The 144,179-nt window shown below is 46.0% G+C and overlaps 1 protein-coding gene and 1 long non-coding RNA gene across 2 annotated transcripts; both read left to right on the plus strand.

The window, feature by feature from the left end:
• Positions 1–5,046: 5,046 nt before the first annotated feature.
• Positions 5,047–100,183, plus strand: LOC149372104 (uncharacterized). Its single transcript, XM_089581643.1, has 5 exons — positions 5,047–5,119; positions 7,042–7,314; positions 10,882–10,989; positions 96,986–97,247; positions 99,540–100,183. The coding sequence occupies exons 1-5, from the start codon at positions 5,047–5,049 to the stop codon at positions 99,859–99,861; spliced, it is 1,038 nt and encodes a 345-aa protein (XP_089437769.1). The 3' UTR covers positions 99,862–100,183.
• Positions 100,184–123,266: 23,083 nt separating this feature from the next.
• LOC149372105 (uncharacterized) lies at positions 123,267–124,681 on the plus strand. The gene is made up of 3 exons (XR_016292233.1): positions 123,267–123,337; positions 123,443–123,519; positions 124,395–124,681. It is a non-coding gene; the product is annotated as an uncharacterized LOC149372105 (long non-coding RNA).
• Positions 124,682–144,179: the final 19,498 nt, after the last annotated feature.

The raw sequence follows: 144,179 nt of genomic DNA on the forward strand, positions 1-144,179 counted from the left end.
GGATAGAAAAGTGAAAAATAAAGATAAGAGTAAACCTGCACCCAGTCAGAGGTTATGACAAGCATAAGCCAATAAAACAGATGTAATAAGGAAAAGCGCTCAAAAATAAATTATAGAAAAAGCCAATGGAAGAAAAATAAGGGAGTACAAAAAAAAATGTCCAAAGGCAGAGGCCCGCGAGGGTAGTGACGCCCGGCACGAGAGTCGATTGGCTTAAGGAAAAGGCAAGGTTAAGTCGAGCGTGTCCGAGTAGAGCAGAAGTGCTGAGTGGTGGCCGAGAGCATTGCACCACAGACAATCCGAGCACCAGGCCAAGGGAAAGCTTGTACCTGTGTGCATCACCGGTGGATAGCCGGCCGCACTGAGGTTCGCACCTCGCAGCTCCCGCATGCGATAATAGTAAAAAGAAAAAGAACGCAGCTGGTCCGCAGTAAACACTGCTTTTCTACGCGTAAGAGGAACACTGACAATGGAAACTTGAAGTACTGCGGCTTCTCAGGCAAGGAAGAAGTCTGCGCTGAGACGAATAGGGCACTTTGTGACTTCCCTGAGGTGGGCATCTTAAGCTTATCTGACATGAGCTCTGCTGTGACTCCTCACGTAAAACTCTTTGAGCCCACCGCGGTGGCTCAGTGGTTATGGCACTCGGCTGCTGACCCAAAAGATGCGGTTTCCATCCCAGCCGCGGCGGTCGAATTTCTATGAAGGCGAAATTCTAGAGGCCCCTGTACAGTGCGATGTCGGTGCAGGTTAAGGAACTCCAGGGGGTCGAAATTTCCGGAGCCCTACACTACGGCGTCCCGCATAGCCTGAGTTGCTTCGGAACGTTAAACATTCATAAAGCATAAACCATAAAACTCCTGGCAGAAGCGCCGCATCCAGCCAGACCACAGACATTAAGAGCTCGCAAGAATAAGGAAGACCGCATGTGGGAGGTGCAGGGTTCGATCCCCTGTGCGGCCGGGTACACACCGGTGGTACATTGGATACAAGCTTCCTCTTGCTGGTGCTCGGCTTATTTAGGGTGCAGTGCCTGGGAAATGGGTCTGTGACTCCACCTTTAGCAAACGAAAATACTTTGTGCTATGACACCCTTTCACTGCAGATGCCCTTGCGCCATAAAAATTCACTATCTATCATCAGAATAGGGAATGCTTCCAGATACTCGTAAGTACGCAGGATGAACTTGCGCCGCTTCGTATGTCACATTTCTCTGGCATGCGCTTCGATTGTGCGCGAAGAAAGTGAATTCTTTTGCTAAATCCTGCTGACAAGCAGTTGTAATAAACACTGGCCAGCAAAGTCAACATGGCATTACACAAAGTGTGCGATTCCCAATGCACTAAGTATTTTCGAGCATACCCCCGCTTTGTTGGCCTCTCATACACCAACGCAGCTATAGCGTTCACGCAATACAATCACGACGCCGCTAAACTGTGTGTCCAGCGCATCAAGGAGGGGACCAGCCATAAGGTCCCTTTTTTATTTACTAAAGCAGTTTTCGGCAAACACTTCCTCAAATGCTTGCCGCGGAGGGTTGACTGCAATGGCGCCTCGATGGTTGCCATCTGTTAAGAGCCCCCACTGGCAGTGCGAATAAAGCTAAACACATGCAGCCATGACAGCTGCACAATGCATGTAACCATCGCAGCTACTATTGCTCCGCCAATCTCCTTCTACTATGCTACTTATGTGTAATGGCACGTTTTTTAGGCAATAGTATCACACACCTCGCGTAATTCTAACAGTGCGCGCAATTCAGAAGAAAAAAAACATCAAATAGATTGCTGCAAGATTCTTCGAAAGAGCTTGCGAGCTGCGATACACTAGCACAGCATCACCATACAATATGACGCCCATACTGAAGACGGTGGTCAGGAAGAAGCAAACTGAATGAGCCTTCACTGTCCTGAGTGTTTCTCAGCATTTTCGTGTGTGTCTTTTATGCGCTATTATTTCTTCCAGAAGCTGCGTACTATCTCGCCCGACTAAAAGTTTTGTTAAACTTTCGTAGAATGGCGACGGAAGTGACTTTTATAACTTTTTTATAGACGACGTTTCCAGGTTAGGAGAAGGACACTCTTCTATTTACCTCCTACTTCTCTTCGCTTAGCGACATGTGATAGAGGAATATTTTTTATACATAAAAATCTTTCAAGCAACTTTTATTAGTGGCAGGCAGGAAATTCACTCAACATTCAAAAATGACACTTAAACCTCTTGAAGTTGTAACTCAATCAAAAAGAACTGATGCCCGTCGAACATCTAAGTCACCTTTACGGCCATTGTTAACACTTATGTACGTGCTTTCTATCAGATTAACTACGCAGTCCAAAGAGTTATGAGAAAAGTTACACCTGCATGGTTAAACGAGGTTGCCGAACTGTCTTCCGCTAATGATTTGAGCGTTATTTTAACTCCGGCTACAAGGCTTCAAAGATAGCACGGCGTCCACTATCATACTTAGCTTCATATTTTACGAATCCTTTGGTGTACTTAAAGCTCAATGAATGTCGCAGTAAATAAATACTAAGAATAGGCTGAACCTTCCATCCTCATTCCCAAGTTTTCAAATGTAATTCGGTCGTAAACTGGGGTTTTATAATTTCACTTTTTTGCTTGACCCTATTCACCAAACTTCATTTCGAGCTAGAGTAAATATTTGTTAGCACACAGCTCGTTAGTTTAAGAATATGTTGAAACCGACGAACAAGTTTAATCTCATCACTGCTGCCCGTAGACATTTTTTTTTTCTGACATGACACTATGCAAACATGCCTTCGTAACAGCGTTTCTCATTACTGGTACCTGCCTCGTTCCCCCAATTTTATCCCGCTCCAGTTTTGCAAAGCCGGAAATTGCTGACTGTGCCTGGTCTGGTATTAACCTACAACCTGCCAGCGTCTTCATTTTCTCCCGACGCGTTTGGGAAACGAAAGTGCAAAAACTGCAAAGATAAAACACTAAAAAAAAATTTTTTTTAATGTGATGAAGTCAACCTTAGTCGTGACGCTTTCTTTTTGTGCTTGCGGTTTCCCAGCCAAGGATACCCTTAGCAACAATGACACCAGGTACACTGACTTGTTTGATGAGCAGCGTCATACACTGGCGTGTAGAGGCAAGTAAAAACAAAAGAAAAGAAAAAACAAATTTAGCGGCTTGAAGCAAAAGCTCAAACATTAGCTAATACATTAACCTGTATATCGTGGCACCAAAATTTACTGAATGGACGTTTCTAGCAAACGCATTATTTGATCTCAGAACTGTGAGTACAACCTCTCTTCTAATTTTTTTCCCGCGTTCTCGACGTCTTTTTCGTTTACAGTATGGATATGGCTAGAAACATTAGGATAAGTTTCGTTTCCCGACTTTTAGTGGATATTAGGATCTAACATTTCGTTTCTATATTTTACGAGCCCAAAATCTTCACATCCTTCGAAACCACTTACACCAGGGAGCGCTATTAACAAACAAAAACTGAAAAAAAAAGAAATGTTTTTTTAATATAATGTTGCGCTGTACAGCACTGGAAGTAGAACATCTACCTAGTCACTGCTTTCATTTAGTGAGCTCGCCCTGGCTGGAACATGAGCACTGAAGCCCGCGTCAATCGCTAGAGCAACGACGGAGGCTAGCTGGTTTATATGTTTCAAAGATATCCACCATAGCGGAGGACCACCTCTTAAAGATAACGTAATAGTAGCTAAAGCCTGTATTTCTCTCCGTCGCCACTTTTTGTTGCGCTTAAGTCGTGATCCTTAAATACTGCGCGCTTGTTGGGAACAGCGTTAATCGCTGATTGCCTTCTATTTTTTACTCTTTACTTCTTCCACGAAAGCGTAGTTTAACTAAGCCGTAGACTAGTATAGCCAGTAATTTCGCATTTAATCTGCCTCTTTCGGATCATTTCATGGTATTAACGTAAACATGGCTGCCATGCAACGAAGCTACGACGCTGCCATGGTGAAGCTTACCGTAAACCTTACCGTAGTGACTAAGGTGTAGAAATCGCAGTTATCAGGAATTTTATACGTTAACCGCAACATGCACAGTGAAGAAGGGAAAGGAGAGGAACCCCTGAAGAGAAGGAAGACGCAGTAAATGTCTCCCTCTTATTAGGCACCGTAAACTATGCCCCTATTTTTGTCGCCGAATTCCTGGCCATTGAGTTGGCCTTAATAAAGATTCCCTGCAGTATCACTCAGGTTATCGCACTTTCAGAATGCCTTTCTGTCTTGACAGCGCTCGAAAAATCGAGGGATACTCCTATGAGCCGTTTCCTTCAATTTTTTATTCCACCACATATTACCGAAGTACGCTAGCTTTCACTGGGTCCCTGGGCACTGTAGCATTGTTTCTATTGAGAGGGCTAATTTTTTAGCAAAGACCGCCCTTGGTGGACATATATATATTGCCCCGTTCATCCCAAATACTGTCTACTTTACGCGCACGCGTCCAACTATTCCAGCGTCTCCACTCCTTGAGCCATGAGCCTCCTGCAGCGGATTTTCACAACCTGGCATTGCCTTGGAGTGTGCGGATGTGCAGTTCAAGGCAGTGTGAGGTGTCCATGACCCTCTTGCGCTGCAAAATACCGCGGCTAAATCTTTATTTACGTCGATCGGGGTTATCTATGACCAACCTTTGTGAATCTTGTGGAAAAATTGAATCCATCAGGTAGATTGAATCAGGTAGATTCAAATGAAGAAAATTGAATCAAGAAAACTGAATCAAGTAGATTCCTCTGCTAGAATGAGAATTCACTACTTTTTTTCGTATTTTTCGTACAACTTCTGGTCTAAGCCGCAAAGTTGTCCAAAAACTGCACTCCTTGTACATGAGTGCGTTTGTATCCGCTATGCACCCTGGCAAATCCCCCGCCGTGGGTATATGCCATTGAGCCTGAGGACATCATCATGATCATCACTGTAAACCTCATCGTTGGGAAAGGTGTAGAGGTGATGAAACTGGGACAGGAAGAGACAATATCAGAGATAGGGACCGTGCATAGCATAGAGCGTGAGTAAATCCAACGAGCATGCACCCATGTCCATGGTGCCACTGCACCCCAAATGCCCTAAGACTGCAGGCGACGCTGCAGGCATGCTCAGTGAGCGTGGTGAGCCCACGCAATTCTAAGCCTGTCAACGCGATCAGTGCAGCTCTAACTGCTGCACGTACTATCCAGATCACATTTAGCGTGAACACAGCAGCACGTGGCGTCACATACCATCAGTGCACTCTAAAGGAGCCGCAGAGAACCAGAGTACAAGCGCACTGCATGTCTAACGAACTGCGTAGGTAAACTGGTTTTTCAAACATTTTAGAATGCACTCACAGAACGCCAGGCTGAACGTTTCCACGTTTACGTTAACTACGATAACGATAGTATGTTTAGCGGTTTAAATATTAGCCGTGGTCACACTGTCGCTCTCAGGGTGCGCTAAGGAAGCTATGGACAACGGGGGTGCCTCAAGCTAGCGCGCCTTATCTGCCTCTCCAAGATCCCTACGTAGAGGGTGGAACACGGGGTGTGAAGCGTGTGACACGCTTAGGCCGGGCGCTTGTCGTGACGACAGGCAGGGCATAAAGAGAAATGCAGCCTAAGACGAATTCATAGTTCAGTACAGGCTTAACCAACTCGAACTAAACTACGCTGACACGGTTTATTTCGCAAGAAGGCTGCAAGGAGTAGATGAGGTTAGCTAACCGAAAGATTCCTCTATCCTGCACCGTCAACCTGATTGCAGACAAGTGACCGTAGCACTGGGAAAAATTTATTGCTCCGTTTGGAGGAAACGAAACGATGACCTTTGAATCGCTGTACGTTCAATTTCCCAAGCTTCCCTGTTCTTTCTGCCTGGGAGCGGAGTAATAACTTCAGCGCACCTCAGGGACTAAGGTAATAAAACAGTTGCCTGTGCTTAGGTTATGGCTACGTTCACACGTAAGAAAGGCGCAGGCGCTTGTAACTACATGTGGCGTCATGAACAGTCAGCGCTAAATGAAACGCGAGCAAGACAACGAAAATGGAAACTCCAAAACTAGAAAATTTTAGCTGAAGGATAATGAATGGTAGTACGAGAAGTTTTTCATTTGGATGGTGATGAGAGGACTGGATGAAAGTTTTAATGAACGCGGCCTGTTTTTCTTCTACACAACCTAATATTTTAGTGTTTTTGTGTGCAGATTTCAGTTATCCTGTTCGCACTTCATTCGACGTTCATAATACATTTATACAAAATTGATTCTACTTTGCTGCATCGCCGTGCAAGCCAAGCCTATATTGAGCATAGCTATCTGTTAATAGGTATTTGTTAATTCGAGAAACTTAGTTGTTTGAGTCCTGAACATAATCGACACAAGACTTAAGTAGTATAGTTCACGCATAGACTATACGCCAAAATTCGTCTTTCGCAAGTGACACCACCGACGAACCTATATCATCTTCATCGGCCTGAACCAGGAGATAAGAAATAACATATAATATCCACTTCTTTCATCAAAGACGGTGCTAAAATGGGTTTCCAACACAGTGGTATCAGATTCTCCAGAGTGAAGTCAGCACTTTGGGAAATTTATCATCACACTTGTAACTAATTTACTTTGCTTCGTAGAGTTACAGCGCAACTCAATGCCTAGCTCACAATTAATTGTTGTTGAAGAGACAAACAACCATGTGTGAACTACGTTAGAAGTAGCGCCGTAACTCACAAAGCCGAAGTAAGATAGTTTCAGACGTAGCTTAATAATACCCGCTCTACGTAATCTAGCGGAACTGCTAAGTATCAGTGTTTTTTACTGCGAAGTTCTAACGTCGACCATCCTTCCCAGAAATGTGACGTCTGTTGAAGTGAAGCCTTCAGACCAAGCGAGGAGCCTCCGCACTGCTGAAGCACACTCCCACCAGCCACCTTCCCACCGTACCTTCTTACACGGGGAGCTGCCCACCCACCAACCTCCATCCTCGATACACCACCCCACCCCACACCACCGCCGACCCTCACCCTCCTGAAGCATCATCCACCACTAATCGCACAGCTCTGCCGTCCAGAAGCGCCTCCGACAAGCAACCCGCCTACATCCACCCTTCACAAGGCTTCCATGCATTGGATGCCCAGGAGCGCAACGAAAGAAGCGACATCGACATCGAATCCAAAGACACAGTGGGAGAACCAGCTTCTCTTCAGAAGCGCCACCCTCCAGCCACCTTGCCCAGCCACCCCTTTAGCTGGGGGCTGGCCACACAGCCAACGCCACCCCTCAACCACCTCCTCCAGCAAAACTATTTCGAGTTTGTGAATCGCCCGTTTTGTATAAGAGTATACAGTAGAGTAAAAAGTATCAAAGTAATCATTGAGGGTAAGTCCAGTTGCTTTCTCTGAACTTATAGTATGCTCGAACTATTCGAAATGTTGTGTAATATATGTACTTCATCTCTTAATGCATACGTTAAGATTTCGCAGTCATGGCCATAGTCTTTCCCAAGTAAACAAAATTTCGCCGAATTTTTTTTTTTTGCGGTTCAGTCACACATCATGGTGTCCACGAAAGGCCTGAATATGTTTTCAATAAACAAAGCAGCATGAAATTGTGGTTTTTAATTGCAAAACGATAACTTGTACTCTAATTTTTCGGTAAAGCAGAAACGTGGTTTCGTAGTTTGTATACAGCGCTTCGTTGCTGCCTTAAAAAATGTGTGGCTGGCGCCTCATATGGTTTACTAGTTACAACAGCGAAGTCCCAACAAGGCTTATTCGTTACATTTCTACCAAACAAAGCTGCCCGTAAGCCTGCGCGAATATATTTAAAGAACATAAACCGGCTCCCTACCCTGCAGATTAATGACTTCTTCGAGCTCACAAAAGATTCTTTCTTTCTATAGTTTTGTCTACGAAGTAAGTATTGGCAATAAATCGCATTCTTGTACGTCTAAAATAAACATTTCGCACTCCAAACAAAGCGGAGCCTTAGACAAAATACAAAATCTTCTCTTTTTTTTTTGCAGGCATTGCATTTTCTTTTTTTTTCATTTCTGTCGGCAGCACTGAAATATCTCAGAGCCAGACGATGCGGACAACTTTGAGGAACGCCAGTGCTATACACGGAGCTTTTCAGTTACTCTCAATTTGCTCCTGTAAGGAAAAAAAGATAGAAGAGGAAAGTCATATGAATAGGAACGACTGGATAAGTAAGTGGATTTCTTCCCACCAAGTAATTACCATACCGAAATAGACGCAGTTTCAGGCGTATCTCCCTAATGACATGTACGCACATGTACGCCTTAAGCCATCGCACTCCCGTCATATTTAATTTCTTCTTTATTTATCCTTTACCCACAGCGCCAGTTTGCCATTAGAGGGGGGGGGGGGGGGGGGACATATATGGCGTAACACATAAATGCAGGTAAATGACTAAATGACAAAAAAAACAGGAAAGCAAGAAAGCGGCACAGTCACCTACAAAACAAACAACAGAGAAGAATAACAAACATCGACTCAGTACGCACGTACAGTCGAACCTCGTTATAACGAAACGGTTTATAACGAAATAACACATATAATGAAGGAATGACGATTCCCCTTGAAAGCTGGGTGAACACAGGCTACAACGAAACTAAAGCTGCCATTAGAAGTAATCGCAGGGCTCGTTCAAATTTGTTATAACGAGGCTCAACTGTATATGCCGAAGTAATGCTGAAAGAGCTTCAGATGTGCAGTTCACCTAAAAAATGTACTTTAAAGGAGAAACAAAACATCAATGTATCAAACTGGTAAATGCAGTGGTATCGCTACATAAAACTCTAAATATGCATTTCACGCAAGTATTCACACTCTCCCTATGCATCGCGGAATAGCTGTCCACAAACACTGTCAGCCGCAGCAGCGTTCCTTTCCTATTAAGCGTGTCCCTTCGAAGACTCAGCGCTTCGCGCCCGTGACACTTCCGCTTCGCGAACGGCGCGAAACAGGATTATAGTTCGGATCATTTTCTCGATAGCGCGCTTACTCGTTAGTTACCCTGTCACGAGGCCTGACGTTGCAACGATGTTGAGACGAGGTGGGAGTGGAGAGGGACACATTTCTCTCCTTGCTCTGCGCCTGCAAGTGCATCGCATGAGTGCATGGCGAAAAACGAGAGCTCGCACCCTACTAACAACACAGCTTGGGATTTTAATCAAGGGACAACGACACCTCCACAGGGACAGATATGGGAACTTGACAAACATTGCTTGCTAATGAGGTTCGCTCTTCATTTGACACGCTGCGATTCAGTAATTGCAATGTGCGAAAAATGGCAGTGTGCCTTCCGTAAGTACAAACTCTGGCTTGAGCAACGTGAATGAAATTAAACTACGTTCTCTTCTGATTTGTTTTTCTTCAGCACGTTTTTTTGTGTTCTTATTTATGTATAGAATTCACTAAATGCACTGAAATCTTTATGACTCGCCACCTCTGCCAATAACCTGAGCGAAAATGCGACAATAAAATCCTTCCCAGTTCAGGCAGTTAAATCATGTCACAAATGCGCAGCGAGCCCTGTTGGCCAACTTTTTCAAGGCCGCTGATGACATGATTCACAGGCTAGTGCACATAATCCTGTAACCGAATTAGTTTCTAGAGGAACATAATTTATCTTCAAGCATTTGTGTGGTTAATCTTCAATCTGCCACCGTTCAAACAGCCACAGTTCAATCATTGCTGTCTGTAAGCAAATCAAGCATATCTTCTTTTCATATCTTTTTCAAAGCCTTACTTCGAAGGCATCTAATGCTGAAGTGCTAGCACCGAGCTTTTATTGCACGCTGTTGTTGCTGTCTACACTGATTTAGACAAATAAAATTTCGAACTGCATGGCTCCAAACTCTCGCTCTCGAATCTTTTTGTTTTTGATACTCAGTGGCATAAACGTTCTGAGAGTCCAAACACGTGGGATCGATTTCCAGCCGCAGCGGCCGCGTATAGCCTAGATAGCAAAGAAATACAAAAAGGTGATTTTGTTGTGCAATGTCAGTTCACTTATTTGTCGCAATAAGTGAATGTAGAGAGGGGAAATTGTGTTCCTTGTTTCGTAGAGATTTTATACCGGTGCTGAAAAACACGATAATACCATTGCTTTTTGCACACCATTTGCGTCTGCAGCTATGAAGGTTTAAAATAAGAAAGTTCAGCAGCTACAGTTTTAGAAGCATTTTAACACCTCAGGAATAACGAGGATGGTTCTATATTGACACAGCCTAAAACTAAACAATAATAGAAGGCCATCGACATTTTCCTACAAGAGAAATCTCTTTTGCCATTTATTCTCTGACTTCCAATGCGACTTCAATTTACCATTTTGTGGAACGGATTCCGTCCTATTACGACGCGGTACCACAGTCGCCTTTCAATTTCGCCCTCCACACACCATCGAGGCAGCGTCTAGTGAGCGGCACAAGAACCTCCCCCGAGATTACAGCTCGGCTGCTGAGAGCACGAGTGTTTTTCTCTCGCACCACAACTCGCCTCGATGACCAAGAGCGAGGCCCCTGACAAAATTAATAAAGGCCCTGGTGCCAGAGACATAGTAATGGAACCATTTTTTTTATTTATTCGTGCGCGTTCTTCCGCTATTCAATGTCTTTTTCTTTTTGCTATTCCTACTTCTTCCAGTGCAGCAGCATTGCCGAGCAACAGTCGAGGGCATTGCACTAGACAGCAGTGATGTGTCGCGAAAGTGACAAAGCCCGTACACTGATCAGTAAAGCCTCGGCGAAATTGACGCAGAGAGGCGGCAAAGAAAAAAAGGGAACACTGCATGGAGACCGAGAACCGGTCGGCGAAAACCCAATTAACAACGAGCGAAAAGAGTTGGCCTGAAGTTCTGTGATCGCTTGCCTAGTCCGGGACAGGCACCACGGGCTAATTTCGGAGCCTCTCTCCCTTCTTCACACTCTCTCCCCTACCCCGTCTCCAGCTGCGTCTACACGCCACTGTGCTCAGGCCCGCGGTGCGTATTTGCTTTCTGCGAATTTCTTCTTTCTCCGGCGTGTATACTGTAAAGTTGCTCAGCCATCTCCCAAAACTTCTGTGATCTCTACGCTCGCATGATCATCTTCTTGTTTTCCTTATTTTTGTCCCTCGTAGTTCACTTTACGGCCCCTTTTTTTGCTTTGTTTGTTGAAATCTTTTCTTAGCTATAGTTTGCAGAAGCCTCGCCAAAAACAGCTCCGAAGATATTTGCTCAGCAGTGATGAAAGATCAAGGCGATAAGAAACTGAGGCAGATATTCTTAGCTGTGCTCTTGTTTCCGCTTTCTCCGTTGTTACTAGGAGATTGCATTAGGCTTCCGTCAGTCCCTTCATCTAATTTTGTTATTTTTTATTATGTGGAAATTTACTTCGTATGTACCAATTACAAAAGCGCCAGACTCAAATTTTTGGTGCAAACACTGTCGAAGAGTATAAGGCACGGCTCGAAAAATTGTGGTGGTTTTTACCCTTCGGCGATACATTTATTACAGCTTTGATACTCGTCACTGGCTGATCTTGAAGGCGACCATTTTATTCCCTGCCTTTTGTTTGGTCCTGCATTAGTGCGCATTATGAACGCTGTCTCTGGGCGCAGGCAGAACAGCAACGCCGTTGACACACAAGATAGGTTTGGTTTGGTTTATTGGGTTTAACGTCCCAAAGCGACTCAGGCTATGAGAGACGCCTTAGTGGAGGGCTCCGGAAATTTCGACCACCTGGGGTTCTTTAACGCGCACTGACATCGCACAGTACACGGGCCTCTAGAATTTGTCCTCCAAAGAAATTCAACCGCCGCGGCCGGGATCGAACAAGATAGGCAACGCAAATATATAGACACTATTTGGTCACTGAATGGTTAAATTGAAATAATTGTCCCTTCCTAAATTTTACAAAGTTGTCCCATGTTCCGAATTTTTACTTTCTCTCCACATTGCCTTCGTCACAAATGTTTCTTCTTGTAGCTAAAAGCCTGAAATAACATGCACCTCAGAAAGTTTTAAAAAACTCAGGGACTATCAGTGCACATCCTATACAGAAATGACAGTGTGACACGCCGTATCTGTTCTCTACTGTCCTCCTCACCCTCGGCCAACCGAGGCTTCACATGCCAACGAAAACACCAGACACTCTTCGTGATAATTGTTGCTTTAATGCTAAAGCACTCTAAAAAACACCATGTGAACCAGGTCATTCATTCATATTTTCTTATAGCCAGCAGTTAAACTTTCTTTTCGAGAGTGCCTTTAGCCGTAAAATTCTGCATCAGCAAACTGCGCTCAAGAACTGAAACTGCCAACGCCGCAGAAAGGGTGCCTCTGATTTGTTCAGTTTTCGCTATATAGTTCAAACCCACCGCCGGCCGTGTATTCTATATCCAAGTTTGCATGCCGTATTTTCTTTGTTGTATACCCCGTTAGCTTTATGAATTTAAATTTTCGTTTCTACATTTACTTAAACAGTTCTGGTTTCAGTCGACTTAATATAGCCTGAACGGCCACTTCATTGTTGTTATGTACAGTATTGAAAGCAAACAATGATCTTGAATGGCTTTCAAAGACCGAAGATTTATAATCCAAAATGAACTGTCGTACACAGAAATGGAATAAAGCAAGCCTTTAGGAGCAGTAGTCATGAGTTTCTTTCTTCGAAAAAGTGACTGTGACGATGGTTTCAATTGGAGCAAAGCTTTCAAACAGCGGCAGTTTCCTGCCGCGCGAACCATGTTTCAGCGGAAGTCTCCGTGGGCCGTTATAAACGCTCACCACAGCCCACATGTGCTTTGTCGAAAGGAAAAGAAGGAATCAAATAAAAAGCAGTTCTTTGAAAGCATTCGAAACCTGTAGAAGACATCAAGAAAGATAAGAGAAACATTGGGACGAGGGTAACAGAAAGAGGGCACCGTCTGAGTCCCCTGTCTCGACCATTTGATGGCCGAAGAGCTGCTTAGTAAAGGGAGTGATGCCAACGCTGTAAATCTAGGTGCCATCAAAAAAAAAATTCGAACTGGAGTGGGGAGCTTTTCTCTGTCGGCTGGGTTTTGGGCTTTGTTTCTTTACTTGTAAAGAAGTCATTTAGGCTTCAATATTCATGCCTGGCTAAGCGTCTGGCTCATGTAAACGAAACAAAACGGTATAGCCTGCACATTCAAATTCTGTAACGTCACCCAAGCTCAATATGCGCCTGTTTTTCTGTATTTTAGTAGTATTGTTTTTGGAGAATGTCTGGGCTCCCATCGCATCAGTCATCATTACAGCACGTTAAACGCTTTAGACAAGAAGACGGCAATAACATCTCGTGACGAACGTAACCTGAACTCCTTCCACTTCATCTTTTCTCGTGCTGGCTTGAGTCAACGTAAAACGGCAAAGACGCTAACGTAGTCATTCCACATCACATCACGCCGACCTCAACTGCCCTTCTAAGCAAACACTTTATCCACTTTCACTCTTTTACACCACAGGTTATCTTCACTGCTCGGTGCATGCTTTCAGCAATGATGTCTCATCTTAATTTCCACTGTGCCATCAACAACGCCCCTCTGTTCTTGAAGGCGCGTCCGGTTCGACCACGTTTAGCTTCCACATTTCAGAAAACGCCTGATAAAACTTCGATAAAATGAAACTTTTAAATGAGAAAAACAGTGTTCGCAACTATGTGTGGCATCTGACTTAAAGGGCAGCTGCAGCACTTTTTGAGAATTTCGCGATATTCAAGGATTCAAATCTATATAGGCTTTAGGCAAAGCATGCCAAGTGTTTTTGCACTAGCATCTAAAATAACGACGTAACCGACGATTGAATTTTGCGCTTCTCCTCAATGCACCGGAGGAGTGCAGAAAAATTCAGCGTCACGTCACGGAAGGTATGATTTCAAATTACCGTTGTCGTCAGCCACATCCTACCCCGACTCGTTAGACGCTGCCAAACAACTCTCGGCAGGGTTTGCCTTCGGTAGCGTTGCTTTTTTTCCTTAAAAGCAGGCGTTTGTGCGTTGGAAATGCACCGATACCAACGATTACGTCATCATGCGCCCCCCACTTGGCGTTGTGCGCTGCGGAGAAGCTTGAAGGACGTCCGGAATATAATCGGCGATTACTTCCCTATTTCAAGTGATAGCCCAAAAAGACTTCGCATATTTTACCTGCAAGTTTCAAACATTCCTATGCAGTTTCCCTGTAAACCACGATAACATGCCCGCGATAAGTAGTACTGGTTTTGTTCGGTTGATCAAGCCATTGAAAGCTGTGGTAAGAAAAACATTTGTAAACGTTCACCAGACTCTCAAATCGAGCGTGATATACGAAGGCCAAGTTCAGCCGAAGCACTCTCGCTACTACCCTGTATGCTACCTCAGGCGGTGAACACACATTGTTAAACGGGGCAACGTTTCAAGTTGTAATGTACTGCCAGTGACCCCGATTAAAATTGTTTGTGTCGAAACATGAACAACCATTACTAGTTTAATTGCATGTGCCTGCAGTTATAATGTCACCAGCAATGGTGTCGATTTAAGCAAACCAAGGGTACGTGAAGAGGACCCGTTTGAAATCAAAGCCAAGATATATTCCAGGTCGGAAAGAAAAAGAACAAAAGGAATATTAGCTGAAGTAATTATTCTTCATCTAATAATTACAATCGCCTTCCTTAAGCTTATGACCTGTGCCTATACATAATGTTTATATAAAACCGTGTACGCTTCTATTAATTATTTCTTGCTAAAGCGTCACCAATAGGTTGCGAAAAACAGGAGAAAACAATATAACCGACAGAAATATTTCCGCTGTTGTTTCCGAAATAAATTACGTGCTAAGAGCAACGTTATTTACCACTGTCGTCAGCACTCGGCCGGCATTCGAGAGAATAGGCTTAACAACCCTCCAAGCTGGTGCCAGCTTGGCAAAAATCAAAGACGCGCTAGTATTCTCCAACTAGAAGCAAGGGCTTGCTAATTAGCTTAACATCGACCGGGTGTCGTTCCGGCCATTACCAAGCTAAAACAAACGTTCCTGTCTCACCCAGCTTTCCTGCTCTGAGCTCCTTTGTTTCTATCTCATTCTTTTTTTTTTTCTTGCATTGCCACGTTACATCATTGGGGCTTGCCGTCATGCCACAGGTTTCCAGACGCGTTGTGTCAATTCAAAAACAATGAAACGCACAGTGCTGTTCTCGCACCACTCGTGTGGACTCGTTTGCAGCTTCGTCAATCTGTTAGCGTCTCAGCGCTGGAAAGGTGACAACGCACTTGTTTTCACGTCGGGTTTCGCTTGTGCAGAGCTCACCTCTCCCACAAGGCCGCTTGCAGCAACGGCGCCCTGCATGTGACAGGCGGTTTGGCACTGGCGGCGCTTAGGCGGCTAAAGCTTCTCTTCGAAATGGCTCCGACGGCATTATGGCACGCAGCCCTATTCTTGTCCTGGTAACAAAACCTGGCAGCCCTCGCCAACGAATGAAGTTCGTCTGCGACGAACCAGTTTCTTGATTTCCTAGGTTGGAACGAATCTGTCCTTTGAAACACTTTGATTTCAGAGTTTTTGTAACGCTTCCTGGCTGTCTGCACCATCCCAGGAGATTATTCCGGCAGTGATTATACTATCAGCGTCAATTGAAACGCGAACAAGCCAATTGAAACGCGAACAGCACAACTCGCAGATATTATACTAGGGAGGCAAAATACATGAGCAGTAGATTTTCCCATCGAAGCAGAAAAGATCGCTCTTCTGAAGTGCTAATAGCCCGCGCCTGTATTTCATCCCCAGCCTCTAATATGCATGATTTTTTGTGCTCGTGTTTCAGGCGTTTTGTTCGCATTTCATTTGACGCTGATAGTACATGACGGCGCAATGTGTCGCTTTGCAACTTCTCCTTCAAGGCTTTCAAACAAAACTGACATGTTTTTTCTCGTTCGTCGGTGTAAAAGGAGAGCCTAAATACGAAAACAGCAGGAAAAACGATTCACAATATACAGAAACTTCTTGAAAGTTTTGCACCATGCACTCCATATACTATTTTCTCTCGTTTCCGTCAGTTTTATTGTGAGATCGCGCCTCTGTTTTTAAAATAACCTTAGCGTGCGAAAAACGGAATCGCATTTGCTTTCTTAGCCTGCATCAGCTATTCTCGTCGGGCCGACGAGAAAAGCTGGTGCAGGCTAGGAAAGCAAATGCGATTCCGTTTTTCGCACGCTAAGGCCCGACGAGCCGCTCTCTTTTTTAGACTAAAAGCGTGCGTTGAGACAAACAGAAATCTGAGCTCCTGTATTTTATGTCGACCCGTGGCACAGAATTCCGCTTCGCCTCAGAAGCGAGCAGTTAAATCTGGCGCGGCTACAAACGATGAGCTAAAGGCGGGAACTTGGTTTCCGCTCGCAGTCGCACGAATTCCGAGCTCAACGATGAAAGCGAATGACGCTAGTTCTTTAAAATGTATCTGATAAAACCAAAACGCCGATGAGCTCATGACGTGCGATGAATGTTCGATACTTGAGCCTGTGTTCCGGTCAGGGTGGGCGGGGGCATTAAAGGAGTGGATACTGTTTTCTTTACAATTTACGTGCACTCGCTCAACATGCGTCAAGAAAACCCTCCGGCGACGAGGTAACTTATAATCAAACGCAACCCAATGGCAGGATGTATTCTAACATTTTTCTTTCATGAATTGAAACTTCGATTTTTTAAGAAGTTGTCAAATTTAATTTAATTTACGGTGGCATGATGACCAAATTTGTATGCAAGAAAAGTTTAAGCGTTTGTATATTTTGGTGATGAGAGAAAGGTCTGTCGCTGTTTTGTCGTAAGGCAGTCCCGTTAGCCTGTCACTAGCGTTCGCAATTTTAGCTATCTTCGAACTTTCGGACTCACCGGGGACAGACGCGGTAATTGTCGAATGAAACAATTTCGTTAAAGAAAAAAGTAAACAGAAACGGAATGAGCATGCTATGTACCACCAGAACATGTTGCAACGTAACGCGATTTTCTTCAAAATCATATCAGTGCACCAAAAAAATAGAACGTGTAGTTAATTAAGAAGACTGGTTAGTTTTTATAGAATTTAGCGTCCCAAAAGCCAGTCATGCTACGAGCTCCGGATAATTTCAACCACCTGAGGTTCTTCAACGTGCACTGGCGTTGCGCAGTACACGCACCTCTAGCATTTCGTCTCCAGCGAAATGCGACCGCCGCGGCCTGTATCAAACCCGCCTCTATTCAATAGCCGAGCACCATAACCACTGATGTGGTGGTGAAAAACTTTAATCAAAGAGAGCTTGAGGGTAAAAAAAAAAGAGAGAGAGAGAGAGAGAGAGAAAAGGCAGGGAGGTTAACCAGGCGATGCCCAGTTGGCTACCCTACACTTGGGGAGGGGAACAAAGGGGAAAAAAGGAAAAAGAGCGGCAAAGAAATGAGTCTGTCAAGTGTCCATCGACCACTATGTCACAGGGACAGAGGGCGCGCACATAAAACTTAGATTATAGGCGGGAATGCAACCCCGAGTCCCTTAGGAAATTCAGGAGCGCTTTCACCGCTTTCCGTTGTCTGGAAGGTTGCGTCCAAGGCCCCAGAACGTTAGACTCTGTTAAAGGACGCGAGTCCAAGCGGAGCAGAGAAGCAACTAGGCAACCGCGCTCTTGCTCAAAACGAGGGCAGTCGGTATCCTTAGTCCGGGACACCGCATGACGAGGCCCCGTCTCGCGCCCGCTTGACCAGAGCCCTTTGGGACTCCAGTGTGGAGCAGTTGAGGAGGGCAGTCTCCCATGCCTCTCGGGTGGGGGTGGGGGAGGGGGGAAGGTGAGGATTCTGAGTACATGCCCACACCATGTGAAAGATATCACAGGTCTCCCCACAGTGCGGGCAGCGCCCATCTGTGTTCGGGTCGAAGTGTTTTGCTATTGCAGGACAGAGAAGGGTTCCTGTCTGCAGGCGCCGCAAAGTTCGCTCCTCCGCCTTACTCAGCCCCTTGGCAGGTGCCGGGTAGAGACGGTGGCTGTCGCAATAACAAATTAGGATTTCGCGGAACCGCAGAAGCGGTTTATGAGCTTCTGAGCCATGAGAGCTAGGATGAGGAGCCCGGTGTGTGAGCGCTCGGGCGGCCGCATCAGCGGCCTCATTGCCTCGTAGACCCTGGTGGCCAGGAGCCCAGATCACTTTTGTGCGAGTTGGATCGGCGAGAGCGCGTCTTAGAATTTGCGAGGCAAGAGGTGATATTTCGCCTGCAAGATAATGTTCACAGGCCCGGCCAGAGTCTGTGATAACCGTTTTCGATTTTGGATCGGCGGCAGCGGGAGCTATTGCGACTTCCTCCGCTCGTGTTGAATTTGGGGCCCGAAAAGATAGCCCATCGACATTCATTCCCCGGTGGACTACGGCAGCCGTGAAGAATCCCGCTGGCGAGGGCCCTGTGATGTCCACGTAATAGACGCCCTCTTTATAGCCATATTGCCTCTCAAGCGTGCGAACCCGCGCTTGTCGTCTGCCTTCATGTGAAGCCATGTCCATGTTACGCGGGAGCGGAGCGACCAAGAGCATGTGGCGCCACAGCACCGGGATGTTCTCCGTCCCCTCTGGTATGCAATAACCACTGAGCTACAGTAGCGGCTCATTAAGAAGAGGTTTCTAACAATTTCTGGACTGGTATAAAGGAAAGCAGAAAAGTAGGAAGAACACACTGTAGTAGAGCGGCAAGCTGGGCTAGTTGTTGGATCTTGGGCATCGGCGCGCGTCTTGTCCACTTCTGTTTCTGCTGTTTGTGTTTTCTAGCGCAGTAACCACATTTTCCGGGAGAACACACAATCTCGCAGAAATTGGAGCTTGTGACTTTCGTAGCATCTCGGGCAAGAGCCCCGCCGCGGTGGCTCAGTGGTTACGGCGCTCGGCTGCTGGCCCGAAAGACGCCGGTTCGATCCGGGCCGCGGCGGCTGCATTTCGATGGAATAGAAATTCTAGAGGCCTATGCACTGTGCGATGTCAGTGCGCGTTAAAGAACCTCATGGGAGGTCGAAATTTCCGGAGCCCTTCATTACGGCGTCCCTCATAGCTTAAGTTGCTTTGGGACGTAAAACTTCCATAAATCAAACCAAACATTCTCGGCCAAGAGCGTCCTCTTCGGACAGCAGGGTGGTGCCAATAAAAGATTTAAGAGCTGAGCATCGCTGTGGACATCATGCAAAGATCGACACGATGCGGGCGGCAAACTTTCTTGTTAGTGCGGCTTGGCATTCTCATACGACGAATACTGTGTAAAACCACAACAAAATAGTGAGTTCTAGAGTTGGTAATTAAGAACTGGAGCATTTATTTAGGCATCCTCATCTATCATTAATATCGTTTTATGCCCTGAGGCAATCACCATCGCTTAAAAAAAACTGGAGCATTTGCAGTTTTAGCATTACGTTTTGTGCTATGCAACGAAAGCTATGCCACTGCAAAACAAAAAGAAAAGAGCAAGATTTTAAATAGAGATTTTAATACAAGATTTTAAATACTTGGGGTACAAAATTCTGCTCGACCTCGTGCAACCCCACCATGGTGCAAAAATTGGCCGATCACGGGACGTTCTCACGTCATCCTAGGTCGTGTGACCTCCACGCGTGATTGCTAGCAAATTGCCCACCAGGGCAGGTGGCAGTTAATGTAATTATTTGTTGCGAGAGGTTGCTCGGAAATAGCAATCTTCGTTCAAAAGCACCATGAATAGCAGCCCCTCCATTTACAGGGCAGTGCCGCACAGCTTAACTGCTGCACCCCTATGCCAGCAGTGCTATGAGGACTCGCAAGGATCTATGAACGTAAATTAGATGATGACCAATTAAGCACATATGGGCATTAACCCCTTAACGCTATCACGCCGTCTCTTAAGGTGGAGATTAAGTGCCGCCCCAATTTTTGTTTTCTCGTAGTAGTTACTGAATAAATGACAGATCTTTTCATGCTAGACATGCGCGAGGGTAGCGAGGTACAATAGTATCTAACTAAGTGATGTGGTGGAATGCCCGGGTAGAGCAGGATGAAAAGAGCACTGTTGTTGAGAGAACGTATCATGTACATAACTTCAGTCCCAGGGCTAGGCTTGCAGCTCAGAGAGGCTGGAAAAGAAAACATCTCTGACCATTTACGGAGGTGAACACGTACACGCGACGCATGAAAATTCCTATGGTGTCACATTACCAAATGCCACCCCCATAAAGTGGCTAAGAGCAATCACGGCAGTCAGGAACTCGTCCCGGGCTTCTTTCTTGTTCCTTTTTCTTTTTGTTTAATGCGGCGCAACAGAAAAAAATGATGCACTGATGTAAAAAAAGAGCAAAAACCTATCTTGCGAGGTTTTACGCTTTGTGTACGCTGACTACTAGCGGACAGGGAATAAGTTACCACGGAGCAGCTTCCAGTTTCTTTATTCGGTTCAGTGATTCTGAAAACTGGAGAGCGACTTGATCGTTTAAAATAGCTTTGAGTGAAATGAGACGAAAAATATTTTGGACACTAGCTCAAAGAAAGGATATTGAGGTCTCCCAATGCGACAGCCGAACATGCAAGGAACAAATAAAGAGGGAAACTACAAACAGGCCTCTCCACTTTCCCCCTATCCTTTCCTAATCGCTCTCCACTTTTCGTTATTTTTTCTGCCAGTCACAATGGCAAAGTAGCGACGTAATGATGAAGGGCGGTTGGACAATCTGCTGTCTTCATCGAAGCGATTAGACTCCTGAAAAATAAATCTCTGTTCTTCAGTCACTAACGACTGCGACAGAAAGGATGATAAAGCTGCAGAAATAAGCGGAGATGGAGCTTGAAAATTCTGTCATTAGCGAGGTAACTGCTGCGCTTTACTCCTCTGTTGCACGAAATCGTTTTGGGATCTGGTGCTTACTAATTGGAGGCCCAACTTCTAGACAGAGTTTAATGAAGCATTTCATCGATGTTCGATATTTCTACAGAACAGAAGGCTCAGCATAACTTTTAGAGCGAGAAAAATATATATATTTGTTGTTTTTTGTTGAACATGGGGGCCGTAAACAAATCGTCGCTGAGAAATTTGCCCATTTGATTGAAGAAGAAATAATGGCTTATTTGTGAATTATAGGGTCCTATTCAGTTAGCTCTCTCTAGGACTGAGGCAGCAGTCGAAATGCAGCGGATACGTGCGTGCGCACGCACGCTTCCCGTGTGCGCATGCGCGTGACCGCAATGAAAGGGAAGACCTCCGCTGTGACAGCCTAGGCAGATATGCTGAAATCTCAGCTATCAGGAGCCGAAAAACCAAGCAGCAGGCCGATGAGAATCTTATGCCCATCAGAAAACCAGCGGGTGCCCGGCGGCACTGGGGATCGCACCAAGCACCTCCCGAATACGAGGCGGGCGCTTTGATTCCTTCGACGAATCGCGTAGAAGAATATCCGCTTCGCTACTTAAAATTTTCGAATATTCGCACAGCTCTACCCATTTCAGCAAGATGAGGTGTTGGGCAAATTGGTTCATTGTAGCGTAAAGATGGGTTACGCAAAAGGTACAGTCACATGGAGGAAGACGGTACATGCGCTTGTCTCGTCTTCTTTCATGTGACTGTCCCTTTTGTGCAACCAATCTTTACGCTACCCATTTGATTTGGTTTTCCAACGGAAGCGAAATGCAAACGCGCCGTGTGATCAGATTTCGAGGCTGGTTTAAAACCTCAAAGTGGCCGAAACTGATCTGAAGCCTTCCACTACAGCACAGGAGAAATTCGAGAGATAAAAACCTTTATTTCTTTACTTTTTACGCAGGTATCAGAACAAGTTTGTAAATTAAAGACAACCCCATAACGCTGAAAAACAACGATGCGCTGGATCAATGCTGTCGAACAGGAGTACAATACGAGACGCTCCCTAGCCTCTTAGAGCTCTCTTTTCAGTTATGTTCACGTTAGTCTATTCGTTTTTCCTTCTGCACCAATAGTTCCTTCTTGAAAAACTGTCATAATTTCTCCAAAAGAAAAAATTCTAAGAATTGGGGCCACAATATTGCCTGCCAAGACCTCTGACCCTTCACCGCAAAAGAATAAATGTTTGAGCTAGTTGGCGCTTCACAGAACCTAGCAACAGTTCGGAATTTCAGACGCGTACGGAAGTCCATGCTTTCAGTTCCGTGTCTTGAGTCTTTCCGTGTCGTGTGAAGTATACTATGGTTTTCCGCCCCTTGGCTTCAATTTTGCGCAGCTTGTTAGTACCGTGTTTTCTGCACTATAGTTCACATCCAGTTTATAGTCAGCAGGCACAAATTTCTGCTGAAAAGATGTTTTTTAGATTTTCCGCAAACAGTATGCAACAGGCGGGCAAAAATGTTAATGTCAGGCAGTAAAGCCCTCAGCCTTCTATTAGACCGCATAGAAGTCCGCTCACATCCGTGTATACTTCTTTTGTCCACGTCACATTTTTCCTCGCTGCTCGGTTCCACTTTACTGCTTGAGAACGCCCGACTACACTGAGCTCAAATGCTGCCTTGAAGGCTCTTCGCCTTTTCCGAGCCCCCGCAGATATTCATCCAGGACTGAGCAGAACCTGGCGTTATTCATCGAGGTTTTCCGCATGTTGTCTCAAATCCAAACACTGAAAAGCATCCATCGCAAGCAGCATTCGCTTGCGTACTGAACCTGATTTTGCTCCGTGATTTAGAGCGGTGAAAATGTCGCATTCACACTCATGCCACTTTTTTTTTTTACTTTTACAGCCACGCTAGGCTTCTTAGGCTGTGACAAAAGGTATTAAAAAAATTAAATCATGTACAGTCCACACCCACAGATGGTCTACAACACGCGAATCTTCAGCTTTTAAACGTGTTGAGTCAGTGGAGAAAATGCCGTAATTGCTGCTGACCTCTTGCCAGTAACGGGTACAACAGATATGACCATGTTTACTTGCAAAATTAATAGTTATGATCACTTGCGTAGCATCATGATAGCTGTTATAAACAAATGTAATGAACTTATCATGGTGACTTATCGTGGCCAAGGCTGGCTGGAGCTGGTATGATTGAATTTGAAATACTCCTAGCGTGCAATACATTTACTTCCCAGAACTTATCAGGCATGTGTGGAAAAAACAGTCACAAATGTAGTTTAAGATAAATAAAAATTGCAGGCGACACTTGAGCTCTGCCTTAAGTATATGACGTTATAGCGTTAATGGATTAATGCCCATATATGCGGAATCGGTCATTCTCGAATTTACATTCATAGGTCCCTGGGAGTCCTCATACCCCTCCTGGCGCAGTCGGGTAGCGGTTAAAAGCAATACGTCCCTGCCCTGCCATGGCAGGTGCTGCCACCGCTGGGGCTTTTGAGATGCTCTCCTCATGTAACCTCTCGGGACCAATCAGTAACCTAACTGCCACCTACCATGGTGCGCAGTTTGCTCACTACCCAGTGGTGATGGCTCCACAAGGTCACGAGACTTAGGATGACGTGACAACGTCCCGTGACCGGCCCATTTTTCTGTGCATGGTGGGTTGCCTGACCGGGTGCTTATCTGGGATTTTTTAGTGGCTTTTTCGCTCAGGGTTAACGACGCCGACGACTACGATGACAGCGCCGGCCTGAGCTCCTTAACACTATAGCGTTTAAAAGGCGCCAAACAATGAAGTATTGCTCGAAAATGCTCAGCAGAGTTGTCGAAGTGCTATCTACCAGACTTTTTATGCATAGAACTGCCACTCATAGCTGCTTTAGAACACCGCTCGAACATTACATAAGAAAAGGAGAATGACAACAAAACATGTAGAAGAACAAAAGTTGTTTTGCGCCCGACCCGAGAACCCCAAAACTTCGCTGTATAGAGATGGCTGTATAGAGACAAAGACTCTTCTTGTTTTCGAGAAGAAAACAAACATCGAGAAGAAAACAAACAAAACAACCCATGAGCAGAGCCTTTAGTTGTCCGCCTTTCACAGCACAAAAGATAAGCAAAGAGGACATCACGGAGGGAGGGCGTGTGACTGAAGCACGCAAAGAAAGGGCAGCTAGACACGAGAGGAAGTCGTGAGACAAGTAAGCCACAAAGGTAAAGTGAAAACAGCCAAGGCACGCACCAAGAAACATGGTAGAAGTGACCGCAGGAAAAATACGCAAGAGCTGCGGAGGCAGCGGCGTGAGGCTTTTGGAGGCGACCGATTCGAGTTGGAAGCGTTGGTGAGAACTGTAGTTCTCGACCGCTGCTCTCGCGCGACGTCCCATAAGAAGGACGAGATGCTGTCCCTGGTGGTAAAAAGAACTGGCTATGTAAGTCGACTGAAGGGAAAACAGAAAACAAGGAACGAGAAGCGAGAAGCGAGGTGGTTAGGCTTGCTGGGTGACGATGGATTTCTTGTGGTCTGCTGTCAAGAAAATGCGCGGGAACAATGAGCCATATACGTATAGCAAACAGATTGGAAATGTACGCTCTTGCTAAGCCTATTCGCGAATAGTAATATCTTCCATCCCTTACACTCAGTCAACACGCGGCAGTAAAGACGTGCAATATACAACTTCCAGATTCAACCAAAGAGGAAATAGATATTGCCACGCGCCTAACGCACCGCGCGGCCTCCGCGCTGAGTCGAAGACGACGACGAAGCGGCGGTAGGCTCTCGTGGCGCGCTGCTCTGTTCGGTGTCGTGGAAGCTGGCTCCATAATTAAAAGAAGGCTCCCAGTCTTGGGTTCTTCCCGACGTCTGGTCGTGACACTGGTGGAGGTGCGGCCGATGCTCCCTATTCCTGAGGACGACTCGACGCGTCCGCCTCTTGTGACCACCCCTGTCCATCGTGCCAGCCGGAGGATCCGAGGCCTGTCCCCCGAGGCCCTTCCTATTGTCAGCGCGCCTTCAACTACCACTCCACTCATGGCGACGCCACTGCCCGCCCTGCCTACGACTGTCCCTGCAACCAGCCCCACCTATCTCACCCTTCAGACTCCACGCACGCCTAAGCCCTTTCACGGTGACCTGTTTGAAGATGCCGAAGACTGGTTGGCTCACTACGAACGGGTCGCGACCTTTAACTGCTGGGACGACGCTACAAAGCTGCGTAACGTTTACTTCAGCCTTGAAGACTCTGCACGAACGTGGTTCGAGAACCATGAGACCACTTTCTCTACGTGGCCGGACTTTCGACGTCAGCTCCTGAGTACGTACGCCAACAGCGACCGCCAGGAGAGCGCAGAGCGTGCACTGTCCTCTCGAATTCAGCTTCCCAATGAGGGTGTTGCCATGTACGTCGAGGATGTGAAGCATCTTTGCCATCGCGCCGATCCGGCCATGCCTGAAGAAACAAAGCTGCGGCACCTGATGCGCGGTGTAAAAGGCCAGCTCTTTTCCGGCCTCGTGCGGAACCCGCCCAACACCGTCGCGGAGTTTCTGGCCGACGCCGTGCACATGGAGAAATTGCTGCAGCAGAGATCCCATCAGTACGACCGGCAACTGCGTCAAACTTCGACTCTATCAACGTTGGACCGGTTCGACCATGATCCCAGGACGAATCCGGACTCCCTTCGCGAACTCATCCGTTCCGTGGTCCGCGAGGAGCTGCAGCACCTTCAAGCCACCTTTGCCCCTCGCGTCGATTCCGTCACCAGCGTCATCCGCGAAGAAGTCCGACAGGCACTCAGGGCACAAGACGCTGCAGCTATGCCGGCGCCGCAACCGGCCCCATACGATCCCGCGCCGTACCCGACTCCTGTCCAGCCAGTCACGTACGCGGACGTCGTGCGCCGCGCGGCCCCATCTCCTGGGCCTTCGCCTTACACCGCACCATTGGTCGCGGTGCACTCTGCCCAGCCGACTCCTTACTGGGCGGAGTGCACCGCGACCAATGGTGCGGTGTAAGGCGAAGGCCCAGGAGATGGGGCCGCGCGGTGCGTTAGGCGCGTGGCAATATAAAGCGGTGGCTCATTCTGTATTTCGGATAATGTATGCTACACTCTCTCATGTTCTTCTCTCACTTATCGCTTTACTTTTCTGCACCATACTGCCTGTACAGAAAAGGTAAAACAAACACGCACGCATGCTACCAGTGAGTGAGAAGAAACTTTCCTTTGAGATTCGTCGATCTATTTTCATAATTATCAACATTATCATCAGCATCAGCTTAACTACGCCCTCCGCAGGACAGAAGTCCCCCCATATTCCTTCAGTTAACGCTGTCTTGTGCCAGCTGCGGCCACCTCATCCCCGCAACCTTCCTAATCTCATCCGTCCACTTGACTTTCTCTCACCCCTTGCTTGCTTTCTCCTGGAATCCATTCTGTTAGCCCTAAAGACCGTCGAATATCTTGCCCTTAGTATTAAATTCAATGTTAACACCAATTTCTTCCTCTTAAGCTCGAATAGGATATCATTAACTTCAGTTTTCCCGTGAGCCACTCGGTTCTCTTAACGTTAGAGATACAATTTTCTTTTGAATACTTCGATGCGGTGTCCTGAATTTATGTTCATGCCTTTTGGTTAGCCTTCATGTATCAGCCTCAAAGGTGAGGACTGGTAAGCTACAAAGCCTCATAATGAATACTCGTAAGCTGCTGTTCATAATCTAAGACTAGCTGCCAATTGTACTCTACCCTATTCATGTTCTTCAAGTTGTTTCACTCTCACGGTCCATATTTGCGCTCACCAGCTACACGTATACATATTTTCTTACCACTTCCAATGCTCTCCTTCCAGTTTATAAATTTTTGCGCCCTTCCGAGTACTTTGAACGCTAGACTAGTTTCCTCCATATTTATTTTTATACCCATCGTTCTGCTTAGCCTTTCTAAGCCCTCAATAAAGCTCTTAAATTGGTCCCTTAAGTTACTTATCAAGACAAAACCAGCAGATCGCACATTCCTAGGGTATTCTCGATTAACTATTATCCTTAACATTTTTCAGTACGATTCTCTAAATAACTCCAGTAAACACGAACAGTACAGGAGAGATAGTGTCTCCGAGCCTGCCACTCTTCGAACTGGGACTTTATTACTTTCTCTATGGAGCACAATTGTGGCTGTTCAGTCGTTGAACGGTATTTTCCATACTTTTACATATTCCTCTTCCACTCGCTGGTCCGGCAATGCCTGCATGACTACTCAAGTTCCGACTGTAAAATATGAAGGCTATACACCGCATATTCCGGTACGAAGTCCGTGGCCTACAGTACATGTTTAAATATTCAAATTTCGAGCTTTGAGGACAGTCTATACACCATTTTACGAGGAGCGGGCAGGAGAGGGAGAAATACTCTCAAACACGTGCGCTGCGCGACACCCCACTGTTGCCTTCCTCCCCTGGGCTGATAATCGGGCGCGCGGAGCAACGTCCGCGGCTGCTTAGCTACCTGTCAAGTGCGTGTTTGCGTCTGTACAACAAAAGCAGCAATGTTGTACGGAGCACCAACGTCTTCTAGACATCATTGTTTTATTGTCGGTTGCGGAAACAGTCGACGAAAGTAGAAAAGAACAAACGCCGCCAGTATGTACGCGCACCATGTTATGTGAAGGTCTCAGCACGTCTGCGGTGCCCATTTCTTCACCGCTTTTTCGCCGGTCCCGAGTTGCATTGGCAGTGAGCGTAGTTGTGGAACAAAAAATACTTGCGCCAACAAAAAGCTTAAAAGTTAGCGCACTTTGTGAACGAAATGCAGACAGAAACAAACCCACTGCCTGTGCCTAATATCGGGCGCGGAACGAAGCGCAGCGCCTGGGTTACCAAACTATAATCTGTGCATAATTTTAAGAGATCAAGTATTTGGACGGCCTTGGCAGAGCTCTTTTAATTCAGCATGACACTATGTGAGGACTTCACAAATTTGGCCACAACTTCGTTTCGCCGCCCCACATGATCGTCAATATCGGGAGGGTGTGGGGATCGCCACCTGAAAAAAATAAACATGTCGTTAGTGCAAAAAATACTAATTTAATTTGCACAGCATGGCATGAATAGAAGCGGCGATATGAACTTTTACCCAACTGCAAAGTGAGGAAAAATGCAGTCATGGCAACGTAAGATGAAAAAATACACGGCATGCACAGGATGGTAAACTCTGCCACGCATTGTAATAAATTATTCGACTGAAATCGCATCGAATGCACTGCAAAAAAAAATCCACACTATGCATAACCGTGCCAGAGATACAACAAACGCAGCGACTTGAGCAGTGCCCCGACCCGACTGAGATTGGAATTCTCAACACAGGTGCGGCGATTCTGCCTATCAGTAAGTGGTAATAGCGTTTCATTAGCGTACCAACCTATTAGATCGTGTAATTGCACATTTTCTGGTATTTGTGCACCAGTGAGTACTGGCGGGAGCGGAGAAGGCGAGAATGCGAATAGCTTTCAGTCAACTGGCTTGTATCGCTCGTAGTACAAACAGCGCTACGCAAGCGGCAGTAGGGGCCGAATTTCAATTTCATCGCGCGTATCTCCGCAAACAAACATTCTAATCATCAGAAGCGGATTCGTTTCGGTCATGTACTCGCTGTTTCCGAAATGTTCAGTTTGTAAACGGGGTACTCTGTCGCAAGCTCAGCATCTAAACTATCACACTCGCCGTGTCCAAGCAGGCAGCGAAAGCGTTCATGAAAAACTGCACTCCACGAAAAACTAGATATTCATTGCTCTCCACGATCTTGTGTTTCAACACATTTTGCTTTCGTTTTTCTAACATGCAACACCGTGCCGCATTCGCCCTACAGGCAACCGGCGACAAAAAAGCACGCGTGAACTGCGAGCATGGCACTCACCGATGCTGATCGTTCGCTGCGTCGAGGAATGGTCGCTTGCTCCCAGTTGGTTATCGCAGGAGCTAATGGCATAGCACACACGAGGATGGACACGAGGCGAACGCGCACCTAAAATTTCTAGGCTTGACAGGAATAAAACGGGCGAATGACACTTTCAGAGATCGCACGCTGCTTCGTCTGCAGCCCACCGGCTGCAAATTATCAGCCCAAGATGGCGTCGGCGGTAGGCGGCGGTCGAGTAAAACAAACATGGCGGCGCCCAGGTATCGAAACTAAAATCATGTATAGGTGCATCTCCGCTGCTTTTTTTTTTCTTTCAGTATCACCTTATATAGCATGGAATTTCCAAAGCTCGTTCCATTAAGAGGTTTTGTGATGCTTCCCTGTGAGTGCACAAATACAAGGTCTGTTAGAAAAGTATCCGACCTTTGGTCGAAGAAAAAAAACTGGTATAACTGGAGCGTTGCAAACCTAGTCACCTTCAAAGTAGTCTACTTGGGACTCCACACACTTCTCCCAGAGGTGCTGCCATTGTTTGAAGTATTCCGAAAAGGCCCTTTACGGAACGCAGTTTAGCTCTGCTTTCGCTGCAGCCATAATGTCCTCTCTTGTCTGAAATCACGCTCCTTTCAATGACCTCTCGATTTTGGGAAACAGCCAGAAGTCGCAGGGGGCCATATAAGGGGAGTAAAAAGGCTGGTGAACTACATGAGACTGGTTTTTCGCCAAAAAAGTCTGAATCAAGTGCGAGGAATGTGCAGGAGCATTGTCGTGATGGATGCGCCACTGTGCTGTTGACCTCAACTCCGGTTTTTTGCGTCTCACAGCATCACGTAGGCGACGGAGGACATCCCTGTAGTACTCTTTGGCCGTTGTTTGACCCTGTGGGGTGCGTACTCGCGGTGTGCCACACAGAGGGAGTCAAAGAAAGCAGTCAGCATCACTTTCACATTGCTGCACACTTTGCGGGCCTTCTTTGGTCTTGGTGACGTGGAATGCTTCCACTGTGACGACTGGGATGTGGTTCTCAGGTAGTACCTGTATACCCAAGACTCGCCACCAGTGATTATGGTGTTGATGAAGTCGGGGTAACTGTTTGTGGAATCCAGCATGTCCTGTGAGACTTCAACCCGAAGCTGCTTTTGCTCCACCGTGAGCAGCTTCAGCACGAATTTCGCCGCAACTCTTTCCATAGCCAAATCTTCGGTGATAATGGAATGTGCAAAAAAATTGATCATATCCACCTCTTCCGCAATATCTCGGATAGTCACACGATGGTCCCGCATCATCACAGCGGTCATTTCGTCAATGAGCTGGTCATTTCGGCATGTTGATGGCCGATCGGAGCGTGGCTCGCTCTCCACCGATGTGCGGTCATCTTTAAACCAATTGTACCACTGCTTAATCTGTGTGCTGCTCATAGCATCGTCACCGAAAGCCGTCTGAATATTCCGAATGGTTTCCACTTGGATGTCACCCAGTTTGTGGCAAAATTTGATGCAGTAGCGCAGCTCCTGTCACTTCGCCATTTTCCTTGAAATAAAAAACCGACGAGAGCACTGCGCACTGCCTCACTCAAACGCCGCGTCCCGGCGAGTGACGCTATCGGCAGGCGGGAAAAAATTCGTGCACGCGCACGAAGATTCAAGGTAAGCTGATGCAATCGCGCTTGTTTCATATTCATCACGTGTTCAGAAAAAAAAAATAAAGTCGGGTACTTTTCTAACAGACCTCGTATATTTATGCGCTGGTTTCCTACCTGAATTCTGCAGGCTATGTACCTGGTGCGGACTGGAAACTGGAAATTACGGTATGGGGGGTGGTTACATTCTGGGCATTTTTCTGTAGCATGATCAATCATCTGAATGTTGCCTGTTGTCGAGTCCTTTGTTTACTGAAGTCTAAGGGTTGCTCAAATTATATTAGCTATTAGATTAGCAAATCTCTTGTACGCAAAGGGAAGTGAGCTGATCGGCCTGTAAGTCTTCAACTGCTCGGCATCATCCTTCTTCTTGCTGATTAAGAGAGCGTTAGCATTCTTCGAAGATTTTGCTACGCTGGAGGTTGTGAGTCATTGTTTATACAGGATGCAAAATTTTTCTAGCACAATTGTGCTTTTAAGCTTTTCATTGCTAGTAAGGCTTTCTTTACTTCCTCTCTCATTATCAGCGGGATGCACAATTCCTGCACGCCACTGACTCCATTAGCGCTATGATTATTTCAGCTGGTGTACAAATCAGTGTGGGATTCCTCGGCCACTTTAACTATCTTGTTCATGTTGATAATGATACTGCCCCCTTGCCTCTCCGTTCGTTCTAATGATTTCGACTCATGCAAATCTCGTCTTGAACGCTTTTAGGGTGCCTCCGTTCGTTAGAGCATTCTCATCCTCACTATATTTAGGCTACTTCTTTATGTCGTTTACCTAACGCATATTGATTTTCTTTGACCTTTCTACCAGTTATATTTTATATAAGGGGCTAGAGACTTTCGTGTGTTGGCGTTTCTTAATCAGATAGTTTGCCTGACGACAGTTTTTCAGTATCCTGTCCAGATACCCTATTCCCTATTTCAATTTCGCACTCCGTAACTATAATGGCAAGATTATCAGTAGGCGCTTTATTTGAACGAGAACATCATCTATGGCTGTTCGTTTAGTTACGTTTTGAAATATAAAAGTCGAGGTACCGACATCGCTTCGGCACTGAGGTCGTCGTCTTCGATTAAAGCGCGCTATGTGTTTTGTTGTAGGCTCACTGATAACTGACTTCTAAATTTATCGGTCACAGCAGAAAAAAATATGCGGGCTCCATGTACGATTTAAATAAAATCGAATGGCACGTGCAAATGTAACTCCGTTAGGCTGCACTAATATTTCAAGTGAACTCGAAGTAAAGAAAGAAATCTCAGCTGTTCTTTAGATGACGAAAAGTATATGCGAAACGCCTTTGTTCGAGGCCAGTTTTCCTTCCAAAGCACGTGTGATAAATATCTGCACTCCTTTAAAAACTAGAGCCCTATTCTCCTTGACTGGCGGGCGCTATAATATAATTCAGCAGTTATTACCGCCAGCTGCTCGGCCGGTGAATAATCATAGAAGGTGGAAAAGCGTCCAAATAGTAAAAAAACTGCTCGGCCGGTGAATAATCATAGAAGGTGGAAAGGCGTCCAGATAGTAAAAAATTAAAGCTTCTGTTTATCCTGGTTCTGGCATTGAGATCTATGCGAACACTTCATCATATTTTATACTTATATGTTGTCGATTTGCAGAGAATAAAGTATCTTTTTTTATATATAAGAAACGAGCTTCATTACGTATAGTATTCAATACAACCATCCGCAGGAGTACTTATCGCTGCTCTAGGTACAGCTTCTATTTCCCCCTTTTTTTTTTTCTAAATTCATGAACGCCTCTGTAACCACAGAATTACTCAGTTTCTAAGCCTGCAAGAAGCAGACTTCAGAACGAGAAAGGCTGAAATGTGTTCACCTTCCTTCGAAGCAATATTCCGCCCACATACTTCTTTTACTTGCAGCTTTTATCTGCCTCGCCCAACCACACAATAGCGCGTGAATAACTGCAGGCGCGTTAAGGGTCCACCAAACTTCCGCGATGAATCGAGTTAAGCCGAGTGATAGTGAGAGTCAAAGAGCGCCGAACCAGGAACAACGCTGCCTGAGACTTGCGGTTTAAGCAGATCTTACGTTCACTCTCACCTAAGGTTAATAAATGTTGCATTTGTAGAGATATTGGAAAGGCAAAGAAAATGTTGAAAAAAGTCTAGTGAGAAAGATTACTGTGATAGCGATGCACATAGCTTCGGCTTTGATAGTGGATCGTTATAATGTTTAATTTATTCCAAAGTACATGCAACTCCTGGGCCACTATTGGGGCATTATTATTCTCGCTTGTATGATTGTTTTATGGTCAGATTTACTTCCCGTCACTGAAGAGAAATTACGTTTGCTTTTGTTCGCATCCCTTTAATGCACGAGCGAAGGTTAATATTTGACGTAAGCAGATTGTACTGAGGCTCTATGAAAACATAAGCCCTTCGCAATCACTCAACATGTGCCTGGAAAGAGCCGCTTTTTACTCCATGAATAGCAGAAAAATACGCCTCTGGCTAAGAAAAATTTGTCGCATATATTTGTCTGAGTGACAGCAACGTCGGGATGTACCGTTGAATAAGAGATTAAATAAGAATAAATTCCTCTCCATTCAGACGTGCACCGAACGAAAATTTAGGTGCCCATTGCACTGGGTTTTTAATCCAGCCTAATCTTAACACTTAGCATCAAAAGAAAGAGAGAATTAACGAACATCTCGTACCTCGCCTACTTCGTAAATCGGCTTCTTGTTGTGTGGCGTGCATACGCGCCATTCCACGTTGCAAATAAGAAGCTAAATGTTACTAGTACATTCCATTCCTAGACATAGCCAAACATCTCGTTTTTTAATCACTTCTTCGTTGAAAAAAAATAATGCAGATTTGCTTTCCGAAGAATGTTCTTGCAATTATTTCTGCATCCTTAAAATTTACGAGGTTTTCACTATCAGTCTAGATGTCTGCAAGTTGAGTTGACAAAGGAATACTTCGATATTGCTTCGTGGTATTCTCTTGTTATTCATCTTTTTCTTGTTTTGCGAGGTTATGCTTCGGTTATGAACAGAGAACACCCAACGTATGTGTCAATAAAAGCATCGACAAATTTGTCGTATGCCTCCTACGCGTCGCCAGTTTTTATTTTTTTCTTTCACATCCCATTTAGCTATATCTAGGTTATTGTAAAATGCTTTTATTTTTTCTTGAAAATCTTTTCGAACCCTTATTTTATAGGATTGTTGTCATATTTCGACAGATAGGTCAATAAAGAGCAGTTAATTAACTAAATAAATAGGCAACCAATCACTGATTGCAGCCGCAGTGACGCCGGATGACAAAGGTTCATCTTATGATTCGTGATAAATGTGTCAAGCAATGACTGTGCGTTGCACCGAAAACAAGCTGGTCTACGCATAGCATTTCAAAAACCGTTCGGCTCTAATGTTTCACACACTTCAATCGATGCACGTGTGGTATCTAAAACGTTTATTTTTAAATCACCTCCAAAATTACGGCGTATCTGATTCATTAAATCAGCTCAGGCACCTGTCAAGAAACACTAGAAAGAACAAAAGAATCTTTCATAATTAAAACTGCGCGAAAAAAAACAAGGACACGAGCAGGAAAACAGACAACACACACAAGCGCAGAAACCTTTCCGTTTGGTGGTCGATACACCGCATAAAATTCTGGAAACTGGACTTCACAACACCAACTTCGCTCTCTTTTGTGACCTTGGAGAAACATTCAACGTATTCGCATCGCTAGTTGCCCTCAGCAAGCAGAAGGGCAGCCCCCCCCCCCCCCCCCTGTCCCCCCCCCCCTCTCTTCATAGACATTAAGTGTATTTATCGGCTTGAGTGCTTTTCATTCCGTATTATCACATTCTTGTAACCACCAGGTTTGATTGTTGGACTAAAATGTAGACTCCTGCACAAGTTTGATAACGCTCACAGCAAGAAAGATAAGATATCAAATAAATATAACGTATCTACGCACGAGAGGAAAGGTGGAAGCAGCAGAAGGTCGCAACGGTGCAGCACGAAAAACTAGGCAGAGGATAACCAATGTAGTCGCCACGCATCAGTTAACTCTCGACCCGATGAGAACGAAAAGTGCAAACACAACCTAAGGTTGCTGTCGCTCGTTGCCAGCCGACTGTTTCCTACGACGGGTAGTAATTACGGGCCCCAATCTCGAAAGCTGCAGTGAGCGCAGCCGCCCTGTAGCGAAAGCCACGTGACAGTTTCCATGTTTTCAGCAGCACTTACTGTATCAATTTGTCTTGATGCCTCGCGTAAAGTAAGCTCATTCGGACCTTGCAACATCGGTTCGAGTTTCACTCTGTTTTTGTACTGCGCGAAAGGCAGAGCATCATTGGTATGCGTCCAGTCAACCTTGAACGCACGCGACGAGAAACTAGGGAGGAAGCTACTCGACCCTAGTTTGGCACAGAACCAAGCGAGAGCTGTTCCTTTCACATTCGTGCACTTCATTTTCGAAAGCTGCAACATTCTCCCAGGACACGGGTGCTTTACGGTGTAAATTCAGGATACTGTATCCTAGCATAACAGACAGTTATGCTGAGAGCCACTAATTATTAAAACCTACTTCATAACAAGGAACATGATCAGATTACACTAATTACTTTATTGAACGCTTACGTACCCACATTAATGAAAGGTAATGAAGACCTTGCTCTTTTGCAGAGTCATTACGCGGAAAGGTTTTACAACATGCCTAGTTCAAAAAGGGCAATTAGTTTCGTTGCTTGTAACCTGCACTACCTTTAAAGAGCACTCATCGAAGACCATTGGATTTCATGTATCTACATAGATTTTTATAATTGGTCTGCTGCATTCGTTCTATCTCTGTCAATGTTTCATGCAAGGTATTGGTTGCGCAACCTACACCTTCACAACATCATGTACACACTAGGCCCAACCCAAGTTTTATTGAAATTGGCTGGAACGGGATCCTTTGATGGGGAAGCAGCGCTGTGTTCTTGAGTTGTATCCGACTGTACCACCGACAGATGTAGGCGCCTCGCCTAGGTTCGCTGGCGTCTCCTGCCGTGCGCATGCTCAGACCGGTTCCGTCACACGCCAAGAGCGCCGAAAGCTGAGCGCATACGCCCAGGAAGCGCCCTTGGAGTTGGCGCTTTAGTGTCCCTGAAATGTTCCTGGAATTCTGGTTGGTAGCTACATTTTTGACAACTTGTGCACTATTGTAGTTATGTATTCTTGCTCTTTTCATCCGCTAACTTGCAGGGTAAAACAGTGTCCCTAACAAGAAAACACAAGTGATCAATAAAGTCGAAAAGACATCAGCAGAAATTCCTTATAAATTGAAGCTTTCCTCGACTTTGTACGTAAGTATTCAAAACAGGAAGGCAGGGATAACTATGCTCGAGGTTTGGTTTGGTTTCATGAAGTTTAACCTCCCCAGAGCGACTCAGGCTATGAGGGACGCCGTAGTGGAGGGCTCCGGAAATTTCAACCGCCTGGGATTCTTTGGTATGCATGGGCATCGCACAGTACACGGGCCTCTAGCATTTCGCCTCCATCGAAATGCGACCGACCCCCATATACATACTGAAGCTGAAAGCAAACTATAAAACACCTTCAGCGCCCCGCATGCCACCTTGCTGTCTCAACCGCTGGCTGGCGCTGGCTGGAATATTCATGTCTGCTCTGGCAAAGAACCTTTTTTTTTTTTTTTTCATTCGAAGGTTCTGTATTCGATTCCGCGGATTCACGTGCTTTCCCTGCAAGTCGATGAACGTTGACCAACCGTATTTCGTGAGCAGTGAGCTTGGGGAGTTTAAGAACAGTCTGAAATTGAAACATCATGATTGGATCTCAATTGCTCGAAAAGACAATTATTATGCTTCTTTTTGGCGTGACTATTTCAATTCTAGGCCGACCTTGATATCCAAAAGACTCCGTACTCCTGGCCTCACCGCAAGTCAAGATTGTTGCATTAAATCAGCGCCGAATTCCCTCGATTAGCTACTGCCACACCATTCGATGCGATTGTTCTCTCAGCGAAAATCGAGCCTGAAATGCGCAACTGCAGACTACGCGCTTGCATACGCTGCATATAACGTGTACCAGTACACTGCAGTCTCCCCTGCTGCCTGCTTGGTAGTGAACGAACGGAAATGTCGAAGCGAACGCAAGAAACAACAAAAATTCCACACCGAATGGCGTGTGCCTTGGCCGTGACAACAAAATTACAGAGGAAAACTCGCTTTCTGCTCTCCTTAGCCTGAAATGTTTGTTAAGAATTTTTTGTTTGCTGCCTCTGCTTTCGCTGCCTGCGCACTTGAGAAAGTTTAAATTGTCAACCGGAATAGCACAAGGCGCAATATCTATTCCACTGCCACGCTCCATCTGCAATGCAAAATTCGCAAGCGGTTGAAGCCCGCACCAGCGAGCGCCGATCGTCTGCAGCGTCCCGCTCGCGGTCGTGAGTCTGCGCATACACTTGACGCTCGGCACTTGGCTTTTCTTAACTCCGACGGGCTTGCGACCAAACACGCGAATTGAGTTCACTACACATCCGCCTGTGTGACGCTAATTGACCGGAACACTCAGAAATTTACGCGTACTCCCCCTCCCGGCCCCCCTCCCCCCCCCCCCCCCCCCCCCCCCCCCCCCCCAAAAAAAAAAAAAAGAGGCTAAATCAGGCAGTAACGTAGAGACCTCTTCGCATTTGCCTTTTTGGACGCAGCCATATTTCCACTGGGCTGTGCCAGCAGCGTTCTGATTGGCCGATTTGATCATGAGTCTACTGTGCATGCGCAGCATAGCCCAACACGCACGCGCGCTCAATCAAGCTGTGAACAGGGAAAAGGTCTATAGGGATCCAGGATATGCAAAGAGCGCGAAACAAGGAACTTTAGCCATGAATGAGTTCAATTTCCATAGTAGCCAAATGACGGCAGCTCAGTTATCCTCGCTGCTTTGGAAATGCAGTTCCCTTGCTTCTATTGCATACTTACACGCTTACGTTTTGCATACTACTGAATTACAATTCTCCCTTTTCAACAGATCTGGAGCCCTCTGGGGAGTGCGCGAATTTTCCTCCGCTACTCAGAAAATTGGTTGAATACAAACGCAAGCGGGCGATGCAGGCGCGACCCGCTTGCAGGCACGACGGAAACTGTCATCCGTTGTTCCCAGAGCTCTACCAGGAATCCACACGCACATTTTCATTTTCGGCAGCGCTTCACGACGACCAAGCGATCATGAAGCAGTTAGCTCATGAGGTGCGCCGCATATTGTCGTGCCCATCAGCCAACGACAGAGAAGGCTAAACAGCAGAAATTAATGCATGTTTCACGTGTGTACTGTACACTCTTTGTCAAAAATATACAGTCCAAGCGGTTTGCTTCCAAGAGTCCTAAGCTTGGGAGTGTTGATGACTTAAGTTCCTCCGGCTTTATTCGGACTAGGGTCCCTGAGTATGCAAGAGGAGCCGCGCTGCATGGCTCAGAAGCAGACCCCTTGTCCTGTATAATTTTGACAAAGACTGCGCGTGTATGCATTCCTCTTGGGCTTAAAAGCTGCCCGTTGTGGCGTCGATGTAGTCGCTGATTTTCGGCCAATTGCGGGGTGATTCCGTATATATTGTTTTAAAGAAACGCCTCCTGGGGACATACGTTTCGATATCGTTGCTGATTTTGCTCTCCGAGCTCCTTCAACCACTATCGAAATTTATCAGAGCAGCGTACGATGACAACCCCAGGGGTTTGCTTCCAAGAGTCCTAAGCTTGGGAGGGTTGATGACTTAAGTTCATCCGGTTACGTCTCAGAGCACCTAAATAAAAAAAGCGCAACCCTGACATGAACATTCAGGAAGAAAAGACGCTGCACCGTCGATGCACCGGCTAAATCCGCCTCTGCTCCACAGATCAAGGGAGAGCTCCTAACCGCGGAGCGAGCTGCTCCGAAACGACGAGTGGAACTCGCAAACATGATCCACGCACACCAATAGAACGGGCATTCTCCGCTGCGGTACGCGTAAACCTGCCTCGGATCGACCGGTGAAATTCGCCGTTAGCAAACGACCACACTTCTTTTTTTCAATTTTTCATAAGTAGTTAGTGCGCCGCCAGTCATCTCGCAAAGAGAGAGCAATGAAGGATTAAAATAATAAGACTGCTCGAAAAGTTAAGACTGCCAAGCCGTTTGCTTCCGGCACCCGAACGCAGCCGATCTCTCCGATCTCAAGCGTCAAAAAAAGCAGACGAGACCTCGCATCGTTTCACGTGCAACCCGTCCTCGTCTGTCAATTTCATCCGCCATCGGACGTACGCTTCGTTTATCCCCGCTGTCTTTGTTGGGCGCTGCTATCGCATCAGGACCCGGATTCCGGGCGCCGGTCTCTCTCGGCTGGTTGATCCCTTCTGCTCCTTTTCCTTCCTGTCTCTCCAGGCTTTTCCTCTCTCAGCGCTGATTAACGCCGCATTTTCCTTCCATCACTCATTTTACCCGAAGACGTGGCCGATTCCTCTTACGTCGGTTGCGTGGCCCGTTCCTGGCTCTTCTTCCTGTCACGCATGCGCTGTAGCGTGTGGTGTCTTGTTGTCAAGAAGGATGGATAGCTGGGCGAGTTGGTAGCAGTTCATACTGGGTGGTAAGGTGCGAAGCAGACGAAAGCACAAAAGAAAGAGAAACCACAGACGAGCGCTGTCACAATGTATGTTGTTTTCCCTTTTCTTCTGCGTACCCATTTGTGCGTGCGTTTTGTCTTTTCTTTTATCTACTCTCTCTCTCTTTCTTCTTGCCACCTTTTCGTCCTTTATTCTCCTTCCCTCCTGCAGCGTAGCCAACTGGATAAATTTCTGCCTAATCTTTCTTTCATATCTCATTCCCTGTCATAAATTACGGCTACAACAATACTGCTCCAGTCATTCTTCTTCGTATACAAGGCTTTAGCATTGCTACAGTCGAGCGTACTGAAGAACCTACGGTGCGATGCAGCAGTTTCCTCTTATGTGAGCTGCAACGTTTACTTTGTGAGCTCACTTTCCTGGATATAAAAATAGAGCGTCTCATTCTTGTAAAAAGTACGGTAAGTATGATGCTGGTTCAGAGAGAATAATTTGAAGGACGATAGATGCGTAATTTTAGTTGCGTGTTTTCTTTTATTTTTTCAAATTTTGCACCATAGACATTACCGCCCTCACGACGTGGTAATCGCCTTCTACCTCGAAATAATTTATAATTGAATTTCTTCTTGAGGTTCTTTCGGTTTTATCAATCGAACTATGTCTGCGACGCTTTGGGAGTGTTTAGGTCACGTGGGCCACGAAAGACAGTGCACTATAACTCCTGATACAGCATGTGTTGTCATTCCAGCTCTTTAAGCACGCTGGCCTAATTGTTGCAGTGAACTAAAACTACACATCAATGATAATATTACTGTATCTTTCTTGCGTCACAGCCATCGTTCAATTGATGAAATCGAAAGCGAAACAGCACCAAAAAAATTCAATTATGAATTATTCAGTGGTCGTAGGCGCATACCCCGTAGTGAACCATGTATTCTAATTCTAACCATGTATTCTAACTCAATTTTTTAAAGCTGAAAACTTGCAGCTAACATTAGGGGTTCTTGGTCTTCTAACAAACTTACACACTATTGCTGTTTTCCCTTTCCTTCTTCTTTCTACTTCGACGTCTTGTAAGCGGGTCTCACCGAGCCTCCCAGTTATCTCAATTACAAAGCAAAATAGATCCCTGCTTAACAATAATCTTTTAAGCATAATTTTTCTTTGTATGCGTTCGTGAGTGTGTGTAATCTGGCTATGGAAACTCCCACTGATGAAAACAAGCTAGAACTGTGGAACGATGAAGAGCTGTTGATAAGATTTGTTGTGATAGTGGGTGGCTAAATTTTCCGGAGCCTCATAGTGGCATTATCCTGTATTAAGGAAGTACTCAGTGCACCTCTAAAATTTCACGAAGCTAACCAGTCAAATAATCAGAAAACTGCGGAAGCGTCCCTCCTCTGATGAAAAAACGGGAGGAGCACACCGTTACCCACGATCACATCATAAACTCCGATGCGCAGTCTGCACGTGGGACTCAATTTTTGCGCAGCGCTCAATTTTTCCTGAAAAACAAAAGACGTTTTTCCCTGGCTGTCCGCACCAGGTGCATAGCCCGTAGGAGCAAGGTCTGCAATCAGTGCATAAAAGAATGTATGTACGCGCACACCGAAAGTGTCACAAAACCTTGTAATAGAATAATGGTCGGAAATTCCATGCCATATTCTGCGATACTAGAAAAAAAAATGCTGTATACTCTGCGCCTATTGATAGTCCGCAAAATGCAAACCTTGAATTTTTATACATATATAGCCCGCGGGCTGTTTACTGCAAATTGAGGTAATATCGTAGTGCAGCGCTTCGTTTCCGGCAGGCATATACGACTAGCCAAACAGAAGCGATGCTGTCTATTACGATGACATACAAAAGTATCATTAGGGAGTTTCCTTGAACACTTTGAAACGATGGTAAAATAATATGGAACATGAAGTACTCAGGTGTAATAAACAGGGACACTTGTCTTAACGTGTAGAACTTTTTGCTGTCCTCCTTGTTGTGACGTTCATTTGGGAACGTGTGTGCCTGTTGACATAAAAATATAAATTTTTCTCAGTGCCAATCTGTGGGACAATTCCATCGTTCCTGCGAGTGAGGCGACACGACCAGCATGCGGGCTGACTGTGCTCGCTGAAGCAGCCGGCTGAAGAAAGCTTTATAACATTCCCTCTATAACGTTTATCATCAAATTCTGCGATTACGTACGATTCAAAGCCAGCCGTTTATCACGAGATAAACGCCCTGCGACCCTCTAATGCCCACGCATCCTGAGCACAGGCATACTGAACCCCTTCCCACTGGAAAATTGGGAGCGCGAAAGCGGGGCTGTTGTGCTTAACGCTAAACACGACCGTTAAGACCTCCGTCTTAATGGCCGTCTTCCCCGTCGCGGCTGTTTAATCTTCCGAAAAGGATCTAGCCCATGCTAGCGCGCTATGCCACACCTGCCTAATTCTGTGCAGCATGTTCGAACTAAGAGCGTGAAACAGGCGCTCGGGATTCGTGTTAAGGCAACGGTATTTGAAAAGCCCTAAACCCGCGCCCGCCTTTGCTGATTCAAGTAAGGGGTTCGCGCCTCTTTGATTCAGAGTGCCCATATAACATATAAATTTCTCATAGAGGAGCAGGAAACAATGCGGTGAGAAGCACGTGCTCAAGTCTCCTTGCTCTTCTGGCGGGTCTAAGCTGCACGAATGCTCTCAGAGAGAGTGTATGCATACTGCGAAGCATGTCACCCTCACTGCGACAACCGTACGCCACTACAGGTGATGATCAGCCATGATGATGCCACATTATGGCCTACTCGTTGCCTCTTGTCATTCGCAAGCTTGCTTGGCTTATTTCCATTATTCTTCCGAAAGCAAACTCCTTTAGACAGCATTAATATTATAAACAAGGGAGTAATTACTCACTCACATCCACCCGAGTGCAGCCATAGGGCTGGTGGAGCATTATTATTTAAAAAAAAAAAAGGAAGACAAAATGAAACCAAAAGAGAAGAAGGGTATGAAAAATATGTATGTTCTAAAGAATGATTAGCAACAGCGATGAGTTTTCTTCTTTTCATCGGCTATCATCAAAATGCCGTTTTGGCCGCGAGATGTCGCGTGCTTGTCGTCTCAGAGCGGACGCTCCTATCTTCCGTCCACCCATCCATCCATGAAAGAGTCTACAGACGCAGCCTTGTTTCTTTCGCGCCTCCTTTTCCTCTTGTGCTTCTCGTTTCGTCTGCCGAACTTGGCAATGCGACTTCTCAGAAGAGATATTTTAGTCGCACTTTTTTTTGTGTGTGACACGTACTGTTCTCTAATTTGTCAACCCATCCTCCCCCCCCCCTTTCCCCCCGCCCGGTCACCAATGTTTTTCAATGCGAAAAGGCAGATCTTTGACGAAATTTTTCGCCTGGATAGCATAGTGATGCTCGTACTAATGGGGCATGTTGCTCTAGTGTAACTCCATTTCAGGAGGCCTTTTTTCAACTGAGTCATTCATTTTATTTTTATTTTCTCAAAGTGCAGCAAAAAAGGGTCAGTAAAGAAAAAGCGACTTCATTGCAGCTTGACTAAGCTCCAGTCACCCATCAGCAGTGATGTACCATACATTGGTATGTTAATACAAACAGAAGCTTGATTCTTTGTGATAAGAAAATAAACAGGCAAAATGCAGCGGAAAAAGATACATGTCATTGAAAATGCGTAAACTGTTTAACTAAATTGAGCTAATGCACCTATACTTTGCGTAGTGGCAGAGGAAGACAATGAACGGCTCAGCAATATGTTTGGGATTGCGATACACTATCAGTTTGTTGTGCACCGCAATGATTTGGTACTATTGGCAACGTATGTGAGTCATCATTGTACAGTAATTAGTTCGTGACGATAGTGCCAAGCAAGGTGGCTGATAACGAAAGCAGCAGTTTCTCAAAGTTTCGTTTTAGTTCATCTAAATCTAAAAATATCTCAGTTACCTTGGGGAGCACTTTTTTACGTGCAAAGTAATTTAAACACATGCATATATCGCGCCTTAATAATACTGCGTTTAATAATACAATAATATTGTGCCGTTTGAAATAAATCTAATGAATCGTTTGCCGCGCTGCTGTAATTTTATGCTTGTGTTTGTATCAAATTATGCCGCAGTGTATTTTCTTTGTATTTTTTACAGCCAATATGCTGTATGATTATATTGTAACTCCCTCTCTATCCCCCCTCTCCCCCCGCACTTTAATGCCAACCAGGTGCAGTGGGTAATGTGATAAATAAATAAACAAATAAACAAAGAATAATATATTTTTGATTGCTGGGAGTGCTCGTTTTTCAAGACAGAGCTTTTCGGCATGTTCGCGTCAGTGGTACTGCCCTGGACTAAAGCACAATAAAAAGGATTGGAATTAAAAAAGTCCGTAATATAACACATCTTTTACTGCATCCGGAAGGAAATGGCTTAAAAGATTTATCGTTACTAACGCCCTGCTTAGTTTTGACGAAAGGTAGGTCACGTGATCAACCCACGACTTATGTTCTAAAAAGATCCCCCAGAGGATATGACGAATTTTTCGCGCATACTACGAACGGACCTAACACAACGTCTTTAGGGACATCAACTAACAAGCCCTCGACTAGACCGTTTTGCTCGAAAACGCAGGATGATGAAGCAGCACGCACGAAGCCATGTGTTCCCTTTCATTCTTAAGAAGCCAAAGGATATCTGCCCTCGTCTCTTTGGATAACAGCTAATGATAGTTAATATGCATTACCTATCCCGCCCTGTACAAGATGAACAACCAGTCTGTCACTGCGCATATAGGACCCATTAAGGACGATGTGAATACGATACTGCATCCACTTCGCTGGCTTGCCGGTGCATCGCGGAGCGGGTCGACGTCGTCAACTCAGAGAGTGCATTATATACTCATGAAACAACACGTTTCACATCTTATGCTGATCCTGAACGACTTCTGACATGTACCGCGAAAAAAACGAAATCTCGAACTATTACCTAGAGGTGTTCGGTTATTTTGGATGCTTCTCAAGCAACTTTCACCCCTTCGTCCACCACAAAGGCACGGCAGGCCCGATTTCCACATTCGCAGCGTTGCATTTCAGCATGACAGGCCTAAATTGATACCTGCGCTAGCGGAAGGAAATGGAAGCTCCATAAACAAGGAAAGTCCAAGAAAAGTCCTAGCCCTTAATGAGCACTCGTTTCTTTCTGCTTCATAAGATTATGTTCAAAAACACGTCCAAAATGATCTCTTCAAAACGAGAACTTCCTTAGAGCGGTGTGTCCAGATAAAAGCAGCCTCATTATCGCAAGTAGTGTCGTCCTCCAAAGCCTGTCGGGCGTTCTCGTGTGTTCCGTCCTGTGTTAAGCAGCTTGCGTCAGAGCACGCATGGAGTTCACAATGGTGCATAGCAAAGCTTCGAGCTGCAGCATCTAGCTCCCAGTCGCTCCTTGGCTTAATTGGGCTTGAGTTGTAAATGTGCGCCATAAAGCAATAAAGCTTGCTTAGTGGCTAAGCAACTGAGATGGATGAAAGCGTACCTTAAGCCACTTCATTATCCACGTACCCTGGATGCATATTCCGCTAATTACTAAAGGAACACAACTGCATACGGATCGAGCGGTGCTTCCAGGAAGATTATGATGGGATAAAAAGCTGGCGCAACAAGCTTTTCGAAGCGCAGCGAAGAGTAACGCTTCGTCGTGGGCAGCTAAAAAGATTGCGCCCTCAAGAAACAATTGCTATTTGCGAATGCTTGATGTAAACCTCTCGATGTTTCTGGCTTTTTTTCATAAAACCTTAACTTCTAACGAGCACTGCATAAAGCTACACCATGCTGACGGGAGTAGTGCAAAAGAAAGCTTCGCGTGCCCAAACAAGGAGCCAGGCACAAGCCCACACCGAGATGGCATTTTGGCGGCGGTCTAATTAGCGCATGATGTTCAGTGAAGGACAAAGCCGCAGCCCCCCCCCCCCCCCTTAAAAAAATGACAATTGACGCCTACACAAACATTCCAGGCGCTGTCAAACCAACTCCTTACTCATGCAGCCGCATCACATGCAGCAGTAAAAAGTACCCTGGAACGCGGTAAGTGCAAGCACTACATAAATTACTAAGTGGGATGAATGGGCCTTAACGTTTCGATGCTGCATGTCTGCTAGGAGGCACGCCGTAGTGGAGAGCTCCAGATTAATGTCGGCCACCCGTGGTTCCTTTGAATGGGCACGCACTTCGAAAAGCGCGCCTATGTTTTCGCATTTCGCCTCCGGCGAATTGTGGCCGCTGACCAACCAACTTTCCAGAGCTCTCAGGAGGCAGGGGTGGGGTACGCGGGATCCCGGCGAATGGTGGCTGGCATGCCCATGCAGTGTGGTAAAGGGTCGGTCTGGTCTCTTTACAGTTGGGGTATGTATCTGGGTGTAAGTCCGGTTGTGGTATGCGTTTTTTATTGAGGCCTGGGTATGTGTGCGTTCGTAGTTTTCTCGCGGCCATAGCCTCGCTTTTGTTGAGTGATGGGTGAGATGGTGGTAGTGTTCTTCTTTGTGTACAGTTGTATTCTGTAATGTGTCCAAACATGCGTAGCTTTTCGGTGTCGCCTTCCTCCTCTTAGTCTACTTCTTCCCCTTTGTATGACTCCCCTCCCTTGGCAATGCCCGGAAGGCTGAAGCTTGGGCAAGCGCATTTGTGCGCTCGTTGCACGGAAGAGAGGCATGGTCGGGGGTCCAGACAATGAAACCCCACCCCTGCCTCCTGGGTGTCTACTCTGCGTATCTATCAGCCTGAAGATTACCGGCAGCTGATTGAACGAGCTGCCCGTGTGTCTGCATACACTGAGGTCCTGGAATAAGGGTCCCACCTGGGCAGTCAGAAAACTGAACATGAAAAGGCCACTGGAGTACCTTGAATCTTTTCAGCAATAAATTTTTCGTCTTTCTCTCTCTCCAGAGCCCTCATTAGGCAACCTTCCCCCTCCATCTCCTCACTTCGCATAAAGAAAGTTCTTAATGCACACGTGTAACACGCGATGTCAGTGCATGTTAAAGAACACCAGCTGGCCGAAATTTCCGGAGCCCTTCACTACGGCACCCCTCAAAGCCTGAGTCACTTTGGGAAGTAAAACCCCCCTAAACCAAACCATGATCTCACTCTGAAGAGGCAAAATGAAAAACGCACCGGTGTACTGCACGATGTCAGTACACGTCAAAGAACACCGGGTGGGAGCAATTATTCCGGAGCCCTCCACTAGAGTGCCTCTTTCTCTCTCCCTTCTGTTCCTCCCTCTTTCAGCCTTCCCTCACGATGTGGCTCAGGTGTCCACCGAGAATTGAGACAGCTAATGCGCCTTTTCTTTCCACAAAACAGATTTTTGTTTTCATTGTTTCTTTACCCCGGGTATGTCAAAAAGGAAGCACCACACTCTCTCGGTGTCAGCCCACACTGTGATGCCACCTCAGCTTTTTCGTCAATCTCATGGCACCTCGGGCTTTCAATGAGAACTCCTGAAGCCAATGTCAGTAGGCTTGCAATGCATTCAGGGTCATGGTGAATGAGCAGCAGTGCTCAAAAACCTTTCGAGTGCTTCATGGCTCTAATAAATGCAAAAATATTGTCCTGGCCTTTAATAAAATCCCCCTCGTATTTCTCAGGACAATGTTTCTTTGCTCGGCCAAGGAGGTGTCCTGTTCTGCGAACGCTGCCACTGCTTCCCCCATATGCTAATGGTAAGAAAAACACTTTGTGGAAGGTAGCCATTTCTCACTCTATGTGGAGAGAAATTTACACTTTCCATGTCGATTTTACTTTCTCGCGGTTCCGAAGCAGTTTCAGTGTGCTGCTTACAGGTCTTTGACTGCTTAGAATGATGACTAAGAGCCACAGGACGCGCTTCGCGAAGGGAACAAAATTGCATACATGAAAAATAAAACTTGAAGAAAAAAACGCCAGCCTCATAACATATACCGCATCACTCGCATACCAGAAAAAGCGGCCAGAAAACAAGCCTGGAGGCACAATGACAAAATAATCCGAAAGCCGAAATTCCACGAAGTTCCACGAAGGAAGCCAATGCATTCTTCGCCAAAAGGAGGTTGAATGCCTTATGAAGATCAGTTCTTTTTTTGTGTGTCTTAGGTACCAACACTAGCACTTATTTGTGAACGTGCGTATCCTTTGATGCAAAATTACCACCTACTTTCTCTCTTCATGCTACTTTCCCTCTCCAGTAGGAACCTAGTTGGAGACTGCTACAGTCAACGTCAAGCGCTTGAGATTCTCTCACCGATGTGCTGCTTTCGCCATTGAGATACCGTACTTATTTGCCTTGGTCGCAAAATGCTCGGATCCCAATGCAACACACGTGTTTACGGAAGATTTGGCTCATTGCTCTTTCAATTTCTAAAACATTTAAATCGTTAGCTCATACTTACGGAATCCAGTAGGAATTCTGATCCCCCAAGAACCACGGGTGGAGCCTTCTAGGCTAAGAATTTAAAAGGACAGCAATACAGTGCAAAAATAACTAGTCGCTCCCGCCTTGCACAGCTTGCATGTTAAGGAAACAAGCACAAGCAAGGAAATAAGCACAACTGAAGTAAAAGAGCTCTAAAAAAAACAAATTCTCGCCTGATGCTCCCACTCCTATTCCTTCCTTCTCCTGACTAAGAAATAAAGAAATGACATTATGAGCAAGAGGTTAACTCTAAGGCCGATAAAAACAGTGATTTCGTTATCAGATCAAATTCGCTTACAAAATAAGAACACGGCGGCGTTCACTAACGCATCACACAGTTCTAAGGGGAGCCCCTTATTAGGGTCTCAGTGCCCGAGGACCGATAAGCGGATCGCGGACAAATAGCCACGACTTAAGGCGCATGGTCTTCTCTTTCAGACCCCTTGAAGTTCGGAATGGGGACCAACGGCCAAATTTCACCGCATAAGCCGTCACGCGCCGTTATAAGACTGGTTTGACGAATGAACGACCTAACTGTACCGCTTATTTCACCACGGGGGCGAGCCGGTAGACCTCTTTATGTTCCCCTTCAGCCTTCCGCATTTATGAGAGCGGCTTTTTGTAGAACACGGACGATTCTGGCTGTGCAAATCGTGCGTTCCCAAAGAAACCGCTTGACAGTTTAGTTTTCTTCCCCTAGTGTCATTTCGGTTAATTTACATTTTTAGAAAGTGCATTTTATGGAATTCAATATCCTAGGAGCGCTAGAAAACGTATTTCAGTGTGTACGGCGCAATTACCCAGAACTTGTAGGCTTTGCTTATAGCAAAAAAATCGTATTTCAATTTGTGTGAGGGAATAGACCAACACGTATAAGTTTACTTTCAGTACCAATAAACGTGTTTTTTTTTTTTAGAAATAAGCGAATGGCTAAAAATTTGAAAGCTTTATATGCAATTTACGCAACAGAATATTTGTTTGTTTGTTTTTTTTTTCATTTATGTGGTTTGTTGGATATTTTGTGATTTTCGAAGCACCCTCTACTGCTCATCATTTTGTGTTAATATAAACTTCAGCAAGCTCATTGTTCCAGAGAAAACCATCCGCAGCACAGCTCCAAATAAGAGCTGGAGAGTTATCTTTTCTGCGGATTTTGTTTCTGCGTATCGTCCTGGTGTGCGGATGAAGCCGCCCTGCGTACTAAGCAAAAGTGCCTCAAAGCTGTTAGAGATGGAAACCCGTCGATTAGGCCTTGCGGTACAGGTGTGCATCGAAGACGACTAGTGAAATTCTACAGCTCTCGAGTTTAACATCCGAGAATCAAAATATGCACCTTTTGGGGGAAGGCACTAAAAGATTCCGAGCGTTTTCCTGGACATCGAGCCGTTCTCTTAACCTTTGTCGATGTTCCGCAAATGCTAGGTTGATCATAAGTGTTATGAATGTGCATTTCTTCTACATTGACTCGTGAAGCGTAGCAGCTTACTTCAGAGCGGGGACAATGCGTAACGAAGTGCAAAGTTTCAAAATCTCCCGTGTGGTTGCTATAAGGGTAGACTTTAAACATAGATATTGCCCAAAAAATACACAGCCACACGGATGCCTTCGTAGGCTCTCTGTGCGACTGAGCTGCCATTTTCTAAGTCGAGATTCTGTTAATGCCGCATGTCTCACGCATTGAGGGAAATGCGACGGGCGTTCATATGTTGCCTACGTGTGTATTTCTCACGGAATGACCATATATGACGCATTTTATTTTGTAAATTTCTGAACACTGAGGACCATCGTAGCTTTGCGCACAGAAAACAAGCTCCGCCTTTGATAAGATTGGACAGAGAAGAGACTTCAGGCTGGGAGCGATATTTCAGAATTGACGTGTTCGAAGGATTAACCAAGACCAGCAGGCAGGAATCCAGATTCCAACTGTGGACATATAAGCGAATGCCACAGTTCAAAAGTAATATTAAAAAATAGTAAGCTTGCCAAATTCTATTGAGAAGCAAAACTGCTACATGACGAACCTCTTGCATTAGTTCTCGTGCGACAGTCCAGTGTGCGGGGGCTGTGGAGTTATATGATATTTACAACGTCACACCTGTAAGTAATGTTTCTAATCAAAATTACGTCTAATTCCTTACCTCTGTCATTAACATCCCATTGCTTCTTTTTTCACTGTGCCAAGAGAAAACATGTCACTGAACCATTAACATTATCCAAATAAAGAGTCTCTTTCGGTCATTATGACATCTACAGAGACCATTTTGTCATATATTGCGCGCGTGGATAATTTTGACTGCATTACGCCAGTTACCATTCTTACGATTTAATTACGTTAACATTTTTTTAGCATTTTGCATTAAAGCAAGAAAAACTGCACGATATTTATTTAAGGTATACTTTAAAAGATGTCTAAGCTATGCAGCTCCTCGTTTTCTCGATGTATGGTAAGGGAAAACAACATGGCCACGCGAACCTTTGCTTACCTTTGCGGAAAACAAAAGAAACTAAAACAATGGGATACAGAGGAGGAAAACTTCACAACAGACGCATACGTGTCCGAAAAGAGCGAAGAACACGCAAGTACAGCTATCTCACAGGGTTCGCTTCTTTATTTCTTTTTACCGATAGCCATGAATTAAGGGCGCATGTCAAGTTATGGCGCTTAATACGCTTGTGATGGCAGGAGACGCAAACTTTTACCTTTACAGATGGAGTTCAAGATGTTTCTCCTAAACCATTCGTCGAAAGATACCGACTTCAAGGCCCCTGCAAGTTCTGCAAAGTTCTTGAGCTAATGAACGTCATCATTTAGGTAGCCCCCGCAAATTGCTACGCCGAAGCGGAAATACAACTATGGCCACGAAAACCTCTTATAACTCGCTGGGAGAGCATCACGAAACGCATCAGAACATATGAACGATTCGACGCGGCTTGTAAGCTCATCAGTGAACCGCTCGAGCCTGGGAGATTTTGCGGCTATACTTAGACTATACTGATTAAAATGAGCAACAAATAGAAATAAAATATACGTTTTCAGTAAATTCTGGAGCTGTCGAAGCACGCCTGCAGGCTGTGGGAACAGAGCCCAGCTGCTTGCGCCCGCGCCTCGGATGGGCCTTCGTTATGAATAGGCATGAGCAGTTTCAGACACGGGCGATTTGTTTCAAATGCAAGAATCCCCTCTTCCTTTCCACTACTCGATATAATGATGTGTGGTCTCGTGTTGTAATCAGCGATTTCAAAAAGCGATATGAAAGGATTAAATGTTGAAAAGGCTTCCTACGCGTTTTGAATACGAAATGAAAAATAGCTAAAGGGAAACGCAAAGTTGTACCAGGGACTGTCCAACATTTTAAACATTTTTCCGAGAATTGTCAACGCTTTTGTTTTTTTTTTTGTTTTTTGTTTTTTTTTTCATTTTTAACAGCGCCAAAAGAGGCGAATTCGGCCCGTCTAATTTACAGTTAAGCTGAGAACAAATACTAAATGTACACCAGCAAGCACAATCTGCATGATATGCAGCTTGGCTCGCCATGTCCAGTAAGTATACATTTCTGCTTAAATATCAATTTTGTTCTGCCATCTGATGTTCGATGCTTGTAAAGAAAACATGGACCCCTCAGTGCTACATTAGTGTTCTCGGTCATATTGGGCCTCTGCAAAGTAGAACATAACACACGATATACACCAGCGGCGGTTTCTTCGAGCATAAAATGTGTAATACAAAGACGAGGAATGAAACGGAGAGATAAAATAACAAACCTAGCCGCGCCGTAAGCGATGGGATAACGGAGGGAATGAAAGACGAAAGGAAGAAAGAGGTGCCGTATTGGAGGTCTCCGAAATAATTTAGACCGGTAGAGGATGGACATTGGTTTTGCGGAAATGAAAGGCACAGTAACTGTCTCACTGGGCAGCTGTCCGCACTGCGCGGAGGTCTTCGGACATCTGCCACATGGTGTGGGCCTGCCCCTCCAACCCTGCTATCCCCCTCACCCCAACCCAACCCGAAAGGACTGGGAGGCGACCCTGCTCGACTGCTCTGACCAGCAGGCCCAACGGGCCTTGGTCGGGCGAGCCCGGGCGGCGGACGACGCCACTGGGGTCCCATACTAGGGACCTCCACCTAGTACTTGTAAGGGCTGGCCCCCTCTGGGCCAGCTCGTGCATAACCTCCTTAAGTGTATTCGTACATGAATGTTTTCCCCCACCACCATCGCTGGACACCTCAGCCGGGCAATGAAGGAAAGGATGAAGGAGGGAATGAAATAAGAAAGAGAGAAAGAGTAGCCGTGTGTAGTGGACGGCTCCGGAATAATTTCGACCACCTGTGGATCAATAACGTGCACTAATATCGCACAGCATAAGGGTGTGTTTGGCGTTTCGCCTCCATCGAAACGCGGCTTGATTCTTACCTGTGTACTTCGGCTTGGAGGGCCAACAGAACATGACATCCGGTTTGCTACCATTCATTGAGGGAAGGGAAGGGTAACAGGCAATACGGGAGCAGAGAGGCGTATATAAGCGCGTAAAACTGAAGAGGAAAGCACTCGCTGAGGGTCAAAGATGATCACAAAGGTTGACTTATCGAAGGAACCATTGCCTTCGTCGTGTTCAGGTGCCGCGAGAGTTGGTTCCGGAATCAGCGGTTTCGACATAGGCACAACAAAGATAGTTAGAGTCAAAAGTGCTTTCGCAGTTAAGCCTTTTTTCGAACCATTGCCGGCGTGTGAACGGTACCACAAATATATTCACTAGGACATCACGACCCCTCGCTCATGGAAAAATTAAAGTACTGCGGGGCCTACGACGTACTATGATTTAGTCTTTCCGGGACCAACAGCGCAGCGACGTCCGTTGAGACACTCAACGGTTGCTCTCCCGCCCTGTGGCGTGACTCGGCCCAATCACGGGCAGAGGGCGCCGTCGCGACTTGGGGTGCCGGGAAAGTCCACATCACCGGATGGGCGCCGTCCCTTCCAAGTGCTCCATCTCGTTGCCATCGGCACGTGCGGTGGGTCCGACCTCGCGATAATGAAGGTTCGGCGCGGGAATTTCCGAGCCACTCACCGGCCGAAATATCCGTTTCTCTCTACCCGTTTACCTAAGGAAACACCTGACAGGTATATAGCGCCACAGCAGCCACTTCTTGCCCGCCCTAACGGCATGCGTGTGGAAGTGGCGATGGCGTTTCAGGGCGAATAATATAGCTACTTCTTGCGGCCGTAACATAAAAACAGTTAGTAAATGACTTCGTAAAGAGCGAGAAGTAATATAAACTGCAGTTGCGCAGTGTGTTTTCAAGACGAATTCACAGCGGTGCATGATAGTAGTGCTTTCAAAGTCGCTAAAAGAGCTAGCAGAGGCGCAGGAGCCTGGCAACGTTTGCACAGTCAAGATACGAGGTCTGTTAGAAAAGTATCCGACTTTATTTTTTTTTTTGCGAACACCTGATGGATATGAGATAAGCGCGCTTGCATCAGGCGACCTTGAACCTTCATGCGCATGCATGAATTTTTTCCCGCCTGCCGATAGCGTCAGTCGCTGGGAAGCAGCGTTTGAGTGAGGCAGTGTGCAGTGCTCTCGTCGGTTTTTTATTGCAAGGAAAATGGCGGAGTGAAAGGAGCAGCGCTACTGCAATAAATTTTGCCATAAACTTGGCGACAGCCGAGTGGAAACCATTCGAAATATTCAGACGGCTTTCGGTGAAGATGCTATGAACAGCACATAGTTTAAGCAGTGTTACAATTGTTTTAAAGATGGCCGCACATCGGTGGAGAACGAGCCACGCTCCGATCGGCCATCAACATGCCAAAATGACCAGTTCATTGCCGAACTGAACGCTATGGTGATGCGGGACTGTCGCGTGACTATCCGAGAAATTGAGGAAGAGGTGGACATGAGCAATTTCTGCGCACATTCCATTATCACCGAAGATTTGGCCATGGAGAGAGTTGCGGCGAAATTCGTGCCGAAGCTGCTCACGGTAGAGCAAAAGCAGCTTCGTGTTGAAGTCTCACAGGACATGCTGGATTCCGCAAACAGTGACCCCGACTTCATCAACATCATAATCACTAGTGACGAGTCTTGGGTGTACAGGTACGACCCGGAAACCAGATCCCAGTCGTCAAAGTGGAAGCATTCCACGTCACCAAGACTTAAGAAGGCCCGCCAATTGCGCAGCAATGTGAAAGTGATGCTGACTGCTTTCTTTTACACCCTCTGTGTGGCAGACCACGAGTGCGCACTCCACAGGGTCAAACAATGACCAAAGAGTACTACAGGGATGTCCTCCGTTGCCTACGTGATGCTGTGCGGCGCAAGAACCCGGAGCTGAGGTCAACAGGAAATTGGCGCACCCATCGCGCCAATGCTCCTGCACATTCCTCGCACTCGAATCAGATTTTTGGTGAAAAACCAGACTCCTGTAGTTCAACAGACTCCTGACTGTCCTGATATGGCCCCTGCGATTTCTGGCTGGTTCCCAAAATCAAAAGGCCATTGAAAGGAGCGCGATTTCAGACAAGGAAGAACATTATGGCTGCAACGACAGCTGAGCTAAACTCCATTCCGAAAATGGCCTTTTCGGAATACCTCCCACAATGGCAGCACCGCTGGGAGAAGTGTGTGGAGTCCCAAGTACACTACTTTAAAGATGACTAGGTGTGCAACGCTCCAGTTATGCAAGTTTTTTTTCAACGGCCAAAGGTCGGATACTTTTCTAACAGACCTCGTATTCTACATTAAATGAAACACAGGAGTTTGGTGATGCTCGCATATAATTTGTGGCATACATGCGTTTGGACAACTATTGCTTGAATGTTAACTCACTAAATAAACAGGCACACTACGCTTCTAAGTCGCAAGCTTTTGGTTTGGTTTGGTTTGGTTTGGTTTGGTTTGGTTTGTTTTATTGGGGTTTAACGTTCTAAAGCGACTCAGGCTATGAGGGACGCCGTAGTGAAGGGCTCCGGAAATTTCGGCTACCTGGGGTTCTTTAACGTGCACTGACATTGCACAGTACACGGGCCTCTGGAATTTCGCCTCCATCGAAATTCGGCCGTCGCGGCCGGGATCAAACCCGCGACTTTCGGTTCAGCAGCCGAGCGCCGTAACCACTGAACCACCGTAGCGGGCTCAAGCTTTTCACTCTCAGCAACTCTTGACAGTACAGTCATATCAGCCTCACAAGCTGGTTTAATCTTCGCCGAGTTGGTTTAGTGGCAGCTGCGTTATGACGGTGAAATACACTTATAACGGCCTGCTTGGCCTGGAATTTTTCCAACAGACGAGTCAAGGTCTTAAACGACCAAAGCTGCGGTAGTTTGTGGGAGATGCTTTTGAAAGAAGTAATGTCAGCGAAAAACTTGCTTTTGAAATGTCCCTGACGCTAGCTTGAGTTATGTACTTTTGAATTGAGATAATATAAGCATCAAAAGTCATGTGTTGATCGGCAATCTCTGCGAGACACCCAGAATCCGACGCGGCGCCCCACCAGTTCCCATAAAGCCACCAGTATGATGGAAAAATTAATATTCGTTTTTAAAAGCGCATCTTTATGATATTCGCCGCACGCTACTGCAATGTTCTATAAGTCCAGTCTTACTGAAAGATACGGTTAGCGCTGAACCACAACCAACATACGGTGTATATATAAGCCCCCTGTTCAGACTGCAGTCGTCCACTATCATGCTGCCAAAGAGTAAGCTACGAAGACATTGTTGTGTTCTTATCAATGTATTGGCTCGGATGCCCTCCCGCCTGATACTCTTGAAAGTGTCCCATCACCTGCCAATTGTATGTGAGTCAGGCTAACATTGAAGGCACTTCGTCGCTATCCACAACCCAACACGACAGCGCTAACACAAAGCACACGCTACGACTTTCTTATTCCTGCAGTTTATTCCAGTCATAAAAACTAAACTTAAAGCAATGAAGAAAACAAACTGTAGAGTTCAGTCAGATACACTGAACGCTCTCCATTGAAGGTCAGTATCTCTGCGATAGCCACAACTGGTTCCCGTTTGCGAAAAGGACGCGGTAGAATGCGTGGCACCGCACAAGCGGCATTCATTAATTACGGTGCACGTAGAACCTAACTTTCCTGTGCTCGGACAGCCTGCGTTCTGATTAAGTCAGACTAGCTCCTAAGAGCGCCACTTGAAACGGCTCCAACGGTACCCACAGTTTACGTTAGCGAGTCCACCACGCTGCCAAGCCAGTAGGCAATGCGGAAGGATCGGCAGATGCAGGACCCCTTGACGACAACCGGAAACGGGGTTCAAAAAAAGTGCGCGAAAGGGAACAACCACTTATACTGAACGAAGAAAAATCGCGATTAGCTCGACCGGCTGCAGGCGCGGCTTGTTCTTAGCGTCACGTCGGCCATTGGTTGGAGTTGTCTGGCTCGGCAGTGCCTGCCGACGCGGGCCCAGTACACGGCGGCGTTAACGCACCAAAGCCTCCCGAGGGTGCTATGAAGCGCTAAATGAAAATGAATAGTCCCCGGAAAACTCCGCTGTGCGGCTGCGGGCTCCAGGCGGCCAGGAAAGGGCGAAATGCAAGCCGACGGGCATACATCACGCCGACGCCAGTCAAATTGAAAACCGCCCTCGCTGACTCGAGAGAAAAGTGAGCAGCGCGGAGGCTGGGCGCGCGCCGCTTATTGATGCGGCCCGAAGGCCTAAGCTTGAATGGAGGCGAAAACGGGACTCGTTCCTCTCTTAATTTTTCGGTTCTTTTCCTCTTAAAAATTTCTCTTCTTGATCCTACCATTCGAAGCAGCTCTTTAGGATGAAGTAAAAATCGGTAAAGAGCTGACCTTACACAATTTTTTAGACAGTCTACAGTCTATAGACTGTCCATAGACTTCTGTCTATAAAGTCTGTAGACTTTATAGTCTCTAGGCAGTCTCTAGGCAATGCAAATGCTATAGACAGTGTATAGACAATCTATAGATTTACGGCCATAAACATTTAGTTTACTTTTCTTTATAGAGAGTCTCTAGACTATGAATCGACAAAAAGAAATATCTATAGGAAAGCAATAGACGCTATAAGAAGTCTATAGACTGTCTATAGACCGTTTTTATAAGGGCCGGGGGGGAGCTCCACCCAGTATAGAAAATAGTCGTGAGAGTAAGCGTGGAAGATCTCAGGATAATGTTTTTTTTTTTTTTTGTCTTCATAGGGATGCAGAACGATGTACCTCAAGTAAAATACCAGCAGCTGGTAGCGCTGGAAACGAACACTGCTGGACAGCAGCGTCTCTAGAACACACTAACATTTATCGCGTACCTTTAATACACTGCTATTGCTGTCACTGAGCGTCTTCAGCTCCTGTTTCTGGATACCTTCTAATGGGGCCCCCTGTGCCACATTCGAACCACCATTCGACCAGCAGTAATACATTTTAGTGCGCGTAACTACCTCTGTGGGATGAATGACTGCCGCTTAATTGTACTACGTTACAGGTCACACTACTTTCATGATAATTGAGTACCTAGTGCGCGCTGTTGTAGGCACAGCCGTTACGGGTTCAATGTTGCTGCTCGCAAGGGCTAACTGTATATAGAAATAAATTAAATTGAAATCAGATATCACTCGGACATATACGCTGGATAGACGTCCACGAATATGCGCCGTTCCCTGATAAGTTATAAAGTATTCGGAAAAAAAAAACTAAATAATATGTGAAGGAACTCATGATGTTACAGAACGCTTTTTGTTTGTTTGTATCTTTTCGTTTTTCAATACGACAACCAACATCAAAGCTTTAATAATTTTTTTTAAGCCCGAAGTGACAAGCACGCAAGCTGCACTTGTAATCATTACTATTAGTGCTTAATATACAGGGTGTTTCCCGTAATTTCAACCAAGAATTTTAAGAAAACGGCCCACCGGAGCTGAGTGAAAGCAATGTTTCCCGTCGTGTGGTGCTCTTCAAGGTATTTTAAAATTTTCTTAAGCAATTAGCCAAGATTATTACGCAAAAACTTGAATATTCCGTCCAGTGTCACGTGCGTTTCATTAAACCGCAGAGCCTCTGCCATATCTAAGCGAAGCAAGCGGTCATGCGCATGCGCTTCGCAGATGGCGCTGAATGCGCGGAGAGAAAGCTTCGTTCCGCTCTTCATTAACGTGAGCGGCCTCCTTAGGCGAAAGCAACTGCGGGAATTCGCGTTCGGCGCCGGATTTTCATACGCATGCATTGCGGCTGCCTGCCAGAGGCAATCACCGGTTGAGCAATCGACGATGCGTCCTGCTCGGGGCGAGACCTTCCAGCCAAGTTCCACGTATCCATGCTACTGGGAAGCTATTCTCTCTAACCTCTCCGGCCAGAATTGCAGCGGCAAATCCTCTGCTCGCGTAATTATGGAAACGCTCTACTTCCCCACGTTGGGCTCGAAAGACGCTGCACCAGCGAAACTTGCGTTTAAAATAAATATATAAAACTGCTTCAAAATACCCTAATCAAGTTGATATCTATGTGTTTGACTGATAAATACAGGACCAGAGAAATATTAGATTACGCAGTGCCGACAGTCCTTTTTGAGCAATGGGACCATATTAAAATAATGTCCAGTCTTGCAAATTTTGGAGACCCTTTATAAAGGTGTGCCATATTCGAACAAACAAATATCTGCTTTATGGTTGGTTGGTTATTGGGATTTAACGCCCGAAATAGACTCACGCTGTGAGGGACGACGTAGTGAAGAGCTCCGGAAATTTCGACCACCTGGGGTTCTTTAACGTGCACTGACATCGTACAGTACACGGCCCTCTGGCACTTCGCTTCCAACGAAATGCGACCACAGCAGCCGGTATCGAACCCGCATCTTTCTGGTCAGCAGCCAAGCGCCATAACCACTGAGCCATCGCGGTGGCCTTCTCCTTTGTGTTTAGATGCGCAGTGCTAATGCAACAGCTGGACTGTGTCATTACAAAGATGGTGAACATTGTTTTCTTTTGCTAAACCGCTTCAAGCGCACATTGATTTCAAAAACTGCGATCAATTGCGCAAAAGCCCTGTGCTGGACCTTTCTGACGGATGCCTCCACTGACACTAATGCCCTTTTTCCTATGCGTCATTGTTCACAAAAAGCAGAGACGACTTTTGCCGTCAACCCGCGTATACCTTGACCCTAGCAATATCTGCGTTCTTCAGTCATACTCGAAGTGCAAATTATTGACTCCTTCGCTGTCTCCTTTTTCTTCCACGTTCAACGGATATTCTCTCGTTAATTAGAAACCTATCAGAAGGTGGCTGCGATGTACGAATCTGTTACGAAATATATTTTGACAAGTTTCCGGCGATATCTACTTCTCCGTCTTTGTTCTTCGCGATCCAGCAATGCGATAATTTTTCTTGCATCATTACTTTTATAGACGGCTTTCCATCTATTGGCGCTGCAGATCTACAAGATAGATCACACAAAAAGGTTTGTGGGTAAGACTGAGGACCTATTTCAAAGGTTTGAGAGAGTGATTTGTGGAAGAAACAGGGCTGCCCAAACGATATAACATAGGCGATAGCTCATTCATAGTCAGTTAGTGCATATCACTCCTACCTAGCCGATGATGCAGGACACTACGAGAAATAATTACACAACAATCACCTGGATAGAGTCAAAGCTTGCGTGGTGGCTGAACATGCGCGTCGCTGTGGGCAATTTTTACTGCTGGCAACCCTGTATATATGTGAGCATTTTTTAGGTATGTAAACAGGTGTACCTTTAAATGTTTGTGTCCTTAATTCGTGATCGCTACTCCTATCCAGCAGTTAATTCACAATCTGCTTATGAATATCTTGTAATCTATGTTACTTGCTAATAGAAGTTGGCAGGACACGTAATGCGCAACACATTTGAGAGGCGGTTTGTTGGAGAGCCAGAGTGAATATACCAAGGGCCGCAGAATGGAGCGTCGCATTTAAGAGCCACATGAAGGGAATAAATTGGTAAATTTTCTAGGGCAACATCGCCTCACGCCAGAAATAACAGAGGGTCAATGGAGAGGCTTTGGTCCAGAAGTGGATTCGACTCAGATGATAATTATTTTATTTCTGCACCACTTTTATGAAGCAACGTAAGGAAGCAAGTGTTTTTTTTTTTTCAAGGGTGAAAAAGGCATCGCCTCTAGCGATGATTTTCCAAATAATATCCCCCCTCTTCCCCCTGACCACTTGAGTGCCCGAAACACCACATTCTTCAATTCTTATATCCAATTTATTTTTGCCTTGTATGGCATGCTGTCTAACTTTTTGACTGCGTTCTTCCGTCAGGCGGATACACAGACTTAATCCACTCAACCTGTTCAAGTTGAATACTTCTTCTTCGCGAACTTCTCTTCGAATACTTCTTCGCAAACGAAATAGCTCCAGTAATTACGTCAACAGAAAACAGAACACTGTTTCATGTGACCTGTTTGCCCTGGCATCCGGGGTATTACGAATATGAATTCGGCGGCTCAGTGTAACCGTGCACATTTATGGAACTCACCAAATCACACACATGCTACACTATCCCCGCAAAACTCCTTAACAAAGCGAGGTTACTGTGCAAGGCATTAAATTGTTTCATCTTGCTGAAAAACCAGAAATCAAGCTATTTACTGAAGATGTATATACACGGGGGCACTGCCAAAGCAGAACATCTCGGAGCCTTCTTGTCTCGCAGTTTACCGGCACCTAACACGAATGAAAGCTTGACGACCTTGCCACGAGCCGTCTAGCCACTTGATACCGGGGCTCTTTCCATTACAAGGACGCAGCCTGGTCCATGATGGTCATTTGTCAGGAAACTCGAGTCCAAAACTATCAACAAGGCGGTATACACTCGCTATAGGAGCCGAGGCACCCACGGCGTCCCTCTTGGACCTCAGAAGACAGAAATTTCGGTCGAAGGTGTCACATTTCTATTCTATATCAGAACTGGGATAACTCGGTGCATGGGTGTCTTGGAGAAAAAAATATATATAATAAAAGAATGCATGCTTACGCAGAAACAAAGGCGCGAAGATTTTCGATACGGCTCTAGTTCTCCTCTTGAGCACCTACTTTAGCTGGGGTTTTTCACTCGCGCAAATTTCAGTCACCGCGCGCGCATTTAGCTTATCTGTGCAGAAGACTTATTTTTTTTTTTTTTGATACCTCAAAGGCCCCTGGTATGGGGCATTACATGAGGGATGGGCATGACAGTTATACAATAATGGTCTTGATGGCGTTCTTAAAATGGATGGCGTTGATGTGATGCACGGCGTCCTGTGGTAGATCATTCCAGTCCCGGGATGACGTGACGAAAAAAGATCGAGAATGAGCGGTAGTTCTTGCGGTGGGGGCGTAGACGGCATTATGGTGGTTAATACGGCTTGAGAGGCGATAAGCGGGTGATATGACTGATTCTCCTAAAGATGAATGATAAAACATATGAAAGAGGCACAATCGAGAAATTTTTCGTCGCGTTTCAAGGCTGGGTAAGTTAGCTTTAGTTTTTAAGGCAGACACACTAGTGTAGTACGAATAGTCAGAATAAATGAAACGGATAGCTCGATTTTGTATTTTTTCTAAGGTTAAAGAGAGGTTAGACTGGTGAGGATCCCATATTGCCGAAGCATATTCTAGTTTAGGACGGACAAAAGTTATGTATGCTAATGATTTTATGGATGGGGTGGCAAAACGTAGATTGCGCCGTATGAAACCAAGGGTACGATTAGCTTCGTTAGCGATGTTCGTGATATGAGATGACCATGTTAGGTTTTGCGTTACAGTAATACCCAGGTACTTACAGGAAGAGACGGACGATACTTCTGAACCGAAAAGAGTGTATTTAGAAGGAGTATGCAACTGCCGACGATGGAATGAGATTAAACATGTTTTGGAAATATTGAGAGACATTAACCAACGTTCGCACCAAGTTTGGATTCGGTTAAGATCTTGTTGAAGAATGCCAGCGTCAGTACTGTTAGTGATTGGGCGGTAAATTACACACTTATCACCGGACAACGCATTTGTTTTTGTTGTTCCCTCTCCAATACCCGAGCCGCGGTGATAGCTCAGTGGTTATGGCGCTCGGCAGCTGACCTGAAAGACGCGGGTTCGAACCCGGCCACGACGGTCGAATTTCGATGGAGGCGAAATGCTGGAGGCCCGTGTACTATGCGATGACAGTGCACACTAAAGAACCCAAGGTGTCCCTTTAATTAATAAGACTATTTCAGTACTAAAAGATGTGTAAATAGACTTCTTCAAAGACTGTAACTGATTGCATGCCTAAAAGCAAAAGTTGAATAGGCAAATCGTTGGCTACCTCAGTGAAAACAACTTTTTCGACTGAGGGCTCAGTCTTGCTACTCTCTTTCTACTTTAGCATCTATCGCTAGTTTAATTCCTTGAAGAGATAGTTTCATGGCACGCTCCTCAAATACAGAATACAAGTGCACAAGGTGTGCCAGTAAAGCGGAGAAAATTTTGAATATGAAGAGAAACAAATTCACCATTCTCAGAAATGTAAATTTGAAACATTGTTCCACATTTCTCATAAAATGTGGGAATAAATAAGCGCTGCCTTACATATTTTGTTAATATGTGATCAACATCTTCAAGAAATCTTTGCATCTGTGTATTATTTCGAATATTTGGCAAGTTTTAAGGAAGCCGAAAAATTTTTTGCCCCCTCGTAGAATGAAGAAATCGTCAGCAAAAGTTTGATTACTTATACACGTGTCTTTATAAGTTCTTACTATTAAAGGTGACCGGAAAGCGCACAAAGCAGGGGCCACACTAGCTGTGCGCATGGCAATGGTAAACTGGCACAATATCTAACTTAAACTAAACAGATGTCGAAAGACGCGTCCCACATTATCCCACCAAGAAGGGGAAGTAGTAAGAATTTTAGCTGACGTCTGCAGGTCTTCAATAGCGGACGACTGTCACCAGCACAACGGCACGAGCAGATTCGTCAATCGTTGACAGGTGAAAAAGTACGAGTAGAGAAATGGACCTTTTTCAACAGAAGGAAGGGGGGGGGGGGGGGGGGGGGAGCAGTCAGTCTACTGTCTTCGCATCACAGAACGGGGTTACTTCCCGCAAGCGCCACGTGTCACCGTCTTTCGACTTTGTGCATGCGGGTAGAGTACGGTGAACTGCGCTTGGAGAAACTGGGGCAGTACACGCTTCCGGCTGCATTACTTATGCGCGGTTATTATAGTTGTTAATATAAAAGAATATATTATAATATAATATAACAGAGTTAATATAATGTAGTTGTGAGGTTAACATAGTGCGGTTAATATAGGCCCTTTAATATATTTTTAAGCTGCATAAGGAGCCTTACGGCACCGCTGAAGGCGATTGCTGAAGGAAGGTAAAGACGATGTTTTTGTTCTTTTTCTTCACAATAGACAGATTTAGAGTCTGAAGGGTGGTGTTGCAGGCGATCCACTACACGGCTGAAAAGCATGCTATGTAGCATGAAGACGCTTGACTAAGTGCGTACTTGTAAGGTACGTATGCTGACGACACATATACAGAACGCAGAGGAAACAACAAAAAGGTTTTACTAATGGTTTAGCCAGGAACCAGTTTAGATCGAAGTGTCTGTAGGAGGTGCCCTTCCATTTAGTATTCGCTTCTTGCGCTACACATGGGATGTAGTTCAGACAGCACAATTCATTGTTTATTCAGAAACGCCAATCCCTGAACATGTGAGCCTTGATAGAACCGGTATGTAAAGAATAAAAATAAGAGGTACAGCAGAGCGTAAATCTTGCGAAAGGTCGCATATGAGGCGAACCAAAGAAGCTAGTGAGCCTAGCGGGCTTCTTTATTAAGTTTTCATTTTTTTTCCTGAACAATAGGCCTGATCAGAAGACACGAAATCCCAGAATGCCCTCGTTACAGATGCGCGACAGAAACCAGTTCGAGCCTTACCTTTGGCTGCAAACCGCAGACGAACCGATGCTGGATTAGAAGCGACACCGATGTAATCCGCTGGGAATAGTCTATCACAGCCTCACTGCAGCGCAGCGCCCTGCCAACTGATATGCTCGACAGAAAAGCCCAGTCCACGGGAAGTTATCCGGGAGCTCTGAGGAGAGAAAAGAGGGGGGGGAATTGGGATGTAACTGCGTGAAAGCGCACGTGAAAAAAGGAACAAAGACTCACACCTCTTTTACAGCGAGCAAAGCACATGTGCCACAAGGCTCTTGAGGAACACTAAGAAATCCGCTTTCATTGCAAAAGAAAACAAAAAAATGCATGTTAACTGCGATCCGCATCGCGGATTACCTGGTCGAACCGCGCACACGAAAAAGAAAAGCACTAGCACTGCTACGCTTGCTTCACACAGGATGCGACAACCAGCGCCCCGTGTGACCGCTTCCCTAGAGCACTCAGAAAATAACGCGCCGGTTTGTTCAGCATGGATTAGTTAGAGCGGAGAGCTTCGCTACTGACTTGATTAGCGAGGGGAACAGAAAAAACAGAACTGGTTTTCCTTTCCGCTCGAGGAGTCGAAGCAGCTCTTCATTCTTATGCCAGCCCAATTGGACGTGTTTCCTGAACATTGTTAGCAAGGTTGCTACATTACCTTATCAAGCACTACTAATGATGCACACAGTACTCTCTTTAAGTATAAACACTCAGTATGTCAGTCAATCAAGATTTTATTTCTATCTTGCATGTACAGTATGTGACAGACTACGCAGAAGGTGGTCCCAGAGTCATATACTGCATCGGGACTTGCTATATTTTAAATACAGATGATTTTCACAATACGCAGCCTGAAATATCAGAAATGGTTCCAAATATCACAAGAGCATGCCATTGATTGATTGATTGATTGATTGATTGATTGATTGATTGATTGATTGATTGATTGATTGATTGATTGATTGATTGATTGATTGATTGATTGATTGATTGATTGATTGATTGATTGATTGATTGATTGATTGATTGATTGATTGATTGATTGATTGATTGATTGATTGATTGATTGATTGATTGATTGATTGATTGATTGATTGATTGATTGATTGATTGATTGATTGATTGATTGATTGATTGATTGATTGATTGATATCCGGGGTTTTTTATCATGTCTTTTACTCGTTGGTTTATTTCAGCCAGGGTATGCTTCTGATCGTTTTGTAAAGGGCTTGTCTTGGTAGTTTATTTTCCTCCTGTTGCATTTCACATCGTCTTGCGCAGTTTATTTTCACTTAGCACACATTCCCTTGCACGTTGATTAGATTTCTGTTCAGTTTAGTACGGTCCTCCAGTATGGCATGTTGCCCTTTGTAAGCTCAGTGTTTTGGCAGCCTTGCAATAAAGTAGCAAGTTGGCGCTCGTGTGTGTCCGATTATTGTACGTGTCGTTCCCTGCTGCGCCGGTTTTTGCAAATAATGTATGCCCAACTTGCCCAAACATTCTGCGCTTATTACAACTCAGCCGTCGTCGGTTATTACTGTGATTTAGTTAACTAGTTTTACTGTTATTTATGCATTTATACTAAGGCAAGTGCTGAAACACCTTTCCCAGCTGGATTTTGCAGACGCCAGCGCTGTGCTTCTACGATTTACGATTTAGCATTTCGATTATTAAGTACCGCAATTGTCGTGCGGGTTTTTTACAGCTGTGCTGTAATAATGCAATATCGAGTGTCGTAACCGTGTCTCTTTCTCGCGTTCTTTAATTCCTTCCTTCACGATGCTGTCCATGTGTCCAAAAGCTATATGCCTGCTGCCGCGCTTTCCATTATAACTACTGATAACTTGCACAGACGCGCAAAGCTAGTGTGAGAGGTGTTTAGAAGCGATTGGCTGTGTCTTACGTCCGCGCATCCCAATCGATGTCATTGAAGGCCACATGATGCTCAAGGCACGGCCTGCGGGAACGGGGTCAACGCAGGTGAGCAACATGCGTCCAACACGAATACAACAAAGGTTGTGCGGGGCACTTTCGGGCAGTGGTCACGTGTTCTGCTGCCCCTCCGCTACCTATGTTCAACTGGCGTGGTTTGGTTTATGGGGGTTTAATGAGCCAAAGCGCATCACGCTATGAGGGACGCCGTAGTGAAGGGCTCCGGGAATTTCGACCACATGGGGTTCTTAAACGTGCTCTGACATCGCACAGTACACGGTCCTCTAAAATTTCGCCTCCATCGAAGTTCAGCCGCCGCGGCCGAGATCGAATACGCTTCTTCTAGGTCAGCAGCTGAGTGCCACAACCACTGAGCCACACAAGTACGCATTAACACGAATTCAATCATCGTATAAAACATTGTTGTGTCATATTACTAATTATCTAAATGATTTGTAGATTTTCTCCACTGACAGTGTAGCAGGCAGTCTGGACATGCTAATTATTCAATGTCAAGAGCGATCCTCCAAATATTCTAAGCGCTTCTTCTGAAGAACACTGATTTTGCTCTCGCTCTTCAGAGCATCACTCAACCACTGAGTATATTTCTATAGACAGCGTGGTCAAAAATGAAAAAAGAGAGCTTCACTTGGGACGTGGCCGTAGTCGCAGCAGCGCCTGTTTCTCAGTAGCGTATAAAAATCACTTCATTTATGGCTTATTGCCTATGCAAAAACGCATCAAAAGATCAACGAACTTCAGAACTGCAGCACTTTATTCGAAGCTTTCTCTTCAAACGCATGAACAACTCGGAATCAGTGCGATGACTTTTTCTAACATCATCGCTGCAAAACTCGAATTTCAGCATAAAAACGCTATCTTAATGCCTAAAATTTATCTTTATTCCATGTGGATTCGGAAACTACGCGTGTCATTATAATACCAGGGTTTAGACACACGAAATAGCCTAACGAGCAAGTCGAAATGTTGGAGACTCGTCAGGGTGTTATACTATTGAAGCATGCCGGCATCGCTGATAGTGAGTAGTCAGAATGAAACAAATTGAAGTAAGAACTTTTCGTGCAAAGTATGCATAGTCCTTGCGCTTTCTTCTCTCTCTGAATTTTCGCCCCTAATTGGATGTCGACGTTCCGTACGCTTGATTTAGGAAAATTAATGTTTGCCCTCGTGTTCCGAACGTGACAGCTCAAATACGGCAGTGGCGGGCGAGGATACTGTTGGGAACGGGGCCCACAATCCCACCGCTGCCACCAGTGTTAAGAACGGGGCCACAAGCCCACCGCTGGAACCAGTGTTAAAGATGGGGCTGCTATCCCACCGCTGGAACCAGAGTTGAAGACGGAGGGGTCCTGGAGATGACTAACTCGTTTAGCCCCGCAGGTACCGGCTCCGAATGACGATGTCGGACTGCGTTGTCGAGGAAACTGTACAGAAGGGTTTATTCTACATATTTACAGATGAGAATCGAATGCAATGCAATGCAATGCTCCGATCACACAACAACATCCCGTTAAATACGGTTCGCGTTCCCTAGATCCCTGACTGGGGAACTTGGTTCGAATAACGTTGTCCAATCGGATGGGCCATTGATGACGCTGGCGGTACCACCCACGGCACGGGGCGGTGCTGAAGCTCTCTCGCTCTCTCACAGCTCGGGGGATGAGAAGGGGAAGACAGTCATCAAACACAGATGCGTCACCTTGACCACTGCCGCAAGTGTTCTGTGCGTTGCCTCCGCGGGAAAGCAGAATCCCGCAGACTCCTCGCAGGTGGTTGAACCTTCTCGAACTCCCCCGCCGGATGGCCGAAGCACGAGACTCCTTCGACACAGCGTCTTTCAATTAGCAGCCTCGCTCAGCGTGACCTTGCGTAGCATCATCCAGTCCGGTGACCCGAAGGTCGACTCGGCCAACGTATACCGCTGCTTCCGCCGTGCTGCTGTGCATCTCTGCTTCCAGCGTTGCGGCTGCTGTCGCAAGTTCTCGCCGCATCTTTGCCTAACGACGACACTCGTTTGACAGTAATTTCTCCCAGGCCCGTGGCAGACAGCGTCCTTCGATCGGTTAGGTGATTTGGAGAGCAACAGCCCCGGCCGTCGTCGTCTATGCTTCTGCCGCCGGCGCCAGGCCTCGTCATATCCCTTGCTTTGCGATGAGACACACCCGGCTCTCAGGACCACGTTGTCCACTCTTAACAATACACAGAACAAAATAAGCAAACATGCCGCACTGGTGCGCGCGAGTGTATTCTCTCGGTTTGGATGTATTTCGGTTGCTGCGTTCAGACTGTACTCCATCTCAGTAGTTCTTTGCAGCGCTGCTAAAGTTATGAAGCATGCAGAGGAGATGTTCTTGTGCTGCGGAATAACTTGCAAGCATAAAAGTACCCTTCTTCAGTGCTCAAACAGAATATGCACAAATATACGGAGGAAGCCAGTAGCCACCGAACCCAAGGAGCAATTGGGAAGGTCTCTATTGCTTTGTTTAATGTCTGGTGTTGATCAGAGGGAGCTTTAACCCTGTAATTATTTCATTGCTTAAAGGAAATTGGTTAAAAAGCAGAAGAAAAACAACCACATGCCGCCGGTGGGATACGAACCCACGACCTCCGACTTCCGCGTCCGGTGCTCTACCAACTGAGCTTTGACGTCTTTGTCCAACTTTCAGCTCTAGGGGGTATTTATGATACGTGTAACAAATATCTTTTGAGGTATTTTAGTTTTCGTTGAAATTTAAGCGTGACCAAAGAAACGTGCTTTGCTTCGTAATGAAATACCAGTAATTATATTTCCCGATGCCTTATTATTGAAACTACTTTTTGCCGTGAGCTCTGTAACGCAAAGATATGTCCTAAATGAGTTATCTGACAATAAATAATGCATTATATTCAATTCGCCTTACAACTACCATAGTGTCCAACAAAACAAATAGAATGGATCATATGATATTTCCGCAGAAGTCTTCACAGTGTATTCTAGTGGCAACGTACGTTAAAGCATAAAATTGCTGTGTATCCAGAATACCAAAAATGTTTTCAAAAACTGTAATTACAATTCCAGCTATTTCTTTAGTAGCCATAACAGCCTTAATCAATGATTTTTTCGACGGATTACACACGCCAACTACAATGTTTTCTGTGATCGTGGTGTACATGCCAACAGTTTGGTACGTCGTACACAGGAGTATTAGAGTCCAGTGCCAATCCTATGGAATTAGTCACTTTGTTCAGCTGTTTGCGTTTTGCCTTGAAAACTTGTAGGTCAGTGCGGTGATGGAGCCTATTACTAACTGTAAAGACGGCTTCATCCTGCTAATTGGCATCGGCCTATGCTTCAGGAAGCTGCGGATGTCCCTCGCCAAGGCTTTCAAGATCATTAAAGCTTTCCCTGCTTTTTCACTCCATTTCGTTCTCATTGGATTCACGGCGCCGGGGTAAAGCGCCTTCATTATCCTCGAGCAGGCTGTTTTTCGCCACGTGAATGCTAATCCCCGGTGAATTAAGAGTTCAGAGGATTAGAGAAAGAAAGGGGTTAGTGGAGTGAAGGAAAATAATGAGCGCGACTTGATATCCTGTGCTCCTTGACTGTGCGACTGAGAGTGGTGGTATTAAAGAGATCAGGAAAACAGAGCTGACTGTTTCGGCGAGGCTTAATCTTCCCCCCTTAAGAAGTGCTTTCCTTCGCTTAGAAGTCTTAAGCAGGACTGAAGGAACATCTTAATGGGGTTCCAGACCCACTCGTTGCTAAAAAACTTCGTAAAAGCCCAGAAATGTAGCGCCATAAATGAATATGACGAACACCAAATCTGATACTTCGCTTTCGTGAGCCCATTACGCGCATTAAGTCACAGAGAAAAGATAGTATGTGACGTGTAACACTAGTAGCAGCTTCAGTGGTCGAGGCTGATTTTTTTCTCAACAATATCCAAACCAATTCTGCGGCACCCCCTAAGCTCAAAATCTGTGCACCGTGAGAAGAGATCTCACTCCCACCCGTGTAGGGCTGGTTGGTTTGGTTTGGTTTATGGGGTTTAACGTCCCAAAGCGACTAAGGCTATAAGAGACGCCGTAGTGGAGGGCTCCGGAAATTTCGACCACCTGGGGTTCTTTAACGCGCACTGACATCGCACAGTGCACGGGCCTCTAGAATTTCTCCTCCAAAGAAATTCTAGCCGCCGCGGCCGGGATCGAACCCGCGTCTTTTGAGTCAGCAGCCGAGCACCATAACCACTGAGCCACCGCGGCGGCCGTGTAGGGCTAGTTATCATAATCATATCACACATATTATCATATCATATCACATCACACTCATATCATAGTTATCATAGTTATCATATCACACTCGCGCGTTTTATTTCTCACGACTACAACCGCCATTCAAGCGTAACAAGCATCAAGTTATCTTTGTCGCTAACAAGTTTACAGACACGTAGGGATATCGCACTTCTTTGCTTACTACAGAAACTAATATACAGTCGTCACGCGTCCACACTGCCACTTACACGCCCAATGCGCACTTCACGTCGCCTACATAATAATCTTAGCTTCCAACGTCTATTCGGCCGAACACTCGCGTTTAATTCTTCTGCTTTGCCATGTGCTATCAAGTGTTGGAATGGCCTTCCGGATTGCATTGCTACCATACGTGACCCATTAATCTTCAAAAACGAATTGACCACCTTCATGCATCCATGATATTGTACATAAATTGTGTTCGTATGTGTTGTCAAATCCATGCAGTGCCGCTATTTGTTTGCTGTTTTTTTCCTCTGTGTCAATATATTACGTTCTTGTTTAAGTACGGTGTAATAATTGTTTGCAGTCCAATGTATTTAACATTGTTTACTTTTGTTCTTTCCACCTTGTACCATCTTTTGTCTGCTAAATATTGTAACCCCTCCCCTCACACAATGTTCCAAGTGTGGAACCTGTGAGGTATTTGTATAAATAAATAAATATAAATAAAAATAAACACAGTGAGTTCCCTACTGTACCACTCATAAGCACGCCCTGTGAACTGGCAACTTTTGACCAACCTTGTATATAATAAAAAAAAGCCTAGGAAGCGAAGCATACCGCCGGCGGAGGCTGCGCGTCCGCAAGCGAGCGCACGAGGTGAGCCCCAGCTTTCACAGCTGTTTTGACGTCATATCACGCGGTGCGACGATGTAGGTCAAGTGGTAGCTACGCGGCCGCACGCGGCGCAGCAAGGAAGAGCTCGGTTGTGCGGCTAGTATGCTTCGCATAAAAAAAGGATAAACTGCTTCAGCGGATTTGGCCTCACACTTCGAACTGCTTTCAGTTCGTTAATTTAAAATCAAATTGTATTGGTTGCAGAATAGACGAGATTCAAAGGATCGAATGTGTGAAACTAGCGCGCAAAAAGCGCAGCAAAGTTTTTTTCGCGCTAGCATTTGAAGTCTTGAACTAACCGCTGATTAAATCTGCGACAGCATTCAGTCTTCGCCGCCGAGCACAAAGCCGGGTTGAGGATGACGTCATCTATGCACGTGGTCCATTTGTAACGCAGAAGCACTTGGTCGAAAGAACCAAACAGGCGTCACCAAAAGTAAAACCTGCTTTGTGTTGCCTGTCGGCATTCGACAAGTATCAGGAGGACGGGGGATATTCCTGCTATGCGGAGAAGCGTGAGCTTTTTCACGGCTTTAATTTCTTTCTTCATTCGCCCAAAGGGCTCTTTCAGGCATTACATAGGGCGGAGCAGGAGGTTATATAAACTATAAAGAGCATATATGCCAATAAAATGGCGAATTATGTCGCATTATTTATTAATTGGTCCCACTACTAGCCAGTCAAATTATGGGACCAAACAAGTTATGTCAAGTTGTGTAATATGAGCACAAAAGTGTCAATAAATAAAAAAATGAAATTGCGGAATCCACACATAAAAAAAAGAACACATGACAAAATGATAGCTGTTTGCTGAGGAAAGGGTATACCGTTAGAGCTATACCGATACATTCACTTTTCATAGGAATTAATAGTATATCCGCATCTATATGCCGATAATATAAGTGTAAAGTCTACGTTCAGCGAGATCCGTGTTCAGTTTTCACGATCCGCTGCCTCGTGTCGGCATGTGCGAGCGAGTATACCTCCACAGCGCCGGCTATGTCGTACTGCCCGACCGGCCACATCTGTCAGCAATCAATGGCTCGTTCTAAGGCAAGGAGATCGAGAACTGGGAAGTCCCCCAACGCGATGTTGATGCAGAGGTCTTTCCGCGCGTGACGTGGCCAGCTTCCGACTGCGTCCGGACGAGCTCGCCCTGTCGACGGTGAGCAGAAAGGCGTGTGATCGATCTCAAGGAAACCAGGGCACAAAATAAAGGCGATCGATCACTGTTTTTTTTTTTTTTTTGCCGCTCAGGCCTAGCGTCCAGAAATAGGGAGGCCCATCCAGCTTTTCCTCTTGCAAGTTTCGTTGCCTCCTCGATTGTATGCAGGCCACAAAACACGTGACATTCACGACTTGCGTATGCAGCAGTAGAACAGCAGGGATCGAGTTTTCTTTTGTATCTTCCTCTATGGTCCGTTTCTTTTGTCCTTAGTCATTTCTTGTAAAAAGTTTGTCAAAAGTACTGCCAAGAAGAAACGAAGAGAAATGGTTGACCTTCTACTTCTCCTTCGTTTTAACGGTAAAAGGAACGGACGTGTTTTCTCAAAGTTATCAGAGCACTGGGAGGCGACCAGAACAGGCATGATATAACAACTCTTCTGCACCTGATTCTACTGCATTGTTATCACCCGGCGCGGCGACTGCCTGTTCAAGGTGATAACGAGGGCGTTGTGTGGACTCGGACAATATCGGATGGTGAAAAAGAATAAATTTCAAGTGGATTCGACATATTATCTCTACCCAGGCTTTCACAGAGATGTATAATGCTGTTGACACGTTCCAGATTGGTTCTTTACTCGGTCGCTTCTTATCTCTCTCTCCGTGGCCTATCGTCATCGGCCACCAGTAAGAACTGATTGTACGGTGACCGCCTTGGGTAAAATGTTCTTGGCTATCCTGCCTGACTGGTGCTTGAGTGAAGGCCGAATGGGAAGCGCTGTTAAGGACGAATATGTGCGAGCTTCGTGAATCTGGCCACAGAGTCGTCCACCAGCAGTGTGGAGGCACCGCTGTGGCTGTCTTGCTACCTCGGTGTTCTGCAGTGTCCACCTGTGCCATTTGCTGCCTGGTGCCTCGATTTTTCCAGGAACATTACTCTGGTAATGCGGACTGTGGTCATAGAACTTTTGATCGAAAAAAAGAGTCCTAGACATCTGGACTGTCCCTGGTGCATGACAGCTACTGCAGTACGGTCCTCGGCCCAAGTAACTCTCAGGCCCCTAGTCGAGAGATGTAGACTGCGTCACCACCGATGAAAGATTATCATTTGCCAACAAGTGAATACGAGAGAGAAATACGCTTCTTTATGCTTCGTCGGAAGGCCGTCGTGTAATAGAGAGCTAGTCGTGATTTCAGTTTTAAGTCGCACGCGACACAGATGACGTCGAACCCACACGGTGTTAACACTGGGACTAAAACCCGGAAGTTCCTTGGATCTCCACTGCGTGTTTCTCGACTTTTTTTAGCAAAAAACACCGACACCAACCAGCTTATTTAAAAAGATGGCATTTTGATAACTAGCAAGAACACATTATTCATAATATTTTTTTTTTACCATGTCTTGTTTATGAAGTTCCATTATATACGACGGTAAACCAAAAGCGAAATTTAAAAAGGTCACTTTTGCCTAAGAAAGAAACCGTAAACAGCGTATTGTTGATTTGGTGACCTTTGTGTAGCAGTATATTTCGCAAAGCGCGAAGGCAACGCACCCGAAGGAACCTTTTAATCTCGTAAATTTCTTCCAGGAAAATAATAAATGTTTTTGAGATAAATAGCAGTAAAAGAAAAGGCTTCAAGTAATGACTGCGTTTTGGACAAGGCTTCCCTCGCTATTGTGCGTATATGCCCCGGCAGCCTCCAGCACGGGTCACAATGCCTACGAGCAAAGAATAAATCTGCCCGCGCTGACACATTCACACGGCCACCCGTTTATCAAACAATATTACCGTGCCTTCGCAATTCCTTTCTTCTAGCAATAGATCACGCGCTAAAGCAATATCCCAATACTTCTTCCACTGTGATATTCCTTTCAGTGCAGAGAACACCACGCGCTTAGTTCAGCGGCAAAGTTGATACGCGCGTGCATGCTGACTCGAAATTTCTATACTCGTTGTCATTGTTCGCTCTCAGCGAGGAATGCGTCTGACCCAAGATTTAGTTTCAGAAACGAGGCACCCTTCCGGAGCGACAGTCGCGTTTCAGTCAGGAGTTGCTGAGTCGCAATGCCAATGAACGCCATTCTGAACTTCGTGGGCCTCCACAAAGAACAGGCTAACACTCGCCTCACCTCACTGATGCTTTGCGTCTTCAGATGGTGGGATACTGCTCACTCTCCCAACTGTCAGGAAGCCAAGAGAGAGACAGGACGCATTATATGCACATACAGATTGCATTCTATACATACTCTATACATAACGCTGTCATTATCTCCCATTATTTCCTGTACCCTCCCCATTCCCCCTGAGCGTCGGTGGTGGTGGTGGTGAAGCCGGTAGTGGTTGTGGTTTGGAGCTTGGCTTCATTTGCACTTGTTTGGCCCGGGCCAGGCAAGTGCTCTCTTTCACAAAACCCTAATACTGGCCTCCAATAATGTTTGCCCACTTCCCACTAGCACATAATTTAAGGCTAGCGTTTTCGCCCCTGGGCGAAAACATGTGGTGTGAAAACATGGGTGGCATATGCATGTAAAAACATGGGCTGCATATGCGCGGCGCATCTGTCTCCTTTCGGCCATCCGTTGGCCACAATTGGAGGCTAGCGGTAGCGGTATATGCTAAGGCTATGCTGAAGCTCTCGGATATCACGAAGACCTCGCCGCCCTGGTGGAGACGGAGCTAGAACTATCTACCTCTCAATTAAAAGAACGGCACGTTTGTTTGTTTGTTTGTTTGTTTGTTTGTTTGTTTGTTTGTTTGTTTGTTTGTTTGTTTGTTTGTTTGTTTGTTTACTTGTTTGTTGCAAGAGAAAAGTATACAACAGCTGTATCTGACCGATATTCATCTAAGGGGCAGAAACGTGGAAGCTGTCGAAAAGATTTCAGCTTAAGTTAAGGAGAACGCAGCTAGCTATGGAAATAAAAAATAAAGCTGTAATGTTTAGAGACAGGAAGCGGACACAGTGCTTCAGGGAACAAACGCGTGTTGGTGATATAATAGTCGAAACCAAGAAGAATAAATGGGCTTGGGCAGAGCATCTAATGCGAAAGAAGGATAACCCCTGGTCCTTAAGGGCAGCGGAGTGGATTCCAAGCGAAGGTAAGCGTAGCAGTTGGGCGGATGAGATTAAAGGACAACTGCAGCACTTCTTTGAGAATTTCGCGATATTCAGGGATTCACATCTATATAGGCTGCAGGTAAAGCATGCCAAGTGTTTTTGCACTAGCATTTAAAATAGTGACGTAATCAACGATTGAATTTTGCGCTTCTCCTCAATGCCCTGGAGGAGTGCAGGAAAACTCAGCGTTACGTCACGGAAGGTATGATTTCAAATTACCGCCGTCGTCAGCCACATCCTGCCCGCACTCGTTAGACGCTGCCAAACAACTCTCGGCAGGGTTTGCCTTCGGTGGCGTTGGTTCTTTTTTTCTTCAAAGCAGGCATTTGTGCGGTGGAATGTACAGATACCTTCGATGACATCATCATGCGCCCCCACTTGGCACTGTGTGCTGCGGAGAAGCTTGAAGGGCGTGCGGATTTTAATCGGCGATTACTTCCCTATTTCAAGTGCTGGCTCAAAAAGACTTCGCATGTTTTACCTGCATATTTCGCACATTCGACCCTCTTGAGACCGTTGATTTCTAAAACCTATGCTGTTTCCCTTTAATAAGTCTGCGGGGATACTGTGGCCGCAACTGGCAAAGGATAATTGGAGATTCATAGTTATGGTTCAACAGCGCAAACACACACAGACCAAGAAGGAGACAAGACACACACAGCGCTGAACTTACAACTGATTTTTTATTAAGAAGAAGCATGTCATAATATACACACACGAAAACAACACACATGAAAAAACAGCGCACATGAAAAAACAGCGCACATGCGCAATGTCAACAATCTCATAGTACTAAAAAAGGTAAAAACCACTTTACAAGCACGTGTGTATCCACAGATCCACTATCCACTGTGTAGCATTTTCATTTCCCTTACAGATAGTGGATCTGTGGATACACACGTGCTTGTAAAGCGGTTTTTACCTTTTTTAGTACTATGAGATTGTTGACATTGCGCATGTGCGCTGTTTTTTCATGTGTGTTGTTTTCGTGTGTGTATATTATGACATGCTTCTTCTTAATAAAAAATCAGTTGTAAGTTCAGCGCTGTGTGTGTCTTGTCTCCTTCTTGGTCTGTGTGTGTTTGCGCTGTTGAACCATCACTATGAATCTACACCAACTAGCCCAATCTGCAGTTCTTCTACAGTTAATTGGAGAGACATGGGAGAGGCCTTTGCCCTGCAGTGGACGTAGTCAGGCTGATGATGATGACAAGAAGGAAATACGCATGACTTATTTGCGAGGCCATTACTTCCTTCCACGGCGCATCACTGCAATCATCCATAAACAGCAACTGTGCTCTTCTGGAAGGGAGCCCATTCAACAAAATGAATACCGCTCAGCAGTTCCAGGTACAGCTTCACAATGGGTTGCCGCGACCTACCATGTTTCTTTCACGACTGGAATCTGCATTGTGTGTAGATAACATGAGGCGCTAAGCCATGCTGTCACCAGCACCACCATTAGCCGGTATGAGTCGCGCCGCTGCTTTAGCGCGCGATGAAGAACACATCCTCAGAGCTTTGGCCATGAGACGGGTAATAGTCATGTGAATGCAATGTGAATGTACCATGCGAATGTACCGTCGGGGAACTGTTGATTCAGTTCGGCCTCTATTCTTTAGTGTCAATTACTTATGTCTGATCCCTAGTTAGCTGCTGCTGACAAGCACTACGAAATGCACCCGGGCTTGTCTCGTTTCCTGCACGTTAGCTGCCTTGTGCTCTCTACGCCCACCCGTTACATTGTGCACTGCACGGACTCAAACAAGATTAGAGCCCGGCTCATTTCACAGCAGCAAGCGCGTTCTCATTACCCTGTCTCGTCTTGCGACATCGAATAGAAGTGGCCGGCAGCGACGCATGTGCCGCCTTTTGTAGCGGCCGCGTACTCGCCGGTTGCCTCGGTCACAATTTTGTTTATACAAGCCACGTCGGAGCGGCCTGATAGCGCCTTGTCGTTGTTCAGTGAATGAATCCCCATACAACGGTTCACTTGAAGGCCTCGGACCCATCCATATGAAGAGAAAGAAGTTGAGCCAAGAGGGAGCAGCTTAGGAAAACTCATTCATCACACTAACCGTGGCTGAGCAGCCCTGACGTCCGCTAAATGACGCGATGTGGTTTCCGAGGGTGCCAGTGTGGCGCAAGAGCTTTTGATCAAACAACATTCCTTCATTTGTTCTTTCTTCGTCGTTGTGCTATGTTCCCAGAGGTTTTTCTGCCGACTTTGTGCTCGCGGACAACTACGCGACAAACGCTCATAACAGCGCGTAGGGAGAGTTAAAGGGTCCCTTTTAATAATGTACACTAAGACCTTCAATATAAACAAACCATTTCTTGTCGATGTGCTTTCATATCCACTTGAAGCATGAAGATACATTCGGTGTTACAGAGTGAATACACTGTTTCTTGTAACTGAGGTGAGAATTTGTACAACAGCCGGCCAGTATTGTTCATACTTGTTTCGAGTGGATTATAAGCGCGGGCTAACATAGCGAGTCGGCGGTAGCCAGCGCTCGACCTTTCTCGATCTCGTACGTCGTCTTCTTCGCGCAGCTCACATCAGAATATGCTAGTACATTTAAAAAGCAGTTCATATTTTGTGCGCCGCGAATAATTGCAGCAAGCTCAAGGAAAAAAAAACGCAGCCAGAAATCACATGGAGAACGAGAGCAAATATTTGCAGGTACCAAACTGAAATCGACACCGGCCGCTCTACAAAACTTTCCTCGCTGATGCTGTCACTTGCAGATGGAGGTTGCTCTAATTACGCGACCAAACCGTCGCGTAATTAGTGCAGCCGCCGCCACCACGTCCGCACCATCCTGCGATCCCTCGTTTAATGAGCGACACACGATTCCTCGCCCGGAGATTACGCGCCGAGCGCAGGAGCGCTGATCGGGCGGCTTCGATTCCAGACGTATATACATCGGTTCTTTCTCTCACGCCCGAGTTTATCTAGCTTCTAGGGCGCCACTGTCAAGCGGCGCATGCAACAAAGACGATCAAGCGGCGCGATGTCGGCTGCCAGATGACACCGTTTCCCTGCGTTTCCACTCTTGCGTCTCGTCACGTTGACTCTTCGGTTTCCTTCCGGCCGTCGCCACCTAGCGGCGAAAACGCACTGGCCAGCAGCAGCCCAGCATAGCGGCCTGCAACGGCCAGCCACCTAGCGATGGTGTTGTGCGCAGCTAAGACTACTCCCACTGCATCGAGCAGTCCCCTCATGCGGAATCGGCGGGGGCGGAAGTGGACGAGGCAGAAGAGGTTAGCTAGCTCGCAGACGCGGTGTGGACAAGATAACTTGGCCAGGGGGAACTTCTCGCCGGGGGTCGTTTTGATAGATTCTCCTTCACGAAGGCGGTCAGAAGCGACAATTCCGCTTTTGCGCCTCGCTGCCCTCGATGTTGCCCGGTCTTGGTTTTATTTAGTGCGTATTACTCGGTGTTCATGTTTTTTTCTTGTTCTCGTACTTACTCTGTTTTTTTGTTTTTTTTTACCGTTTGATATATTAAGTGACGACTTCCTGAGTTCTATGCTGTTTCGCTTTCATTTTTTTGTTTGTTGGCCTGCTTGCTTCCTTTCTGGTTAACATGTGTCACATTTTATCTGCTTTGGGGCGTCCCTTCCACGACAGTCTTTTGGGATACTCGGGAACACTTGTCGAAGAGAATGCTGTAGTGGACAGCAAGAAATATTTTGCGCTATCTGTTCTGTTACGTGTTTTGATATTAGCGTTCGGATGGCTTTTTTTTCTCACCCATAAGTTTTGATAATAGCGCACTGATTTTACTTTACGCTGTAGAGAGCAGGTGGGTAGAAGAAATCGTAATCAGCAGACCTGGCCGAATCAGCTCCAGGTTTACAGGTTTATTCTTTTGTGGTGAGAGCTACATTACGTGCAAGTCTCGCCGTTTCGCCGTGGCCGCATCGTGACCTTGAGCCGTTGCCTAGCAACCGCCGCAGCTGGCGGCCGCCGCACCATCTGGCATGACGTCACAGGAGGAGCCGGTGCCGCGGCTTGCCGGTGAAGCCGAGATGCAACAGCTGTACGCATGCGCCGTAGGAGGAAGGGGGCTAGTCCAGCTGTATATATATAGAAGGCGGCTCGGTGGAGCCGTCGGTAATATGGATAGTGAGTCGGAGAGACTGAAAGAAGCCAGGCTTCAACTACAAGACGAAAAACCGGAAATAAAATAAATGCGCCACACTTTGCTGTGCTGCATAACAAATGTCCCGTAATTAATGTAGCCGAAATTAGACGCAACGAGAGGATAACAACGAAAGCTAAACACTGGGCGTAGCCGGAGAGAAACCAAGCTAAACGACAATGTGTAATAAAGTTTAACCGTACTCTCGTTACGTATATCCTGTCCCAGCTGAGCTAAGCCACTCCCATTTTTTTTTTTTTTTTTTTTTTGCATAGAGACAGCGAATCCTGTGAATCGTGTCCCGCAGATCGTGCGGCTTCCTCGCCTTCCACATTCATGGTCGCGCAGCTACAGCCGGCGACGGCGGAAACGCGCGGCTGCTACAACGCATTCAGGACTCTACAGTCTTCAATCTTCTCTCTGACGAATGAGGGAGCCCTTTTAATGCACACCTTTTGAATATATTATCTCCTCTAAAGACTCAGTCACTTTTTTTCTGGGAATGGTTTTGATTTCCCTCCTGTGGCATATCCAGTCAGCACTCAGACGTGTATTTTGTTTGTGAGTATGGCCTTACAGGCGTGTGCGCAGTCATATACGTCAACAGCTATGAACTGAAGCCACTTCACGTAACAACTGAATAAATTGCAGCACACATAAATATATTATTATAGATACATTCGGCCGTTTGAATATGGCGCAACGTTAACTTTGCAAGTATCACAATACTTTCGAAGCAAGTTCAGAAGCACCACAAGTTGGCAACAAGAAAAAAAATGACCCATGACGTCTAAGTTCAGGACAATGTGGAAAGGCTACAAACATTTGTTAACGACATAACAGGTTCCCAAACGGCGAAGTCACGATTCTGCACTCCAGAAAGGTGAGTGGCACCATTTGTGACAACGGTGCCCAGTGTACAGCTTATGTGTGCAGAAAGAATCCGGCCGTTAGCACAAAACTGCCAATTATGGTGAAGAATCTCTTTTCTAGTTAAAAGGGCCCAGCTGCAAGAATGAAAACGCTTCTTTGAGGAGGACCACTAATGGAGAAAAGGAAAAGTGAACAGGAGGACGCTCGCCAGCAAACTAGACAGCACTTAGGAAAGCATTCTACAGCCTCTTATGACCGCATTACCCCAACGATGACCCTATGGTGGCCTTTTTATGAGACAGGTATACCGTTTTTAGAGCCACAATTTGATGCGCTCACCTAAAACCGCCTCTTGTAGCTCTGCTTGTGTGTGTGTGTGCGTGATATTTTTTTATTCATCACGTAGTGGCCGAATACAAATATACTACTGCAGAGGCCCAGCATAGGTATTACAGGCAGAGGGTAAACTCAAATAAAGAAAAAAAGTGAAGGTTATACTCACGCACAACAAAAATTTGCCTTCAAGAACAAACAAAAAAAAGCATCCGACAAGCTTGCGAGATATGCGGGCCGTATTCACGGATGGCCTCTGGGTCCCTACACAAATCTCTGGCAATTGTGCGAGCGTTCCGTTGGGCTGTAACAAAGTTCCCGAGGTATAGCGCTCTTCGCCGTTTCGGCTCACCGTTTTTTAGTGGCGGCTTTATACTGGCACGGTTGATTCCCTCTATATGGCGAGCGCGACACTTTGCGGGATTGCAAATGGTAAGCGCTGCAAACGACAACCATTCTTTCTGCGATTCGCTTTATTCAGCGGATCTTGTGCGGCTACATTCCCGCTGACGGTGCTATACTTGCGATGGCTCAATGCTTAAGCTTTGGATACACTGTCCTTTAGTGAAAAATTCCACTGGGTGAGAAAAGAAAACAGTTACAGCCCCAACAGGCCTTTCCTAGGCGCACCAGAAAATTTAATGACGTGCATGTTTATTTCTTGTTTTCAAAATGCGATCCTTATTTTCAAGGCACGAAATGGCCCTACCATTGAGTCAATCATGGGATTTGAAATCTAGCCAGCATCATAAAAATTTTGAAAAGTCGCGTGCACAATCGTAAACGCCATGCTGCATAGGGTTTTGGCCGTAATGTCCCAATGATGATCCTTTAAACGTTAAAATAAGCCTTTTTCTCATGCACAATTTCATATGCTGACCTAGTGCCGTCTTTAGTAGCTTTTCTTCTTGGTATTTGCGTGATTTTTTTTATTCATTACACAGAGGCCGAATACAAAAACTCGACAACAGGAGCTCAACAGAGGGACAGTAAGCAGAGGGTAAATACAAATAAACAAAAAAGGGAAGGTTATGCTTTATCCAGAACAATATTTCACCTTCAAGAAAAGAACTTACTCTTATAAAAATGAGCTATAGACTTTCTATGAACTTTTTATCGACTCTATTGGCTCCCTATAGGTGTTTCCTTCATAGTCTATCTCCTTCTTTAGACAAAAGACTTCTAAAAGTGCTTGGCCATAAATCTACAGATTTTCTATAGACTGTCTATAGAATTTGTATTGCCTATAGAGTAGCCTTTAGGATTTATGTATTAAAGTCTACAGACATAATAGACAAAATGTCTCTGGGCAATCTATAGACTCTCTAAAAAATTTGTTAAGGGAAGAGAGACGTCCAACAAGCCTGGAAGATAGGCGGATCATATTCACGGATGGTCGAGGAGCCCTTCACAAATCTCCGCTAATTGTGCGAGCATTTCATGGAGCTGTAACGAAGTCCCCACGGTCGAGCGCGGGCCGCCATTTGTACTCGCCACTCTTTACTAGAAGCTTTAGCCCCGCGTGATTGATCGCCGTTACTTGGCGAGCGCGACACTTTGCTGGATTGCAAACGGTAAGCGCGGCAGACGACATCCTTTGTGTGTTTTGCTTTGTTAACGTGATCTTCTGAGCCTACATTACCGCTGACGGTGCCACACCCGCGACGGCTGAGTGGTTGGATTTTGGTTACGCGCAAAAACGCTCTACCCGAAACTCGACGGACGCCGGGATTGAGAGCTGCGGCGGCGGGTTGTGTTCTTTTTGGGTATTTTTGAAGCGCTGAAAGCGAGTGCACAACGACGTGGCAGCAGCGGCGATCAAAGAGAAAGTCTCGCGGCGGGTTTGAGAGAACCCTCTGATGCATCTGATTTTGTGCCCCCCCCCCCCCCCCCCCCCCGGCCCCCACAGCCGCTCGCTCCCGCAGCGCATCAGAGTCCGACTGGAAAGAAGACTGCACCTTTCCAACTCTCCGGTCCTGGCGCACTTTGAGAAGATCGATACATGGACGCGAACGGAAGCCACAGCGCTGATTGCAAACAGAGCGCTAAACCTGTATGGGTTCATTTTTGTTTGATTTGCAGTCTCAGCCAAAATTCCAATGACCTGAGGGAGAATTCAAGAGTACCTATGTGTTTCAGTTCTGTTTGTTATTCTCAGTGCATAATCGGTCAGTGCCCATTAAAGGTTCAAATGTTTTATACGGCCGCTGCGACGACAGGCCTCACTAGTGGAAGCGGTAATCTGTGCAGTTTTTTCTTGCTCTGGCTTACGACCGCACTGGCTGGTTTCTTTTACAATTTTTTTTAGTTTACAGAGTTCGAAACAATATAAGTGTTACAATTCCTTCTTTTTTTATGTGATCACATTTTCTTGTCTTTTATTTTCATCTTTACACAGTAGCTTCCCTCAAAGTTTTTCTTCAAACAGTGAATTTGTTAAAGAAGAGAAGTCAGCTGTGGCTGCACGTACTAAGTATTTAAGTATTTTGCATAAGCACATAGATTTAGTTTTGAATAATATTGTTTGTTTACTGGAACAATACATTCTTAGACGACAGTGACAGGTCCTCTTCACTTTTGCCATCAACATGACTGTGATTGTGAATCAGTAAACAGTGTCTTTGCCTGAATGGGAAAGAGGAATTTCTGTGGCGGCTTACCCTTAAAGGCGGAGTTTAAGTGCCCTCAACTTTTTCTACGACCAACAGGACAAGAATGCAGTTTTTTGCTGGCATTATAGCTTGTCGACTACCGGGAGTTGAAAGGTGCAGTTTTTTTCAGAAGTTCAAAGCCCAGGGGAGTTTCCTTCCGGGCTATGCCATGTGGCTCCTTAAGCATCCCCAGCGTTGCAAATCTTTTGAAGTAAGATGAACGCTGCTCCTTCCCCTTCCGAAGATTATTACTTCCACTAATATTAAAAGGGCCCCACTACAGACTAAGAAGAAAACTTATCCCCCCCCCCCCCCTTCCTCCCCGGACTCAAACCTTTCGAGAAAAGCTGCACCTCAGAAGAATAATATTTTTTAGGATGCTCCCTATCACGTTTACGACAGATTACGATTAACAATGAACAACGCTCTTGAAAATTCGCTTTCCGGTAAGTTGATATATTTATTTACTTTTTTTTGCATTTCGTGCTTTTATTGCTAAACAGATTGCAACGACTTAGCTACAGCTTCAAGATGGGCAATTCAGCGAGAAGCTATCTCCCAGGTCACGTTCCCGATGATGTTCGACTTTCCGAGCACACTGTTTATCCGTCAGCACATGTTCAGCAGGCGGCGGCTTCGTTGCCAGTCTAGGCATGATCAAAGGGCCTGATAGGTCGAATGCTTACCACTCCCGAAATATGATGCCTTCACCTGAAAATTTCGCCATTGCCAACGCTTCTTCTCAAGCTGGCGAGAACAGCGAATCTCGGCTGCTGAGGGTAGCTGATCCGATGATCTTGGGCTTATAACGACGAAGAGATCCCTCATAAAAACGCTGTATAGACTATCTATTGAATTCTTATAGACTCTATTGTTTTCCTATAGATATTTCCTGTTGTCTATTCATAGTCTATAGACTGTCTATAGAAAAAGTCTACAAAAAGTGTACGGCTATAAACCTATAATTATCTACACACTGTCTGCACGATTTGTATTGCCGATAGACTAATCTATAATATTTGTCTATATAAAGTCTGTAGACATTATAGTCAAAAGCCTATGGACAGTCTACAGACTGACTAAAGAATTTTTTGTAATAGGCGGCACACCCAGCGTCGCCTTCGCTCTGAGCCCGTAAAAAGAGGGAAGCGGCCATGCACGGCGCGTTCGTATTATGGAGCAGCCGCTTAGGGATGGATCATTGAAGGTCACTGCGGTCGGGCTCGCTATAACACTTTTCGCTGTAAAAAATTACTTCACAGCAGATGGCTGCCGTTTCTCACTGTCAAAACACACCCCCAGAGAGAAGTGCCAGCTGTCGTAACCGTAACAAGCGTCCACGGCGAGTCGTTCGTATTTCCGAGGAAGGAAGCGAAGCGGTCGCGAACGAGCTGTCTTTAGGCCTCTTTCGCAAAAACAGCCCTTGAAAAGACAAAGAAAGCGCGAAGGAAGAAGATGCTCGGCACCACGGGAGCAACCATGAATTGAGTTGTCTGTCTCGTACGCCAGTAAATCGATCTCGATCAGCGTCTCTTCCAGAATCGAACTGCTGCTCCCCCCAGGACACCCGAGGCGACACTATAAATAGCGTTTCGGAGAACGCACAACCTACGACTACCAGGCCGGTCTCCTTTGCTGTACCGATGTATTGTCGTCGTTCGTACTGGCTATTTTCGCCCCCTTGAACACTCTGCGCACGTGAGTTCCGAGAACAAAAACTAGACTTCACCACGGGCGTTAAAACCGCAGCCATTTCAACGCTGAAAATCAAAACGAAGCTCTCAGATCCAAAGAACATAAGTTTTTCTAGCACAATCACCCCACTGTCCTTCAATGGGTGTGCAGTTACCTGATTCTCACCAGCCACTTTATTAACGCTTTCTTTACTCGATCTTTTGTTGTTGGCGGGATGTTCAATGCCTCTGCATCATGTCTTCCGTCACTGCAGTCTCCAGTATTTCGGCCGCTGAACAAATCTCTGTAGAATCTCGCGGTTACTTTGACTACCTAATCACTAATGGCAATGACTTTTCCCCTTCAATTGTTTTAGTCCATGCATCTCATTTTTTCCTTTGCCTTGTAGTTTCCTCGTACCCACTCTTAAGCTGTCTCCGTTTTTCAGGGCATTCTCGATTCTCTCCAGATTATACTTCCTTATGTCGCTTGTTTCATGCTTATTTATTAGCTTTGACAGTTCTTCCAGTTATATTCTATCTACAGGATTACAGGCTTTCATGCTTTGGAATTTGTGAATCAAATATTGCTTCTTTTTGCGAGAGCTTGTAAGTATTCTGTGCAGCAACCCTACTTCATATTTCTACCTTGCACTCCGCTATAATATTTGTCAAATTGTCATAATCGCTTGAACTCTAAGGTCGTTCTTGGCTAAAGTCGAATAGCTTTTCTGCAACGAGATCTTGATTTATTCTACTTTCCTTCTTGCCGCTCGCTGATGGTCATGCTTCTTTCTTATTAGTTTCCTCTTCTGCCTATTTAAATCTAGTCTAATTCGAGACCTCGTGATCCTATGGTCACTGCATCACGCATTTGCGACCCCTTCCGCATTCTACACGATTTCAGGATGCACATACAATATCAAGTCTATGTCTAGTCTCATGATCTGGGCTATTCTAAGTGCACTTGCTGTTCTCCCTTTTGCGAAAAAGGTATTTATGTTCAGTAAAAAATTTTCCTCGGCCAATAGTTTTTGAATGTGAAGCTCAATCTTGCAACTCGAATAGCAAGCTCTACTCTGCACTCGGCAATTCTTTACTCCCTCTGTAGATAACGCATTCGTATCAGTCTAATGTTACAGACATATCGCACTTACCGGAAAAGAGTCAGAACAGACGCGTTTAACATCATCGTAACGTTTTGCAGTTCCCAGTAGAGAAAAGATGGCTCATCTCCAAGTGCTATGAACAGCCTAATGAACCAAGTAACATGAAGCGCTAACGTCAAAAACTTGATTGATAACATTTTCTTGAAGTACACAGCCTGCCAAACCATATGAAATCAAAACTCGCCCTGTGATTACTTCGTTACAATCAAATAAACAGGGACAGCGGTACTGAGCACAACCATAAGTAACCGTAAGAAACAAATGTTTCACCACCGGTGCAGAAAATACGGGGTGCTGAAGTCGCGACAGTGACTTGTACATGAATAATTAGAGGCATCAGCAAACGTTAATTATTACGTTATCTATCAGACTCTATTTATGCCTCTGCTATTTTTGCGCCGTTTAGAATTGCGTCCTGCTGGCATTTTGTTCTGTCCACATCCAAATTTGGTTTCCCATTATGCTTAGCGAGACAACATTGTGCAGACTGCTCTCTGTCCTAAACTGAAATTACCCTCTTCGCACCATACTACGTGTCAGTTGGTAAGAACCTAAGAATGCACAGTGAAAGCACTCAGAAAGACTTGGCACAGCTTGAAGCACAAACAAGCCAAAGCAATGCTTGTGAAACAACAGCGCGCGAACTGTGGGATGGAAAGCCCCTCATTGATCATAAACGCCGGCCTCACGAACAGGCCTTGGTTGCAATCCGCGAAGCCGAAGAATGAACAGTGCAAATTTTCCAAACCTCGAGGCGCCTGCGATAGACACAGCTGTTCGCAGCACAATCACGCGGTTCAGTGTACTGGCAGCTTCCATTCGTTACCGGGCGCCAGAAGCTTTTCGAGCGTTGCCTCGGTGGACTGGGTGGAAGAAGATAACACGGTTACGCCTACAGCGGTAGACAAGTCCTTCGGCATAAGAAAAGAGTCGAAAATATACAACGCAAGTGTTACGTGTTCAGAAAAACGTATAAGTAACGAAGCACGACAATGCCCAGTAATGCTCATCGAGTGTGTAATACTATATACGTTCTCATTTCTAAGGCCATTTCCATTTCCGCAACAGCTGCTATTGCTTTCTCCCCGTTGTCAGTATACTACCGCATGTTTCCTACCATTGCACGAATAGAAAATAGAGTGATGAAAAAAAAAAGAATGTAATGTACGAGCGCAGTACTTTCTTTCCTGGAATGTGACAGGGGAAGAAACAACATCCAGGCGCTAGTAAGGAATTTTGTCATCTACTTACTCGTGACCGCAAGTCGTTTCTCAACTTCGACATGGAATTTGAGAAAGCTCTTTCACTGCCGTAAATATACGGTCAGAAATGCTGTTTTCTTCTAAAACATAGCAGCGCAAAAGAAATTAGGAGGCCCAAAAAGAGACTAGCTGAATGAAAGCGTTGACTTCATAACGTATTCGTATTATCCTCTTATCCTTATTTTCTCCGTCTTTTATTTTGTTCCGGTATTTCGCTGACTGGAGTAAACCGAGACGGCGTTTATACATAAAAAGGGGAGTATGTGAAAATAAATCACTCAAAAAAAAAATCAAGATACTAAAAAGAATGGCTCTCAATGGATACTGTCAACCTCGAAGTTGCATCGCTATCAGGAACAACGATATAGCTCTGAGGAAGCGTGTCGCCGCAGGAAGCGTGTCGCCGCAGGAATGCTGGCTAGAAGTGCTTCTCCATTGTTCCCGCTTTCTGAACGTCGAGCAAGTAATGTTTACTCTCCTGTTTTCTTACCAGTGCTCTCAGCATTGCTCAGCAAGCGAAGACATCCATCTACGATGCCGCGTTTTTTCCATTCTGTACTGCTCAGCACGATGTACGAACGAAAAAGACGGCGAAGGAACAATCGAAAAAAAGTAACTTAAAAATGAACTTCCTCCATGTTGAACCAAATTGAAAGGGCTTTGTTTGCAGGGAGTGTTTGAAGAGAGAAAATACACCAGTACGTTTTGACGGATGATGAACGTGAAGTTTCTGAACACAGCTTAGAGTGTCGGAACATGAAAACTAAGTCACGGTTCGAAGAGCTGCATAAATTACAAAATAGGGCGGTGAAAAGCGTTCGATTTTTAGCGTGAAACTTGGAATGGAGATCGCGGGTGAGGCTTGCATACGTCACAGTGTTTGTCATCGCTTGCAGTCATCTCCCCTCCACAATCCCGTGAGACCAACAGCCTTGAATCAGAAATCGAATTTCGCGGTGAAGTTAGGCTAAAATCAAATTGGCGTGTCCTGCTCATGCACACGACAGTGAGACCATGAGGACACAAAGATGATGTCCGCGCCGGCTATGGACCGAAGTCTAGCCGTTACATACATGAGCGTCCAGCGCCGCAAACCGAACAGCGCACTAATGTGTCTTTTCTGCACCTTTTCTGGGTACCAGCTGTTATCTTTTTCAAACATTCCCTCGAAACTCTTTATATGTATAATCCTTGAGGATATTTCAAGGCCCCGCAAATATAAAGGAAACCTAGCAAAACAAAAACTGTCACGCAGCAAGAGATTGCATTATTTCGTGACTTGTTTCTATATTATATCGCCGGTGTGTCGTCATTGGGTTAACGAGAAAACAACGGTAAAATATATTTTGTCATGTTGAAGGGCAATGCAGTAAAATTTAGAGGCACCTAATCCCATTACGCGTTGACAACGTGATTGCATTAGCAGCTGCTGATGGCTTGGCTGAAGTGACGTCACTCGCTGTCTGTTGACGTCACTTCCCTCCAGCCAATGGGCGAATTTTACGACCGACAATGAATTTTGTCCCCCTGGTGTTTCTATTGCTATCGCATTAAAATATGCATATCAGAGCAGCGTTTAACTATGCAGGTGATTTCAGAATGCAGATACAGATAGTACAAGATATCACGCAGAAATGCTAAAGAGAGATAAAAAGTTTAAATTTTCATTTTATGTTCAGCTACAGACTGCAGTGGGCCTCAGGATAAAAAAAAAGGCGCAGCTGGACAAGCTTCTGAGGCCCACAACGTCCGGCAACACTGACACCATTGACCACTTTAAAACAAAAAAGGGGTATCTCAGCCATAACTCAAAATATTGCAACCAACAGTGTCATGTTTGCAGAAATTACCAGAAACGCAAAGTAAACAAGGAATGTAACCCAAAACACAAGTAAAATATCCCATTGAAAGCATGAACTAAAAGCAATGTTTGAGCAATCTATACCCCTGAGTACAGCGCTTTACGAATTTCAGTAAACACAAAGCTCCTAAATACAAGTGCGAGAATGCAGGAAACACACAAATAGCTCATAAAACACTGGCAACCCGCGCTACAATTTTTAGCAGTGCAAGATGCACAGCTTTAAAAAAGGGCTTAGAATGTTTCTCCCCCAAATTACACAGCTCAGATTTAAGCAATGCATGATTACCAAGGCGCAGCCATAAGGCCATAAAACAAACCGTAAACAAATTAAGGTGAGCATTTAGCGAAAGAACGTTCTGCGTCCAGCGTTTCCGCAGCTATGTCAATGCATGCATCACAGAGAGGGTTCATTAATGCTGGATGGTAATATTAGTGTCAGTAGCCCAAAGTTGGCTCGTGACGTATTAAGGTACTGCCTTAGACGGTGTAGCCCGTGTGTAGGCATTGGCAGCTCTAGGATAGCTATTTCGAATAGAGTTCAAATTTAGTACCGAAGTACCTGTTTGTAGCTCAAGGACACACGTATGTATCCGAGACTGAATATCCTCGGTGCTTTGCTGCTGTCAAAAAGGTCTGTGGAGAGGGGATCATGAAATTGGCTGAAAATAACTCTTAGAGCCTTCTTTTGAACGAGGTGAATATTTTCAAGCGTGTTTTGTGGAGCAGTTCACCATACTAGGTTATAGTAACGCACATGTGACATAAGAGAGTTTTAAATAGGAGCAGTTTAACTGAACTCGAAAAAAATGGCGAGATGGAACTAGTATCCAAACCAAACAAGTAGCCTTAAGTCATACACAATCTACATGCGCATTCTAGAGTTTTTTTTTTCATAAACCAGACTCTAAATTATTTCAAGCTATTAAGAATTTTTATATTACTCTAGACAAAGCAAACTTCTGTGGAAAAACTTATTACCTTTCCATTTGGCCGAAGGAACATTGCTTTCATTTATTCACCATTAATTTGCTACGCATCACAATTTGCGGAATGCCAGTTTTAATTTATCTACTGCGCGAGGAGCACGCATTGATGTCACCATATCAATATCTGTGTGATATACAAGACCGAATTAGCTCAAGCATATGGCAGTTGATATCACATCTGTGAATCTTTGCAGGCAGAGTGTCATGACTAGTGCTGTCAAATGCGTTTTTAGTCTATAGAAAGCCCTAGTGCAAAACACTTTTTGTTTAGATTTTTAAGATAAATACTTTTTAGGCTACTAACCCACTATCAGAGAAGAATCCTTTCTGAAAACTGTGTTGAAAACGGGTGATAATACAGGTGAAGAAAGAGAACAATATGAGTCAGTGAAGGCGAAATCACGTCTACAACATATTTAACATGATAAATCTGAAGTCCGCTCGTATCACAGGATGTTCTATTGTGCAGTTCCTAAAGATGGATTGGATTGCTTTGTTGCCAACTCGAGTGAGAAAAGCACTGTGTGAGCTATTCGTATCGAAAAGTTCCATCGTTTCCTGGTTATATTGTGAACGCGAGTTATCGAGAAAATAATCAATAAATAATTAGCTATGTCGGAGCTAGTTATCTCCATTATCAGGGGATGTCGTCATGCTTGAACGGTTAATGATATCTGAAAGCTGTATTCATACGATATCAATACGGCCATCACTACTCTCAAAGATATCTGCTTAGTAGCATTCCTAAGGGATTCTGATATCGCTGTTTAATTTGTTGCGATAAGGTTTGTGTGCTATCCAGTGCGCAGCCTGTCGCGCTTTTGATAAATGTCCAGCAAAGTTTGTTTTTATCTCAATGAAATCCGTGGTTTGCTCATTATTTTCCGTTTTGTTACATTCCTATAGGGGAAATTATTTTCGTGAAAAAAGACAGCGCCAAAACAGACAGCACACAGTAAGAAAGACGGGACAAGCTCAACTTGTAACAGTTTATTCACAGCGGACGCGAGTGAATATAATGTTGAATTTCAGAGGCAGATCGCAAGCGCTCCGCCGGATCACGAAAGGAGCGTTTAGCTCCGGCGGAGATCGCTCCCTCCCATTCTGCGAATGGAGTTCGTGTGCTCCCGCGGGGAACTTTAGTGCAAGAAAAGCTCCACGTTCGGGCAACATGGCGGCGCCCACCGAAGTGCGGCCTCTCGTCTCACCACCGATTCGTCCCTGCCTCCATTCTGTCTATCACATTCACGGCAAACTAACGGCGCACGAACTTTTCGCTTTGCCTGAAGATGCCCAAGGTGGGGTTGGCCATGGTAAAGCTGCCTAAAAATGAATCAACAAAAAGGCTTTTTGCAAAAAAGGGAGACTCAAGGAACCACTACTTCAATTCAAACCAAATCTTGGCGTCCGGAGAATCGCATCAGCTTATTCCTTCAACGGCTTTAGGTAATCTTCCAAGCAGGAAAAAAAAATTCACTGAACGAAATTATAACCGGTAAGATCTGCTCGAAGCAGTACTCACTAATTTTGAAATACTGAGCTTTGAACTCCATATGTGCCCCTTTTAGGCATGTGGGTGCTTTATTGTTACAGTAAAGGTAGCTTTATGTCCCTGCTTAGATGTGATCATTGTTAGAGGTGAGTAAAAAGATATTAGGGTTATCTTCTTGGTCCTCCACGTTTCTTTTTTAATTTATCTGGGCTCTTCTCTAGTGTGGAGTAGATTGACTATTAGGTGTATAGTATGCCTTAAATACTTACATAACCTTTTATGCCTTCCTGGGCGCGCCGACGTTTAAATGAGCGTGAAGGATCTGCCCGCCCATGAAATAACTACATAAGATGTGACGTACATTGCGCACTGCGTTCGTTGAACACTGCGTGGATGAAAGCTAATCCGAGCGCCGTAACGCAACTCCCACCGCATTAACCCGCCGTACATCCTTTCTCCCCGAGCCCAGCCTACTCAAGTTTACGGCCTTTCCTTAACACTGCTAAGCATTACCAAACCCCAGAAGGTTCACATGCAATCTTTTTTTCTTGCTTCTTTTTCGCTGAGTGTGCCTAAATCTCAACGGCTTTACACTCCTTGTCTATCTCAAGCTGCAAAGCTGTTTTACGAGAGTTTAGCAGTTTCAACTAAAATGGCCGTCCATCTTATGGCGGTATTGCGACAGTCAGTCGTCAGGCCCAAAGGGGCGGCAAACCTATGACTGAAAATCTTTTTTCTTAACTGCATTCAGGCACGATAATAAAGGCTGGCAATTCGAGCCAATTTCTTTCACCTCACGCGTAGCGCCTTCTTATTTTCGTTTGTCTACTTTTTCTGCCCCAAGAGCTGAGCCGCTGCCGCATTAGGCCGCACTGATGGCTTCGGACGTCTGGCCACCGTCTAATAGAGGCCTCAAGTGCCACGCACGGTGGAGGCATTGAGACCACTTGCGCAACAAGTCGTAACATGCAAACGGAGAAGAGTGCTCCTACGTCCGAATGCCACACACTAAATTTCGCGCAAGAAGAAATCCGAATACGCGTCCACGTTTCATGCTAAGTGTTTAGAACTCCAATTTGTAAAGAAGCCACACAAAAGGCGCCGCACAAAATCCCTGAAACGACGACAGGGCTGTAAACGCGTCACCTTTCTCCCGGACGAAATGTTCCCGCACTCGAAATCATCGCTGTTCATTTTCTAAGAAAGAACCACCGTTTTACTTCAGTCGTTACGTTAGGGTTCATTTTATACAAAGCAAACCCGTTGATAGTTCGCCCCTTTCTTGCCGTGCGCGCTTGTAAGCACGGTAGTCGCGCGAGGTCTCCGCAAAATTCTTCAATCTCTATGAAACACCCCGCGCCACCTGGAAAAGACTAAAATGCTCACGCACTGCGCTGAAGAATTCAAGTAATTGTGCACACATCCATAACTTTTTCATCTGATGTATTTATGCTGTACACTGTATTACCAGATCTTGCTTCTCGCCTAGACAGATGCACTAAAATTCTTAAGTAAGGTATGGGTTAAATAGTGTGCAAAAAAGAAATATAAAATAAGATGAATTTAGACTTATGTTCATATTTATGCCCAAAATCATTACAACAATTCGTCTTCGTTCACGTGCATTTCTCCTTAACACATAATCGCCATTTCAGTTTTTATTTTATCCTTTCACATTCCTCGTTTTTGTTATTAATTTTTTTTTCGTCCGAGTTCTCTCTCCTAAAAATCGTTCCTAGACAGTGGTCGCGATATATCGATAAAGCGTCGATAACAGCACATCGCATCGTACAACGCTTTTTGTAATTCCAACACTTCGGCAAAGCGCGATACCATGCCTGTATACCTCGGAAGCGATTCACATCGCATGGTGCCCAAAAATACAATCTATCCAGGCTCTGAGGTAAGATACAGTGGTATCTTACCTCAGAGCGCCATGTTTTTTTAGTTAAAAAACGAAGCGACCTTTCCCCGAAGCGGCTTTTCCCCGTCAAAGAAGCCCCTTTCAAACAATGGCGTCGGCTGATTCTCATGATCCTGCTAGTGTGCCAGTGCAGGGGAGGGGGGACTAATCTTAATCATGGAAGAAGGGGATTATGGGACTATCTCCTTTCATCTGACACTCCCTACATTGCCACTCTAGCCGGCTCATGAGCCAACCGATGCTACTGGCTAGAAGGGGAACCCATTACAACTACTCTACAGCTTACAACTCCTCCTGTTCAATTACTCCTGATGCACTACAAGCTAGGAGCATGATTGCACACTTCGAACCAGGCCGCGTCTGTCGAATTTCGATGGAGCCGAAATTCTAGAGGTCCATGTGCTGTGCGATGTCAGTGCACGTTAAAGAACCCCACGTGGTTGAAATGTTTGGATCCCTTCACTACGGCGTCCGTCATAGCCTGAGTCGCTTCGGGACGTTAAACCCCCATAAACCACGTTTGCACACTAATGCAAATTTCCAAAATGAGCGTCGAGGTGCTCACGAGGCAAGTAAAAAGAACTTCTCACAACAATCAGCATTTTTTTTTTGTTCTCATATCTTAAAGAACCGGCGTTAGTCACCCTAAGCGGTCTTGGTAGTTTTTTATCACAGGCTTTTCGCTCTCACTTCCTCCTCTCTGAGAGTGCAAAGAGATTACTGGCATTCTTTAACCCTTCGCACAAAAGCAGCGGCCTGGGCAATGACCTACTTACGCTGTGAGTCACTCGCGAGGTTTGCCCGCAGCCAGGGAGGTTGAGTGTAGTCATAGTCCGGTTCTACTAAGAACTAATCTCCTTTTCCTTGTCAAAGGATCTCCTTTCAACCAATAGCGTCGGACAATTCTCGTGACCCTGCTAGCATCACAATGCAGGGAGGGGCGCGACAAGAGAGGGAGGGGACTGTCTCAGACCATAGATGCAGAGGATTATCTCCTTTCATCTGCCACTGATAGGGAAAAACCGGTTCGTTCTTGTATTGTATCGGACTATATAGACGCACTCTGACCTCAATTCCATGAAAAGATGGGTGCGTGCTTTCAAAGCACAGCATCGGCGCCCGGATGTTACTAAAGCGAGTTCTACGAGTCTACAGTTCCACGAAAGGGAACCGGCTGCTGGGCTATAAAACTGTGGCCATACGATTGGCGTTTACATATCGCCCAGCTAGCATACCGGCACTTAGCTCGGCTGGCTGATTGCATGGGTGCGTAGCACTAGACATACAGAAGCGGAAAGAAGTCACCGCTTGTTTCTGCCCAACACTCGGATTTAAGGACGTCGACGGCACGACGTATTCCCGTCTCGTGGCATCGAAATCGGACGCAAGAAGCCACAGCAACCGAAGTTTGCGCTGACCGCCAGCCGTGATTTACCGACCATGCGTACAAATATGATGCCGGCGCAGTGTTTCCTCAAGATTACGCTCATCACTTTTCTTACTGTCGTGTGCGCAGGTAAGCGTTAAAAATTATTTGAAATTTGTGCTTATGCATTTTGAAGCAATTTTATAGCAGTCGTATTTCACGCTGTGGTAGTATTCATGAAAACGACATGTTCTCACGAATTAATCAGGCACTTTAGTAGCACATAGCTAAACGAATGTCCTCGCATCCCGTCGCTCCAGCAAAACGTGTTTAATGAGCTGAAGGGATTATCGGGTAGCCGAAACCGCTTGTTGCACTATTATCAAAGCACCTTATTTGACTTTAATTCTCAATTATTTCTACGCGGACCAAAATTTTCTTTGCGATCTTGCACAAATCAACATAGTGTACTGAGCCGCATTTTCTATATGGAAATCATACGAATACTATGAATGTCGCGCTTAAAATACCACTGCAAGGTCTCGTGTTACACCGAATGTTCTCCCGTCAATTCTGTCAGAAGCTGCTGCCTGTTATTTTATTTTTTTTTACAAATGTCGTTACTGCTTCAGCGGACAGTAGACAGTATGTATATCACAACTTTTTTAAACAGAGGTGCACTACGTTTGGTTTGGTACATTGGGGTTTAACGTCCCAAAGCAACTCAGGCTATGAGAGACGCCGTAGTGAAGGCTCCGGAAATTTCGACCACCTGGAGTTCTTTAACGTGCACTCACATCGCACAGTACACGGGCCTCTAGAATTTCGCCTTCGTCGAAATTCAGCCGCCGCGGCCGGGATCGAACCCGCGTCTTTCGGGTCAGCAGCCGAGCGCCGTAACCACTGAGCCACCGCGGCGAAGCAGGTGCAGTTCATAAACTCTCTTCTCGCCTCTTCCCGTAATCATTATGGCAGATCACCTTGAAAGACTGGCTGGGGTTCAACCCGGCGGAACCTATTTTAGAGAGTAGAAGATGAGCCTCTCGTTCTGCTTCGGTTTCTGCTTCACTCTTAGCGCGTTTCCTCACTCTATCCTTCGCCAACGCGCCTTGTCGGCGTTCTGGTCATAAGAATCGTCACATTCAATCAGCCTTATCAGATAAGCGGTGATTCACGTGGTTAAGCACAACTGCGAGATGAGCGTTGAAGCACCTTCTTCAACGCAGTCGCGAAGGCGAGCGAACGCCAGCGGCTTGGCGCGCCAAGGTACGGCGTGTGATATGGTAAGACATCAGAGCCATACCCTCGCTCCGCCGCTTGAAGGTCATTCTTCGGAGCGACTTGACCTTCAGGTTTCGCATGGGAGGAGTACAGCTTACATTCTAAAATAGCTTTTTGGGTCAACTTGAACCACTCGTGACTAAAGCATAGCTAATTGTTCGTTACTGCACGTGTTTGATAATCTGCGACTTCCATTTAGCGCGGCCAAAAACTCTTATCTCAACTTGATAGCATCCTTGCCCACTTCTATCTATCTATGCGTCACTGTACGTACTTATGCTTCGTTTCATACATAGCAGGCAACGCTGTGGTGGTTGCTGAAGTAGTGCGTCCGGGAAACCATATTACTCCACCACGTATCATTCGTTTTTTTCGGAACTCCGGTCGCTGTTTGGACGAACATAAAGAGCGGTATAAAACGATAAGGTAGAATTGAAAATCACGGTCGAAGCTGTCAGGCGTCCAGTGTACGGGCTCTCTGGCCATAATTTTCACGGAGAGGGAACTACTTTTTGGGCGCGGATTGAGTAGGAGCGGTTCGCCCTACCAAGCGCGTGTCATACCGCCACGTGTACTTTTTCTATGCGAAGTCTCGAGGAGTCGCATTACGAAAATGTGGCACGAGGTAAAGAGAAGTGAAGGAGGTGCCAGTCGCGGCACGTAAGATTTGTCACAACGAAATATGCTTGTGTTCGTTTTGGTTGTATGGCGAACTACTTTTTGCGCGCGGACTTAGCCTGCGTGAACAGCAGCACTAGCTTTGGCTGCGTTGTCTGCTATGTATGAAACGGAGTATAGTTTCACGTCTCTCTCCTCCCTGTTCATCTTGAAAGGACACTAGGAGCTATAAAAGATAGCTCGGAATAGTGCTAATGTCCCGTTCCGGCCAGGTATATTCACGTGCTCCGTAAGCACTATACCGTAAGTGCAGTGAGTGTTTTCATCATCTTTTTTTCTTTAGAAGCAAGGCCATATTTACAGTGGCAGCCATAAGCTTAGGGCATATATGGGCTGGGTTCTCGCCTGTTCCCCTTTTCTCAAATGGAAAAAAAAATAAAAAAAAACTACTGGCAGTGCACGAACATACCGCTACTGACGTCGTCTGCATGCGTATTCTGACGAGCTTTCCGGCAGATGTTTTCCTGTCTATTGCTGCAAGAAAACAAGGGCAGCAAAAAGCGCGTCTTCTGGTACTGCCAAACTGGATAAAGAAGCAGTGTTTTGACATCATTTCACACTTGCGATGTCTAATTTTCCTCTACGCAGGCGAGCGCCCGAATGTGCCAAGCACGGATCGGTCGCAGGAGTTGACTTCGCCACAGACAACCACAAATTCGGTGACCGGGTGGCTGGAGGTCACCGAAAATCAGAGGCCCTCGCGCCAGGGAGTGGCTCCGCCGCCGTTCAAGAGCCGACGCCTGCCAGCGGCTGGAAGCAACGCCGGCTGCCGGAAGCGCGTGGCCTGCGAGGCGGCCCGGTCACTGACGGACGTGATCCCCATCTCAAATTTCTGGCAGGAGATCGTCAGGTGGGGTATTTCTGTTCCTATTTTCGGATAATTTTTCGGATGCTACGAGGATATTGAGATCTTTTCTTTTTTCCTCAGTTCTAGCGCCACCTTGCTGCTTACAAACGCACAGCTTACACAGGAATGTATACAAACAAATGTTTGTTACCAATTTAGAAAAAAGGAAGGAGAGTTACACTTCATCCTGCTTATTTTATTTCCGCCACCTAAATTTCTTTAAAGTTCCTCAAAATCTCAGACCACGGGTGCTTTCCCATTTCACCTCCGTCGAAATTCGGTCGGCGCTGACACGATCACACCCGTGACCTCGGTAGCAAGAAGCTGCAGCCATTGAGCCAGCGCGGTGACATGGAAAGTACTCACAGAAGACTATACTGAAAATATTAAAGAAGCCAACAGCCACAGAAACCAAGGGGCACAGGGGATTTTTTTTTAATTTATTTATTTATTTTGTGGTGTTGATCAATTTAGAATATTACTGAATATGTTATCGCTTAAAGCTAATTGATTAGAAAAGCAGAAGAAAAAACAACCACTGCCGCCGGTGGGATCCGAACCCACGACCTCCGAATAACGAATATTTATAATATTTATAACGAGCCCCTCATTCCCCTTCCCTTGTTTGCTTATACTGAAAATAGTGCAAAAACTTCCACACTTCTGGCCTTTCTACTGGACGAAGAAGGTGGAAGTTGCGCTGCACCCTCAACACAATCAGGGCACTCCTCTAACTCCCACCTACGTACTATTCTCGTTACACATCATGTGAAAGCAAGTTTTTACAGTTAGTGCATACTAAATCGTTGCCGTTTACTTCGGAAACAGTTACACGATCATCGTTGTAAGATATCCAGTCTCGAGCAATGTTAGTAACGAGTGTATGCTATTTTCTCCAGCACCGTTAGCACCGACTTTATGCTAACTATTTTCCCTCGTTGGCCTAAATAGTGCTTGAGCATTTTCATTTTCTGCGTAAACTAAGGTCACAACGAATGTTTCCAGCTATTCGCTACGTAGTGCGCTGCACTTGATCCGGTTTTAGGGTTCGAAATTATCATCGTAGGAATGGAGTTTGCGCATAACCATGGTGCTTACAGCTTTTTATTACAAAAAGAAGTATCACACTACTTTTTCTGCTTTGAACAACACCGAGAAAAAAAAGACGCGAGAAAACCCCTATGCTTCTCTTCCTTTCAATCCCCATTGGCTTCCTTCACGAATGTATATAGCGTGACTGCCGTACACATCACGCGAAAACGGAGCTAGGTCGCTTTCAAGACGCTACGCTCGGGGAAATTAGAAAAAGAAAACCGAGCGAAGAACCGCAGCTCTGCCCCTGCTGTTGCACCATCAAAGACCAACGGCTCCTTTGAAGTACCGCAGATGCGAACGAGAAATTAAGATGGAAAGGGCAAAGATAGGGAACTTATAAGCTTCAGCTCCACTGGCAATGCTAAGCAGCATTGCGTACAAGTCGTTGCACTTTACCATGGTTAAAGTAGAAGTTATAGAAAAGAAGTTCTCATCTTCACAGCCGAGGTATTACCGCATCAAAGGGATAATTTTGTGCGTACTTTTTTGCTCAGTGCCTTTCTTTGTACTCTGAATAACCAAGGAGGCCCCGCTACAAGCCGTGCATGCCTACAAGGACAACTGTATGCAAATTTTTGCCAACAATTTGGAGTTACTGTGTGAGGAACGCCTCTGATAGTACAAGCAAGCGGCCTTAACTGTATTAAATTGCTCGCTCTCTTTTCTAAGCTTACGCAGAGAGGGAAAGTCATAGGCTTTGACAATGAGCAAAAAGTTAGGAGCACGGAAAACTTATCGATAAAAACTTCATCGTGTAGCCTGCGTATAGTATTAGCGAACTTACGACTATAAACGATGGCTGCATTCACTTTACTGACAAGAGCCGCGGGAGCCTGTGATACAAATTTCAAAATGGTCTTTTTCGGTGCAATCTCCTACGGCGATAGAAAGTTTTAGCATAGTGTATACCGCTTACTGCTAGCGCTAGCCAACCTTGTCAGTCGGGACCATTTGCGCATGCGCATTGGCGGCTAGTGGTAGCAGTAAGCGGTAGTGTTGCGCGGTATAGGCTAGGCCATGGCTAGGATAAAGCTTTCCACTGTCACTGCCTAAAATCCACTCCCAGCCAAAAGGTCCGGCACTTAGTGCTTGCGGATGGCATCGAAAACATGAGCGCCACTCCTTTCAACGGTTACCTCCACCTCTTCCACTTTCTATTCCTCAATCACCTTCTCTTCCTGTTGTCCACACATTTCGCAGAGGAGCGCCAGAGCCGAATAGCGCGTACTTCGCCGCCTGGTCCAAGGGCCTCCTGAACAAGGACTGCTCGCAACTATACCCGGACTGCTCCGACAGTGCTGCGGGGAAGGTGCTCCCGCTGTTCACCGAGGTGGTGGGACCCAAGGGGCTCGTGAGCACCTTCCTGGAACGCCTGACTGCTCCATCAGCGCCCCACGTGCCCAGGGATCCTGGTGCACCGCGTCCATCTCTGGTCATGCAGAAGCTACGCCAGTCACAGCGGCGCTGGGAATTCAAAAAGTCTGGGAAGTTGTCGGAGGATTTTACACCTAGCTACGCTTAGGTCATCAGCCAGAAGTGAAAACCACCACCAGACATGTAAAAACTAAAGGACACACCCATGGTAACGGTTTTTAGAAATCAAATACTTAGTATTACTATGCTAACGTCCTCTAGCGATTGTTACAGAGCGTAGGCCTGCCCCAGCTTGCTATACTTTCATTTCTTCTACACGGAAAAATTACTGCGGTCAATGTGTGCGCTCACCATAAGAGGGCAAAATGACATATTTATCGTCACTCTTGACTAAAATATAGCCTGATGACGACACAATGCGTCATTAACTAATGCTTTGTGAAGCACAAGGGCCGTACATCATGCGCATTCAGACGCAACCTATTGCTCCGAATAAAGAGAAGTTGACCATAATATTTCATGTGTGTTTGCGAGTCACAATTTTGCATGCATTTGTTTTTGTTTTGTCGTTAGTAGCCTATGATGTTTTCACTACACTGTTAAGGGTATTCTGAAAACTGTAATATTCGTGAGAGCCTCCAAGAGGCCAATTTGGTAGTGCTACAATCAGCCATATGCGATCCACGTTTATCTTTTTATTCCTTCATGCAATTAGCGTGCTAATTGAATTAATGAAATTACAATTACACATTGGTAGGAACCAACGTTACTTCTTACACGCAAGCAATTTTCTAATGCGAGCCAGTCGGTAATTTTTGGAGTAAAAATAAGGAATTCATTTCGATTACGTAACGCATTAAAAAAACAAAAAAACATGCTTCTACTTCATCTGGCCGCATCACCTCCCATATACCGCAAGCGCTGATACTGACTGATGAGATTCTTTTCGGTTCTTGCTTGGGGGAGTTTTTTAACACAAGAGGTGCTTGAGGGCCGCTGAGTCAGAGAAGGCTCACCAAAGATTGATGTCAGACTGCTGATAGTGCTCCTACCAGAGTCCTTTTGCGCGCCGTATGCTTGCTTTCTGGAATAGCTTCGTCCGTACGGAGACATTCTTCGAATCTCTAGGGTTCTTATATTCGATCTAGGAGTCCTAGGAGCTGCTTAGCCTCGGCTGCCGGAGTACGGCTCGTGTTGGTAGAGAAGCTTTCTGCTCGGGTCTGCAGCATAGCCAGCGTCTTCAACAAATGACACGCGCCTGTGGCCACGGGCTGGTATACGAAATGCTCAAAAGGGAGCATCTTTTTTTTTTTTTCGAGCTTTTGCCGATGCATTGAAGAAACTTGGCGATCGCAGGGATAGCGCCGAGCACGGATCATAGTCACCGAAACAGAACACCATCGTGCTTGGCAGAATTTCAATTTAAGCATGAATTTTGCAGACGACATGCGTGCACCATCGCGAACATTCGAAATCACTTTCACAAAGTGGAGTTTTAGGCTAGCTGGTATTGCGTTTTGCAAAGATACTAAGCGTGCAGTGCTCAAGCCTCATCTTTGTCACAGCATTCAAAGCAAGGATTTTTTCTCTCTTCTTGCGCAGGAACATTTGACCACTAAAAATTTCTTCCCTGTTCGGTCGTTTCCTACAGCCGGCTGGCGCCTGGAAAAATAGTTCCCAAAGTCATCAAGTTGAAGTCAGCAATTTTCCTGTCTTTATTTCTTCGTCCTCTGGTTCCGCGCTAAGTGTCTTCGTGTAATTCTCGACAATTACAGATAATTCCATGCGTTCAATGTCGATCCATCGCGGATAAACTGGCTGCATAGCAGGAACAGGCACGGCAAAGCTCGTCATGTGACGTCACGTGGCGATAAAATTGCACCATTAATAGAAGAAAAGCAAACAAAAGACAACTTCGACCAAGGGAGCGACAACTAAAACAACTTCACTCAGAAGTGAAGGGGTGAAGCGGAAAGAGCCAAAAGTGCGAAGGATAAATTTATTGCGCATTTCTCTCTTCAGCAATGCAGTTTCTAGGTTAACTTATTTGTGAGCTTCCTTACGAGTGCTTGCGTTTTGAGAACTACAAACGAAATAGCCGAAGTCTTGCGATGCAGGAAGAACTAAAACGGCCTACGATTGCATCTTAGATCATGTTCATTACTTGAACTCTAGTTTGTTCGGAGTTAAAGGATCGCGCTGCCTAAACAAAAAAAAAAAGCTCGTCATGGCTTTTCAAACAGTGCACTCCAGGTACCACAGGTGCACCTGCCAAGTATTGTAGGATGCTGTGGGAACAACGCCAATTTTCTTCGTCAAGCGCTTCCTGCCTAAACTGAGCATAGCGGTTCAGATGTTCGAAAGAAACGGAGAATAGCTTTCTTTCAGAGCATGGCTCAATATAGCGCAACGCTTTGCATTTAACTGTCTTCCCGCATTGTCTGTTCCTCCTCGCGCTTTCGATTGTTTATTTCGCGAGGTTAACGATCCTGATGTCGCCCGCCCTTGCAAGCGCCATCCACACACACAACAACTTTCCCCTTGCTCAATATATCAGCCTCTGCAACCACTTGCATCACACTCGAAATGCATCGGACGCTGCTATACATTCACCGAGGTCAACGCTCCTCGTCTTCTATGCTAATCAGTATTGAACGGGGTGCTTCGGAAATGAGCCAAACTTTCCAGATGCTCCGAACCCAGACACGGTTCTCCCACCTGCGACCGCCGTTAAGACGCGCCTCCGGCTACAATGAGCTCAGAGTTACGAAAGAAAAAAGGAAACCCTATTTGGCAACTGTCCGAGCGCGCATTATGTTTCCGTGTATTGAAGTGCGGTCTTATACTCCTTCTTTTTTTTTTCATTTTTCTTTTCTCCAAATAATTCATGGTAAGGTAGTGACAGAGCTTACTGAGCCGACTACGTCTGCTGTTGATAACGTTAACAATGTAATGCAACAAAATAGCACTCCAATAACACTAGACTTGCAACTCAGTAAAAAAACTGTATTAGCTTTCTCTGCAGTGAGGGCAATTAGTTTTTTATTCATGAGGCATAAGTATTACGGTCTCATATTGTTTGACAGCACGCTTAGTTAATGTGTGTCCAATGAAGTTCGCCATTTTTGGTACCGCAGTAATCAAAATAATAATCGTTGGCTAATGAACGCATATTTTCATGTCGAGCTTTGCATTCAAAACACTAGCACCGATTGGTGAGTCCTTATTTGATATCACTACATCTTCTCCAACTCATGCATCCTGGACATGTCATTGGCCTAGACCCCACAAGCCAACATCACCTAAACGCTGACAAAGCAACAAGTTAATGCATGAATCCAAGCTTTATGGTAATTGTATTAGGCACATTTTTATGACGCTAATGTATTTTAGCAACGCAATGCAACCAGAAATTTCCTTCCGCTGAGCAGAACACTCGTTGTAAACAATACCACGCTGACTTTCGTAAGAAAATATTTGCGTCGGCCGCATACGAGCAAATATCATTTCTAAATTGCGCATTACTTATAACTGCGGTAAACATACGGTCCTTCAGAAATTCAGAGGTACGGTTGTAAATAAAAAATAAATGGAAAATTTACGTTTGCTCCAAAAACGGGAGGCACCCATCCATGCGTCGCTCTCGAAATTATCTTCGTGGGCGATCAAAAGTAAAAGTCCTCGAGCATAAACGGCATTCGATTTCTTCTTAGGTGAAGAGAGAGAGAAAAAAAAAAAGTAAGGAATGTGCGGAGGTTGAACAGCAAGAGCGGAATTAGGTTGGGCTCGGACTGAAATGAGTCTGCATCAAGAGGCGGTGATAAAGTAAGCCGCCTCAAGAAACACGAGAGCAGTTTCGAGCGCCTCGGAGAAGAAAAGAGGAGGGGGGGGGGGGGGTGCATTTACTCTTCGCTTCTGCAACCAGTCAAGAATTTCATGTTGCCAAGAAAGAAACCTCCGTTCTCTTTTCCTATCTTTTCCTATTATCTTTTTTTCATTGAACCACACACAGGTACGTAGCGGAAAGTAACATGAACGATTTTGTATTGTTCTCTTTCAGTCCAATCGACAATTTGGTCCAAGCGCTTCGTCATTACTCATGCAAGAACGACGTCTAATAAACGCGGCGTAGCCTCATTCAAGTGACCGATCACATAATTTTTTTTCTCTCAAGGTAAGACAACCAATTACTAGGTACCATGACAGCTTAACGCCGGTGACATCACATACCTGTGACGTAGTTTTAGGTACGGCGGACGCCACGATCTGTGGTAGGTGTCGAACTAAGCAGCTGTAGAAAGCGAGCAAGCTTAACGTTGTGAGTAAGGTTTTATAAAGAGCCATCTTCGACTAAGAGCGATGTGTTCACTTCTCGATGTCTGGTTGTCCGCAGAAATTCTTGAGTCGCATGCTTTGCGTTCTTGTTTTTGCAACCATCCGGAGCGACAGCAGCGTTTCCAGCACTGGAACGCAACAAGAAATTTAATGGCAACTACAGTGTGATGCGTCATTTCTGTGTCAGCAGTTTGATTTTATTTTAGTGTTTTCCTAATCCGCCTTTAATGCTCACCTTTTAACGACGTCGCTCCGAGTGCGCGCCTCGATAGCGGGCCTCTTTATGCGTGCCTCCTAGTCTTCGTTTCCCTCTCTCACGACACCTCACCCTTTCCTTCTGGCCTTTCTCTCTCGCATTCCTGCCCTTCACCTACACAACTCCCGTGTCTCAACGCCGACGAGAGATCTTGAAGAAACGACGGTCGTGTTGCTAGAGCAGTAAAATTATTGTTTTCGCCTGCAATGTTATACACGCTTAGGCAGCATCGTTACCCGTAATTCATTTTTCCTACCGCTCCGCAACCGCTTCTTCTTACAACTGCTCGTTCCTGTAGGAGCTGCTCTTATGACATTTGCGTCTCGTGTTTGTTGTACTGCCATCGCTGCCCATTCTAAGCTTTCTAACCAACTCTGCACCCCGTCGCTTTTTGTTCCCTTCCGCTACACAGCGGGACATGGGATCTCCATTGTGGAACGAAGCTATGCAACGAGCCCTTCCTTGTTTTCCCTCCGGCTGACGCATGCCGTTCTTTGACCCGTCCCTCGTCTCGGCGATCGTCCCCTTTCCTATCCCGGCCTGTCGTGTCGCGACCGTCCGAGAACGCGAGCTGTCATCGGCGTGCTTCGTCGTCTGCCACCAAAAGGCGGGCGCACTGCTCGGACTCTGTCCTTCCGCCTTTGCTCCTCTCCCAGCGTCTATGCCGGGACTGTCTCCTTCTTTGCATTGGCTGCGCTTGGCTGAGCACACAAAGTTGTCTTTTCACTGCCACTGTTGTGCCGTCACTTTCTTTCGTTCTTTGCTTCCTTCACTGATCCTGTAGTATGCATACTCAGCTCTGTGGGATCCCCTCGCTCTAACCCTCTTGTCTGCTATGGAAAGCAGGCGTCTAGAAGCCACTGCCAGTTGTTTGTTTCTATAAAGAGAATGACTGTCTCGTCTGTGGAGCTGCTTGTCAAACCCGTAGGCACACAGACACAAACGCACGCACACTCAAGCCTATACTTACCCCGCATACACTGACCAATGCGTATACATTCATGCACAAACACGCCAGCGCACATTCACACGGTGTTAACGGCATTTCACGGAAGGTCTTTCAGATGGTGCTTAGGGCATGCAGTGGACCTCTGATTCCGCCGGGGAAAGTTTTGAACCACATTCATATTTAGCTTTGAGACGACCATGAGCAGCGGACACAAAACAGACTAAAAGCGATTCCATTCTGAAACGTTCAAGTATTCATGAACATGTCTAGGAAGGAGTGTATACATGTACTTCAGGCTAATCTCACCTCTTAGAACTCTCAGTAAAACCTGCGTCAAAAAAAAAAGTCACGAGTGAAACAGTGAGAGAACCTCAGGAGATTAAGGTCTTGGTTTCAGTGCTCTTAATTTCTTTTAGTCGTTTTCTTGATTTTTTTTTTACCCCACGAAGTGCCTTCACATAGCTTTAAACTGGCAACACATTGCGTCAAACATTCTGTCTGAGCTCGGAAGTTCGTTAACAGTTCAGTTGACCACCATTCTTAGCCACGACAGTCGCCAACGTATAAGATAGGCTGTATCATTTTGTAAACGTGATTCCGTTATGTGTTCGTTTCATGAGAATGTCTTCTTAATAAGCGTGTGCGATAATGCGGCGTTGTGGTCTTTGCGATCACGGTGCGGGATGTGACCGCCATTTCTATTTATTTTGGCTTGCTCTCGAAAAAGCAATCAGTAGGTAGTCGTCTATCCGACGTTTCTCCCTCACTTTCCTTCCTTGTTGTTCCCGTTTTACTCCTCTGATTATCGCTTAAGTTAAAAGTTTCCCAACTGCAGGGTTTACTGTTCAGCCCTATAGTCGTGCTGCTGCGATACCCTTAAAGCTCGAAGAGTCCGTATAAGTGTGTACAATAGCTTTTCTCCCCACTCGAAAATTCGGAACTTTGGGTTATGCGCTACGTGCCCAGAATCACGGCAAATATTTTAGCCTGAAGGCTTTTGACGAAGGGTACGCATGTATATAGGCCTAAAGAGGGCGGCTTTCGAAAATATGCCGTCTTTAGATTTGCAGTCTAGGTGGAACTAAGAATAAGCGTATTTGGGGAAGAAAGATACCAAGGGGCAAAGAGGAAGAAAATTCAGGAGTATCTCGAACGTCTTCTTTTCACCCTTCTCACACCGCTCCCTATCAGTAACATCACAACGCGACACCTTGCCTACTTGGGTTCAGCTAAAAGGTACACTGTACACCAGATAAACCCTGGCCAAGGCGTACTAAGCAATCCGGGAATTCCAGGAATCAGGAATAGTCTCCCTTACTCGGACCTCCAACATTGCAGGAACGTTAAAAGAGCTAAGACGGCATGTAAAGAAGTCACACGAACCAGAGATAGCATGCGCGCCTTTTTTGCCTTCCATCTCTGTGTTGTGGTGGGAATAAGTCTCCTGCGTGGTTTCTTCTTCGGAAGCTTTAGAAGTATTGATTACTGATTAAAATTTGCACCGTATCGGTACTTGTGGCCCCTTATTTGCCATCTTTAATTAACTTCAAGATTACCTCTGAACTCATCATATGCGAATAAATTGGGTGCAGTTGAGTGAGTATACGAAGAAAGTCGAAGAAAATTAGAGTGGGGACGCCTAAGTCACCCTAAGAGGGCAATGCGATGCCATTAGATTACACATTTCTCGCAGCTTCTGCTGCAACTTCAATGTGTGTTTGAGTCAATTTCATTGAAATTGTCTGTCCAACACCGCCATATTCGGACTGCTAGCTGCAGTAGCAAATATCCATTATGTTGTGACGTGCCGACATTTGCATTTATCACATTTTTTTTCACATTTTTATTTCAATTCTCTGTCTAGGTTAGTCTAGAAACTCGGTCACTCACAACCTGGTGTGTAGGCTGTGATGATGTCACGAGGTCATGTGACCTTTTCCAATCAATCACTAATTGCTACCTGCCCTTGTGGGCAGGTTGCTCACAATGCGGGGGCCAGGTTGCCATCGAATCCACGTAGGGCAGGTTGAGATGACGTCTCAGGGTCACGTGACCTCTCTCTCGACCAATCAGCGAATTTTGTGACGCCGGTCATCGACAGATTTTTGGTGCAACGACCACTGTATACTGTCATCACATTAATAACAGCTCGTTAAACACGGAATGTCAAAGCCCTCTGGATGTCATGTGCAGTTTAATTCGTTTCGCTCATTTAGACATTGAATATCAGGTTAAAAACCTGTACAAACAGAAGAGAAGAACGACCAAGGAAAGGCCAAAAAACGCCAGCAGCGCATGGACTTAGTCTTCCGCTCGCCCTTCGGCTGATACGCGCTCATTAATAGTTCCAACTGTGGTAAGCCAATTTTCAGGACTAAACACGATTTCTTCACTACGTAACATGAAAAAAAAAACTAAACAAAGTGCATTAAATTCTTTCTTGAAAAGAAGAGCTCAAGGGCATATACCGTATACGGCCAAGGGCATACAAGCACCATGATGGAATAAGTTTCTAACAGCAGCACCCCGTTTTCAGTCTTGCCAAACAAACGTTCCCAACTAAAACACGTCTATCAACTTGACCAGCAAGAAAGTACAAAACACAAAGCCAAGAGCTATCACGAAACGAGTAGGCACCTCGAGCAAGGCTCATCGCTGGGCTCAAGGACATCGTTCGTTCATTTATGCCTAACGCTAACTGCAAGTGTTAAGACATTCGCTTTAATGGACCTCCCGTCGCGACTGTTCAATCTCGCGGAAAGCATTCAGCCCGCTAAGGCGCCCTCTGCGACAGTTAATTCTATGCACTGGGCCCCAACTAAGCGTGAAGGAAGCAAGTAAGGGAGGAAGACTGCACAGCAAGGCAGGAGACGACGTCCCCTTCCACAAACGCACCTTCATAGACTTGGGCAGTTATGTTGTCCAGTCTGAAATCATTGCCAGACATGGCCAAGCATTGCTCCAAGGCGTGAACTCGGCTGCGAAGCGCCAGTTAGCAACTGCATGCAACTGTGCGCACGTATAATGCGTATATATCGCAACGCATCTCACGTGGTGCCGAAAACGGCGAGCGCCATTACAGATGACGATCTACGTCGGGGCATTAACGCGCTACAGTCATCCACCGAAGCGGACGAGCCTTCCTCGCTGTAACTCTTCGAAAGGAGGGAGGGGGGGATCGCAGGCCTCAGCAGGCGAGTAATATCGAGGCGCTGTGCACGTTGGTGCAGCGTCGGCAGTGCATCTTCGCGCTATTATTATCGCAAATATTTTGTTCTTGTTGTTGATTATGATGCACCCGAATAATGGGCTGAGTGTACGAGTATACGGACAATAAAAACGATGGCCAATGTAAAATGAATAGCTGACGACATTTCCATGTCCATTCGTCGAAACGTTGCCGCTAGAAGGGCAGATTGCAGGGAAACACAAAACGGAGAATGCTTGGTTTTCCGCGACGTGCCATGTCGCGAAAGACGCAGCTTTCATTTTTTTTTTAACCTAAGGATAAAGGACTCGCTCTCGCTAAACTGCTCCGGCTTAGTTAAAACATTCAATGAGAACCATGACGCCCCTCCATTTTCTCCCTCTTGTTCCCTTCTTTCTGTCGAGTTCTCCCTCCTCCCCCCCCCCCCCCCCCCCCACACACACACACTTTGTTTTCTTGAGTCTCTTTCTCTTTACTCTGTCTTGTGTTCTCTTGGGTTTTCTTGGCTTGCGTTCAGTCGTCTTGTTTTTATTTCTCTTGGCATTAGCTTCGCTTCCGTATTCTTGTCCTTTCCCTTCTTATTCTTTTCTTTCTTGGCTTGGCTGTTGCCCTGGCTTGACTTGCCTTGCTAGCAGGTTTCTACAACTGCTAAAACGGGCTTCAATTATACGACCATTGGTTGTCGGGTCCAAGCAACAGTTCTGGATGTAAAATGTGCAGCCTAAAAATATGCCAAAGCATTCTTCGCCGTATTTTCAATTTATTTCAAGAGAGACCGGAAGGAACTGCACTCACTTGTTACTTGAAATTATCGGTCGAGTAAACTAATTATTGACATTTGCCCTTTTGATATCTACAACTTCGCTGTGCCGTTGCCAAACTTAAAAGGTCCTGCTCTATTAAAACTTTTTTTTAAAACGTGGTACGTTCATGAAATAAACAACTGACGGGATGTCAGATGCCCGGCATAAAACCGAGAACAGCGTTTTTATCCGTGGGACAGATGAAGGAAAACAGTGAATAAATATAAGCAGAGAGGCTCAAGAATAATTGACTTTCGTATTCCCAGTGTGTCAACTTGGGCGGCCGCAGGCGCTATAAGCAACATCCGGCATCAACATCAACCATCCGAACCATCTATAACTTGCACGCGGTGGCCGAAGACCCCGCAAACCGACCAAAAAGTCCTGCAGCCGTAGGCATGTACGAGGAGAAAGAAGCAGCTCGTCGCTAAGTGAGGGACTCGAGAAAATCGAGGCGTACACGATGTCTTGCGAAGTAATAGAATACACGTGTCTACACACACAGGCGTTATTTGTCTAACCGAACATGTAAGGGTGTAAGGGACGAAAAATAGGAAAAATTAGAGGGGAGGAAGGGGGGGGGGGTTCGTTCTGCGTGGTCTGGCGGTGCCATTATTCCATGTTTGCCCTCCTACGGAACAAGCGATTAACCTCCGCTGCACCGCGTTACGAGCTCGGTATCGGTCATTGTTTTCACCCGTGCCTTTGTTACAAGCGAACCCGGCCAACGACGCGTCGTTATCGTCGAGAGGAGTGCCGCCATTACCGACGCTACACGCGTCGTTTGTGCTGCTTCCTCGCTTTAATCGTGTGCGGCCTCGCGAAGGTGGTACTCGTTGTTTGGACTGACGCCGTGCACAGACCGCCGTTAGTGTTGGGGCGGCGCCAGAGAATGGCTCGGGAAAGTGAAGAGATGTTTAAGACAATAGATATTCGCCCGCAACGTCCTAGGGGTGTCGGATCAACCTCCTCCAAGGCCTATTTTTGGGAGCAAGGCCGTTAATAGCGGCATCATCGATCTTTCCGAGCCTTGCAGTGCAGCCTTGAGCAGGGCGCCACTAATCTTCGTTCGGTGACTCCGCTTGAATATAGTGATGTACTACTTGAAGGAAAAGAGAAAGAGACGGTTTCTTTCAAGTACAGTTGAAAGTTTAATTATAATTGTTCTTTCCGTAGGTTAATTTGTCGTGTAATGCACTTTAATTGGATAATTTTTTAGCAGTCGATAATATTTAAAACAATTCTCACTTGCCTGAATCCACATACAAGATCGCGCGGTATGAGATAGTTCACGCGCAGTTCCTATATAGTTAATACGCGTTAGCCGCTTTGTCCTCATAATTGTAATAGATGTGAATAAGCTACCGCATTTACTCGAATAAGGGACGTGCTTTTGTTTTTTCAAGAAAATCCCTGAAAATTCGTGGAGAGTATTCTTCATGCGGGGTAAAATATAAAGATAAAGATTGAGGCGGCAAAGACGGACGAAAATAAGGCTGGAGTATTAGATACTTCATCCGGTAAGACTCGCCTTGTAAGTAGAAGAAAACGCACTCAGTCCTCAGGATGGTTTCCACGGTCGAAAGCAATTTTTATCTTAAACCCTCACGGATAACTAATGTAGGAGCCCATAATTCTGTCCAAAGAGAGCACATCTGAAGTTGGCTGTTGCACAACTCAAAACATTCAGCGTGAAGCCTAACTGCAGCAAATTGCTACGACTGTTGCAGATCGAACAGAGAAACCCTTCTATTAGTTTTATTCGTTTCTATTTGTTCTCTGATTCTTCGAGGAACATTCCTATTGGCTATTCGTCCCATAGGATGAGATGTGGTAGTCTTCACATTCGACAGATGATCTTTATACTTTTGTGTGGTTATTTCGGCGTTGAAACAAAGGCGCCTTCAAGCATCATCAGCAGATTTGCGCCAAAAAGGGGAAGTGCGTTTATAACATGAGGAAAAGACATTTTTACTGCTCGACAGCCAACGCAGGGAGTGCGTTCGTTATGCGAGCACGTTCATTACGCGAGTTGATATAGGTACTCTACGAGCTTGTGGGCGAGATATGTACTGTGCTATGAAGTAGCACAGGCACCAGATTTTTGTAGGCTAGTTTATTATTTGGAATGGTCCGCAGTACATTAATATACATGTATCAAAATATGAAATTAGCCTATGCCAGCTGATAAGCTATTTAAATTTTTTTCTCATCTCGTTTAGGTTCTTGTTTAAACAGTCGAACGCTGGCTGTGATGTAAAAGACGAATTCTGGCCATGTAAGGAATACAAAAGTAGCAATAACATTTCTGTATCTTAATTCTTTGTCATTCAGTATCTTGAGCAGGCTTGTGAAGAGTTGGGCGATTTTAAACGAAGGAGGCAGCAACCGTAATGCAGTTTTTGTATGCCTCACGGGATCTCAACCCAGTTACTATCGTAAGTAGGCAAACACGGTAGGGATGATGGAGAAATCCAGTCTGGATAATAAGGAAAAATCAATAAATTTCTCACATTCCTTTACTTGCTTGACAAGATGTTGTTTTACCCGTTATTCAATAGCTCACCGATTCACGAGTTAGCGGGCGAACATTTTAAAAGCATTTCGTGTAAACAGCTTCCTTTTCTTTTTTTCTTTTTTTGCTGTTGTCTTGTACTACACCGACGGGGTGTCGAGTGGGGGATACCCACTAGAATGCCGACTCAGCCAAGTGTTCTGCCCCAAGTGTTCGGCGCATTCGAGAGGCAGCACCACGGTCGGAGCACCTCCGTACGCAGCTCAGTTCCTTACGCTGCTTCCGTCGGCAGATTGTCTCACCAGAAACCCAGTCAACGCATGTTGTGGAAACAGAGCACCGGCCACAGAGGAGACACGATACTTCGATTGCCCCCGGTGCTCACCCACTAACGAGGTCGGGGAAAATGGCATCTGCACCCACCAAGACTGCGCCTGCCGACCCGGTCGTTCGTTCGGGTGTCTTCTGTTCCTGTCGACGCATGTACGTTGCCCTAATTGTGAGTCTGTGCTCATGCTTTTGTCCGCCTACTAGCTAGGAAGGAAAAAAAAAAGGTGTTCCTCTGTTTCCTGTCCAAGTTTGGTCGAAGGAGTAGACATTAATCTTGTCTTTCCCTTCACTCGCTACGTAAGCGCAGGAGAAGACGCGAAGTAATGCTTCTCTCTTCGTCGCTTCCACTGTGTAAACGGTCGTCAGCTCACATTCGCTCACCTCATTTCTCGCCTCTGCGTTAATCTTTACTAATCTTTACACTTCTAAAACAGTGTGTTCGTTTCTCTTGGTGAATACATTAGCGAAATGAAAAAGCAGCTCATTATCGTATTCCAATGCAACAGCGTCGAGTAAAGGCTGTTTGATGATTGGGTAACAATGGCTGCGCATACTTTATGCAGAATTGGTCATCGTCTCTCTATATCACTGCCGGCGCGTTTAGTGGTAGTGCAGCCAAGTTTACCAAAGTTCCGAGCGCAAGCGATGTGTTACGCAGTGGCGCTTACGTAAGATACGGCGTCACTGCGAAGAGGAAGCGCACCTGTCGTGCGCATGGTCCACTCAGGCTCATTTCTTCTCACCTGCACCCATGCCAACTGTGTACCGATTCCAGGGTGGCTGGGACTGACGTGACCAAAACTGTAGCCTTTTGGTTGTTGAGATTTGAGGCAATTCGTAGCGGTCGATCTCACAGAGCCTAACAATAATCCGCGACCTACGTCTTTCCAGAGCGGCTAACCAGACCGCTCAAAGAGCTATACAATACGTCTCACTCATGAACCAATCACATATTTGTGACCTGCATTGATAATTTCAACCTTGGTTTGATTACGTTACATCAAGTTTCTCAAGAACTGCGCTGTTTTAGTGAAAAGGTGCAGAAGAGACACATAGACTCTGGCAACGACGTCTAAAACCGTGGCAGCAGCGTGAACGATGCGACTCAATGAGTCCATGGATTATGATCCAAGTGGCTGAACCCCGATAAGCGGGTCGCTGAGGAGTGGGCTGCGCGTCGCACTTCAAAACCGTGCAGCTCAGGAAAGGCTATAGCCGGTGTGAGCTGATCGAAGTTTCTCGTCACGAAGAACGGCTTACGATTCTAGACACCTGTCGTTCGCAAATCACGGTAGGGGTTAATGTGATAGCCAGCGTTTCGATGAATAACGAACCACTCTTGAACGCGAACACCGCTGCGGACACAGGTTGTAACTAGCGCATACTGTTGCTTCCGTAGCACTGCACGCTCTTAGGTATACGCAGGGAACAGATCTCAAGGGAACGGACAGTCTCTTTCTCCCTCTATCTCTCTCTCTCTGCACTGTTGCTCCACGTGTGGTGGCTCGCCCCAAAACCTCTGTCGCGCGGAGAAGCCGGCCTTAAGTCCTTCCGTGCACGGGCCACCGGTTTGACGAATGCCCCCACGGACCCGCGCCGTCACATTCACTGCGGCCCTTCGCGGGATCCGGATCTCCCGGAGGCCCTCGGCGTACGCGACGCTAATCAAGCTCTCTTCGACGCTGGCCGCTTCATAGACCTCCCTTCGACGGTGTTCGCAGCGTCGCTCGACCGGTCTGACGGCGCACTCTGAGGGGCTGCTCGGCTGAGGGCACTGATGAATAGTCGTGAGTTTCTAACGAGCAAGCTTAAACTTTAACCGCCATAACCGTCAATGCAAAGTAGGGAGTGCATGTGTAAGTACAGCTGTGACTCAAAAGACCGCATGGAACAGGTTCATAAGAAAGGCAAAGTGTGTGCTATCAAGTTGTTTAGTGGAGTTAGAGTATTGTGCGTCTGCAATGCTCCCGGAACTGCACATTCTAAAACAGCCGACTTGGTCTTCAGAGAGCTTCCATTCAGGATCGAGAAGGGTTGTGCAGTGGCTGCAGATGACTTTAAACAAAACACCCGCACTGGTAAGTTTCCAGAGTTACTACAAAAAGAAAATAGGACTTGCATTGGCAAGATCAAGTGGCTCCATATCTACAAGTCTCTATGCATGCATTTACTTAGCCTTCTAAAGCCGAGCAACAATTAAGGATGTGAATCACATCCCGTACCACTTTACTGAACGAAAAGCTATGCTAGTCACATTAAAGGAAGAACCTCAGCCGACAAGCTCTCAAATGAAATAAGATAAAAAATAAAAGATAGACGGTCCCTAAAAAATTATTCTGTCTTCATAAGAAATGTGTCTGTTCTGATTTCTTTATGTGATGTCAATGTATGCATGGAAGTACGTAATCAAGCATGAAATTACCCTAGGTAGCCACACTATTAGCTAGTTGGGTAGCTAGTCCTAGTTAGCTAAGTTGGCGAAGAAGCAGTTCCCAATCCGACAAACAAACTGGATTGAGCAAAGCACCTTTAATGAGCAAAGAAACGCATAGTGAAGTAGCCGGCAACACATAAAAATCAGATGACATGTACAAGAGAAGTAATTAAAAGCAAGGGCAAGACTTCATGTTAAAGCACTGTCATCATGTAATGATAATGAAACGCTCCCATATTTTTGTAAGCGTAGCTTCCTGTGGGCATAATCTCACACAGAATAGGATACAGCGAAATTTCAATCTCAATTAAATTTGAACCCCTTTCGTTTGCCGCCAGACAAGCCTCCTCTAACGAAGGGAGTGTGACCTTCTGAAATAAGCTTAGTGAGTGGGGCCGATGCCGTCGAGTGCTGTTACAAGGGCGCCCAAAATCTAATCGTTATAATTAAATTTCTTCCGGTGTAGTATATATTTCAAACAAGAGATTAAGTACTCTTCTTGCCTTCGCATGGGTGAACTATGCGGCCACAGAGGGAAGCTATGGATCATTTTTTCGTAGCCCTTTTGCTGCGCTTACGTGAAGCGAGTTCTGCTTATTTCAACGTTTGAACAGAGCACCGATCTTTTTATTAAGAAAACAACGTTGGACGTTTATTCACAGAACTTTCGTGGTGGAAGAATCCTAGTGGTCTAAGCATACGGGCACTTCAGTAGTCATGCGGGCAGAACATTTGCATTCTACTTCACCCCGTTTCTCTTGTGATGGCTGAGAGTTCTTGTGGAGACAAATAAACGGTGCCACAAAAGAAAAAATTCGATTACTACTTCTGTTTTATACACCGCAAGTATAAATTTGAACCTATTCGCATACATGCAGCGAGCAGATTCTTCGCTAAGGCATTTTAATCAACCAGTTAGTGGAGTGATTTCAGCAAAATAATGTTGCTATCCGCGCAGCACAGACACCAGCAGCCGATCATGGGCTTCATTTTCGCTCAGGAAGAGGAGGTCTTAACACGCGAGGTAATTGTCTCACTAACCTAAAACTCCAAACCTCACAAGCGACAAGGTCAAATATTCATTACGGTATGACGTACATGCCGTCCTTCTACGGCATGGAATCCACTGCACACTACTGTTGACAGAGAGAGTATGAAGACAGAAATGCAAATAAACGAAAGAGGTGCGTGTTGGAGCAGAAAACAATGCAAAACGCTCCTATAAGCCGAGCGACACTACAAGCAGATGGCCCTCGCTTTCTAAGCCGTCCGCTACCTTTGTTTTGTCCTGACCAACGGTCATGAATAATAGAGCTCCACACGCCAGATCTTTTGCACGCTCTTTTCCAAGGCAGACAGAACCGTTTTCGAGATGAATGAGGCGCAGTTCCGAAGTGCAGGAGGGAGAGGGGGGGGGGGGGGGGCAAAGACGGTGGAGTGGCACCGATGATAATAGTGAGGTAAAATAAATCATAAATGCTGAAGAACAAGTCCTCAAATGTATGCAAGCCATGTATGAGCCTTGAGCTAATGCCGTCTTAGATTAGTGTCACTTCTTCACGGCGATCACAGGGGGAAAAAATCTTCAGTAACCCGACTGGCGCTCTTCCCCGCGAAAGAAACTTCTAGTAGGGAGGCTTCATAGGTAATTAGCAACTCGTCACGGAATGAAATGGGGGGGTGCTTTCATTATTGAGAAAGAGTGCTAAAGATGGCAAATTGGATTTGGAGTCCACTCAGAAATAGATCGTGCTGTTCATTTTATTATAAGCCGTATGAATTGAAAAGCAGATCGACCGAGGTGCACTTTTTCACGTTAATGATATGCAACTCACTTCGTCCCCAGTGGACAATAATCTTGTACTCTCGACGTGCACAGGAGTCATACTGAATTCGGTTGATGCTCGACATAAGCTGGAGCGTTTACTGGCAGCAAAAGGGGGTGCGGGTTTGGGAACGAGTTAGAATTGTAACCTTTTGTCCAGCGTTAGTGGAATTTCATCTCCCACGTACGAAAATACTCCCCAAAGGAAATGCACTGTCTTCTCTGTGATAAATAAATTAGCAGTCATATAAACGCATAACTTGCACGCAATTGCCAACTATACATGCCGTAATTGCCGTTATACATTCCACGGGCTGTAGATGTTTAGAAGCTGATTCTTTTCTGTTTCTGCGCAATCTATATGCGTGCGTGGACAATAAAGCATTTTTTTTAATATCACCAAATATGACGCGTAATTCCCAATGCTTGTTCTATTGCACGGTATTGTGATATTCGTGCTCTGCGTGCACATACATTTTTATGCGCTTTTATTACACCTTTCACTACGGCAGATGCCCTAGCTCGAGATTATACCAACCGAGCGGGCCATACTGAATCTACTCTTTACCCCCTCTCAACCAATTTTTCAACCCGCCTAGAGACCCTCCGCCTAAATAGGCGCCTCTACCCCCCGCCGCATAAGAAATTTTTCCCGGCGGAATCCTACCACCTAAGACGCTTACAGACAGTCACTCTCCCCAATCTCCACCACCTACACCGCATTCACCCAGCATTATGCACAGGCACATGTCCTTGATGTGGCGATATTCCCACATTCACACACATTACATGGACATGCTCAACTAAACCGGACCACTTAAAGCCACACAAAGCGGCAGCCTGGAAGACCAGGTGGCGCTAGTCGCCATCGCCAAAGCATCGGCGGAAGCCTCTGAAGTCTTAGATTGAGGACCCCACCAACAATCCGATCCGGTCTCCTTTTTACAAATAAATATTTATTTTCTCTCTCTCCGCCAACGGGATATGCACCGGGTACGGATAACCTAAAGCAAAAAAAATTGGCAGAGGCTCAGCTTGGTTAAGCCCGGAAATTGCGAAAGCAACTTCATCCGTTTCTTCAGCCCGCATCCGCCGTGTCTACCTCCGCTCTGCGCCGACGGCATGTTGTTGCGACATGATGGATGTCCAACATCCATGTCCAACTACCAGCAGAACCAAGCGTAGCCTGGTGTTATTGCTTTCGCAATCAGCCAGGCTTAGCCAAGCTAAGCCTTCAGTCAATTTAGCAAGCCGCTCTTCTTTCTGTTCCGGCGTTTCTTCCGCACGGCGTTTTGTTCTCCTGTGATTATATCGCTCCGCACTACTCATAGATTCTTCTTCGGCATTAAGAGCGTCCATGAAACTACCCTCGTTTAAACTTGACTCTGAACTTGTAGATGCACCCGCAGCAAGCCGGCGTGCTCGCCATTCTGCAGCATACGCACGTTGCTTCGCCAACCGTTGTTCCCTTTCTTCGTCTGTTTCTTCGGCACGGCGCCGTCCCTTGACCGCGGCACACCGTTCCAGCCTCGCCTTGTACGCATCCTCCGACATAGCACAGCACTGCGAGGAGCACAGCCGCAGCACCGTGTTATTCCAGTCTAGCGAGCGCCCTTGCTCGGCAGCTGCGCCGGAGCGAAGGATGAGCCTCCATCGATGAGACGAGTTGGACCCCCAGCTCTCCTCTTGTCGTGACGTCACGCGGTCACGTGGTAGCGCGCCGCAAGCGGCGCCGGAGCGAAGGATGAGCCCCCATCGATGAGACGAGTTGGGCCCCCAGCTCTCCTCTTGTCGTGACGTCACGCGGTCACGTGGTAGCGCGCCGGAGCGAAGGATGAACCTCCATCGATGGCAGAAAAGTGCAAGCAGCATTGCTTTCGCAATAAAAATTTTAAGCGCAAATTAAACCATGCAGACTATAATCCGGAAGCGGGTTGTGTAACAGATATTACGGTAATAATGCCATTCAATGTAATTAAATGTAATAATGAGATTAACTTGCGATTAAATGTATTTCCTTGAAGATCATTTACCTTCATCCTACTATACCTGCATTGATATTTTTGTTAGATGCCTTTACAATTTTTCCCGTGCTTTCTTTATGTAATTTTGTTATGACTTGAAATATACCACTTTCCACGTGTAAATATGCATTTGTAGAGTTGTGTTTGTCTAGAGCATATGTGAATGCGACATATATTCAATAACACTGAAATTATATCAGTATGTACAAATATGCCTCACTGTTGATACTACTTCGCTTCGTTTGTTTCATGATAACTTGTTTTATTACGTGATATTTTTATTTATCATGCTCGTTATGAGTGTGCTTATTTTTTAAATCTGTTCTGTCGTCCACTAAGCTCTGCCTTTGTGGAAGAAATTAAGTATTTTATTTGAGGGGGGGGGGGACCAGTCAAGCTGTCCAGATTTTTTTCCCCAACTCCTGCCATCACGTTCATAGAAATAAAGGCTAACATTATCATTATTATGTGCGCGTTTTCTACGACAAAATAAAAAAATCTGTGTGTTCCCAGGTACCTACGGCGCGTGTAAGGAATTTTCTGTGCAAGGGGGAGGAAATAACAACCACTATTGAAACATAAATCGTGCGTAAAGCAATTTCACAGCATGAGCACACTGGCACATTTTACCAGAACATTGCACCTGATAACATGGCACTGCCTCGCACTAATAACGCGATCACTTAAAAATTACCTCGTTTGGCCTAATCATCTTGACATCCGGTGGCAATTTGTTCGACTGGCTCAACCTCTAGGCACAAAAATATTTCACAAACAAGTTACTGTTACAAACTATATCCTGGATCCCATTTACATGTTCAGCCGTTATGAAACACAACAATGATAAGAAAAGCCCTTCCTAGGGTTTATCAGAAGAATGGCCTGAGGGGCGAGTTGGTGCATGATGAAATGAAGGGCGGCGCAACAAGGACACCAACAAGAGAGGGGACATGTGGTGCGCATGTGGTGTCCCCTCTCTTGTTAGTGTCCTTGTTGCGCCGCCGTTCATTTCAACTAGGGTTTATGTTAGCGCTAGAGTAGAATATGTTATGAGAAGCCTTTAACCTGCGAGGTGGCATTTATTCATAACATATTCATCGTGGCATCGTTAACTCGCTGCCAAGAGTCCGTCGACATATGCTCAGACGTGAAAGGGGTGCCGATTCAGCAAACCAGCCAACAGAAAAGCGCAAACGCTTCTACGTCGAGACCACTGATTTCTCAAGCGCGTTTCAAGCTCCGGGGCGAACTGCGCTGCAACGACGTGAAGAGCAGCTCAAGCAGACCGAGACGCGCCTCGACCCTTTCGAGCACGCAAAGGTCACGGCGTCTCGGAGCCCAGACTCGGTGCCGCATCTGAACCGCGGCACCTTACGGTCAATGGCGCGGCCATGGGCGCGGCGGCGGCCGCTGGGACACCACTCGACGGGATCTGCGTAGCGTGACCGGGGCCAATCACGGGTAGCAGCTGCCGGTCCGGCGGCGGCCACGGCGTGCGCTGCTACTGGCGGCTGTCTGTCTTCCCCGGCACCTCCTTGCTTCTCTGCCTTCCGTTTCGACGACCAGCCCGTACCGGCTTCCACGTAATGAGGGTTCGGCACCGTCAGTTTCGCGACGCACGCCGGCCGAAATTGCCACTTGTCGTGGACGTTTATTTAAGGGTCTACCCGAGAGGCAGGGCGCCGCGCCCCCTACACTTGTATCCCACCCAAACGACGCTCGGCAGGGCACAGGTAATGGCCGTCTAGAGACAGCAGCTGTTTCGCGGTGCAGTACAGGTTGCGGTGTCCGTTAGAGTTGAAACAAGGAGGGTGAAGCACATAATATAAAACCTAGGCAACGATTCAGTCGAGAGTCTAAAGTGTGTTTGTCTTAGATATTGTCGTCTCTGAAAAGACAGGTACTATATAGTTGCATGCGCTAGTTGCACTATGTTCCGCTTTTTGGTACAAGGTGCACTTACATATAGTGCAAACATGTTATCTAAATGCATAAATACGAAAGTGCAGATGAAATGAATACGGCAAAACTGAGTGCTACCATTTTCACTCTTTTAAAGGCAGTTAGAGAAGTGTACAGTGTAGCCGGCAGAACAAAGTAAGTGAAACGAATAATGTGTTCGTGCCGCCGGAACCGTGCGCTTCGCAAGATAAAGATCCAAACAGTACTGAAAGGGCGACAACATCTGTATTTCTCAGGAGAACTAGGTTTCTTCAGATGGTTCGCAGCACTGGAAAATCTCGCTAAGCTCTGTCGTCAGTTAACTCAGGCATGTTTAGTGAAGTTCTCGAAGCAAGATAATTTTAACCGAACTCTATTCTACCTATTTTACTTATTCGTAATACTAAGCAACCCTTACAGCACTTTTGTCGGCTGAAAGACTGTAATGAAACTTTGTGGCAAGTACCGAGAAATTTCACAACAAGCCAATTAGTGAAAGAAAGCCTACGAAGAACTATTATCTTGAGACAGATATGTACACAAATAGAAAATGTTTGGTCACAGCCATAACATGCTATTTACAAAACGACAGCAGGGGTTCGCACTGTCGAATTCACGAGGAGTTAGTTGAGGGAAAGGTAGGGAGAAATTCCGAAGTTCTAAAAAAAAAGAAAAGGAGGGGAGAGGGGGGGGGGGGGTTGGTTTTGAGGTTTGTGTGCATATATGCCTGCAGGACACGCTCTTCGTGGTCTAGTAATGAAGAATAAAAAAATTCATGGAGCCCAGAAGAAAGAAACGAAAAGAAGTTGGTTGTTTAGTGCGCCAAAGAGGTAGTTAACTGGCGTTGTTAGACTTTGCAATGAATTCACCGCGTTCACTCCACGCATTCTACGAACGGTGCGCCAAGAGCCGAAGGCTCATTACGCGCCAATGTTTCTTTTTTTGTCTCCCAGGGGTCAGATTAGGCGTCAAATGAAAACTATGAACCCATCGCAAACGTTGCCCTGTTCCCTTAAGAGTACAGTGCAGAATGCATCCCAAGTGGCATATATCCCGCGGTCTATTCGACTGCAAGCAAACTGGGACTGCCCATCCAGTGAAGAGGGGCTTGAGAACCAGTCTGGTGGATGCGTGCCGCAAGAGTTGGCGCGGTTTGGTTAGACGTAGGTTGCGTGAGGTTTGCGGGTGTGCTTACAGAGATGGAAAGGTATTTGTTCAAAATAAAAGGAAAAACATTGCGCAAGGTCGCCCTTAACTTATCCGTCAGTAATAATTATCAGCAATTGACAAAGGACAAAGAAAATGACAAAGGCTTGAGAAACTGACGAATATGCCCCGGGAAAATAAGATTTTTTTTTAATGTTTAAACATTTAAACCAGGTCATTAATTCAACCGAGCGCCTTACGAAATACAGACGCGGCCGCCCCATATTACAAAGTGATCGCGAGAACCCACTGCAGAGCCGCCGTACGCAGCTCGAATAGGGAGTGCCAAAACTCGGATTCCCTATTCTATTACTTTCTGTTAGCTGCGCGGAGCGTTGTGCGCTGAGTCTGGCACCATAGCGGTTTAGTGTGCCTCGATACAGCGCGCTGCCGTACGGCGGCACTAGCATCGAAGCACCCTAATAGCAGTTGGCCGGAGAGCACCCTCTATCGTCAGCTGCTGCAAGCACACGGGGCAGCGTGGTCTCGGACCCAGTGGTTCACGCTCCGCGACGCTAATATCAGTTCAAACGATGCACTCGAGCGAATGCGCTGTGTTTGTGGGCGTCGGTGCATGAAATGTACATGAACAGCGTTTCAATGCGAATAGCAAGTGCTACGAGAGTTCATTCACGGACACTCCTGTATGTTAAAAACTAGGCAGAAATGCTTTCGATGCTGCTCCTTCCACTAGGGATAGATGTCGCTGTGACGCGAAGCCGGTTAGCGCTTGTGCAATCCACAACGCATGTCGGTTTCTCCGAAACCTCAGCGCTTAATGCTGTGCACTGGATCGGCTAACTGCTTTCTCGCTGTTCGCAAGTGGGAGTTGGCGATACGAAAGTAGCTCTGGGAAATTACCCGCCCACGCAGCTGCGGAAGTTCTCTCTGGAGGTGATATGCTGAAACACAGGATCGGGTGACAAACAGTGAACCCTAATGGGTAATGAATGTACGTCAGTTCCATAACAACCGTAATAACAGATCAGGGTGGGCGAAATAGGGCGCGGGAAGATGGAAAAACAAGCACAGTCTCGACAATTACACATAACAGAATGATGTGATAAACGGTTCCACCCAGTAGTTTCAGAACTGCGCTTCGACAAATATACAAATCAGAAGGCAGACACGATAATTTATGTCCGATCTTTTGATCTGTGTCAGTCTGGGACAAAATATGCGCAAGATAATATTCAGGACGCCAAATGAGCATTGTGGAAGAGATTCTGTTTAAGGTGATTCATTCCTTCCCAACTGCAATTCTTAATTTTGAGCAACCACCTACAACCAGGCCTGCCCAAAAGGGCTGTGCCGGAAGCGATACGAAATATACGTGGGTGTGAGCAGTGTGCTTAATTGTAATACACCGTACCTAAGCCGCATCAGCCTGCTCATTCTCTCCTCTCCTCTCCTCTCCTCTCCTCTGCTCCCTGTGCAAAGACGAAGTGCTATAGGAAGGCACACGGAAGAGGGACGACTGGACATGCGCTACTTATCTATTCGAAATAGAAAAATGCAGGTGCTTTTATAGCCATCAACATATGGGCAAGGCAGCAAAGACGTTTAAGAAGCACTAGCGGGCAGGTTATTTAGTACATATCAGAAGAACTGTTTAGCTGTTAGCGGAAATGCTAACTTGTTCATTGGAAAGACGGAAAAACGAAGCATACCCTCGCTCATGTCGCAAGTATATAAACAGCGAGGGTGTCGTGCAGGCGTCGCGCTGGGAATCCGTAGCGTCAACAAGGAACGACGTCAGCACCACGCACGCTTGCCTCGAGACATGCGGCCGATTACGGTGAGGGAGAAATGTTTATCGTGGATGGCCACGCCTGGCCTCCACTATTGTCCTTTCCGTTTCTCTCTTCCTTCCTCGCTCTCTCGTCTGCTGGAACTTTCCCAGAACGCAGGGTCCAACCGCTCCAAAAGGCGAGAAACAAGAAGCAGCCGTGGGATCAAGTGGCCAGTTTCTCCTTAGCGGTTAGCCGTTTTGTCTTCTCCCCTGGTCGCGGAGCTCGCTCGATAGGTTGTTGTTTTTGCGACCACCAAACAAACGGAGACCTGTCGTCCGTCTATACTCCGCAACAGCTTTTTCTGGCAATGGAGCGGAAGATATAACTGAGCTTAAACAGGTCCTATCTTCCTACGCTGAGGAATATAGTACCCGTTTGAAGCAATTAGTTTTTCTCATAACATGCTATATTGTTCATATTCGTTATGTAAGGCATATATAATCCACAACTTCGGACGTTAGAAAGTCAAGAAAAAAAACTGATTTCTTCATTACAACGAACTTCCTAGGCACGTCTTGTTACACGAAGCTTCCATAGATGGCGCTAGAAGCTACAGCGACGTAAAAGAAGCTTACGCGCAGGGATCAACGCTCCGGGGACCAGGCGCAGTGTCTTGCGGCTGAACTTTTTGGCGGATGACACTTAACAAGCTCAGCCTCTGCAGCGTTCCTTCATTGCCAAGAAAAGCTGTCGGCGCATCTAAGAGCCTGGTGCGGCGGTTATCTGAGTATAGACCCCATCGCTGTGTATACTATCGTAGAGGGAAATTAAACACAAACGGGGCGATAGATGCGAAGACGCCCTAATTGAAAAGATTAGTTTAACACAGCATCCGGAATGGTACGTTAAGTTGTCACGTGCAAAAAGCGGTGACTAAAACTCTTTTACGTGCCATAAACTACTTACCAGCAATTTTAATCTTCCTATTTCGCAGTCACCACATTGTATCGGTTCGTTGACGTTTAGCAGACTGTTCCAGATATTGTTTTCACAGAGTTTTGCAACTCTGACTGTTCAATCTTCGCGCTGCAATTTTTTTTTTTTTGCTTTTCTCTATTGCAGCTAATGTTCATCGTTTTCTTCAGTGCGGTTGCAGTGACCTTCCAACAACGAAAAGAAAAAGACCTCTCTATACACTTACCCAAGACCGTTTTCCAGTAGGCGACACTTATATTTTCACAAGGACTGCCTCACCAATCGCGTAGTTTCCACCCTATTTATGAGCAGCGGTCAATAACACAACACCGCAGCAAATGCTGCATTGCAATGCCAGCAAACGTCCCGCTATTTGCCCACACCGAGGCGCCACAGGCGCATCTCCTTCCTGTGTCCTTGCCTATTAGCCCCGCCTTTTGTTTTGCAAGTTTTTCTCACCATTCACCGCTGCCTCCGTAATTTCCATCACCATGACGAACACAAGTGGCGAGAGGGGTCCGTGGCCAGTTAATGAGGCTCTGTCGGGCAGCCGAGGGGCGGCGAACGGAGACGCACCTTCGCTAACAGCGGGGCACTGGTAACTGCCGTCTGGTAACAGCTGCAGCAGCAGCCAGAGGCGTGTAGACTGCCATTACATGATTCATGTTGTGCGCTCGTTAGCGTCGCTCCCATTGTCGCACGACCCCACCCTCAGCTCACGCTGTGAAACATTGAGAGGACGCCGTGCGACAAGGGAATGTTCTGGACCATTCTGGGTGATGCTAGGAATGTACGAAGAGCTGCCCTAACCCTTTCGCCTCTTCTTATATTCACTGCTTTTTCTGATGGCTTGCAGAAAGCCAGGTGGAGTCAGACTTTATTAATGCATGCTCTCGGACATGCGCGACAGAACTTGGGAGGCAAGTACGGGGCCGTAATGTATGTTCGCGCGTGCGTGCGCTTGTTGTGAGCAGGAGATGAAAGGCCGAACTACTGAGTTTCGTCTAAGGTGCCCCTGTAATTTTCCCAGGCGTATGAACAACAAATAGCGTAATCTCTTGCGCATGTTATTCGTGATGCCAGCAACGCGCCCATCGCGACATACGCTGCCTCTCCCCTCAATACTGAAACCGTCAATGCTGTTACCAGAGGTCTCACACGCCGGAAACCGATGGAAGAGACATCCAACACAGACGACTGACGAGGAGGGTCTCCATCTCTTTCTCTCTCCACCCTATTTTGCCGATCTTCGCACCTGCCACGAGAAGACGCATCACGCTCCCTACTCCCCGCAAGAGCCTGTCTAGGCAGGAAGCCTTGCCGTGGCGTATGCTACAGGATATAGAGTAGTAAATAACTAGCGCAGCAGGCAACTCCCGACACCTTCACCTCTGCTCTTCTACTCCCTGTCCGACACTATGCATCTCCTGCGGTGCTGTGCCGAGGCTCTACCACCCCACCGCCCCGACCCTCCTGGTGCTCACAACATCACCAATCCTGCATCCGAATCCTGAGAGGCACGGTTTACCAACACGACCCTTGACTGGCAGCGACAGCTGCTCCAGAAGGCATGCGAGGTGGCTGTTGCAAGTGGGATCTTGAAGAGTGATCTTTCATTTGAGAAATTTTCTCTTTTTCAAGAAATTTGAGAAGTAAAGCTTGGCGAGAAAGGAATTTTTACGGACTTTTAGGAAAACTTAAGAACAGACATTGCCTCGCTTTTTTTTTTTTAAATTGACGGAGTTTGAAGTTGCTCCAGGGAAACGGATCTCAAATAGGGATTTTGGTGTCTCATTAAGGGAATTCTTGTTATGGCATAGAAAGTCACTAGTCTTGTACTAAGGACTCCAACCGCAGCACGGGGTGCAATTTTTACTCAATAAAATTATTTCTCTCTGCCTCTCTGAAGACCACGATGTCGCTGATGATTGACAGCAAGTTCCGCGCGCACAAGAGCTGCTTCTGGCCGGCTGAGAACACACACAGAGCCTGATCACTGACTACATCTTCACTCCCGGCTAGCGATGCTAAGAAACAATTATTGCACATTTTCGGAAACAGCAGTGTGTATGGCAGCGACAAATGCGATGCGCTGTTGCGATATTTCTGCTGTGTTTTGTTCCATAATGATTCCGCGCTGCAGTACGCATTACGGCTTCCTCAGATGCCCGATAATTCTATTTTTCCACGGAATGCTTGTCATCCAGTGAATGCCTTGAGCCCCGTTATCTCCGGAGGTCCTCTTTGAAGTGTACCATTAACAGCTGTCGCAGTAGCAAACGAGGAGCAGCGGCTCTTTGAAGCCGCTTGTCGCGCTACTACTTCGCTTTGTGGTGGCAATATAACTGTGACTTTTTTTTTTGTTAATATTGCCTTCCCTTTACTTCTGACGGCACTTTTACGTATTAAATCCGTCTATTGAGTCACATCAAACGAGTTAACATCATTTGCTTTCCAGTACTTCAGTTAAGGCAGAGTGGTCTTGGAAAAGCCAGACCAGCGTGAATAAGTCATACGGACCGAGTACTAAGGGCTGTCGGCTTATGCTCAAACTATTTTTTCTGAACCTCATCCATTTAACCACCGTTCCTTCCATAGTGCACTGTACTTGTACTGGCTTGTTACGAGCAAAACATGGCAAACCCAGCATCTGTCTTCGCACACATAATACGACCGCCTCAGTACTGTTGTTCTCTTGCATTTCCTTCCACTAGCTGTCTGGGCAGTTCGTTCCTCGCATGCAAGTAGGGTTAACCAAGTGGGTTTCCGTCAATCTTCCCCCACCAAAAAAAAACGCTATCAAATCCGTACGTCACGCATTATTCAGCGTCTGTTTTTTGTCAGCACCGCGGAGAGGAAAACAAACAATAAATAAAATAAACATCCCGGTGGCAGTCCTTTCTCCAGTTTCTCCGCTTGCCGTCTTCTTGACTAACGTAGGACGTGGAAGGAAGCTGTTAGAAGACCGCATAAATAGAGCAAGGAAATCGATGCCCGCGCGCGTTCCAGGAGAAGCCAGGATGTAACCGGACGTGATGAATCGCTCCTCAATGCATGCGCCAGAGGGCACCCAGGCACAAGACTACTGCGAGGCAGTCGGTCATCGGGAAGCAAGAGACGCCCGAGCCACCCGAGAAGAGCCTCGTCGCGGGCGCGTAATGCAGCCGGGCGCGAGGGGCTCATCAGTGTGGCGAAGCCGTCGTCACGGACAGGCCTGCCGACCTTGCAAGGGGAAAGAACGCCTCTGGCGCGAAGAGCGAGTGGAAAAAGAGAGAAAGAGACGGCAGAGATGTTGGCCTGCCGTTTCTCTCCTCCTCCTCCTCTGTATCCGAAATGATACATATACGGGAGGAGACCCGACGACGCCATTTGTCAGGAAACAGGAGCCTACACGCTGCCGAGTAACCAGAAACCACTGACCTCAGCACTGAGGCCGCCATCGCACAGCGCGCCTCGAAACAGAGGAAACAGGAACAGTAAGTGGGCAGCGTCACAGCGAAAATACGAAAAATGCCCGTCGCTGGCTCCTCCTGAGAAGCGTCTACCGGCTTTATGGTTAGATATTAGTAACTTCTAGAGTCGAAGCTAAGACACATGCACCACTCTATACTATACTGACTAGGTCGCGTAGAAAAAGTATAAAGTAAACGTAGCTTTTTTTAGAGATTAGAGGTCAAGCCACAAAAGGGCGCTGCGAATGGCGGTCATGGTGTGAGGCCCAGAGGTTTTCGTTCTCTTTTTAACATTACAACTCAGACTCCTTAAGAAAACGCACGGGTGTGCAGTGAGATTCCAGCGAATTTATTCTGAACGCAACGGACAAGTTGTGCAGGTACTTCAGGAAAGAGGTAGGTAGGTACCGCCTTTGTCAAAAGTAACCAGGCTGCATGGTTTGCTTCTAGCTCGTACAGTGGAGCCCTTACAGCTTCCCTTAAGCTGAAATGGTCGTTAAAGGGAAGTACTGGGGGTCTTCCTACCTTCCAACACCTTTTGATCGTTAGGAATGCCACAAGGGCTCCACTATACAAGTTAGAAGCAAACCATGCAGATTGGTTACTTTTGACAAAGACGGTACGTGAGTTTTGACTTCCCGTTTTTGTACATGAGCTATGAGAAACTAGTGGAGCGCTCGATTTCGACACCGTGGCTTCTTCACTGTACAGGTTTCATCGCACAGCAAGCCGATGTGTTTGCATTTCCCCTTGCGTCGAAAGGCGTTTGCTATTACCGGGATTTGAACCATCTGCTTCGAGCTCCACAGTGGAAGGCTCCATGCACTGAGGCTTCGCTGAAGGTGACCAAGAAAAATGAGAGTATTTCTACGGAACTCTGTAGTGGTCGAGTTGGTTTTCGTTCGCCATAGTTTTCCACCACCTCGACGAAGACAAACTAGGAACATAAAGAAGGACGACAGTGCCTGTGTCGTCTTTCTTTCTGTCCTTGTCTTCCCCTCACTTGAACACTGACATGAAAAAGTGGGCCCGATCTACTGGCTGTTTCGGGAATAAAGCTGTACGTCTACGGACAGCGTTGACGACGCTGAAGAGCCATGCCAAAAAGTTATTTCTGCATTGCGAGGTACAAGAAAATAAAAATAAAAATAACCGAAAGAATCCAACAACCATGATGAACCAGAGGCCAGCTTTTGAGAAATAAACAAACAAACAACCCGAAAGAATCCAGCAACCATGATGAACCAGAGGCCAGCTTTTGAGAAGTAAGTTCCTTGTTCTCTGCTGAGTTCGGTACGGCTAAAAAGAGCCAAGTGATACGCGAAACGACATAGGACAGAATTTTCTCTTCGTTCGTCAGGGGAAATCTATAAACGAAGAGGAGTGCCGCGGAGCTGTCACGAGCAGGTAGTGTTCTGCACAGGTACAGTAAAACCTCGCTAAAGCACCCTCACTTAAGCTGCAGTTCCACCTAAGACGTGGTCGCGGAGTAGCGTAGAGTCCTCGACTTCATTTCCATTAAACCTCATGTATTTGGAGACAGCTTACGACGTAGTAGCTTATCGCAATCTTTTTATTTAGCTCGTGCTTATCTCCACGTACGAGGACGAATGAGTCTCTCGTAAAGCAGCCATGAACTATGCCATGCACCGCAAGCAAGCTTCCCTGTTGTTCCTAACGCGATGAGCACGTTTGCAGCTGCTGACACACCCGGGGAGAGCGCAACTTTGCAATCTTGGGGCCGCGGGCACCTGAGTACGCCCAGCTGCCCTCGTCACCAACCCGTTCCCAGCCACCGGTGTCCGTGCGGTCCTGGTCCGAGTCGCGTGGATGGGCTCATCTACCTAGTTATCGCTTACTGTCACCTGACTCAGCTGCTCCGCAATTTAGGCTAGCCACAGCAAAGTTTCGTTTTCCTTCGTGCGCCGCAGCCGCCATTGTCGCTTTGCTGGCTGGCGTCACAGGGTGGTTGCGACTCTTCCCCGTCTAAATACGTTTTCACGGTATTAGCTTCATCATGAATCGCACGCTTCCCGACTGGACTGCTTCCAAAGTAACATCATTCCCCAGCATCACCCGCGCCGGGCGAAGCTCCGAGTGCTGACCATCGAGAAGAATGTCGACAATGTACGCAAGTCCGACCGTCAGAAAAATAAATCTGTGCTGGCGCTTGACAAGGACCTACCGAATTACAGCAGTGGGTGGAGAACATTCTTCCACTGTCCACACAGTGTTAGTGCAGCCTTTCGGACGCCCTAGCAGCTTCGAGGCCGCCACGGCGGCAGACATAAATAACGGACTCCTGTAGTCGAAAATGAATAAAGGCTTCCGTACGTGCCTTCCTTCGTGGGATACGTGAGGTCTCGTGCTTTATCAGATAAGTTTGGTTTGGTTTATGGGGTTTAACGTCCCAAAGCGACTCAGGCTATGAGAGACGCCGTAGTGAAGGGCCCCGGAAAATTCCACCACCTGGGGTTCTTTAACGTGCACTGACATCGCACAGTACAACGGGCCTCCAGAATTTCGCCTCCATCGAAATTCAACCGCCGTGGCCGGGATCGAACTCGCGTCTTTCGGGTCAGCAGCCGAGCTTTATCAGGTAAGTGTAAATATTTAAGGTATCCTTGGTTACGAAGTACTGCCACTTAGTGAGTAGTTTTTCCACGGTTCCGCGAGAAACGAGGTTTCGGTGTAAAATGAAATGTGGGGCAGCAGCTCAGTACGCAGTGAAAGGATCGACAAATGACATAATTCGTAACAGAGGACACAGGTGAACAGCATAGCTGTGCCTCTCGCTGTAGCCTGAAAAGTTTGAAGCGTTCAAGGTTAATTAAAAAGTATGCGCAATCCGTAAAAAACCAGCAGTTCCTCGGCACAAGTAGCGTGAGGTTCAATCCAGATGCGCCTGCTGCGGGTCCACGCCTTACAGCGTCGCTGCCGCGCAGTTGCCCCAAGAGCGGTTGCCCGCATGACTGGGACTCCCAATGCGCGAGCTTGCTCATACGCGTTCATGAAATGCGTGGGCTCACGACCAAGTAATCACGGAGATACAGGCAAACAATGCAAATAGGCAACACCACTTGTTGTCTATGCGCAAGTTTATACGACTGCAGGCTGTACAAAAGCAGAGATATATGCAAAAGCGTGTTTTCGCCTGAGAAGTAATGTTGATTATTATGTCCATCATTCAGACGCTCCCGAATTTCGTTATGAATATATTAGTGTAAAATGCGCATTTTTCTTACGGTGTCTTGAATTGTGGGTGTGTAAGACGTTCGAATGAAAAGTTCCTGTACCTTTAATGTAGCGGTATTATCTCAGGCGGCAATAACTATTCTGATTCCCCTTCTCCTAATGCACGGTGACAAGAAAATTCAAACAGCGCTAGACAACTGGACCAGAAATAGGAGGAGACAAACACGGCAAGCTTGTCTCCTCCTATTTCTGGTCCAGCTGTCTAGCGCTGTTTGTATGTACTTGTCACCATGGAACGCCAACTCGCCCAATCTGCCGTCCTTATCCTACTGCACTTTCGTAGTACCTTCTAAGCATAATGAGAGCTCCTTGCCCCTAAAAAAAAAACATAAGGAAGGTGTATTTCCCCGTGCATGCGCCTTGGATACAGCGAGAGGTTTTGATCTAGCCGACAGCCATGCAAGAGTGCCGGCTGGTGCAAAGCAAGGGCTTCGTCCGATTGCATCTTGGACCAAAGCATTCGAAGTGTCGTACATCAAGGGCTTTCATCATTCTGCTGGAAAGGCGCCGCCGAATCCGATTTTCACGAGGTGGTTTGTGCCTGGCGCGAAAGCGCATGATTTGATTTTGCAGACACGGTGCGGCCCTCATAGATGACAGCTACGTCCATATTCTGTGCCATTCGCAAAACAACAGCGAATGCCTCCAAAGACATCTGTCTGCATGTCATCCTGTCGAGAGCTACGCAGCACAGTCGTGGAGTTGGGCAACAACGAACTCGAAATGCCACTTTGCGCAATATGTGTCACTATGCATAGATTCGAATTGGTTCTGTATATGCACTGCGCAACAGGCCTTGCAGAACACTTTCTGCCGGACGCATGTCCATAATGCAAACAGGCGAGATCTCAAGAAAAGGTGTGATTCGTTCTAGCAAAATCTGGCACAATGCACCAGGTTGCCGAACCTTAGTCCTTCAGCTGTCTGCGTTGACAGCAAACATGCTGTCACACAATGCTGAGGTGGGCAGAAAACAAAAAAGCTGAAAGGGGATTTTTTTAATAACCTTTCAGCTTTTTTAATGCATTTTTGGTGCATATGCACAATATGTACTTGATATTGAATTTTACCACGCGCCACTGAGTTCCTTGTCTAAATAAAGTTCCGGTTCGCAAAAGATGATGAGCTCCTGCATCTCCATATGTACAGCCTTTTTTAAAAGTTCACGATGCAAAGAAGTTTGCTTCTAAACCCTGCAGTGTAGCTAGTTATGCATTCCCAACGTTCCTAATCCCTGGAAGGTGAGAAAAACTTTCGTCCTGATCCCTCCAAAGGGCTAGCATGAATACTTCAAGAGCCACACTACACGACTTAGGATCGAACCACCTGAGCTGTACAGTTTTGATAAAGGCTATGCATTAAGGTAATCACAAAGCAAGAAGAACCGTGTCTCACAGTGACAAACCTGGGCGCACCCCCGAATAATAATTCTGAAGTAGACGCCGAACAGTCAAAGTGTGCGCGCAAGCCACGCGAAGACATAAAAAAGAAAAGGCATGTAGAATGTCAGAGAAAGGACACCTTTGCACAGTTTTCGCCTCGCTTGAAAGAACAACAGTAGTGGTGTGGAAATAAGCACTCTGAAAGCCAAGTCGAATCCGAATTAAGTGGTAATATGGCCGAATCGAATACGAATCGAATATTTCTACGAATATTGGCACAAGTATTTGCTGGTGGAAATCATTGCTGCGTCCTCTGACAGCTATACCAATAACTCCAAAAGTTATAGCGCCATACCAGTGCGCCACCGCTAGAACTTCACTGTTTCACACGATTAACCTTTCTACATAAATTATTTGTACTTGACATTTCCGCGAAAATATTCGATTCGTATTCAATGCGGTTCTATCAATGTTCGAATCGTATTCGATTTTTATAAAATATTCTTCGCCCGACTCTAATTATAGCAGACTTTGCTGAATATGCCTGGCCAAGCCGCTTTCCTCAACCTTGGCGGCCATGTGCGAGTACCTTGAACAGCGTCACGGTGCTGAACCTTCCATGCCGAACCTTCCATGCCGGTCAGACCAATCGTGGCAGAACTGTACGCACCGTCGGAGTCGGCCCTGCTTTTGAAACAGACTTCGAAGAAAACTGCGGCGTACATTATTCGGACTTGAGTGAAATGGAACCTAAGATAGTTGGTACTGGCCGTAAATGTACTGTGCGCAAAAAGACGAGGACTGCGAGAAGCGAACACAGGAGAAACTGTGTTGTCTTTCTTCCTGCGGTCCTTCCCTTTTTTTTTTTTTTTTTTGCGCTCAGATCATGTACGGCTTATTCGAACTTTCTCTGAGTTATTCAAAAACCTTAGAACATATTTTATTCGTTTCGAATAATTTTGAATGCGCACAGTTTTATTCGTTCGATGAATCGAGCAGGAAGATATTCAATTCGCTATAAAGACCTTTCAATATTCGCACACCCCTAGACAATAGCAGAGAGTGATAATGAAGACTTCTCAAACCCAAGCCCGGGTTATACACCAATGCTCCCCGACCCTTATCTACACTGATTTTATGGCGGTTCGATTTTATTGTCCAACATCAGAGTCTTGGCGCACTGACAAACAACGTAAAGAGGCCACACTGTAGGCAGGCACTTGTACTAAAGAAAAAAGATGCGTGCTGCCGCACGGTAGAAGATAAAAACGGAAAGAAAGAAGTACGAAGATCGTATACAGAAAAGAGAGCCTTATTGTGTGAGACGAGAACCCCCCGCGTCACATCCGCTCTTGACTGTCCGCCGAGCGGCACAGGCCGACGCTGTAGGCCGTCCGCGTCGATGTCTTTCGCTACGCCGCCGGCTCGCTTGTCGAGGGAGTGACAGGCGCGAGACGCGTTGCTCTCGCCCACATTCAGTCGGAGGAGGATTAGATGTGTGCAGCGCCGCCTCAGCCGGTGGGATTGTAGAAGGCATTGCCACGGACGACAGAAGAAAGAACTAAGCGTGTCAGTTCACGATTAAAAGGGAGCAGAGCAAACACAGGACAAAGAGAGGAACGTACAATACGGGCGCTGTATTGTATGTTCCTCTCTTTGTCCTGTGCTTGCGCTGCTCCCTTTTAAGCAATGTTAACCCAACTAGCCCGCAACAACACCCTCGTCACCTTCAGTTCACGATGAAGGAAGTACCCTCTCTCCTGAATGTGACCAATGGTGGATAGAGAACTGGGCACCCAGTCTAGAGATATAGACCTTAACTTGAGTACTGCAAACCCTGTAGGGGTTGTTTATTTCACTAACCGTTTGTTAATGATTCGTTAGGCGCCGAGCTGTTTGGGTCAAGCAGTATCACTAAGTTGAAGTGGGCGCACCTCGTACCATGGGTGCTAGACGCGCACCGAACAGTACAAGTAGTAATTCCCCAAAATTAGTGGCAAATACTTCACGGCTAGTAGTAATCAGCAGACAGAATCCACCTGCGGTCATCTTTACTGCGGCCGGAAGAAATACAACGCCGTTTGCATAGTATAAATCACAGCCCAACTTGCCCAACGCTCGGTGCGGTTGCTAGCGACGACGCATCAGAAATAGGTCACCTGTTTAGCCGCCCACACACTCTAATGCACTCATCGTCGTTTTCAAAAAGAGATTGAAAGGCCGCCATATTTGAGGCTGGGCTGTACTCATAGAACAACAGAGTTGAAGGTTACACACCCTCAAGCTCTCCCTACAGCCAAAAAAAAAAAACGATTCTTCCAAGGGTCATGAAAATTTCTATAGGACACTGCAGAGGAAGTCTTGGTAGAGTGGAATTAAAAACAAAGCATTTGTTGAATATGACCCGGCGAAGTCTTCAACGCTGCAGCCCAGCTCGACAGTGCAGCTCAGCAGAGTGATGGTTCAGGCTAGCGGATAGTCAGGGCGAGCATTCATAGCGCAACAAACACACGGAGACGTAAAAGAGAATGCAACGGCACATGGGCACTCGCCTACAACACTCGTGTACTCGTGCACTGTTGTACTCTCTTCTACGTCTCCGTGTGTTTGTTGTGAATATTCACTTCGACAGTGTGCAGACCACCGAGTTCGAAGCAGCACTACCCGAAGCCGGCACTTCATCATGCTCCGTCACTTTTTTTCTCATTTTCACGCCAACTGCGGTACGTCCGTTACCCTAGCCTTCATGGCGTTTCGCTTACAGCTGCTGTAAAGCAGCTACTGCCTCACGCACTTCATGCTGTCGCAGTGCTCTTCAAAACAGTGTTTTCCGCCTTCTTGAGGAGCATTTCAGTGGCAGTTTGATATAGGGCAGACATCGATTAAATGCATGGGTTAGAGAACAGCAAGAATTTTAAACCTGTGTGCTCTTGCAGTCGGAAAGCGGTTGTTTAGATCGTGCAAGATATATGTCCGACTGACAGCGGTCAGGACCACCCGGAAGCCCAACTCTATGGCGGCCGCCGTAAGATTTTAGACGATGAAGTTTCTTGATGCCTCTTGACTACCAACAGACGTTCTTATTGGTTGCCGTGTAACAAACTGTGGTCTTAATTACATGCATGAGAAGAGTAAGGCAGCTATAAAATTTTGCTCACATTTAGCGTGAGATTCATAGGTTCTTGCTCTGTCGAACTGCACGCAGCGACCTCTTCCGACCTCACATCCATTATCTGTCTGCCAAAAAAACGCGCTTAGCCAGTGCTACTTGCAGCAATAATTTGTCATTGGGCTACCATGTCACGTGATGCATTTTGAGTAAGCTGCGACAAAAGCGTAGGCACTGCAGGTAATTTTTATGATTCCTCTGAGAAAATAAAAAGTGATAACTTTCATTTCCAGCTCAAGACCGAGCTTCTTTAGACACCCGTTTGATGGGGGCCTTTTAATTGCCGGGGTAGGAGCCGGAATACGTGTCCCTTGAGTCAGTGTCCTGATCATAAAGCGCCGTGTCCCGCTTTTTCTCCAACAGTTAACTCAATGACGCGTGCGGATGTCCTTAACCTGGAACTTAAGAAATGCCGAATGCAATCAGCTAATTATTCCCATTTTCGTTACAGTCACAGATTCAGTGAACTGGCAGAAACAAGATTCGGGTGAAAGCCTTTATTTTTTCATCTTATTTAAAGGGTCGTTCAAAAGTTCCCAGACCACAGGGTCTGCTTTTGAGCAGTATAGTCAGGCAATTACGACACCCGCGAAGCTCATATTATCTCTAGAGGGCAAAAGAAGCATCGTACTAACCTTCTACAGCATTGATAGCTTTATCGGCATATTAAGTGCCAGGATATATTGAAGAAAAGCAAACCCTATGGCCTGGGAACTTTTGACCAACCTTGTACATAGCACTCATTAAACACGTCGTTACAGCGGCTGAAGTCTACAGCCGTATATGTATAGTAGCGATTACTTTCTTTTATTTGTTCTATTGCCTCTTAATCACTGTTGGGCGCCGCCTGTGACGTCAGGATAGCAAGGAATGCCATTCGCGGATTCCCGTGGCAGACACGGAGCTGGCCAATAGCAAGAAGCTAAAGCAATAAATCCTGAAAAGGCTTCCCTTTATCTCTGCCTTTTGCGCAACTAACAGCCACGAGTCCTACAGCGCTATCTTGACACATTATTCGAAAATCAATAACCTGCAGCTTTCACCAACGTTGCATGCAAATAGCGACACGATTTGCGCACGCGCCAGAACACTGGACGCACTGAGTGGGCAGCGACGGTGGCGCCAGTAATAATAGCAGCGGCGATGTGGGCGTTCTGCCAGCATCCCTACACTGCTCCCATGCATGGCGACGACGGTGTTTGTTCCGGTTGTCCGACTGTCGGATGACGTTGTCAGACAACAACCCTTCCCTCCGGCAGCGGAGGAGGACGCGATGGGAATCACGGGCTCGTCGAGTGCAGTGACGTATCGTAGAAACTACCTTGGACACAGTTCTTGTTCATACTGGTGTATTTTATTGCTACGTGCCTTTCATTTTCGCTACACGACACGGAATACACGGCTTTCAATAAAGTCGAGAGTTTGTTACTCGCCCAGTTTATTTCTTCCGTTCTGTGAGAAATCGCTGCGATGTTCAATGCGATACCAGCAGCGACAAGTACAGTGCATGCACGCGTCATTGCACTGTCGTACTTAAAGAAAATGTGTTGCTCCTACAATCATGTCGCTTGATCTGGTAGTCGTGTGCTCAGTCCTTAGATATATATATATTTTTTTTTACTTCTATATGAGGCAACAGCCCCAGATCTAATCAGCTTGCGCTACGGACTTCTTATATTTCGGAGAAAGTTGGATTGAAAGTCTCCACACGTAACGGACTCCCGACAGTCGCAGTCTAATTGCAAGAAATTTACTTACAGGCCCTGAAACTAATTCCTGAAGGTGGGAAAGTCAAAATACGAGAAATTCTCTAATTTCACAAAATATATTTTAGATTACTGTTACTAATGTTTGTTTAGACGCAGCCGATGATTTTCCTGCACGTATTTTTTGTTATGTACTAGCGCCTTTCTAAGTCTATGTTGAAGTCTAAATGACTGAATATGCCGTCGAGCTTTAAGAATTCAAAAATTGTCTTGTGCCTTTTTCCTATCCGGTGGTGTCTGTAGCTGACGAGAACAGTTGTACGAAGCTAGAGGCATAATGGAGGCAAAGAATACAAAGCAGCAGGAAAAAAAAGCGGCGACAAAGAATTTACTGTATTATACTCACTGCGTTGGCGACAACTGCTGCGTGCAAACCAAGGCTAAATTCAGTACTGTTTTCAGGTATCATCATGGAGGTATCAAGAAGGTTGTGTGTTGTATTACGTTAAGAAGCAGGTTGCCTCGAGAGTCCTTAAACCAACTTTATGAAAACTGCAAGATGAGCCACTCCTGATCGTATGTCTGATTAGTACAAGCCTATTATTAGCGCAAGCCTATTATCTCAACTATAGTTATATCATGACGACAGTGCTTACGAAAGTCAAACCCAGTGAAAACAATGAACCGCACTAATCACTGTCCAGCCCACGTATCAAAATGAATAAAAGAAGGAGGTGATGTATTTATGCCTTTTTTTTATGCTATAAATAGCACACAAGATTTTCACCGTGACCATAACAAAATCAAAGCCGGCTGCAACACCTACGTCTGTGAGAATACAAGCATGAAGAAGAAGAGCCGAAACATGTCAGAGAGGCCCGCCAACGATCAATAAATCCTGAAGACGTAACACTACCCGCTTTTACTGTTTTCCTATTTCAAGCAGAGAAATCAAGTGCGTAGGGTTCGTTTTTTTCTTCTGACCTCCAAACTTTCTTCTCAAATCTTTCAAATGCTTTTCAGTGTCCAGCTGCGGTCGGTTTTTCTGTTTGCCGGCCTATTGCCTACACACCATATGACCTTTGCAACGGGTATAAAATCACAGACCACACTCGAAATGTTTGTTTCGGGGTGGCTACGTGCCTTTTTTGGCCATCAAATTCACGTTAGCCTCAAGCGTCGCTCCAGCAAGCTGGAAGGATCGGGCTCTGCGATGCGTCGTAGGGACGGAGCGCCGATCGACTGGTACCTCTCTACGATAGAATCCAGAGGCCCGTTTGTATAGGCTGACGTTCGGAGGGTAAAATTTTGAAAGATAAGTTCGATGCGGATGGCTATGCAACAGGCTCTTCGGGATTGGACATTCGTAGCAAGTATAAACAACATTTCTGCCGTACTTCTTGCAAGAAATCCGATACCAAACGACCATTACGCTGTGCACTCGTCTGTCACAAATTTCTTTCACAAGCTCTTTTGGGCCTGCTCTGCCTGCAATGAAATCTTATGGCCAGATCACTGAGGCGGTGTCTGACTGCCTCAAACCTATCAAAATCTTCATTCCCCATTATTTCCAATGCCGGGAGAATGAACTATCAACGAGGTTCGTTCTTTTTTCTGCATTGGTCTGGTCCGCCAGATTTCTTGTTCATTAGGTTATTATAATTATAAGTTGATAACGAAGTTCAGAAAGTTGTTTCGTTGTGTTCTCAGCCCCTGAATGCGAGACGACTGCACGGGGAATTGAAAGAGCAGCCGTACGTTTGCCATACGGGAATGTGATTACTAGTTCATGATGTACTAAAAACTGATTGCACCCATCTGTGGTTATGAATATTAATTTGTGAGCACCATCCTTTGCGTTATCACGCATGAAGTTTTTAATGCTCGTTCTCTTCGTGCTCTGACGTGCGGACTCTAATAAAAGTAAAGTCACGGTAATTATTTACCCCGAAGTGGAAAATCAAAAGAAAAAGAACGAAGATCACTGGTTGTGCAACAATTTAAAGCAGAGGTACTGATTAAAACTGACTACGTCATTTGTGCGGCGCAACCGTGCTCAAGTCGGCTGTAATTCAAAGCTTTCCAAATAAATAGCACTCAAAGTTTACTGCTGTTAGTGGTCATTCAAAAATTATAAAACGTGGCAAATAAGAAAGCGAGTGCTTAGTGACAGGCGGTGAGACTCTGCAGATCCTACACAGCGTGCCTATTAGCAAAATAGCGGCAATACTCGCAAATTTCGCCAGGCACTGCACTAAAATGTGAGCATTGCTCTTCAGTGTAACGCAGCTAAATACGGCCTTGCAAAGAGAAGAGGTGCGTTTGGTTTGGTTTGTTAGGGGTTAACGTCCCAAAGCGACTCAGGCTATGACGGATGCCGTAGTTAAGAGCCCAGGAAATTTCGACCGCCTGGGGTTCTTTAAGTGCACTGACATCGCACACTACACGGGCCTCTAGAATTTCGCCTCCATCGAAGTTCTACCGCCGCGGCCGGGATCGAACCCGCATCTTTCGGGTCAGCAGCCCAGCGCGATAACCACTGAGCCACCGCGGCGGGTAGAAGAGGTGCGTTTAAGAGTGGGTAGCGGCTTTAAACTTGAATCCAAATCCCGCTACTCCGATAGTCAAATCAATTTCTGAACAGTTTTATTCTTACATTTTATGGCTGATATATAAAAGAGAAAAGAAAAAAGCACGCTGTGCTCACACACACGCCAACAACTTACAAAATAACAGAGTGGGAAGAACTAAACCGAAGGGCAGCCAATACAATGAATTGCTTTCGCTTGACACCATTCTTGCCATGCTAAGGATTGTGAAAACCGTATTTAAGACAAAATCGCACTACTCATTACTTAGATATATTAGCTAAACAAATCGCAACGAATAAGCCAACTAATTAGGTACAAAAATTAATGAACAGTCAGGATTGTGCGGCGAAGAACTTGTGTAAATATATCCTCAAGAAAAAATAGGAGATAACTACCAGGCAGCCTTTTGCTGCGCAGCTTCCTACAATTATCTCGTCTCGATAATGGCTTGCTCTCTCATTCCGTGAGTCTTTAAAAGTTTCAGCATATATTAAATTGAGCCAGAACTCTTTTGGAAGGGCAACACCGTCTTAAGCAAGCTTTTCTCCACACAGCTGTTCGTCGCCTCTTCGTGCTGAAGTTGACAGGGGCTAACGCTCTTCTCGTTCACCCCTGTCGAGTGGTGTTACTTGTATCTTAAGTTCTACGCGCACACCACGCCTTGTGCAAGGATTTGTTTAAAATTGCACAGAAGAATAAATTCTTATCGTAACGCCACATCACGCGTACGCTGGCGCAAGTGGTGCATATATTTCTAACCGCTCCAAAACAGAAAATGTTTTTTTTTTTAGAAAATAAAACAAAAAGCACAGTAAGAAAAGCAGACAACCGTGCGACACCACTCTGAAAAGTGTAAGGGTATCCGCCTTAAATTCGTACGTGACTTCCCAAGGAGGATGGCGATGGGTGAACGCGTACATCAAGAAACCTTTCGCCAAAAAAAAAAAAAGGCAATGATGAAATTCAACACCACAGTGCTAATAAAAGTATACTGTACGTAGAAGCATTCGGTTTTTCTACAAAGTTTGTCCTCAAAGCGGCTGGAACCCGCTCCCTTAACAAAACAGACAGAGTTCCTTCTTTGCCGCACCAAAATATACAGCCGCCAATTAACATAAATCCTGGAGACGATTCCTCGGAACATTCTCCCGGCTAGAGATAACCGATGTGTTTTGATAACGCCTGCGTCAAAGGTCCCTTTATTTGCTTTTTTGCCCTGTCATGTCTTCATTTTTTTATCAGCGCAACACTTAGCTAGAATGCCCGGATAAAACTTCAACAGACCTCACTAATGTTCCCACAATTCTGTCGATTAAATTTCGAGAAACTTTAAATTTCAAGAGAACAAGAAAAAATGAACGTGATTCGGCTTATCCTGAGCATCGAATCATGACCACCGTGTAACGCGCTCAGAAGTTCAAGAACAGACATGTGGAAATAAAAGCTGCGATACAAAAAGAAAGCAGTGTCACCTACAAAAGGAAGAAGTTTATCACTTCTGGCTTAATACGTACATATCATTCATAAAAGAACCAAAGCCTTTATGCAAGGTTTTCTCGCAATGGTTGTACCTGACGGTCATCTTTTCAAGCAAAAAGATGCATTTTTGCGAAAGACCGTTGGAAGTGCAATGCATTTGACGGCCAGCCTGGGATCACTGCTGTCCACACTTCACAGCCTATTGGAAACGCTATGTTAAAACCTCGCTGTAGAAGTACGGCGCTAGAGCTAATAAATACCTAAGCAACACTCACGTTTATTGAACCTTTACGTTTTAGACCTTCATCAGTGTGTGTTTCCACCGTTCAAAGAAGCGTATGTGCCATTATCTACGACCAACCAGCCGCAACTTACCAAAGATCTGGGTCTTTTCGAAAATATCTGTCTTCATAAATCTCTACAGCGTAAAGCTTATATCATTGAATCGAAGTTCCAGCCATTAATGCCTCAACTGCAGCACAAAATATGAAGAAGAAGAGAACCAAAGAACGCTTTTTCTCTGTCATTTTCAGTACAGTCCAGGTAATGGTTTCTCACCGCAAAATAAAAATAAAGTGAATTAAGCAAGAATGTCATCATAAAATGAATCACCAGGAGCCGTATTTCACAAAAGATGACGCCGCGCTTAGCGGTATCGTCAAGTATTCTAAACAGTTAAGTAATTCGATGCACCTTTTCACTGACTGCAGAAAGAAAAGTTAGTATGACTTCCGCTAAAACTCGAAATAAGGGGACGTTATTCTTCATTGCTGCTGGATACATACCTAAGTACACAACTAAAGGGCGTCTCAATACCTCGCTATTGTTTTTTCCATAAGTGCGAGCAAAACGCATTGTCTGCAGGACGTTAATTGAGTTTATTAAGGAACAGCAGCTCCGCACGAGTCGCTAGAGGTGAAGAAAACCCTTGTCAATAATGCTACCGCCTTCTCCCCCGCAAGTGCAGCTCGCGACACGTAGCAAATCACGAAAATCACTCGTACAGTTTCGATATCGTCTTTTCTAGGAATGAGGCACAAAGTTTTCGAATTATGCGGTCTGTTCGAAGAAAATATCTGTCGCAACAGAAATGATAAGGAAGAAAGGAAGGACCTTTTACCTTTGGCGATAATCCGTCATCCGTCGGAAAACCAATCTGCAATCGGAAACGGTCTCCGGGGATAATCCGTCTGGGATGGAGCTAGAACGACCTCATGCCAGCCGCGCGGCTCGCCGACTGATCCCCCGACCGAGGAGAGGACCGGGCGCGCGGGAAAAACTATCCCGGGCGGCCGCCGGGAGCGAGGGCAAAAAGTGCGCCAGCGGGACGGAAAGGAAGAGGAGGGAAAGCGGGCGCCCGATGCTGCGCCCACAGCGCAGTGCGAGGCCCCTGGCGGTGAGCGCCGGCAGCTAAGGCGGCGGCGACGGCAGCGGCAGAAAGTGGATCGTGCTTGAGAGGACCTCTCCTGACTCCACCACACCGGACGACAAGCCTGCAGTTTCCATGCCCACCGCCACTGACAAAGTTAGGAAATCGAAACTCCGGTGAAAGCGAACCTTCAGGACAAAGAAAGATGAACATGTTATGCAACAAAGAACTTATAGATTCGCGAGCAAAACATTCGGTGCACCTTCTGTGGAAATCCCTTCCCACTGATTGGTCATAGAGGCCCCTGGATTCTGTTGAGGCCTTCTTCTTCTTTGTCTACCATTTTTCCTAATACACCTTACTATCCTCCCAAGGTCACCTGGATGACGTGGACCGCATGTCCTCCCGCCATGCACTATATGCTTTATGTCACCATGCATCGTATAAAAGGATACGCTTCTTGTACCTGGTCTGCTATTCAGTGTTGTTGCGAAGAGTGAAACCAAGAGTGGTTGAATTAAAATCCACTCTGCAAGCCCACGAACGGGTTTTTGCATCAACAGAAGGGACACACAGAGAAGAGATTGTGCGTCCAAAGTGAGAAATGGCCGCGTACTGCTGCAGAAAAACTGAGCGCTAAGGACAAAGTGAACCCCAACATAAAAATCAGCAACTTATAGTTCAGGTTAGAGAACGGCATGACTAAGCATTTGCCATCGGTAAAGACCAGTCATCGCTAGCCGCAAGACAATTCCGCCTTGATTGAACCTGCAACAAGTAAGGTCATCTCATCTTTTGTTCAACTACGCCGCTTCTTTTCCTTTTAACCACAGGAACATTTTATCCTTAGCGCTTTCCCTTGCGCGTTTTTCTTTTTTTCTTGATTATCACTAAGCAAGCCCCTCAATTTATATTACTTTAGCAGGCCATCTCTGTCAAACACTCTCTTACTATTCTTTCGTCTTTTCCTCATTTGCATAAGTTTCCATCTCTTTTTCAAACACTCTTACTATTCTTTAGTCTTTTACGCATTCATATATCGCTTCCTCGTCCTCCCCTCGTCGGAACGGCAGGACAAACTCGCTTGTGACGCCTTCGAGCTTTACGACACGTTGGCACGTGATGTTCTCTAACCAGCTCGCTACCGTAGCGAAGTCTGGTTTGCAAACGCCAGCGGCCCCAAAATGATTGAGTATCCAGCCGCTTCTAAGGAAAAACTGTCTCGAACATCGCTTCCACACGCCTTAGGCACACAATCACAAAAGCTCTGCCGTCCACAAGGCCTCTGCACCAGTCTCCGTAAGACCATACGCAGCTTACAGTGCGCTTCCTCGTGAGCGCCCTCTATCAGCTCCTCCCTCAACTCACCCGGCACTCCTTTCATTCATCCGACGCAGGCCAGACAATCGTATTCCACTCCGGCTAAGCTTCGTGCGTTTGCTTTATCTTAGGCTCACGGCCTCTTTCAAGACCGGGAAAGCAGCACATGTTTGGATGAACTGATCCGTGCACTTTCAGAGAGTGCCTCT

This window comes from Amblyomma mixtum, chromosome 1, assembly GCF_055824585.1.
Source record: "Amblyomma mixtum isolate Tamu chromosome 1, ASM5582458v1, whole genome shotgun sequence".
Classification (NCBI taxonomy): domain Eukaryota; kingdom Metazoa; phylum Arthropoda; class Arachnida; order Ixodida; family Ixodidae; genus Amblyomma; species Amblyomma mixtum.

Coding starts and splice junctions, on each gene's coding strand:
- LOC149372104 (XM_089581643.1), top strand. CDS start 5,047: ATGTCCATGGTGCCACTGCACCCCAAATGCCCTAAGACTGCAGGCGAC. Junction 5,120..7,041: donor AGGCATGCTCAGTGAGCGTG/GTGAGCCCACGC, acceptor CTAATCGCACAG/CTCTGCCGTCCAGAAGCGCC. Junction 10,990..96,985: donor CCACTGTGCTCAGGCCCGCG/GTGCGTATTTGC, acceptor TCCTCTACGCAG/GCGAGCGCCCGAATGTGCCA.